The sequence below is a fragment of the Neofelis nebulosa genome, chromosome 14 (assembly GCF_028018385.1).
Source record: "Neofelis nebulosa isolate mNeoNeb1 chromosome 14, mNeoNeb1.pri, whole genome shotgun sequence".
In the NCBI taxonomy this organism is placed as follows: domain Eukaryota; kingdom Metazoa; phylum Chordata; class Mammalia; order Carnivora; family Felidae; genus Neofelis; species Neofelis nebulosa.
In genome coordinates this window covers 15,805,829-15,950,007 of record NC_080795.1, presented here as the reverse complement: position 1 = coordinate 15,950,007, position 144,179 = coordinate 15,805,829, and the positions used below count along the sequence as shown (strand labels likewise).

The window sequence follows — 144,179 nt, the reverse complement described above, 5'->3', positions numbered from 1 at the left end:
TTGGGGGTTCCTCAGACCACCATCAGGTTTGAAAATTCACCGAAAATTCACTCACAGAACTCCCTGAAAACTGTTATGCTCATGGTTATGGCTTATAACAGATGAAAGTCAGCTAAGGGAAGTGATGCATAGGGCAGACTCCAGAGGCGTCCAAACGCTGAGCTTCCAGTCCTCACCCCATGGATACACAGACAGCATTAACTTCTCCCGGCATCCACGTGTGGCAGCGTTGCACGGAGCATTGCCAACAGGGGAAGCTCACCCGAGCCTGGGTGTCCAGAGTTTTTATTGACATTCAGTCACGTATTGGCCACATGGCTGTCCTTTAGTCTCCAGCCATTCTGCATATTAGGTTGACACCCTTAGTCTCCAGTTCCTCCAGGGAGCAGCAGATACCATGTGGCCTAACAGAAATCACATTTTAGACTGCCTGGGGGCTTCCTGTTAGGCAAGGCATTTCAGGACCTGAGAGATCACCTATCAGTAGCTAAGGGCAAAGGCCAGATCTCCCTTTTGGATAAGGCTGATTCTTCACCATACAGTTTGTGATACACCGTTATTTTTTTCCAACCTGTTTTGCTTTTATAACATCACTCGTTACTGCCGTTCGTTAAAAATCCACATGATAGGTGAAGAGGCAGAAGCAGAGCCAGGGAGCCCTTCATCTGTACACATGAGGGAACCACATATTTCACATTTGCAGCTTAAGTTTCTTTACTATTGAATATATAGTAGATGGCTTTAAATAACATTCTTCTCATAGTCTTTTGTCCCTTTTGGGGGCAAGAGGGAAAACATGGATCCATGGACAAAAATATGTATATATTCTGCACAAAATCATTGAAGGTAAGTAAACTAATAGCACATAGATTTAAATGTTTACTGGTTTGTGTCAGTGTCTGGTTATACAATGAATAATTCATATCAAACTAGTAGAATGTAACATTTACATAAAATAATACTTTGCAAATTTATGGTAAGTACTAATTACTTGCCTTATTTGCCATGACTATGATATTAAATATTCATAAAAATGTGATTATTTCTTTGATTTGGCAGGCATTTAGATTTCTCTACAGCTTTTCACACTGCTAATTTTAATCCAGTAAATTATCTGGAAGAAAACAGTATGCAGCCTAAAAACTGTTCAGAATTCACTCCAACATTGAGCACATTATGGACGTAATGATCCATTACAACCAAACTTCGAGAAGGTCTTAGAAGAAAACTGAGAATTAAACAAGGAAATATGGAGGCTATCGTCATGATTTGTCAGATGTGTTTATTAGGAGACTTTGTTACATATGCGATGGACAACCTTTAGAAGTACTATCCTGATACATAATACACACATCTTGAGATGTTTTGCTCCCGCCAGGGGCCAGTTTAAGAGAATTTACCAGGACTCTGCCAGTGTTCATTTCCCAGCTTGATGTTTAGTGAGATTATTTGTGAGGCACATTAATGCAAGAATCTGAACTGTGGGTATGTGTGCTAGAAACGTGATCCTTATGGGATCGGAGGGGGCACCTCCTCCCTTCCTACCTGCTCCTATTTAAGTTGTGGGTTCTCATATTCTTAAAAACAAAATCAGAGTTCCATGCCACAAGACTCATATCAGAGGAGATTGCACTGCACGACCTGATTATTTTATATACTGTTAACTTATAATGATTCTAGTAATCATTTGGCATCTTTTTTTTTTGTTTTTTGTTTTGTTTTTTGTTTTTGGTAGAGTGAGCACAATAATGAAACTATGTTATGGATATCCAGCATTCTCTGGTCCAAAAATTCAGAGAGGAAAAAGAGGGTTTTTCTTGGGATCTAAAGGCTAAAGAACATAAGAGAAAAACGGAGGGGGTAAGAGAACAGGGGGAAAGACTGTCAAGTGTTATCTTGCTCATCAGAAAATAGTTGGAAGGAGCTGTCAGAGAAGGACCAGATACAGTGCTTCTCTTGTTTATATCATGGCTGGTGTCACTGAAACTCTATGAGACAAAGACATTATATAGCCTAGAATTCCTTTGAGAGTTAGTATTCAACAGGGTGAGTTTTATTAATTCAGTATCTGGAGCTAGAGCTAGGAGGTACTCCCAGATTTGTTCATACCTGTTTATGAAAGGTGCTTGAATCAGGCCAGGGCTACGATACTGAATAACAAAAAAAGTTGGTAACTCTGAAAAGTAATGTGCTTAAAATATAAATCGCAAAACTGAAGATTTGTAACTCAAGATTGATAGAGAGGACATATAGACACAAGAAGGCAGAAGGTTAGGGCTCTTCTTCCACAAACATTAAGGAAATGTGAAATGAAAATTAAGACTGAAAATCTAAAAGGGTGGCAACTGAACAAAGCCTGTAAACCTGTAAGTATGACTGTGCTGCTTTGTCCTTAGAGGTGACTATGACCTGGCAGCCAATGCTAACATCTTGGATGCTTAGTAGTATGTTGTGAAGAAAGATAGCTTGGTTCATTCATTGTGCCAGGAGGCAACACAGTTTAGTCGCGAGGTTGGGAGCAGACCCATGTGGACACCACTTCATATGGATGTGACTTCTAATAAATTACTCAACTTCTCTCTGCCTCAGTTTCCTCATCTGAACTGGGGTAGAAAGAGTATTTGCCTCATAGGACTGTTGTGAGGATATACTGAGAATGTTCATATAAGGGCTTAGCATTGTATCTGGCATGTAGTAAGTGCTTAGTAAATCTTAGCTAATATTACGACTATTACATATAGGAAGCTAAAACAGAAAAAAAAATCAATTAGTTCAATGTCTATTCATGTGAAATATCATCAGATATTTGGCTGATGTTTGCCAAAATGTTTGAATTGACTGCACCCGTGATTTTGTGGTGGCAGAAAATTAGTATTGTATAGGTAAGTCAATGGTGGCCTCTTGGCTTCCCAACTCAGTCTTGGGTTTAAGCAGGAATGAGCAAAGCAGACATTTCAGTATGAGATTCAGGATGAACATTAGTTCCAGAGCACTTCTGATTCTGGTTGCTCTGGATCTGGAATCCATGGTTTCCATGGATTCCAAATCCCAGAGTTTAGGGTTATTACTTATAGATCCTTTAAGGAATCTGTGAACACCACCTAGAAATGGGACACAAAATTGTAGGTATATGCCTTTCTCTGGGCAGAAGGTCCATAACTTTGATCAGATTATTAAAGGGTTTATAACTCTTCAAATTTTCAGAATAACCAGTCTGGATCATGTGGGCTGTTAATGAGCACTACCCAGAAGCGAATAAGATTCCAGATTCCCGGTGTGGCTGGACTGTGATTAGGGGAGCAGGAATCTTGTCTGACTTTGTTTTGGCATTAGGAGGCTATCTAGAGTATGTTAGCTTTTTTGGCAAGCCACTTCCCATTGAGTTTGTACTAAACAAAACTGATATGGTCATTCCCCCAAATGTCACTCTTTAACTATAGCCACCTCATCCTTACTTACATAATTGTTATTTTGAGATCAAGTACCAGACTTTCCATTTATAACAAATGTTGCAATTGTGCTATATAATCATGTTAGATCTTCCCATAATTTTACTACATTGAAATAGTTTTGAATCCTGACTCTGTCATTCAATTCATTTTATGACACTCTAAATTCCCTTGCAGTCATAAATTTGATAATCATGCCATCTAAATAAATATGGAAAATCCTGTGTCCATTTAAGAAAATTCTATTTCTTTTTTGGAAAAAAATATATCCAGTCTTGATAAACTTTTTCAACACAAAACACTGTAATCATCTTCCTGGCAAAATAGGAATGATATTTACAGAACAATTTTTGAGTCCCTTGTTATAATGTTGAACTGATAAATTAGGGAAAAGCAGGAATAGATTAAAATATGTTACTCCTTTTTAGCCAAAGCCTTCTTGTGTCATTGTTTTGAAAATTAGCAATGATACATGAATATGATTTGCCTAAATTGAGGCTATAAAAAAAACAACGCAAAGAACGTTGTAGTAGAGTGTGAAACTATTCTGACCCAATTTTTACTTCCCTAACAAACCCACACAAAGTCCTCAGAAAATCTGCTGCAAGATGGCACAGTATAAAATAACTGTGTATAAGTTAACCCCACCCACATCCCTCTCCCCACCTATGTGCTGTCCCTACTTCTTACAACGAAAAAAATGTAAACTATGTGCTTGCTTGCTTTCTCTGAAGTCTATGCAGCACCTACCGAATTGCTTTTCCCAGCTATGCCCGAACCTTCTCGAGAGCCTGCTTACCAGGTTTGAGAAACAAAGCTGCCTTGAAATCAAAGATTCAGTCTCATGGAGCCTCTCCAGTTCCTGGTGCTAATCATAGAACTGGAGGCTGCTCTTTCAGGAAAGCAGAGCGTTCACGTTTTAAAGGGGAGAAAATCCTACCTTCCAAGAAAACTGCAGCGTATACCTCATTTCTGTTAGTCAGCTCTCCTGAAGCTCATTATTATGGTTGTTGTTGTTGTTGTTATTATTATTATTATTATTTTATTATTATCCTGACAAGGATTTGTGGGTTCACCACAAGCATCTCCATGCTGTGGGCGGAGCGGGTAGAGAGTGCGGGAGGAGGGAAGTTTCCGGAAGCCAAAGGAAAACTGTGCACAGGGGGTCAGAGCAGTGCAAGGCTGCTGTTAGCAGCTGTGGGCACCATCTGACTGATCCGAGCACGTCCTCCGAGCTGCCTCAACAATATGTGGAGCTTATGGGGGATCCAGGCCCGGCTGCTGGGTGTCATTTCCTATAAAGAACAGGCTGAATTGGCGCCGTTCTGTCCTCGGCAAATGTGCCTGGCTGAACAAGTGTGGCCTTCATTTACCCAGAGTCTCTGAAAGGAACACAAAGGGCCGAAGGAGATGGTTTTCTTTGTTAACACGGAGATAACATTGTTTGCCTATGTTAATTTAAAAGGAGGACCCAAAACATCAGACATCTGGTTTTTAAAAGTCAAATCTGTGCTCTATACTTGGAGTTTTTCATTTAATTAAGAACATAAACAGGAAAAATGAGAGAAATCAGGTAGACAGTTTCCATTCGTGGGACTTTCACCCCAGCTAAGGTCAAACAGGTCCTTGATTGCGTTTAAAATGCTCAGCTTTTGTTTTGCAGATGGTGCAGTTGACCAATGCTGCCATTCCTTGGCTGGATAAAGAGAGGTCAGCTCTCTGGAGCCTGGGATAGTTTTTCTGACAGCGTAGAGAGTATTAGCCCGAGCTGCTTGAAATATGTGATGTCTAGAAACAGTGAGAATAGTGTTTGTTGTAGCTTATGTGTGCATTGTGTCGGCTTTTAACTGTCGAATCAGAGGTCCTACTCTTTAAATATCATTGCACTGCCCTGTCACTTCTTTGCCACTGGGAAAGAAATTGCAGAGACCTTAAAGAAGAGTCAGTCATTAGTCAACTGGTACCCAAGAGCGTCATTGAGTTTCAGGAAGAAAGAACTGAAGACAATGCAAAATAGTGCAGGGCAGATCAGCACACCTTTTGCCTAGCACCGTCTAGGGGAGCGTTTACATTCTGAGGCTGAAAAATAAGCACAGACTAACAGTGTATTCGTTTCCCAAGGCCACCAGAACAAAGTACTAAAAAAGGGTGGCTTAAAACAACAGAAATTTATTGTCTCACTGTTCTAGAGGCTAGAAGTCTAAAGTCAAGGTGTTACCAGTGTTATGCCCCTTCTGAAGCCTCCCAGGGAGGATCCTTCCTTGCCTCTTCCAGCTTCTTGGAGCCTCACATGTTCCCTGGCTTGTGGCAGCCTATCTCCAGTCTCTGCTTCTGTCTTCACATGGCCTTCTCCTCGTGTCTCTGTGTCTTCACATGGCTGTCTTCCTTTTCTTTGTCTCTTTTTTCTCATAAGGACACAGTCATATTGGATGAACAGTTCACTCTCTTTCAGTGCGACTGCCTCTTAACTAATTGCATCGGGAACCTACACCATTTCCAAGTAAGGTCACATTCTGAGGTGTGAGGTAGGTGTTAGGACTTTAACTTAGCTTTTTGCGGGGGGGGACACAATTCAACCACTAGCACACAGCATAAAATAAAGAAGTGTAGACTGAAGGGGAGTTAAGAAATGAGCCCAGTGGGAATTGAACCCTATAACTCTTCATTTCATGTTAGGTCTAAAGTTGTTAGGAATTGGACTAAGCGATGGGGGTGCTGGTGTGGGATTTGGCAGAAGCGACTGCAGGCAGAAATTTAATACTTAGAGATATCAGGAACTATAGAAAGGCGCAGTATTAGAACGAGCAAGGTTTCTAAATGAAGGCCATGCCGAGGCAAAATTTGTTGGCACCGTAGATGGTCTTTGGGTCTGATGAATCAGAAAAACTCCGTGAGAATGCTCTGTCACACAATGAAAGTGGCTTTGTGTACTGCGTCATGTAGTTTTAGGGGTAACAAAGCCTGTGTTCAGTCAAAAGTAAATACAAAGCACATGTTCAGTGTCAAGTTCTATATTTTGAATATACAAAAGTAATATGAAATACATGCAGTGAAAGAAATCTAACCAGAATGGTTTGGGAATAGGTATAATTGTGGTGAATTAAAATACCTATTTTATCAGGAGTCTCATTATATCACCATTCTTATTTCTTAGTCTGGGACGCTTTGAGGAGATGATACAGTTACTGCTGGATTTTTTCTCAGCTTACTAGCAGCTAGAAGATGAAAGATGACGATTTCCCCTTAGGGTCCAATTATCTGTTGTTTTACCTTAGCAGTTACCTTTCCTGAGTGCCATGTGTAAAAGGAACAACTCAATCACCTTATCACAAATGAAACCAAACTAAAGAAGACATTTATTGATTGTTAATATGGAGGGAACAGTAATAGAAGACACAGTACAGATTGTGTTCCCAAGACTGTACGGGCCGTGTCTTGGACATCCTTCCCTTGTGCTCCCGGGTCCAGTTCTTCAGCAAAGCCAGGAAAGGATCACACAGGAGGAGGACACTGATGCCACCTGCCCAAGGTGATGCAGGAGTTAAGTGGAGTGTGTCAGGATTCAAACCTCCCTTTTCTGAATTCAAGGTCTGTACAACCATTACCTGCTCTTCAGCAACTAATGGCTGATGAGGAGGTAGAGCTTTTCAAGGTTGTACAAATAGTGTGAACAGAAGCAAAAAATAATCTATTCCAAAACACTTTTTATTGGGTGCCAGCTATGTGCCACATGCTTTAAAAGATAGACATTTTTACTCATTATGTAATTAGTTAAGCTAGACACTTTTATATGCTATCTCTTCTCACAAAACCATACAACGTATTATTCCCATTTTCCCAACTGATACGGTTTTCAGAAGGCAATACAGATAGTAGTTGTTGGCGGTGGGCTTTGCACGATTGCAAGTGGTAAGTAGACAATGGCAATCGTTTTGCATTATCTGGAACAGAAGCACCTTGTTAGTGAGCGTGAGAGATAAAATTGGAAGTGTGTGGGCAATTGGTGGAGGGTTCTGCATGTAAGCCTGAAGACTCTATCTACAACAGCGATATTACCAAGCAACTGCAGATTTTGAGCAGCTGGTTAAAGTGATGAAAACAATATTGAAGAAGAGGAATCCAACATTTATGAGAGGAGAAAATAGAGGCAGGGAAACCAGCCAGAAGGTTTTACAGTAATTGAGGCATAAGTTGAATTAAACCTTCTGTGTGTGGGGGCTGTGGAAAAGAAAAGAAAGGGAGTTTGTTTGTTTACACCTTGTCTCATTCCAAAGAAGACTTTAAGATAGTTTGCAAGAATCTATGAAGTACAGCAGAAGAATGCAGAAGAGTGGCATGGGGAAAAACATAAAAACAAACAAAGGTTATGAGATAGAACCAAGGCCAGTGCATTTCTGATGTGGAAAACATTCTTCTCATCTACAAAGTAATTCATTCAGTAAGGGAACAAATCTATGTATTCCAGGAATACAACTCTGTCCCACTGGCTTAATGCAGGGGTGAATTTTAAAGTGTGTAGAGGAATTTTGGGGGCTTCATACTCTTTAGGCAATCCAAAACTTGCACAAATTTTGATAAATATTGCATGGCAGTATGTTCAAGTAACAGGACTGTTCTTCCTGTATGCCATAGATGAAAATCAGAAACATATTCCTTAATTAAAGTTAAGCTGGGTAGGATTGTTTTTGACATCTCCTTTGGAGAAAGGAGATATGCCTGGGTAGACCACAGGGGAGTCAAGAGTATGCTTGGGAAGGATAAAGCTTCTCATTAGAAAAAAAAAATGCATTGGGGTGCCTGGGTGGCTCAGTTGGTTAAGCATCCAACTTTGGCTCAGGTCATGATCTTGCCATCCGTGTGTTTGAGTCCCATGTCGGGCTCTGGGCTGACAGTTCAGAGCCTGGAGCCTGCTTTGGATTCTGTGTCTCCCTCTCTCTCTGACCCTCCTATGCTCATGCTCTCTCTCTCTCTCTCTCTCTCTCTCTCAAAAATAAATAAACATAAAAAAAGAAAAAAAAAGCATTAAATAAGTGGTGATCATGGCCGCCAATTTCAACTTCATGTAACATGTCCATTTGAGAAAATTTTAAGGCAAATGTAACTAATATCGCAAACATGTCTACATAAACCATAGTTTTAGTTATTCTAGTTTTATGCAAAACTTCTTCCTGGATGCCCTTCAAACAGACTGTGACACGTGTGTTAGGAATGAGTTAACTTTCTGTGTGGTATAGGATAAGGATTAAATTAAAGCCACTAGGTGATGAATCAGCAGGTGTCAGAGCACAATGGGGAGAAGTGAATGAGGCTCTATCCTTAGTCTGTTCCTGTTAGACACTACTGGGATTCTTAGTTGCAAACGACAAAATCCTTACTTCTGCTGGTTAAAGCAGAAAAAGAATTAGTCAAAAGAATTTTGACTGGTGCTCTCAATAAGAAGTACACTCTGCCGTGTGGTGTTCACATATCTGTACATGTTTTTATATCTACATAAAACAAAGTTTGAGTGCAGCAATACTTCTTGCTTTATGAGATTTGAACATTCTTCCTGTTCCGTTCTACTTTATCTTAAGAAATTGCTGGAGGTGATTGCCTAAATTGATTTTACATCTTACTAATTGGTTGTGAACAATGGTTTAAAAAACACCCTATTAAGGATTGTCAGGTGGCTCTGGAATTTCTGGGATTGGAGAGTGAGGTTGTATGTGATACAGCCAGTCACAGTGCTAAAGGCTCAGCTTGAGTGAGTCACTGTTGCTTTCTACCACCTGGGCTCATATCCTTGGTATGGAACACCAAATCTAGAAACTCCGCTATTATTTTCTGTAAAAAAATTTTTTTTAACATTTATCTATTTTTTGAGAGACAGAGAGGGATAGATCATGAGTGGGAAAGGGACAGGGAGAGAGGGAGACACAGAATCTGAAGCAGTCTCCAGGCTCTGAGCCGTCAGCTCCACGTGGGGCCTGATGTGGGGCCCGAACCCACGACCCGTGAGATCATGACTTGAGCCGAAGTGGGATGCTCAACCGACGGAGCCACCCAGGCGCCCCTCCACTATTATTTTCCACTAAAGCCAGACACATCCTTTGTCACCCTACTCAGAAAATGGATTCTACCACCGTCTGGCTTCCTCAGGTTGCTTAATTCCAAATTGAAGGCTCCCATGAGTGTATCTATTGGTGGAGCCTGATGTGTTGGTGCCCTAGCTGCAAGAAAAATACATTTTCTGTCTTCTCTCTTGGGAAGGCAAAGCTTATGTGGTGGGGAAACCCCCAAATATACAGAGTTTGTTGTGGAGGTGTTAGGCAGGTAGAAATATGACAAATGCTTGTTATATCCCAGGTAAGTGGTGGTTTACACTAAATTGATTGCAGAAAATGATTCACATTGAGTGTTTCTTATTCTTCATGATTGTTATAAAATTGAGGGTATGGAAGAGAAGATTTGCAGAGCACCAGGGACTGAGTCTTGAGCCACAGCAAAAGGTCACAGTGACTAGTAGATCCTAAGCAATATACAGTAGTTGCTGTTACTGGTTTTGAACAGAGAGAATTTTTTCAGAAACCGTACCACTGTCTCATCGGCCAGGGCTTGACAGAGACTATTTCACATTTCAGACCAAGCCAGTGTATGGTAATCATACCATCTTCTTTTTTCGGGGAGCTTCAGATTATGTTTGTATTTCAAATTGACAAAATTCTTGATTACCGCTAGCACTGTGGTGTGAAGATCTTTATTAGGTCTGGACTCCAGATGATTACAGAAAACTCTCAAATAGATCATGATAGTAGGAAATGGACAAAGAAGGAAAGATTAGACACATTTTCTTTCTCTTAGACATGGCCTGACAGCACGTAGATGGCCCTTAACAGGGGCGCCTGGGTGGCTCGGTTGGTTAAGCGTCTGACTTCAACTCAGGTCACGGTCTTGAGGTCCGTGAGTTCGAGCCCCGCGTTGGGCTCTGGGCTGATGGCTTGGAGCCTGGAGCCTGCTTCTGACTCTGTGTCTCCCTCTCTCTGCCCCTCCCCCGTTCATGCTCTGTCTCTCTCTGTCTCAAAAATGAATAAACGTTAAAAAAAAATTAAAAAAAAAAGATGGCTCTTAACAAATGTGATTCTGGCAAAGGCTGTCAATTATGGTAATAAAATGGGTGAGGAGAAGCTGCTAGAATATAGATATGACCTTTGTTATTATAATTATCATCAGTGCTGTGCATAATACCCAGAAAGCAGAACAAGTGACTTAACTAAGGCATAATTGTTCATGGTAATAATATTGATGATGTATTGTTTGTATTATGCTGATTTGATTTGGTGGTGGTGATGGTGGGGGTTTCCTAGGGAAATAAAGATACTAGATTTCATCCAATCAGAATTTGTTGAGCACCTGTTAATAGTACTTAGGTTCTGTTCCTTATTAAGTCCATTGTTCTGAAAGAGAGAGTGTAGCTTGAATGATTAAACCTAAATGTGGTCGTCATTTATCTAGGGCTAAATGTTAGTTGCTTTAAAGGGTAAAGAAAAAGAAAGATAAATCATGAAATATGTGCCAAAAAATAGGCCAGATATCATTATCCTAAATCTCAGAGCTCACTTCAGGGTTGAGAAGTATTTTAGGATATGTGTTCATAATTGAATGTTGCTGGTTGAGTATGGCTGGAGGAAAACACACAAGTCTGCTGTTTGGTCTCACTTTAAATTTATGACCCCCGAACCAAGTGAGCCCTTAGTGCTACCCTGTGATCTTACTACATTTCCCTAATCAATTCATGTTCTTGATCTCCTACACGATTATTTCACACCTTCTCCTCTCCAACAGATCTCCAACATAACCTCTCCTTGCATTACTGTCTACTGATAATTTCCCATCATTGAGAAACATAGATGCAATCTGAAGAGAGCTTTCATACACTCCCACTCTCAAATCTACCAACCTACTTGCACTTGGACCCACATCCTCTTCCTTTTGGCCTATAATAATAAAAGAACTATCCACACTTAAAAAAAAATACATTGTATCCCATCCCTTCTTGCCAACTCAAGACATGGCACCTCTAGTGTGTCTCCTGTCTCTTAATTTTTTTTTTAAGTTTATTTATTTTGAGAGAGACAGCACATGCATGCATGAGCAGGGGAAGGGCAGAGAGAGAGGGAGAGAGAGAATCCCAAGCAGTCCTCTCTCTTAAATTACTAATCACCCTTGATTTCTGGATAATTCCCATTATCACACAAATATACTATTGTAGTCCTGTGTATTTATCATGTTTCTAGCTTCTGTAAACTTGATCCTTTAATATCTCATTCTGGACGTACCTCATTCTGGACAACTGATAATATGCCTGAGTCATATTGCTTTGGCCTCCTGCCTTCCATGTTTACACCCCACTGCCTTCCAGGAACCAATCAATCAATCAAATACAAACCAGTCAATCTGGAATCCACACCCACAACCACCTCCTATATGAGACTCTCATACTCTGGGCCACTGTATACCTGCCCTCATGACTCCAGGGTCAGGTATCAGACAATAATGGGTAGCCCCTATGCCCTGGAGCCCACTGAAAGTACTTAAACTAACCAATCCTAAGCCTTCTTGCCTTGCCTGACACTTTCTTTCTTGCAGAAATCACAATGAAGGTCTCTCTCTCCTCTGTCTCACAACTGACCACCATGTTTCTCACTGTGGTTCCCTCATGGCATTATGTGTACCCCTCTGGATCTGTGAGTATATAACAAACCATCTTGAGAAAGAATCTCAAACAGGCTTCATGCTTAGTGCTGAGCCTGACACAAGGCTTGATCTCACAATCCTAGGACCATGACCTGAGCCGAAATTAAGAGTCAGATGCTCAACGGATTGAGCCACCTGGGTGCACCTACTTTTTCTCTCCTGTCTTTCTATTATTTCTTAAATTCCCTCTAGTCAGTCTTTTGTCTTTACCACTCTGACAGATTCTCTTATCACAGTGGCTGTTGACTTCTGTCTTGTCAAATCTAAGAATCCTCATTTTATTTAGTATTTCTGTATCATGTGATGCAGGTGATTGCTCCCTTCTTGAAAAGATTTTTCTCATTTGCTCTTTTCACTCTCTCTCCTGGTTTCTCCTTATCCACCTTGCCTTCTTCCTTAGACTTCATTTCTCTTCCCTCTATACTTAGTTCCCAGGTTAGCAATTCTTAACCTCTTTGGTCTTAGACTTCTTTACACTCTTAAGAACTGTTGAGGATCCCAAAGAGTTTTTACCTATGTGGATTATTTCTATTGTTAATTATCGTATTAGAAATTGAAACTTAGAGGGGTGCCTGGGTGGCTCAGTCAGTTAAGCGTCTGACTTCAGCTCAGGTCATGATCTCGCGGTTTGTGAGTCCGAGCCCTGCTTTGGGCTCTGTGCAGACAGCTCAGAGCCTGGAGCCTGCTTCAGATTCTGTGTCTCCCCTCTGTCTGCCCCTCCCATGCTCATGCTCTGTCTCTCTGTCTCTCAATAATAAATAAATGTTAAAAAAAATTAAAAAAAAGAAATTGAAACTTAGAAATTAAAAAAAATTATTAACTTTGTTTAAAAACAACAATAACAAACCCATTACATATTAATATAAATAACATGTTTTTATAAAGAATAACTATTTTTTCCCAAACACAAACATTTTATGAGAAGAGTGGCATAGTTTTACATTTTGCTAATCTCTTTAATGTCTGGGTTAATAGAAGACAGGTGGATTTTCACATCTGCCTCTGCATTTAATCTACTGCCACAACACATCTGATGTAACCCCTAGAAAACTCTACTATATTTTTGTGAGAGAAAAGGAATGAAAAAGGTACATGTTATCTTAGTGTTGTTGTGAAAATAGTGCTGACCATGTGAACCTTGTAAAAGAATCTTGGAGATCTGTAGAAGTCCCCGACCATGTTTTGTGCATAGTTTTCCTAGGTGACCTCACCTGTGTCCTCAAATGCTATCTCTCTGCTGGTGCTTCTGAAAGTTTTGCATCTCATTCCAGATGACTTCTGTGAATGCCAGGCGATATATAATCAAATTTCTATTTAACATCGACTCTTGGTCTAAGAGACAGTTCAAACTTAACATGTCTCAACCTGAACTCAGTTTGCCCCCACAAACTTGATCATCCCACTGTTCCCCATGCCCATAAATGAATTCCAATTGTGGGGGCCAAAAAAAGATCATGTCATTCTTAACTTTTTTCTTTCATATTCCACATCAGATTCATTAGCAAATCCTACTAGCTCTATCTTGGAAATATGTTTCAAATACAACCTCTTCTCATGATCTCTTTCACTGCTCATCCTACTCTAAGCTACCAAATCTCTTGCCAAGGTTATTGTAATCAACCCCTAACCACCCTCCTGCCTTTACATTTCACATAGTTCTTCCTATCTGGCCACTTCTCCGCGGGAGTCAGCTTCTTTTAATGACTTTCCATCTGAATCAAAGTGATGAGGTTTTGGGGTGATGGTGGGGTTCAGAGCTGATGGCCAAGAAAGAATTCTTGACAACGTCTTTGGTGCAAAAAGGTGATTTTATTAAAGCACAGAGATAGGATCTGTGGGCAGAAAGAGTTGCACTGGGGTTGTGAAGAATGACTGGTTATATACTATGGAGTTAGGGAGGTAAAGTGAAAAGGGAGGCCTCTAGAAGGACATTGAGATGCTAAAGAGAACTCCTAGGATGCCTGAGGACTTGCTATTGTCGATCTAAGGTTGTATTTTCTCTAGCAAGACATTAACATTAGGATGGTAGGGGATTCCTGGAGAAATGTTATAATCTCTATTTGCCCCAAGTATTTGTCAATGGGCTGCAGGTTATAAAGAAATTTAATTTTACATGCCATTTCTTTCTTGCCCTTGTTCCCCACATCACTGTGGAGGGGAAGGTGATATTAGGGGCTACAGGAAACTGAGTCTATAAGTTTCTGGAGATTAGGCTATTGATAAGATTGCCTTTTTCTTGTAATTTACTATTTAGCGTCTACTCTTGGTCTAAGAGACAGTTCAAACTCAAGATATTTGTAAACGAATGGAGACTCCTGTCCTGCATGAGTGTAATCTCTATCAGTTAACCTTTTGTTTTCTTTCCTTTCCTTTGTTTTGGGCAGCCAGCAGTACCTGAGGAATATCACACACATCCCACATGGGTGGCGGTTATGCTAGCTTGTACTTTGCCTTCAGCTTGCCTTATTCTCCCTCATCAAAAGTAAAATCTAAAGCCCCTGCCATGGCCTGTAGGACTTCATTTCCTTCCACTCTTGTCTGCATCTCCTGGAACAGGAAGAGACTCTTGCTCTTCCTCAAACACACAAAATTTTCTCCTGCCTCAAGGTCTTTGAACTGAGTTCTCTTTGCACACACATGTGGCTCAATCCTTTGTTTCCTTTTAGGTCACTCCTCAGATGTCACTTTTGCTGACCACCCTGTGTGCTCTCATGATCGTTCCATCTCCTTCTACTACTTTATTATTCCTTATGCCTCATATAACTTGTCATCACTTGGTACACTACCTACTTATTTTTTGTTTGTTGGCTTTCTCTTTTCCCAGGAGAATATAAGTTTGAGGGCAGGAACTTTCTGTTTTGTTTATTGCCTGATTTATTGTTGATACTTGTGTGTCAAGGGCAATGTTGAAGTAGTGTTGATGGGGAAAACTCATGGAGACAGGAGCAATAACAGATCACTTTGTTGCTCATTGCATTATGGGGCATTTCAAAGAGATCTAGCAAGTATAGGTGTTAGACTTGGGGAAAAGGGTTCCTGACACTTAGGCTATGGGCTTTTTAAGCTGCATGATTAGATAAGCATCATCCACTTCCATTTCAAAGTGGTAGAACTATGGCTCCAGTCCTGTCCTGACAACTCTTTTTGTGTTTGGAGTAATAGCTAGCTCTTTCCTAGCTCGGAGAAGGAGGCTGCCAGTCAGGTGCCATAGTTGTAGCTCTATGCTGTGACAAGGCCTAGCACAATTTGCCATGTAAGCCTTCAAGATTGGAAATGCAAGACTCCTTCCTGGGGCGCCAGTGGGGGACGTGGTCCAAGCATTGTGTTTGACTAGACATGATTGTCTTAAGTGCTGAGCCATGGTCAATAGCTGTTAAACTTTGTAGAAGACTAACTTGTTCTGGTCAGCTAGCCTTTAGGACAAGGTCACCTTTACCTGTCAACATGTAATAAATATTTATTGAATCAATTAAAATCCTCATGAGGCTGATTGTGTGTAATATAAACATTCCTCAACTTATGACCATGATTTATGACTGAGTACATAAAACAGGGAGGAACAGTGTTGGGGAAGGGCAGTTCTTTGGGATTCATAACAAGAGTCTTCGGGCCCCAGTTAGTATACTGGGAAAGGACTGGGCTACAGAGTTACCTTCTTAAGCAAATATAGTAAAATATTTTTCTTTAAACCAATGTAGTGGGCTGGTTTCTCTAATGTAAAAGCTATTGATGTCCTGACACTGCCTATACTCAACCTTCAAACTTGATATTGCAGTTATAGGAGGAGCCAAGATGGCGGAACAGCATGGAAGCTTTTTGTGTGTCTCGGGTCCATGGAATACAGCCAGATCAACACTAAACCATCCTACACACTTAGAAAACTCATTGGAAGATTAACACAACAATCTGCACAACCTGAACCACAGAATTCACCAGGTATGCGACACAAAGAGCTGAACTTGGGGAGCAAGAAACCCTGAAAGGTAGGGAACCCCTTTTGTGGGTGGAGAGAAGATGGAGACTGGGGAGGGGGGGAGCATATGGGAAAAGCACCCTTCCCCAAAAGCAGCTGGAGAGAAAGTTATAATTACCACAGAGAAGATAATACAAACTCATTATATCTTTATTTAACAAATAGTGTTGTAGATATATTTGAAATAGACTTCTATTTTTAGTACATTATGGCTTAATAAGTTTGGGGGACTCTTCAGGTCTAGAAAGTTACTCACTTTTTTTTTTCACCTATAAGAAAACATTTTTTTTTTTTTTTAAGAAAACATTTTTCAGTTTATACAAGTTAAACTGGTAATTGGAAGGTAACCTGTTTATAATTTAGGTAATTTGTTCTTTAGGTAGTGTGTTTTCTCCAGTGGATATGGAGAAATGTGATTATGGTTCACATCCAAAAGTTGCTGTGAAGCTGCACTGGAGTAGCTCCCATAAAGAGAAGGAAGATCAAGAATCTATACATTAAAGAGTTAACTTAATATTCCATCATAGCAAGCCATACCATTTTCTTCTCAACTCCTTTGCACCCCTGTAATTTGTCTTATGTCCTGATCACATTACATGAACTGCCCACTCAGAGCCATCAGCTACCTGTTAATTGTCAAGGTCAATGACTTCTTTTCACACGTCTTCTTTCTCAGCTTCTCTGTAGTATTCCATAGGTCTTATCACTTCTTTTCTTCAACCCTTACCTCTTGTCCTAACACAGCACTGTTTTGATTCTCTTCCCAATTCCCTTCCATCGTCTTTATTTGCTTCTCTTCTACTCATTGGCTAAATGGAGGAATTCTCCCCATATTCTGACCTTGGGCGTCTCTCTTGTTTCTTTTTGAGTTTATGTTCATAGGCATACCATTAACATCTAGTTTTTAGCGAATCTCCCTCCTAAGCCTTCTTTTTTATTCTGTGTTGCAGAATCCTGTGCTCCAAAATGTGCAACTATTTACCATCGCTCACTTGCACCTCATTATGTTCAAAAATAATTTATAATCCTTCCAGCCCCAAACCTTGCAAACTGAGTTTTCTTTTTCTATGGAGAATCAAAACTAGGTAATCATTTTTGGCTTATTCACTCCATATATTGATTCCACATAGTTAGTTGGCAAGAAATGTGGGTTTTATATTCCAAATATTTTGTAAACCCAACTCCTAGTGCCACCTCCTTCTATCTCAATTGCACGATTGTAAAATACTTTCAACTAATCTTCCTGCCTCTAATTTCTTTCCACTCTAATTCCTTCTGACTCTGCTTTCTTATTAATCATAGTTAAGTTTAGCTGGTGCCAGCTCCTCATTATATATCAAATTCAGTATGAATTCCTTATTTGAGTTTTCATGGCATGCTGCAACTATAAGCCCTCATCTATCTTCCCAAGCTTATTTCTCTTTGCTTTCCTGTTTATACCCTGTCTGCCACGCCAACTGAACTGCTTGTCAGCTAGCCTCAGTGTTTTCCTCAAGTGGTTTCCCTGGATTCCCATGATTTCCTTACCCATCTCCCACTGCTGGAACCTCAAATGCCCTTCCACCTTAGACGCTGCCCTCTGGATGGTCTTTCTTTTTCTGTTTAATTGGATGTGACTTCTTCTACTTGAAAGCCCCAAAGCACTTTGTTTGTACTCTATTCATGGGACCTTCTATTTTCCATTTTCTCTTAGAGTCATGTGTATATTTACCTGTTTTTATTTCACTATCACATGAATTAATGTAAGAGATATTTGCTGAGTTCCCATTATGTGTCAGGTACTGGATTGGGCCTGGTTACTCCACTCTGAATAAGACAGATAGAATCCCTCTCCTCACAGAATTGAACATTCTAGATGTAAAATTAACCTCTGAAGTTACCCTCTAGAGTGGGTCAACCTTAGCCACTATTAACATTTTGGGCCAGATAATTTCTTGTTATGTGGGGGCCATCCTGTACATTGTAGGATTCCTAGTAGTATCAGTGATCTGTACCCACTAGGTACCAATAGTAACTTCTCCCCAGTTGTGAAAACAAAAAATGTCTCTAGACATTGACAAGTGTTTTCTGGGAGCAAAGTCACTCTGGGTTGAGACCCCCTGCTTTACAATGTCTATCAGAGCTTTTTGTCAATTAATGTTGGTTGAATTAAGTTGAAATAACACCTTTTGTCTTCCCACTAGGCACAGCCCACTATGAGGGATGATAATGGTAGCAGAAAGAACATAAAATAAGGGACAGGTCTGAGGGACATATTGGGATGCCTCTTCTACTTACTAAGGTTTTGAACCACAGCTTATGTGTCACTGTGTGCCTTTTTTATGGATGTGAGGAACAAATGAATTAATACACAAAGCAATAGCATGTTACATGGGACAAAGTGCAAAGTAAATGTTCAATAAATGTTTGTTGTAAGCAACCTGGGGGATGAAGTATCTTCTTTTGTTAGGCTACAGTGAGAACATTTGCAGGCTGAGACACACATACATACTTAACACTAAATTGACATTACATATGGATTTGCTTTGCTTTGCTTTTTTTTTTTTTTTTTTTTTTTTTCTAGTAGGCCACATACCCAATGTGGAGCTTGAACTCACAGCCCTGAAATCAAGCATCACATGCTTTACTGACTGAGCCAGCCAGGTGCCCCAAATTGGCATTATACATGGAGAGAGCACAGATTAAACATACAAAGTTTTGAAAGGGTTTTGGAAAGTAATGAACAAAGACAATTATGGTTATTTAGGGAAGATTTTGTTTTTAAGAAAGTGAATTTTTTGTTAGACTTTGAAAATATTAGGGGACCTGGGTGGCTCAGTTGGTTAAGCATCTGACTTTGGCTCAGGTCATATCTCATGGTTTGTGAGTTCTATTCCTGCACTGGGTGAGCTCATGCCCCACTTTGGGTGAGCACAAGCCCTGCATCAGGTGAGCCCTGCGTCTCTCTTTCTCTCTCCCTCTCTCTCTCTCTCTCTCTCTCTCTTTCTGCCCCTCTCTCACTTGTGCCCCCCACTCAAAAAAAAAATAAAGGATGTGTGTTAATGGGGAGGACAGGATGCAATGCCAAATGCCTGTAGTTTTCAGAATAATAGTGAGAGGATCACCATCTGCCCTAAGTTTTGTGGGCCTCGTTATTAATTATCCTAGTTATCACAGGTCACAAATGTGGACTTATCATTTATAAGTACTTTGTTTAGCATGCCCGTATATCTTTGGATCAGCAGAATGGTACTCATGGTGGGCGCCTGGGTGGCTCAGTCGGTTAAGCGTCCGACTTCAGCTCAGGTCACGATCTCGCGGTCTGTGAGTTCGAGCCCCGCGTCGGGCTCTGGGCTGATGGCTCAGAGCCTGGAGCCTGCTTCCAGTTCTGTGTCTCCCTCTCTCTCTGCCCCTCCCCCATTCATGCTCTGTCTCTCTCTGTCCCAAAAATAAATAAAAACGTTAAAAAAAATTAAAAAAAAAAGAATGGTACTCATGGAAATCTAAGTGTATGTTTATCATTTGGAGACCATCCATCTGGAGCCTTCTTAGCCTTTGGGAACTCAGCCTTGCTTGCATTTGCTATGTCATAGGGGCCTTTGTGGTTGAGCCTTCTATGTCTGTTTTTGTTTTTGTTGTTGTTGTTTTTGAGAGAGAGAGAGAGTAAGCATGTGAGCGAGGGAGAAGGGCAGAGGGAGAGAGAATCCTATGGGCTCTATCCCATGACCCTGTGATCGTGACCTGAGCCAAAATCAAGAGTCAGATGTTCAGCCAACTGAGGCACCCAGGCACCCCAAGCCTTCTATGTTTTAACAGAGAGTTTATTTCCTTCTCTATGGTTTACTGTAGCTTTTGGTTGAGGATATTTTGATGTGAATGGAGCTAAGTGAAAATTTTCAAGAGACCAAGAAAAGAGACTATAAAATTTAGAAAATTTTATATTACTGGAATTTTTGGTAGCGTTTACAACTCAGCATAATGCAAAAGAAAGCAATACACTGGAGACTTCTGTAGTGAGGTTTAACAATTCTGTAATTTGGGGGAAAATAAAAAACTCCTGATCTGGCTGACACCTTTCTGTATTTTTCTCCTCAAAAATAGTGCCTGCCAAGGTAATTGCTTAAATCTAAGTTCTTGTCTCATGGCTTTCAGTCAATACAAATATGCCTCATATACCACTCTTAATCTGTTCTACTTTGCTCCCATTTGGGGAAGAAATAATTAATACTTTTCCTTACCTTTCTCCCACCCTCAACCCCCCACCCCTTCTATAGGTCACCTTGCTTGTAATGAGAGATTCCTTGAGAGTATTGGGAAGGCTTTCAGTGAAAAAGATTGTTTTTACCAGGGCAGGCAGAAATGTAAGCTAAACTAAAGAATAAGCTTCCCCCACTTCCTTTTTCCTTGACTCTTTTCCCAACTACTTCCCCCTTCTTAAGCTGGTGCTTCAAGAATCATTTTTTTCTTTTTTCTTTTTTCTTTTCTTTTCTTTTCTTTTCTTTTCTTTTCTTTTCTTTTCTTTTCTTTTCTTTTCTCTCTTCTCTTCTCTTCTCTTCTCTTCTCTTCTCTTCTCTTCTCTCTCTTCTCCTTCCTTTCCCTTCCCTTCCTTTATTTTTTCTTTCTTTTCAAAATAGAGACATAATTGACATATAACATTATATTAGTTTCAGGTGCACAACATAATTACTTGATATTTGTATATGTTGTGAAATGACACAGTCTAGTTGAGATATGTCATAGTAAATCATTGCAATTTTTTTTAATGATGACAATTTAAAAAATCTACTCTCTTAGTAACTTTCAAATACACAATGCAGTATTATATACTATAATCACCATGCTGTACATTACATCCCAGGACTTATTTTATCTTTGACCTCTTTCATTTTGTCCACTTCCTCTCCCCCAATATTCTGCCTCTGAAAACAACCAATCTATGCTCTGTATCTGTGAGTTAGGCCAAAGCAACTGCGGCTTCTTCTCCTTCTTCCCCCTCCCACCGACCCCCCATTTAAAGATTCCACATATAAATGAGATCATATAGTATTTGTCTTTATCTGACTTCGCTTAGCATAATGGCTTCAGGTTCCATCCACAAGAATCACTACTTCTTAAGAAGACAAAGAACTTTTTGGAACTCCCCTTCCTTCACCTGGTTTCTGCCTTCCACTGCTCACCCACTGTCAGGCACTGTTTGCAAGCAAGGACTTCCCATCCACACAGCTGGCAGGCTTTCTCCATCCTTGGCTGTTTTACTTGCTCGCTTTTGTACCTTGGGCTGATATGATATACTCTGCTTCATTGAGTTATTGTGAGAATCAAATGCATAATGGACACAAAACACTTAGCATACGCTTGGTACAGAATTTAAAAATTCAGTTATTATTATTATTATTATTCATGTTAGCTGCTAACTGTTTAATCTTGTTCTCTGGGATGTTCTTCATAGTGAAGGTGCTTTTCCTATTAGGTAAGACTGGTTTCTTTCTAATCTTTAAATGCAACATTGACCTGAAAGTGAACAGGCTTAGCCTAAGGACTATTTGTTTCATGTCCCATGATGTTTCAAACCCTTACAAATAAGAATCAAATATTAGCAACCCTTATAGAAACATTGTAATACTGAATTATAACATGGAAAGGGGTAAAAGGGTATGTGGGGGCAATGGCAAATAGAACTTTGGAGGATCCAATGGAGGAGGGAAACAAACTTTTAAGAAAAAAAGAAAACAATAAGAAAAAGGAGTTACAGCTCCTTCTTCCCTGGCATTGACAGCACCAGGAGAGTTTCTGGTGTAGGATGGGCTAGACTGACTCTGACATCACCAGTGTGCAGTTTCCCAGGAAGTGGAAAGTTTAGGGATCATAGACCAAGTAACCAGTAGAGCAGAGATGGGGTCTGTGGGCCTAGATGAAGAGGCTTCTCTGCTGTTTTCAAGGCTTAGCAGCTTCACAGGAATCCAAGGAAAGCTGGGTACAAGAGAACAAAAACAAGTTGGGGAGGGGCAGGGAGAATGGGAGACACAGAATCTGAAGCAGGCTCCAGGCTCTGAGCTGTCAGCACAGAGCCTGATGCAGGGCTCGAACCCACAAACTGTGAGATCATGACCTGAGCTGAAGTCAGTCGCTTAACTGAGTGAGCCACCCAGGCACCCCTAAGCTGCAACTTCTAACTCAGGGAATGGACCAAAATGCCAAGGTAGGTGAGTCAAATGGGTTTTATAATTGAGGTATGTAATTGAGAAATTCATGTTTACTTGTGATCTGCTCACTGATTTGTAGCTGTATAATTTCTGTTTTTTAACTTCTTAATATAATGCAACTTTATGGTAAGGTACTTATTCTCATCAATAGTGGGGAAGATGAGATAATGATGGGAGGGGACCACCAGGGAGATGGCACATATCATTGGAAATATTTCACTAAGCTAATACTTGAAGAAGTTTGTGTCAAAATTGAACAAATGCCACATTTCATATAGCACGTAAAGATTTACAAAGTACTTTTACATGTATAATCTTGTTTCTCACAACTCTGTAAGAAACAGATTTTCACTTAGAACAAAATTTAATTTAAATTTTCATGTAGTATGAAAATGTGTATAGGTATTTATATATTTGATGTATATTGGTTTTTATGCACATTGCTACTTTCACAAATGGAATCTTCATTGCAATTATTTACCTAATGGAAGTTATTTTTACTTTAGCACCAAGCACCAAATTTTAGAAAGAGATCGGAACAAAAGAATGAAGATCCAGAGTTTAATTAACTTTAGTACCAGTTGCTTTTTAACTTTTATCAAGTCAGTTCTTTAACTTATGCAGTTATCTCTTCTTTTGAATGATTAGACTAGATCATTAGATGAAGGATTTTGTAAATCGACAAGAACATTTTTCTCTCTGCTTTTACAGAGTTGCAGATCTAATAAAACCTATTTATTAGGAATGGCCTTGATGCCTGTTATGTGGCTCTCAATATTTCAAACACATATTTTAGGAAGAATGGCTTAGGAAAGACTAGCTCTAGAAGAGGTAAATATAAATGTAAAATACTCCTTATATGGATAAATTTCATTATGGGACTAATTTTGAATTTGTCTCTAAGTTTATCATTTTAACTATATCTGAAAGACTTATTTAAAAGACATGAAAGGAATTTCATAGAACTTTATAGAAGTTATTTGTAGAATAGCTTTGTGGAAGGGTGTTTTATTTGGCCACGTTTCCAAGAGAGAACACACTCAGCCTTACGTATTACTCACACACACACACACACATACACCTGCACTTACTGTTTCATGGTATGTTTCAAAAAGAACTGATAGTTTGGGAAAATATTTAAAAATGTTCTAGGATCATTTTTTAGGCTACTCATGTCTCTTATAGTTTTGACTCAATATTTATTTATGATCATAAATTCAGAATGTTTAGGGGAATTTGTGTGAAAATTTTGGGCAAAATAATGCACACAATAGTTTTATTTATGTCTGAAGGAGAAAAGGGGTTGCTGAAAAAGTCAGCATATTTCTACTTGGCTTCTCTGCCCTAAACAGAGCCTTGAAATCCTGGATAATACAAATAATCATACAATTTGCTTTGGGTGTTTGATTACGGGGATATTGTTCCTACACTGAGAGCATGACGCTTTTAATCATGTCTTGGATTTGTAAATATAGAAACAATGTTCTTAACCTGGTGTGCTTTCATTTAGAAGTAGAGCCAATTACATAGGTTTTGTTCTAAGCCTGGAGATGACAGTATGCTAATCAGGGCTAGACAAATCTTGAATCGAAGGAGAAATATCTGGTGAAAACTAAGAAGGCCCTTATGGGCCAGGAACAAGATCTCTTCCAGTGCTCCCATCTGTTGTTACTGGGTGGGTGGCATCCCTGGGAGTTGGAGACAAGACAGAGGAAGGGAGGGTATAAGAATAGGGGAGGAGAAGATGTGAATCTGGATTAAAGCTCTGTCATATATTCACAATTCAATTCCAGGAAAAAGTGGAATTCTCCTAAGAACCATTGTCCCGATATGCTTTGTTCCACTTCAGAATTAAAATGATTTGGTTAAAATACCATAAACCAGTGGTTCTCAAAATTGCCAGTACAATTTTGGCAAAGTATGAAGACACTTTTGGTTGTCTTGAGGTGGGGTGCTATTGGCGTTCAGTAGAGGCCAGGGATACTGCCAAACATCCAGTAATATGCAGGACAGCCTCCCACTATAACGAAATTACCCAGCTCAACATTTCAATAGTGCAGAAGTTAAGAAACACTTCCTTAAAATAGCGATAGGTTGTATTTTTAGTAGGTGCTTATTGGTAAGACTGGCACTCTGTTCAAAGCGTTTTATCGAAGTCTCTTATCAACACATGTTATATAGAAAAATGATGGCAGTACTATCTTTTTTTCTGGTCGTGTATTACTTTCCTTTCCCCTTTCCTGTAATGAGAGGCAACATGGGAGGGGAAAATGTACCCATGGGTTTTTGAGTGACTGGCTCTGTAATGTGATAAAGAATCCTCTCATGAGTGAACGTGAAGATTAAATAAAATTATAGATGTTAGGGGCACATACTGAGCACAAATATCAGCTCTTATTTTGTTAGTAGAGGACCTTCAGAAAGTTAACCTCAGCAAGCCTCCGTTTTCAATTGAATAAATTGGAGATAGTAATAGCTTGTAGAGGTACAGTGAGGATTAATTGTAAGTGCTTAGCCAATTGTCTGACACAAATAGGCACTCAAAGCATAATAGCTACTATTCTTATTATTTATCATGACAGTTCACTTCCAAAAATACATCGAAGAGCACAAAGGTAGGTATCACTGGAGGCAGCATGGAGAATAAGAGAAAATATAAACTGAAGTAAGAGGAACCTATATTTTTGCCCTGGCAAAGCTGTGTAATTTCAAGTAGCTTGGACCCCAGTTTCCAAATTGAGCCAGTTCGTAGTTCTGGTGAGTATCAAGTGCAGTAGCTAATGTGGAGTGCCTGGCACAGAGCCTGGCATATATTGATAGTTCAGGAAGTGTTAGTTTCTTTCTTCCTGGACAAGGGACTTCATCTGTAGTTTTTGAACTACAACATTGTTTTGGCCTGGGATCCATTGGAAGCAGAGCTTGAAGTGAAAGACTATGTGTGGGATATTTTGGAACATGATTTCAGAGAGCAGGAGTGAGGAACTTGGAAAAAGGGAAAACCAATGCAAGGTGGTGCTAGTGAGTAGTCTCTGCTTGGATCATGGTGCTCAATTCTTTGGGACATTCGAACAGCCTTAGGAGATCTTTTCTTTTTTTCTTTTCTTTTCTTTTCTTTTCTTTTCTTTTCTTTTCTTTTCTTTTCTTATATCTTTTGTTGAGCATAAATTTTAATTTTCATCAAGTCCAATTAGTTATTTTTTTTTAAATGGTTAATGTTTTTTGTGTCCTAAGAAATCATTGTTTAATTTCAGATCAAAAAGATATTCTTTTCTGTTTTCTTCTACAAGTATTAGAGTTTTAATTTTTATGTTTAGGTTGATAATTCATTTTGAATTAATTTATGTGTAAATGAGAGATAGGAGTTGAGATGAATTTTTTTCTCACATGAATACGTAGTTGAAAAAGAAAAAACCCTGATAATTTCTGCATTGATATCTGGTGCTTTTATCAAAATCAACTGGCTATATAAGTGTGAGTCTATTGGTGAATTCCCTGTCTTGTTCTGTTATGTCTTGTTCTATGTTTGTACCAATACCCCATTGTCTTGATTACTATAGCTATGTGGTAGGTATTGAAATCAGGTAGTTTAAGTTATTCAACACTGTTCTTATTTTTCAAAATTGTTTTGGCTACTGTTGGTAATTTACATTTCCACCTAAATTTTAAAATTACCTTGCTAATTAAAAAAAAAACCCAACCCACTCAGATTTTATTTGAATTGCATTGTATCTGTAGATCAGGTAGGGGAAGATGATATTTTAATACTTTTAATTCTTCCAAATCATGAACTATTATATCTTTCAATTTAGTTAGCTTTTATTAGATTTTTTCTCAGTGACAGTTGTTCCTAACAAAGTCATTTAAAATGATAAACTTCCCTTTAAACACTGCTTTTGTTGCATCCTACAAAGTTTGATATGTTGTGTTTCATTATTGTTCAATTAGAAGTATTTTCTGGTTTTCCTTGTCATTTTTCTTTGGACCATGCATTGTTTAGAAGTGTATTGTTTGATTTTCAATTTCTTGGGATTTTTTTCCCTGATGTCCTATTGTTATTATTTTTTAATTAATTTTTCTTATTCTGAGAACACTAATATATTAACCTTTTGAAATTTATTGAGACTTATTTTATGGCTTAACATGTAGTCTATTTGGTGAATATTATATGTGCAGTTGAAAAGAATGTGAATTCTGAACTTGTTGGGTATTGCTAGATATTAGGTCAAGTTATCGATAGTATTCAGATCTTCCATATCCTTATTACTTTTTAAAGATCTCTTTGTCCTATCAATTACTGAGAGATAAATGATAAAATATTTAATCATGACTGTGGATTTGTGTCTTTCTCTTTTTAGTTTTGTAAATATTTGCTCTACATATTTGTAGGTGCATATACACAGGATTATAATGTCTTCCTGATGAACTGACTCTTTTTTATTATGAGATACTACTACTTGTCTCTGGAAATACTGTTTTGAAGTCCACTTTGATATTAATATAGCCATTTTAAATTACTGTTTGTATTGTTACTTTCTGTTTTTTTTTTTAAACTCTCAACTGATTCGTATCTTTATCTTTAAAGTGTGTGTTTTGTCTATAGCACATAACTAGGTCTTGATTTTTAGTCATTTTGAGTCTCTTCCTCTTAACTGGAGAGTTTAGTCTGTTTACATTGACTGTACTTATTGGTATGGCTTAGTTTATATCTACCATCTTACTATTTGTTTTCTATTTGTCCTATCTATTTTTGGTTCTTCTTTTCCTCCCTTCTTTTTGTTTAATCAAGTATTTTTATTCAATATTATGTTTTATATTTTCCATTGGTTTTTAAGTTTATTTATTGGTGGATGCTCCAAGAATTACAATATACACCCTTAACTTACTGTAGTCTATTTAGAATGAAGAGTGAATCATTTCACATAAATGTGAGAACCTTCAATATTGTAAAACCACTTACACCTCTTTTTCTTCTTTGCTGTTTTTGCTATATATTTTACTTTACATATGTTATAAGCCCCCACATTATTATGTTATTATTTTGTTTTGAACAGTATGTTGTCCTTTAAGGGAATTAAAAAAAGGAAAAAATGTAGATCTTTATATTTACCCATATATTTACCATATGGGGTACATCTTATGTCTTCATATAGATCCAAGTTTCCATCTGCTATCATTCCCTTGAACCTGGAGATTTATTTATTTATGTATTTCTTTGTTTGTTTGCTTGCTGTTTTAGTGTTTCCAATAGTGCAGGTCTACTTTGAAAAATTTTCTCAGCTTTTATCTGAAAGTGCCTGTATCCTAATTTTGAAGGACTTTACTAGACGTAGAATTATAGCTGACAATTTAAAAGATGTCCTTACAGTGATTGCACCTGGCCTCCACTGATTTTGTTCAGAAGTCAGTCATCACTATTGTTGCTGTCCCATATATGACATGTCAATTTTCTCTTATCTTTGATTTTGATGTGATGATGTGTGGTTTTCTTTGTACCTACCGTACTTAAGGTTCACTGAACTTGTTGGATCTGTAAGTTAATTTTAAAATCAAATTTACCACAACTACCCTAAAACTTAGTGGCTTATAACAATAACATTTATTAACTCACAGTTTCTGGAGGTTGGGAGTCTGGGCTAGAATCTTGATAGTTATCTCAATTATAGTGATAGCAGACATCTTTGTTTCATTTCCAGTTTCAAAGGGGAAAGCTTTCAACATTTCACCATTGACTATGATATTTGTTGTAGGTATGTGATGTTTTTTCAAGGTACCCCATATCATTTTAAGGAAGTTTTAAAGTCATCTTCTATTCCTAGTTTGCTGATAGCTTTTAACATGAATAGAAATTGCATTTTATCAAAGTTCTTTCTGCATCTATTTGGATTATTATATGATTCTTTTACTTTATTTTGTTAACATGTTGAATTATGATTTGTTTTGAAAAAAAAATAAACCAACTTTGTATTCCTAGAATAAATCCAACTTAATCATTATGAATTATCTTGTTTTACATATCTGGATTCAGTTTTCTAGTATTTCATCAGGATTTTTTCTCTGTCATCGTGAGAGATAGTGATCTGTAATTTTTCTTTCTTATAACGTCCTTGTCAAGTTTTGTGTCAAGGTTATTCTATTCCTATAAAACAAGTTGGCAAGGTTTCCCCTTTTTTCTATTTTCTGAAAAAAAAAAAGGCAGATCTTTAATAAGCAGAAAAACTGGTATTCAGATGATGCAGGCTGGCTCCAAAATCTGTGCTTTTGATTATAATTCTATGTTTACTTTCCTCTTAATTTCTCTCTTTCTCTCTCAATATGCATATCCCAAGCCCCAGTACCCTCAGGTGTACATAAAGGGCCAGCTGATACCTGCATAGGCAGTATTTTGCATTAAAGGGGAGAAACCCTGAGATTGGGGCCCCAAACTTTTCTAATGGGCAGTAAACATGACTGGCCTTTGCTCTGGACAGGTCTTCTTTCAGTTTTCAAATGCATTATATACCTGGTAGCTTCAGGAACTGCACACATGTTGTTTTCCCTGCTAAAACTTCCTTCTTCAAACCCAAGTTATTGACAGTTCATCCCAGAACTGTTAGTCTAAGCACCATATCCTCACAGAAGCCTTCTCTGACAACCCTGGTTTGGGGGTCATTTTCTCCATTAAGGCTCTTTTTTTTTTTTTTTTTTTTTTTGCGTACCTTTCTTCTCTGTAATATATAATCATAATTGTGAGGAAATAATCCATTGTGTAAAGTTTGTGTCTCCAGCTTGAATATAAGCTCCCTGAGAGTTGAGACTGTGTCAGTCTTATTCATGGTGAGCATGTAGTAGGCACCTAACACATGTTTATTTAATGACTTAATTCTCTAAGTTTTAAAAAAGCCTTTTGAGGGCATGCATATATTACTATAGTTTTGTGGATGGATAGAAGGTTTGACAACATAATACATATTTTTACTTTTCCAGAAGATTCCACTGAGGTCATCTCTTGATCTACTCTTTTCTTTTATTACTACAACAACCTCACCTGACCTTCATCCATGTGGATCTATTGGCTTGAGTCTCTCACAAAGTGTGTGGGCAAGTAGGGTTCGGGAGGAAATTGGTAATGAAAGGTAGTCTGGATCATTGACAATGGATAACACTGAAAATAATAAAGAGTAGTATATTGTATACGCTATAATAAATAATAACACTGAAAATAATAAAGAGTAGTATATTGTATACGCTATAATAAATAATAACAATAAAGTAAATAGTTAATATTTGCTAAACACTTAATGTATGTCAGGCACTGCAGTAAGCACTCCACACATCTTCACTTAATCTTCATGACATTATTATAATATAGTTCAGTTATTATCACCATTTTATAGATAAGGAACTTAGCTTGGAGAGATTAAGTTACTCTCTCAAGGTCACAGAGCCAGTGGGTGGCAAGGCTAGGACTTGAACCCATGTCATTGTGACTCCAGAATCCATGTTCTTACCTGCTGAACCATAGATTGCCTTATATAATTTCAACTGGTTGTCAAAATATGGTGAGAATACTCAGGAAAGAGATTGCAAAGTGATTTCTTTGATCTAATTTCAGCTCTACCGTGACAAGCAAATCTAGTGATAAAAAAATATTCAAATTTAGAACTGCAAGTATCTTTCTAGCTGGCTCAAAATTATTTGCCTTTGTAATGGGGTTAGTACTGTGAGTCTAATTAAACTTTTTCAGTTTTCTTAACAGTTGGTTGATCTTAAGATTTAAAAATGAAACGATTGTAATTTAGCAGCTCAAAAGATCAGTTTACCACTAAATGCACAAATATAAGCATGTACAACTTTTTCATGAGAAGACTCAGTCAAATTCTTGGGTAAAAGACAGTCCTTCAACATGCTGGTGTGTAATGACTGCTTTCCAGAAATCCCAGTATCACTAAAAATTCCTACTTTGGACAAGATTAAATCCTTTATTACTCCGGCTATTGTAGAAATAGCACCAAGACAATGAAATCTTACGAAAGACATTTATTTTTTGACAGCATATATTAATATTTTTTAAATTAAAGTCATAACCCTTTGTTTAGAATGTATTTATAGAAAAGGGAGAAAAACAGACTCTGCAATTAGTTCTCTTGTATCTAGGACAAGCTTGTTATAACAGTCATGGGACACGTTTTACGGGTGCTATTTCAGCATTGACTATTTTGAAAACTAGGAGAAAAATGCTTTAAAGTCAATACTGTCCAATTTAAAAATACTAAGTTGGACCATATACCGTAACATATATTTAACCATTTCAAATTTCCTATGAATCAGGTATATGCACTGACTTTCCATTTTAGAGATGGCTCAATTATCTTGGTATTCTTATGTTTTTAATAAATAATGTCTGAAAGAATTGCAATACTATTTCCCACCCCCCTTTCTCAAGAGGCCTGCTGGAGACAGTGACATCTTAAGTGTCCCTTGTGCTCCCCATTCTGTTTATAATCATATTGACTACCTAGAAGATACTACTCAGCATTAGTGGTTTGACAGGCTGTCTTTTAGGCCGTCAGGCCTTAGTAACTCTCTTCCCCTTCCAGTTTCTCTCCTCCCTCTCTCTTTCTTAAAAATTGGGATATAAATGAAGATAACATACAGTAGAAAATGGTAGACTATACAAGAGTTACAACTCGGTACTCTGGGAGGTCAGAAGACACACCTGGTTTAGGGGAAATCAAGGGGACCTGCTGAATGAGGTGGCATCAAATTGTATGATTTAGACACACAGAGATCAGAGGAGGGTTTCTAGCATGTGTATGTGGTATGTTGTTTAAGTATTTGATAGGTGAGTAAAAAATACTTTATACTTTTTTTTAGAGAGAGAGGGAGAGAGAGAATGGAAGGGGGCAGAGGGAGAGATTATTTATTTATTTATTTATTTATTTATTTATTTATTTATTTCAGAGAGAGAATCTTAAGCAAGCTTCATGCTCATCATGTAGCCCGACACAGGGCTCAATCTCATGACCCTGGCATGATGACCTGAGCTGAAATCAAGAGTCACACTCTCAACTGACTGAACCACCCAGGGGCCCCAAAAAATATTTTAAGAAATAAAATAAGTATATATTCAATTAAAGTGAGAAAACCACAAGTTTTCTTGAGTGACTTGAGTTCTTGGGTAGGTCTTACATGGGGACCATTTTCCATACATGGAGACTCTGGCAGATGAATTATTTGAAGAAAGACAGTATTTTCCCTTCAGCTCTTGCCCAGAGCCTCATGATCCTGTTAAGAATGCCCTTTGGAAGCAACTGTGACTGACAAGAGATGGGGAGACAGGATGTCAATTGGCTGTCATAAATCAGTTAGATTTGTCATTATCCTCACAACACTTTTGAGAAACTTGAAGCACATACCACAATGGCAATAATGAATTATTCATCTAATTACTGTTTTAATGTCTGTCTTCATTGCAAATCTATTGAGTTTTGTGAAGGAAAAGGACCCATTTGATTGTTTACCATTCTATACTGAGCACGGTTCCTGCCATGTAGCGGGTGCTCAGTAAATAATTGTGGAGTGAATGGTTTGCCATTCATAACAGATTGTTGAGTGAATGAAAGCACAGGAAGTTTTTATTTATTTATTTAATTAAAATGTATATTATATAGGGGGAGTAATGGGTGATTATGTTGGGAAGATAATTTGGCATTAGATCCCTAAGATATTTGCGTATGAAAGGCTTAATACTTATAGTAGTATGGTAGGCAATAGATTATTAATTAAAAGTTCTGAGCAGGCAAGTGATGAGGTCAGCTTTGTTTTATGAAAATAAATCTCTTAAAATTACCTGAAGGATTAGTATACATCTACAGGAATCCTATAGTCACAGTCACAGGCTGATGTGCCTGAGGTCACATCACCATTTCTGTAGCCCTTTGCTTATAAAATGATCTGCAGGTAATTTTCCTTGTACTCTGCCTGACTCCACCCCTTGGATTCCATGTAGTAGGAAGGAGAAAGGGTTGTGGTGGTAACATGGATGTGGAAAGGAGGAGGACAGGAATGGAGTAGGGGCTTGAATGGCAAATTGGGCATAAATATGTGTCCATTCTGACCACAAATTTAAGATTTATTTTATTGTTTTTTCAAAAGTATGCTAGTCGTTTATAAACCAAACTTAAGCTTCTGCATAGCAAGATGGGTTCTAACACTTATGATTGGTTTATTGGTTGAGCTGAACTCAGTGATGTACAATCAGGAAATGGCTTAATTTTTCTCTAATCATTGTCTCTAATATCTCCATTGACTCTTCCTTTTCCTGCCTTTGTCAACATCTCCACACTTCAGGAAGATCTAATAGCTTTCTGGTCAATTTCTGATATTAGACTTAGTCCAGTCCAGTTTAAAACTTCAGTCTTTCGTCTAGTTCAGAGATACTTTCCTGCCTGCAACATGAACTATAACACAGGGAAAGGGGGTATGTGCTGCCTTTTCACACTTTGGGCACTTCTAATCCTCTTTTTCTTCCCTCTTCTGGGATGCAGTTTAGAGAGGAAGGGTACACAGAATAAAAAGGGTCAAAGATATTCTTACTTAGTTTATAATATATTTGTAGTTCAAAATGCTGACTCTTTGGGGTATATTTGTGGTTTCATTAGAGAGGGAACTCTCCTTCATTAGAGGATGCCAAGGGAACTCCCTCATGGCATCGTTCTTTGATGTGAGTAATGCGCTCTGCTGGGGAATTTCTGTAACTCCTGCCCCTAGTGATCTACCCTATAGCCACTTAATAATGTGGCTCACAACACAGTAATACTACAAGATTCTTCCAAAGAACCCAATTTTTTTGCTTATATAGATTAATGGGGTATTGGTCTGTGGACCAATTTTACTGTCTTTTACCAAATCCTGTGTGGATGCTTTTGGCATCTTTTAAAGTGCCTGGCATTGCTTATCTTACATTGTTCTCAGCTTTGGTGCTTTAAGGGAGATTGTGAACCAAATGAAAACTATCCATTTTATTTACTAGAATATACATAGCACCTGTTCTGGAGGAGCATAGAGTTTAGGAACTACCCATCAAAAACGGTGACAACAAGCAATCTCAGTACTTAAGGAAAGAGTGACTTAATTTGTCCATTCATTCATTCATTCATTCATTTCCATAAGTTAGTTATTCTTACAAGAGCTGGGCATGATGTATGAGCAAATCTAAATAGTTACTGTCCTGAGATTACAGTCTAGTGGGAGAGGTAGACATCAAACAAATAAGTACACAAATTACTACAAATTATAGGGGTGCCTGGGTGTCTCATTTGATTGGGAGTTCAACTCTTGATTTTGGCTCAGGTTATGATCCTGGTGTACTGGGATCAAGCCCCTCATCTGGCTCCGTGCTGAACATGGAGCCTGCTTAGGATTCTATCCCCCTCCCCCTGCTGCCTCCCCCATTCTCTCTGTCTCTAAAATAAAATAAAATAAAATAAAATAAAACAGTGAAACAAATTTTAATTCAGGCAAAGAACAGGGTGCTATGAGAAAGAATGACATGGCACATGATGTCCTGACTAGATTTGGCTCATTCCAAGGGGCAAGCACCTAGAGACTTTATCAGAATATTCCCTGCAAGAACTATCAGATAGATGTGAGTTCTTTTTAGGAGTAAGATTGCAAGGCCAGCAATGACAAGTAGAATCACATATCTATGGAGAGTTCATTAATTCATTAAATAATAGTTTTTTTAGTGGCAAACATTTGCTAGGTACCATATAAGTGCTAAAAATATAAAATGTATAAAATTAAATTCCTACTGTGAAGATGCTTACAGTCTAGTGGGAGGTAGAACTAAATGCAAAGTCAATGTGGGGCACTAAGATGAGGATAAGCACAGAAAATCTGTGGGCCTATGACCTTCCTTGCCTTTGGAGAGCAGTGGGGAGACCTTCTAGGAGATGTAACATAAGTGGTTTCTTGAAGGTTGAGGAGGAGCTGACTAGAAAGAGCAGTGAGAAGGAGAGAAGAAGAAGATTATTCAAATAGAAAAGCAGCCTGCTTGAAGACATCGAACTAAGTGCTCCAATCAATGAGTCTCAATACATTGGAGTGCTTTGAATAGGTTATTCCTCTGCAAAGATACTCATGCCTCCCTGTGCTTGCAGCGACTTCCACTGTTTATCACAACACGTCATAATGTTAAAAAGGTGGGAAGCTCTGGTTTGGAAGCTAGAAAGTGTATGGTACACTTAGGGAATTGCACAAATGTTGAACTATATGAGGTATAAGGAAAGAGATGCTGGCCAAGTATTGGTTTTACCCTAACATCACACTTAACTGCATACATAACAACATTGTCATCAATATAATCTTCAAGCTAGCAAGATCAAGAACTACTTAGGGATATGATTGATTATTGATTGGTTGATTGATTTGAGACAGAGAAAGAGAGAGCATGTGCAAGTGGGGGAGAGGGGCAGAGGGAGAGAGAGACAGAATCCCAAGCAGGCTCCATGCTCAGTGGGGAGCCCGACATGGGCTTGGTCCTTCAAATGTCCTTCAAATGTGAAACAGAAGAGAGAACTGGCTGTGGAAGCACCAGGATTTATTTGGGTTGCACTATACATGCATGCTTATACAGAGAAGGAGGTTTAGTGCAACATGGGAAATAATCTCTGGATTTGGAATTAGAATATAGAATTCCTGCTTTGGACATTTAGTTGTGGCATGATTTTGGATAAGCCTCTATTACTTCTTGGAGCCTTTCTACACCTCAATTTTCTTGGTGAATGGGGATATATATATATACATATATATGTATATACTTCATTGTATTGCACTCATATAATATGGTACTTCATTGTGTCAATATGAGTAATAAATAAGACATGAAAGTGCTATGCAAATTATAGTTACCCAGAGTTACATGATAGTAGTAATAATAGTGATGTTCATGTTAACAAGAATACCTTTTAATTTTTAAACAGTATAGAATAATGCTCTTAGTGGCTTTCCAGAAATGATAGTTGATGGTGTTAATAAGGAGGAGACAGTAAAAAGATAACTTCCCTCAAGTCCGGATGGTGATGGCTCCAATTTAGAGAAAACTAACTGCTCATCAGGAGTGACCCTAAACTTGAGAAGAATACAGGTTAAAATCATTGCTGTTTCCTTTTTAATATTCCTCTCATATGTCTGAATTCTTATCGTTCTATCTGGAAATTCTGCAATACAGTCCTTGTGTTCTCTGGTACTGGCATGCTGCAAAATCCTGTGATAAAGGGGTAGCTAATAAATTATTTGACAGGAAATACAGAAAAAAAATCTCTGTAATTCACAGTTCTGACATAATGAAAAGCTTATAATTCAGTAGTGTGACCTCACAGCTGTGAATTACAAGTTTCACTTGACTCGTTCACAATTTGTCTTTGAATTTATACTATGAAAAGTGAGAACCATATTGTCAAACTGTCACTCCATATTGATATATTACTGCTGAAGATTAAGAAACATTTTGTCAAAGAGCAGGAAAATAAAAATACCCTAAAAGAAGATGGAGTTTGATACAAATTTAAGGGGGTGTATGAGGCAAAGAAAAAAATTTCTAGAAAGAAAGTAACATGCAGTGTTTGTATCTGCCCAGGAACTTAATTTTACTCCCTTCATCTAGTAGCAGTAAACTCCTCTATAAAAATCACTATAGTGACATCTGGGTGGCTTAGTCAGTTGAGCATTCAACTCTTGGTTTTGGCTCAGTTTGTGATCCCAGGATTGCAAGATCAAGCCCCGTGTCAGGCTCTGTGCTGAGCATGGAGTCTGCTTAAGAGTCTCTTTCTCTCTCCCCCCTCGGCACCTCCCCTGCTCTTGTGTGTGCACATGCTTTCTCTCTGTCTCTCTGTCTCTCTCTCAAAACAACAACAACAGCAACAGCAAAAACAACAAAAACTCACTATACGCCAGGTACTCTCTTAGCCACTTTAGATGTAAACACTTTTAAAACTCAAGAAACCCCTTAGAAGTAGGTCTTATTTTTATTTCTACTTTCTTTTAGGCAAAAACTGAAGCACAGAGAGGTTAACCAGCTTACCTAAGTTTACACAACGAGTAAGTAGCAAAGCCGGGATTCAAACACAAGTCTCATGGCTCTAGAGGCCAGACCCCCAAGCCTTGTACCGCATAGTCTATTTGATAGTGTTGTTACCAAAGAGAGAGTTGGCTGAGCCTATGCTACTCTTTTATCCTAAACGTCAATTTTAAAATCTCTTTGATCAGATTGTTTTCTTTGTAGTAATATTTCAAAAGAGTGGAGGGCAAGAAAGAGACATCTAGTACTACATTTCACTTGTTTAGATTCAGGACAGATGAAGATTCTCTGCACTGGACACACATCTAATATCATTTTCCAACTTTTCAAGAATCTTTGAATAAAATATGCAAACCAGATTGCAATTCTGGCAGTACTTTTCTTTGTTAACTTTTAATTTTAATATAGTTTCAAACTTAAAAATTTAAAGGATAGTACTAAGAACTGTTGTATACCTTTATCCAGGTTTATGAATTGTTTAAATTTTACCTCATTTTTCTGGAATCATTTGAAACTAAGAGGTAAAGTGTCTCATCATCCCTAAGTCTTTTAGTGTGTATTTTCTGAGAGTAAGAACCTTGTCTTACATAATCACAGTATACTTATCAACATTAGGAGAGTTCACATTGATACCGACATCTAATCCACAGTCCATATTCAAATTTTCCAACTTTCCCAACAACATTCTTTATAATGACTTTTTTCTTCACTGGAGAGTTCTTTCCCCTACCTCCCTTCTATAGATGAATGTTCATAGGAGATTTATTTGTAATAGTCAAAACTGGAGGCAACCAAAACAGTAAAATTGTGGTAAATGGTTAAACTGTGGTACATTTATACCATGAACTACTGCTCAGTTATTATTATGTGAATTATAATGATTTATTATAATGAATTAGTGATACATGTGACAATAAATAAGATAGATCTCAAGGGTATTATGCTGAGTTAAAAAAAAAAAGCCAATCACGTACACTATAATGTGATTTATATAACATTCTTGAAATGATAAAATTAAAAATAAGGATAACAGGGGTTAGGGAGGATTTTTGGGGTGTGGGTGTGTGTGACTATAAAGGGGTAGCCATAGTGAGATCTTTGTGGTGATAGAATTGTCTCATATCTTGACTGTGTTGGTGGTTGCACAAACTTGCATGTGACAAAATGACATAGAATTACACACACATTTTACCAATGTCAATTTTCAGGTTTTGATATTATACTACAGTTATAGAAGATGTGACTAGTGTGGGAAATGGGGTAAAGGTTACATAAGATAATTCTGTATTATTTTTGCAACTTTCTACAAATCTCTATTTCAAAATGGAGAGTTAAAGATAAAAAGTTAGAAAACATTTTGTGATATAGCACGTGAAATATGTAAGAGAGTTTTTTAATATTCAGATGAATTATTCAGAGGACAAAAAGTTATGCATAACAGGCATGGTGATTATGTGTGTTTGTGTCTAGTTAGTTATTTTCTTTTTTTTTTATTAAATTTTTTTTTTAATGTTTGTTTTTGAGACAGAGAGAGACAGAGCATGAACGGGGGAGGGTCAGAGAGAGAGGGAGACACAGAATCTGAAACAGGCTCCAGGCTCTGAGCTGTCAGCACAAAGCCCGACACGGGGCTCAAACTCACAGACTGTGAGATCATGACCTGAGCCGAAGTCGGACGCTTAAACAACTGAGCCACCCAGGCGCCCCTAGTTAGTTATTTTCTACTATGTTGTATCTTAAAGAGTCATTAATAGCAAGTGTTACAAATAGCTGGGTATAAAAGTAATTTTAGAACAAATAAATGGACAGAACTTGTCCATTTATTTTTGTCATGATGACTCCTCTGATGTAGTAAAATCAAGTTCATTTCAGTTCAAAGAATTCCAAGAATGTGTTTCAGGTGCCTTTCTTTTGGCACATGCATTTTGGCTCTATAACAGCTTTGTAGGCAAAATAATTCAGTCCAAAATCATGCATTACATTTGGTTATTTTGTGTCTTGATTCTCTTTCAGTTTGGACTAGTTCCTCAGCCTTTCCTTGACTTACAAATCCATGTGACTTTTGAGAATTACAGTCCAAGTATTTTGTTAAATATTCTTCAACTTAGGATTGTCTATTCCTTAATGATTAGACTCAAACTATACATCTTTGGTGGAAATATCATAGAAGTAATGCTGTGCTCTTCTTACTGCATTTTATCTGGTGGCACATAATTTTGATTTATTTCATCATAGATGTTCATTTTGATCACTTGATTAAGGTGATATCTGTCAGGCATATCTCCCCTACCTGGTTAAACTTCTTACTTATACATTTATTTGTTGTTTATTTATTTATACAGATATGGATTCATGGATTCCTGTTATTATTGAATGACTTAAAAATGACTATCATTGTTTGTTTTGATACTCAAATTGTCTCAGATTTGACCAGCAGGAACCCCAGCTGGCACTGTTTCCCTTTGACATGTCTCTAGCACTTTTTGGGCATGTCCTTTCTGACACACAAACATGTTTCAGCTCATTCTTTAATATCCCTGTCCCAGATATGGAATCAGCCATTTCTTCAAGGAGTTCTGATTTTTTTAAATTAGAACATTGTGTTTACAAATCAAAATCGGGTACTAGGTGTGCTCATTGTTATTGGGGTGTCATTTCTAGGCCTTCTCAGTGGAATCAGCTAGGTAATACATGTAGGTATTTACACACTCACACACACATTTGCATCCATGTGTATTTCTAGATCTATCTAAATATATTTAAAACCATGAATTCATACCAATATTTCAAATTCCAATCTAATGTCACATTTCATTCTTGTTTTCTCCCTTTTCATATTTGAAATTTTCTTCTTGGACAGTGAGAAATATGATTCCCATTGTCCTTAACATATTCACTTACTGATCAATCTGTTTCTGTAGCCAAACTCATATTACTGCTGCCACAACACCTCCTCCCTTCCAATCCCTGCTCCACCTGCCTCCCTATTATGGGCGTCCCCCAACCCCTCCATGAGCATCATACTTATTCAGCTCAGTTTCAAATTCCAGTATGAGGCTACCTTTCTCTAGTACACCCACCTCATCCCACTTGGGCTCCAAAATTCTATGCTTTACCACTGTCACTGTTGCCTCCCCACTCGACAGACTCTCCTCCTCACCCCTTCACCCTGCTCAGGTTCTGACAAACTGCACTAAGACTTTCTTTTGTGGGTCTATCCTCCCCGTTTGGGCTCAGATAATTGGCTCCGGGAAACTCCAGTATTGGACACTCTCTTTACTTGGGCTCTGATATTCCATGATGGTCACCACCACCATTTCCCAGCCCCCTATATCTTATCTATAAATGCCCCCCCCCTCCCTTGAGGGCTCTGATATGCTGTACTAGGCCACCCTTTCTTGTGAACCTTAACTTTTGCTTAGTGCTAACTCTGCTGCTGGGCTGCTTACTTCCCAATTTGGGCACTCTTCTCATCCCACTCAGATATTGACACCCCACTCTGGGACCCTCCTACCTAAACATCCTCCTCACCTAGCTTGGACTCAGTCACCTGGCCTCAGATGCCCTTTCCATGCTAGCTACCCCTTCCCTCTTGGGCTCTGACACCCTATGCCAGGCCACTGCTGCCTTCTCCTCCATGAATGAAGGCTTCATCAGGCCCTTCAGGCTCCACCCTATTATGTGTGCAGCCTTCACTCACAGGCACCCTCCTGCCCTCACTTGTGCCCCACCACCCCTTCGTGAGGACATTCTCTATACCCTTCTGGGACTCAGAACTACACGCTATAGCACTGAACACTTAATGTGGGTGCCCTCCTCACCTTCTGAGGCCTGGACACCATAGCACCTTCACTGTCCCTTCCCTTCAAGGATTCCCTCCCAACCCACTCCAGCTCCCAGACCCACAGGATGCCTGGCACACTCTGTGCCAGCTTGGACAGTCTGTTCTGAATTGTCACACCTCCTTTTACCTGCATGGGGTCTGATGCTCTGCATTAGGCCACTGCTATCTACATGGATACCCTCCTCACCTTGGTCGGACTCCAGCACCCTGTGCTGGGCCACCTTCCTCCTCATGGGTGCCATTCTCACTGGACTTGGCTCTAATACATTACCTAGTGCCACTATGGTCTGTGCCTTGCTTTCCCTCTGCTGATACATGCCTTGCTCAGCTCTAGCTATTAGCTTTTGAACTAAATTGCCTGGAAGAAAAGGAAGGGGGAAGGAGGAGGGAAAGGAGAGAGGAGGGGAAGGAAATAAGGAGAAGGGTAGAGAAAGGAAGAGTGGGGAAAGAAAGCCTGGAAGTGGCTTTTGACAGAGCTTACTCAGACCAAGCCACGAACCCAGGGACATCATTCATATTTTCCTTTTGTTTTCAGAGGTATTCATTCTTCGAACAATTTGAACATTTAGCCAACATTTCAGTATTCTGTGCCTTCCTCAGGGTACTGGAGAGACTTTTTCTCTGCAAACAGCTGTTCAGTATGATACCACCAGGGTCCTCCAGTATATTTATAGCTTTGGAATTCACAACTACCTATAATTTATACATGCATAGTTCTTCAAAAAATGCAAAAATTAAATCCTTCTAACTTATAGGGAGTATGGAATCCAATCAGTTTTAGCAAGCTTTCCTGTATATTAATTACCATTTATTTGAATGCTGTTTTAAAAAACCATAAATCTGTAAAAACCTACATTTTGTAACCTTGATCAAACATTATTTTTAAACTCCTGTTGCAGTTTGGGAATTTTGCAAGTCCTGGAACAAAGAATAAAATGTCATAATGAAACTAGTTTTTATGATGAAATGGTGGTTACAGTATAATTATTATAATTAATGCTAAAACCTAGCTATAATTCAACATGTTTGGCCATAGCACTTCTCCAGTGACTCACATTGTGACAGATTTACTCCCAGGTAATATGATGAGCTGTGGCTGAATGTTCTCATTCGTGTATGTGGTGTAATGGTTTATTATAACAATATCACGGGTCTGGTGGTGAAGCTTTCCTGCCATTGTGTTTCCTCATAGGAAAGAGTCTCAAAAAAAAAATACACTACTTTGTGTATCAACTTTTTAGTGTTTCTCCCAACCAAGGCTCCCTGAAAAGGGAGGAGCAGCTGCAAATAAGACCTATTCTTTTATGTAATAAGCTGCCAAAAGCCAGAAAGTAATGACTGACATTCTGCTTATCGCAATAGGCTGAAGAACAATTTTGCATGTTCACAATGCAAGAAATACAGCTGTGGTTCCTGTTATCGACAAAAGGCAATGCAGGCAGGATTCCATAGCTTCATTGCTTCAGTCTGTGACATTAAGGTTCAACCTCTGCACGAGACGCATAAATATCCTTTGGATTTTCTTCAGTAAGCACACACTAGAGGTTAATAATGTGGGGATGTTTGATTCCCTGCTGTTTTAAATAATTTCATGGAAAATCTAATGCAGTAGGACACTAGTTTAGAAAGGTTATTACCCTCATCAAACGATAGCACTTCTTTCCTATTATTTTCTACCAATTTCTTGCCCTTATAGCTCCTCTCTCTTCATTTACCACAAATGATTCTTCAAAACGACACTCTGTGGTTGGGTGGAGATGGGATTGGAGAAAGCTTAATCCCTAATCAGGGCCCTGTCAGTGCTGGTAGTAGTGTGCATCTTTCTTCCTTCTTCTGCTTGCTGGAGCTTAGATGCAAGACAGAGATGCACAATCATTGGAGGGGAGTCATTGGAAACCAGCTCCTACTGCCTTGCTGGGGCCACTTTACATGAGGCCATGAGATCTAGAGCCCACAGGGAGCCTCCAGGCAGTTACAGTTGGAATGGCCCACCCCAGCTATTCTCAACTAAATTGTGGTCTGATTTACTAAATTCTTGAGTCATCATTGCCTCTGTTATGGCAGGTACTTACAACAGAACTCTAAGAATGCTCTTGGGTTCACAGTTTTAGGATTAAGGAACAATGTGGGGTTCCATGGACTGTGCCATTCCAGGCTAACTAGGTGTGAAAGAGACTGCCTGTTCAATATTCATCTTTTCTTTTCCTACCAGGAAACACTTTAGGTAGGTGGCCATGTGCACTTGTTCTGGCCAATGAGCAGAAGTTGTTTGAGTAGCACTTTTGGGAAAGATCTTTAAAATGGCAGGACAGACCCAGCTGGCAGCTTCTTTTTTAGCTTTTGTTCTCTCTTTGGGGTGACCACCTGTCTTGGTTTGCCTGGGATTGTCAGGGTTCTAGAGGCATGGGCATTTCAGTCTTAAAGCCCAGATAGTTCTAGGCACACTGGGCTAGTTGATCACCCTGCCTCCCTTTCTTCCAGCACAATATATGCATGCTGGTTGAAGTTCTAGCAGCTATGTCGTGACCATGAGGTGACAAACTCATCCTAAGGGTGACTGGCCAAAAGGATAACAGGAGTTTGATTCCATTGCAACTGCCCTAGACTTCTCAGTACATAAAGAAAAAAATCACTCCCAATTTAGTGAAACAATATTTTTTGGAGTGTAGTGGTTCTTTTTCAGCCACCGCACATTCCATTAATGTTAGCTTAGTTTAGGAGCCCTGTTACACCCACATGGAGTGGCAGACTTTCCCTTCTGACTGCAGAACTTCTAATTCCTTGGAGAGAGATGGTTTGAACATTGTGAAAATGGTTCAAATCCAGGTCTGTCAGACTCCAGACTCTCTCTTCCTGTGACTTCACACTGAATTTCATTGTTCTTAGCCCTCACCCCTTTAAAACGTACCCTCAAAAGAACTCTGAGACAGATTTGACTGGAACTCAGACCAGCTCAGTGTCTGGAGAGAAGGGCCCTTGCAGGTGATGTGGCCCCCTGGTGCCCTCATTTACTGTGAGGAGGAAACAGAGGCCCGGTGAAAAGAAGGGATGTGGAAACCTGAGTCCATTTGCTCTCTTTGTTGTAGAGGCTGCCTCTCTGAGCCTGCAGCTGCCAGCGTGTCATTCCCATTGCCAGTCTCAGTGAGCTCATCCTAGCATTCCCCTCCTCATCCTTTGACTGTGAACTTAGCATACAGCCCCTCTTTCCGGATTTCCGTGTTTGTGTTGCAGTGGCATCTTATGACAGGAACTTCACAGCTAAAATAATGCTGCCATTAAGAACTTGAGAGTTTTGTTCCAGTTTGATTTTTCTGTGGATGGGTGTGGGGCACTGACTTTGAATAATTGCAATTTTTCATAAAAGTTATTTACCTTTTACTTAGTTCAGTATCAGAATTATCCTTTCCCATCAAGGAAAGCATAGTACTGGGCTTATGTTAAATATTCAAACATTTTTTTAAAAAATAAATGACAAAAAGAAAGTAATTAAAACATACTTACTGAGCACCTATGGCATGCCAGCAGTCAGGAATCATTCCAATTTGGGGGGGGGGTGGTATCTGTGCAATACCAGGTGTTAACGTTTTGAATACCACCTCTGGGGCAAGGAGCACCTGCATGTGCACATGTACACACACACGTATGTGCACATGCATGCATCTGATTTAATTCTCACACAAACCACTAGGAGGTAGGGAATGAGGCTCAAAACAATCACAAGCTTACTGAAGGTAGCACAGTCACTGAGTGGCCAAACAGAGGTTTGAAGCCATGGCTTCTAACCTCAAGACTACTCATTTCTTTTGAATCAAGTTATTGTTGATGGTCCCCAGGCTTTCTCTTTGTGAGGGCTGTCAAGCAGAACTCTAAAACTGATTCACTTTACAGGCACAGGGAGAAGGGAACTAGCATTAACTGAATGCCTTCTTTGTGGCTTTCTGTATACTCGATTTACATCCTTTTTTAGTCAGTATTTACTCAAACCCTGTAAGATGGATGGTATCGTCCCCATTTTTTTCTATCCATTTTATACATGAGGATACTGAGCCTTGAAGAGATTAAGAACCTTACGTATGGTCGAACTGCTAAAAATGTAGGCTGCAAAGTCCCTCAGTCTAGCTCCAAAGTCTGTGCTCTGAGCCACTGAGCACAGTGGTTTATAAGACAATCTGCACTCATTTTTCTCACTTAACTATGTATTTCATGGATATTTTTCCAGGTTAATGAGCAACATAACTTTTCCATAGTATAGATATACCTCAGTGTATTTGGCTAGCCTCCTACCACCCTGTCACATACAATGCTGCAGTTAAGGTTTTTTAAAAACATGTGTTGTTATGCACTAGTGTATTGATTTCTATATTTGTTAGATCCCCAAAGATGGAGAGGTGGAGATGAGCCAATGGGTTTGGATATATTTAATTATAATAACTACTGCTAAATTATTTTGTTGCTATTATTGTCACATTTAAGAATTGTGATAAAATACACTTAACATAAAATTTTCTAGATCATTTTTATGAAAAGTTTGTAGCAGTTCAAACTCCCATCACCAATGAATGAGAAGGGGTTTTCCGCTTCCGCACTAGCACAGCGTGTTCCTGGTCTGTAAACTTTTATCAAGCTGGTAGTTGAATATGGATACTTCATTGTTGATTTAATTTGTATTTCCCAGACTTCTCGTGAGATTGAGCACCATATCATGTATTTGTTCTTTGCCAAGAAATATGAATTTTCAGTCAAAGGGCTCAGAACTTTGAGATAAAAAAAACAACCAAATTTCCATTTAGGGCTTTCCCCCCAAGGGGATATGGATGTGTGTGTATATGTTTAAAGTGGGAGCTTCCTTGGCCTCTGTTCTATGCCCCTGAAATAATTTATTCTGCTTATAAATTAGCCTCTAACAGTGGGGTGCTTTAATGATGAAATAAATTATCTTCTATGTGGATTTAGAAGCTGTCGAAAAAGTGGGAAATAAAAGCGATTTTGAGATACAAATGAATCACTGTGTGTGCCATTGAGTGTTGTCCTTTTGTCAAGTAAGATTCTGATCAGTGCATTTCCAGAACGCATTTCAGCATACTGTTGTAAAGAGCCTTTCAAAAATCAATTCAATGGTAGATGACTTTACATTTTGTAGATGTGAAAAGAGAAAGGATGATGGTCTCCGGGCCTCCTTGCAGGAGGGAGGTGGCCGCCGTCTGCTGGGATGGTATGGAAGCTATGATCCTTTTCTTATCCTTCATGAGGACGACAAGGAAAGAAGTCCTCTGTAAGTTAAATGAACTGAATTTTATATGAAGTTCTGGTTGACAAGCTAGAAGAGAGCTGGGCCAAACTACCCAGTCGTTCCCATTATTATATTATTACATTTAAAAATTGTGATAAAATACACATAACATAAAATTTGCTAGATTATTTATGACTGGGAAGAGAGGGAGCTTTGCTTCATAGCTACCACCTTCTCTGAGGTGCACCTTCTATGGGTCAGAGGTAAGTGTTTTGAGTAGGTGGATTTTTGCCATTGGGAACTCCTTACACTAAAGTGAAATTCTATCAACTCTCCGGTGAAGAATTTTGTTTGTGTGGAGAGACAGTGCCCTACCTGTGAACCACATTTTAAAATGCATTTTGAGGTTTGAGCTAATAATGTGAATGACATTCAGTGAGATTGCCAAATGCTGGTAATTTACTCTCATTTTCACATTAATGTGGGCACACCTGTGATGAATTGGAAACTAAATAAGCACATCAGTTTTAATTAGATATTTCAGAGGCTGGATCTAGTTAAACAGCAGTATTCATTCTTATCTATTAAATAGTGAAAGAGTTTAGCACATTCTTCAGAAAAAGTTTACACCCCCCACCCCACCATTTGTCCTTCTTTGTTTTGCAAATATTCTTTGCAGATGGAGCCTTTTGAGTTCAAAAGTGCCTAGGGTGGTGCAAAGAGGGAGAGAGATGATTGCATTTAACTCTTAAAAGATAACCAGATTATCTAGTTCATTTGCAGTATGTTTTACACTAAGAAACATGAATTTGGGAATCTTTCAAAAGACAAATGGAAGACTGTGGTTGCCTGGAGGATGCCAACAGGGGACTAAGAGTTCTGTGTTCCTCAAACACCCATCCTGCAAATCGGGATCTAAAAATACCACTAGGGTATGGCTAATAGATGCTGAATGACCTTCTATCAGAGAAAGGAGCCATTTTTCAAAATTCAAGACAAGATATTACAGTCCTAACGAAGGCAAAATGTTCTCTGATGCATAAGGGTCTAAGACCTAATGAAAGAAACTAGTATAGATGTGCAGGTAACTTTGATTAATATTTGTGAAGGATGAGGATTAATAGTAGACAATGAGGCTTAAAAATCAGTAGCCCTGAAAAAATTATTTATAGGTGCAATTTTTGCATTGGGTTTAACATCATTCTCTAGTGTCATTTCCCTAAGTGTTTCTACCTGGTTAGACTGAACTCTGCCAGGGTGAGGTTGTGTCTGTCTTACTATGTCTATATCCCCAGTGCTTAGAACAGAGGCTGTTCTATGTTAGGTGCTTAATAAACATTTGTATCCCTCTCTGTATTGCTAATCCCTTGTTCTAAAATGTTCTCTCCCTGCAGATTTCAGTCATTGCCTGTGTCCTGGCTATCCTTTCACCAAAAAGAATTGTGGCAGTATTTACATGTCATTTTTCCTTTGTTTTTCTTCAGAGGGGAGTATCAAACAGTTGGCTCCAGATATACCTTAATGAGTTTTTTAAAAAATTAAATTCTGGATGCACATGAAAGAAGAAAGAATTCAAAAGGAGTCTATTTGTGTTCAGAAAATCACAGGTGCTTAGAATAGTTTTATTATAGTATTAATTATAGTATCAAAAAAAAAGAAAAGAAGAAAGAAAATTCTAGGAGATAATAAATTGCAGTTAGGTAAATTATGGTGATTTCATACAGAAAACTTCTATTCAGACATTAAAACAATGTTGTAGAGTGAAATATAAGGATAAAATAATTCTAATATGTTAAGAAAAAAAGGAGGTAAAAAAGCATTAGAGCCTAATCACATTTTTAGAAGTATTCCTTCTTATAGAAAAAAGATGAAAGGATTTATATCAAACTTCTTTATAGTTTTCCAAATTTTAGACTATAAAGCATATTACTTTTATATTCAGAAAATATGTTATAGAAGTATAAGATTTCTTTGAATAGAAATACCTTTTGCTGGATTTAAAATGTGATGTCATTTCTCAGGAAATTGAGTAGGTCTATGGGGAAGGGAAGGTAGTGCTTTTTTTTTTATTTTTTATTTTTTAGTGTTTATTTTTGAGAGAGAGACAGAGTGTGAGTGGGGGAAGTGCAGAGAGAGAGGGAAACACAGAATCCAAAGCAGAATCTGAGCTGTCATCACAGAGCCTGATGCGGGGCTTAAAGTCACGAACCACGAGATCATGACCCGAGTCAAAGTTGGACACCTAACCGACTGAGCTACTCAGGTGCCCTGTGGCAGATAGTGCTTTGGAGGTAGCAGAGATGAGCGTGTGGGGAAGGAAATCCTCTGTTTGTGGGTAGTGAAGTAGTTTGAGATCTGCTGTGCCAGTTTCCAGATCTCCCTGGAACATGGCCACAGCAGCTTACCTGAGAAAAAAATGTGCCTTCACAGTGTTCCTGTATGATTACCACAAAGAATTCACAAATGGAGACTGACAGAGGAAGTAGCATTTAACAGCTCTTCATACCTTGCTCCTATGTATGTTCTACATGGCTATATAAATACCTTTCTCCCTGAGCGAACGGGTTGGAAATTATTTTCAAATTTACTATCCCTATCTGCTTCATGAATGATCTTTTAAAAAAGAAAATCTGATTACATGTCTATTTAACTCCTTTAATGGATTCTTATTGCTTCATCTGCCTCATCCAGACTCCTTTCTATGATGCACATACATGATGTTGGAGAACTGTCTCCTGCCTTCCTCCCATGCCCATCGCCCATCACTTCCCCAAATATGTCCCACACTTTATCACACCAGACAGCTCACAGCTTTTATATGTACCACCCCTATTATTCAGGATGAACTTCCTTCTAGAAACCTCCTCTGAATCCCCTTCTCCATGTGGCTTCTTCCTCATCCCTGCCGTCATACATATCTTCACCACACAGCTTAGCACATGGCATTGCAGTTGCTTGACTTTCTTGCCTGTCACCTTGCTGTCAACTCCTGCAGGGCAGGGATTAGTACTTGACCATCTTTTATTTATATTTACCATAGGATTTTTGGCCACAGAGGTTGTTAAATAAATTTTTGTTAAATAACCACGTGAGTGAATGCCTGAGACGTTTTGATAGCATGTACATTCAGTTACTGTTGAATTCACCCCTAATCTTGCCTGAAGTTGTTTCCTAGCTGATGTCTTTGCAGCAGGCAGAGCCAAGTGCCCTCTCAGACGCACATTTGTCTAGTGAAGGAAGGTGTGGTTGGGAGAATTTGCATGCCCCAATTTCTAGAACCTTTGAATACTTGTTGTCTCACATGTCAGAAGGATCTTTGAGATGGAATTAAGGTTATGAACCTTAAAACAAAGAGATAATTCTAGAGTATCTGGATCTGGGTGTATCTAGTATAAGCACAAGTATCCTTTACTGAAGGATGTGGGAGGCAGAAGGGAGACAGATGCAATGGGAAAAACAGGCAGGAGAGATTTAAGTGGGAGATGGGTTGACCCACTCTTGTTGGCTTTGAAGATAGGGGAAGTGAACTATGATCCAAGGAATATAGGCAGCTTCTAGAACCTGGGAACAGACCTCAGCTGACAGCCGGAAAGAAAATGGGGACCTCAGACCTGCAAATGCAAGGAACTGGATTCTGCCAACAACCCAAATGAGTAGGAAATGGATTCTTTCAGGTAGAGCCTCCAGAAAGGGGCATAGTGCTGTTGACACCTTGATTTTATCCAGGTGAGATTGTTGGAATTCTGACTTACAGAACTATAAGATAATAACTTTGTGTTGTTCTAAGCGGTTAGGTTTGTAGTAATTTGATACAGTAGCAATTGAAAACTGGAATAGAGTTTAGAAATATTTTAGAATGTGTGATTACCTCATTATCTTCACTTATTCTTTTTATTTTTTAAAATGTTTATTTTTGAGAGAGAGCGAGAGAGAGAGAGAGAGAGAGAGAGCATGCAAGTGAGGGAAGGGCAGAGACAGGGAGACAGAGGATCTAAGCGGGCTCTGTGCTGGCAGCAGAGCTTGCTGCGGGGTTTGAACTCACAAACTGTGAGATGATGACCTGAGCTGAAGTCGGACACTTAACTGACTGAGCCACCTCAGGTGCCTCTTCACCTATTCTTAAGTAAAAGGAAATAAGAATAGAAGGAAGAGAACCCTTCATAGTTGATGAAAGAAAGGTGGGGGGATAACTTCCCTTTGTTAATATGTGTATATGAAATCAGTTTTGCCATTAATTTAGTTTTAAAATCTTTAGCTATTCATCCAAACTCCTTCCTTCTGTCCCTCTGCCTTTTCTTACCACTTGCATACATTCCCTCCCTCCATCTTTGCTTGTTTCCTCTTCTCCCTCGTCCAGTCTTACTCACATGCTCATTTTTCATTACTATTGGGCCATTTACCCAGATAACCTTTAAGTGTAACCAGTTAACACACTAACAGTCAGAACAGCAGATGAAAGGGGCACCTGGGTGGCTCACTTGGTTAAGCATCTAACTTCAGCTCAGGTCATGATCTCATGGTTCATGAGTTCGAGCCCCACATCAGGCTCTGTGTTGACAGCTCAGAGCCTGGAGCCTGCTTTGGATTCTGTGTCTCCCTTTCTCCCTGCCCCTCCCCTGCTGGCATTCTCTCTCTCTCTCTTTCTCTCAAAAGTAAATAAAAACATTAAGAAAAAAAAAAAAAGAACAGCAGATGAAACTTGTACTTTCCTCACTACCTAGAACTGCCTGTCATCTTTTCACAAAGCCCAATGGACATAAATTGGTATTTCTAAATACAAATTTTCTGGTTTTGTTGTTTTCCTGATCCCGTTTTTGGATTTTCATGACTTAATTTCACCAAGTATGTAAGTGACGCACAATCTCTCAGGAAGCCTCTGATAAATTGGATGAATTTTAAAGTGGCATTGCTTTGTTTCCCTTTTGACCTGTGTCACTTTGGAAGATGGCATTCTCTTTCTCACAGTTGTTTCCCCAAATGTTCCAAGATTGCTATTTGTGCTAAAACAGGCTGTAGTAGAAATAGCATTGGCCTAGATGGGAATTGGAAAAATCTAGGTTCTAGTTCCAGTTCTGACCAAAGCCATGTGACCTTGGAGAAACATCCATTCTTTTTATTTTATTGTATATTCATTGAACTCCAGCTATGTGCCAATATTGTGCTGGTCACAAGGGTTATAAAGATGAATTAGATGTAGTTTCTCTTTCTTCAAGGAGCTAATAGCATAGTGAGGGGGAGAGACAGACAGATAAACCCTTGCGACATTGTGTGATATGTGCCATATGGCAGCAGATACAGGTTACCATGAAGGTGTAGAAGAGGCAGTGATTCATTCACTTTCCTCAGGGGCAGAGAAATAACATGACCAGCATCATGAAAGATGAGTTGAATTTTGCCAGTTGGGGGCAGGAAAGAGAATTCTGGTCAAGGAGAACACATGCAATGTCACAGACACTGGCCCTGAACAGCCAATTACAAGCAAGTCGTTGATCTGTGGCTGTCTGTATGTTGTCCATGTGTCGGTCTAAATGTAAAGGGGCATTTGAAGGAGCAGAGGTGGGGTTGGGGGCATGAGACAAGATGAGATGCCAGGAAGGATGAAATCAAGTAAAATGAATTTTGAAGGCCTGACTTTTCTTATTATTAAATGTTATTAGCATGGGCCCTTCCAGAGGTAACATTATCTAGTTCAAATGTTGCTTATTTCCTATTGCAAATTATACTTTATAATTGCATGGTGCTAAAAAAAAATCCCATGCACAATCTTGTGACATAGGTTGCTATGGAACTGAGATTTGTATATGAGATGTATGGAAACTGGGACACAAAGACATTGTGTGTTTAAGGTCTTATACTCCTTGGATTCAGGCCAAGACAGTCATTTGATTTATTCTTTCAGAATGAGAAAACACTAAAACAAAACAAAACAAGCAACCAAAACTCCAGCCAATTAATATAGCCTCTTTTAAGGAACAAAATCTCCAAAACAGGGCTTATCAACCTCAGTATATATATGAATTATCACAGCGATCATATCAGAATGTACCTTCCAAATTCAGTTGGTGTGGGGTCCAAGCTTCTAACAAGCTCCCAGGTGATAGAAACTGCTGGGCTTTGAGACCGCACCTTGAGTAGCAAGGTGTACTGTCATAGACTATATGCCTAAAGTTCTTTCTTGTCTAGCAAGAAAGCGGGATGCAGGATTCAAATGTGAGAGATGGCTAATGTCCGGGAAAAGACAAGAGCCCCGAATAAGGGTCCTTACCCTGTTTTTATTAGGATCAGAAGGCTTACAAACATACTGGTGGACGTACACAAAGAGACAATAAATCTGTGGACATTAATTTATGGACGTGAGGGAAAGGGGGTCTTGAAGATATTCGGGGTTAGGGGTTTGGGCTAATATAAAACAAAATCTTGGCACAGGGCAGCCAGGTGGAAGTTGTTTACATCAGGCAAGAGGCACCACCTTTGTTTATCTTAGCTAGCCTAGGGGCTGAGACAGATAGAGCAAGTAACCTCAGGGTTAACAAGGCACCTTTTCTTTTGTTAATCAGTTCCACTCTGCGCAGCTTCACCTGCAGCTAGCTCAGTGGTCTGCAGTCCAATTTACCTGTTTACCTAACTTGGTCCTTCCCTCCTGTGAAAGCAGTTTTCTGCTACAGTACTAAATTGGGGGGTGCTTCTGCCCTGAATACCTAATCTTGTTTATTTCATATACCTATGTCCTTTATTGGGGGCTTTGCCCCACCCTCTCTATCCTGGGGCTTCTGCCCCACCTTCTCTATACTTATTTACCTAATCTTGCTTACCCAAACTTGGGTGTGAGCATCCTATAGCTTTGTAATTCTTCATGCCTTGTTAACCCATTGGTGTAAGCTCAGGAAATTTCTAAGCTTATTCCCCACAGTGCGCTGAACAATTTGGTAGCCACTTGTGGCTATTTAAGTTTAAGTGTATTAAAATTAAATAAAATTAAAAACTCAGTGCCTCAACCGCACTAAACACTTCTCAAGTGCTCAGAAGACACATGTGGCTAGTGGATTTCCCTTTGTGGAAAATTCTATTGGACAGTGCTGCTCTAGAGAATATTATGAACAACCATTTAATAATGAAAGTTTGCCCAGAGAACTCCTTATCAACAGTGACTATATTTAGAAATATTTAGAGTGATATTACCAAGATGGTGAAGTAGCTTCCATCCCTACTACAAAGATCAACAATTGGACAGCTATCCACAATCAAAAACAGCTCTGGGTGAGCTCGGGTGTCTACATAAGAAACTTCAGCAGGTGGTACCTGGGTGGCTCAGTCAGTTAAGTGTCCGACTCTTCATTTCAGCTCAGGTCAGATCTCATGGTTCATAGGTTTGAGCCCCACGTCATCTCTGCTCTGACAGCATAGGGCCTGCTTGGGATTCTCTCTTTCTGCCCCTGCCCCGCTTGTGCTCTCTCTCTCAAAATAAATAAATAAAATCATTTAAAAAAGAGAGAAACTTCCATAAGATAATGGAATAAAACACCTGAGAATAACTGCACAAAAAGAGAAGGAAGAACAGGTGTATTTTGCTGGCATCATCCCATTGACCAACTTAACACCAAGAGGGAACTTAACCAGCTAGAAAGCGTTCCCCTTGCCAGAAAAGGGAGAGTATGGTGAGCAACCAGCTTCCCCAGCCTTTTGGGGCATCACATAAAAGACCTGCTTTGGTTTTACCCCACCCAGAAACTGGCAAAGCCAAGACATATAGAGATGGCTAGGAACAAGGAAGATCAGGGGCTACCAGTCCGCCATGCAGTGGGAGTGACCATGGTTCCCCATGACTTGCTCTGAAGAGGATCCCAGCAGTTCCACCACTGAAGAAACCAGTGGCTCATAAGGCGCCACAGACCCCCACCAAATTTCGCAGGTTTTTGCCCCACATGTATTCTTCACCAATACCAGCTGCCTGATTCCTTCACCACTGCCTCATCCCTCTGGCCCCAACTGGAGTCTGAGATGCACACTGGCAGCCACCTCAGGCCTCTGTGGCTATGTGAGTGCAACATGCTGACTTCTGCCATGTGCATGCTTAAGGCTAGACTGTACACTTGCACGTTGCCAGCCTGACTTGCCATGGCCGTTCTTACCACGTACGTGCCTTTGGGGACACGTGCCACAGAAGTTTGTGGCAACAGCCAAGGCCCCCATAGTTGCTTGTAGGCCAAAATTTGGCCCTATCTCCAGTTACTGGCCTGTACTACTGGGCTCACCTTTAGCTAGCCCTCCCAGCTGTGCACCTGTATGCCCCTGGCCCACCCCTGTCACTGGACTTCAGTGCTGTGTACATGCTAGTGGGGAGATCACAGGAGTGCCTGTCAACAGCCAGGGTCCCATAGCAGCTTGTGAGCCCAGATCCAACTCCGTGTCCTGTCACTGGCCTGAATTAATGGGCTCACCTGAGCTAGCCTCTTCAGCTATGCCCCCATACCCTGCTGGTCCAACTCCTGTCACTGGCCTCCAGTGCTGGGCACATGTCCAGGGTGAGACTTTGCAGCCACAGGAGTGCACACTTACCGCCAGGGCCCCTGCAGCTGCCAGGGTGCCTGAAGTTGGCCCTGGCCCTTGCTGCTGACCTTAACTCCCACCACTGTGTGCATGTCTGCATCCAGCTCCTGCCACTACACAGGCACCTGCAGCTGGTCTTTGTAGTTAAGTGTGTGCACATCACTGGCTCTGGCCACCACTGCTGCCTACCCTTGTGCTATCCAGTGGATCTGGAGGTGCCACTGAAAACCCCAAAAGTCCTTAAGCCACTGCCACCTCCCGTAGGGCTTGCCAAAGTCCACATAGTTGTCAATGTTGTGGGCCCCAGTGTCCTGAGCCAATGAAGAATCACATGACTCTGCACCTGGAGATGCCACAAATCCCTGCATTTGGTGCTCTACCACTAGACCCAGGATAACAGCATGCTCCAGCATGCCCCCACCTACAGGTGAACATATTTCCTTACCAAAATTAGTCCATAAAATCTCGAAGAGGTGACTGCTTCCTCAAATGTGTAGACACCTACACAAATCTACAGGAATAATACGGAATCAGGAAAACATGACACTACCAAAGGAACATAGTGAACTTCAAGTAACTAATCCAAAGAAATGGCATGAATGGTCTGACAAAGAATTAAAAATAATTGTTCTAAAGGTGCTCAGAGAGATAGTCTTGTAGCACAGGTAAACAATTTAATGAAATCAGGAAAACAATACAAGAACAAAGTGAGAAGTTTAATCAAGAGAAAGAGAACATAAAAAAAAAGACCTAAAAAAAAAAAGGCCTAAACTGAAATTTTGGAGCTCAAGAATACAATGACTGAATGAAAGATTTCAGTAGAGAGTTTTATTATCAGACTAGACCAAACAGAAGAAGAAGTAGTGAGCTTGAAAACAGATCATTTAAAATTATCCAGTCAGAGGGGTGCCTGGGTGGCTCAGTCGATTGAGTGTCCAACTTTGGCTCAGGTTGTGATCTCACAGTTGGTGAGCTAAAGCCCCGCGTTGGGCTTTGTGCAGACAGTGCAGAGCCTGGAGCTCGCTTTGGGTTCTGTCTTCCTCTCTCTCTGCCCCTTCCCTTCTCATGATCTCTCTCTCTCAAAAACAAATAAACATTAAAAAGATAAAATCCAGTCAGAGGAGCAAAAAGAAAAAGAATAAAAACAAATGAAGAAAGCCTATGGGAGTTGTGAGACACCATTAAAAGAAACAATCTATACATTGTTGGAGTCCCAGAAAGAGGACAGAGGAAGAAAGGGCCAGAGAGCTTGCTTAAAGAAATAATGGTGGAGGGGTCCCTGGGTGGGTGGGCGCTCAGTCAATTGGGCATCCAACTGCCAGAGTGGAGCCTGCTTGGGATTCTCTCCTCTCTTTGTGCCCCTCCCCTGCTCTCTCTCTCAAAATAAATAAAAACTAAAAAAAAAAAAAAAGGCTGAGAACTCCCCAAACCTGGAAAGAACAACCAAGTTCATGAAACTAGTAGGTCATTCTGTAATTTCAATGTTCTTCAAGAGACTTCATAGTGAAACTGTTGAAATTCAAAGAGAATTTTAAAAGCAGCAAGAGAAAAACATTTCTCTTATACAAGGGAACCTCCATAAGGCTATCAACAGATTTCTCAGCACAAATTTTGCAGATTAAGAGAGAGTGGATGATATAGTCAAAGTGCTGAAAGAAAAAAAAAATGCCATCCAGAATATTTTACTCAGTACAGCTGTCCTTCAGAAATAAAGGCAAGATAAAGATTTTCCCAAAAATGAAAGCTGAAGGAAGTCGTGACCACTAAGCCTACCTTAAATGAAATGCTGACAGGAGCTCTTCAGGCCAAAGTGGAAAGACATTAACATAAAAATTATGAAAATGTACAATATACTGGTAAAAGTAAGGACATAGTCAGATTCAGAAAACTGTATCATTCATCTATAAGGTGCTGTTAAGCTCCAAAACACCAGATCTCTGAATATCCAAAAAGCTGTTCTATTTTATTGCGGTGATACTAACCTTCCATAATTCCCTTTCTTCTCTTTGGGACAGAAGTTCTTTTTCCATTATGAAAAGAAAAGGTATTACTCAAAACAGAAAAGCTCCTTCTTAAGCATATGTGTTTGCTATTTAGTTGGGTATACTTTGTTTTCTTTAGGACATATTGAAGAGTATTTATTTTATATTTAGCCCCATCAAGTTTCAGATAATAAGAAAATATTTCTGTTAGCTTAATTACTTGGTGCAGTGGGTCTCAACTTTGACTATACATCACAGGTATCTCAGGAGGCTTTAGAAAATCATGATCTTAGTCCCATACCATTGACAATTAAATCATAATCTCTGGAGTGGGACCTAGGGTTCAGTACTTTTAAAATTTCTTTTTGTTTATTTTATTTTATTTTATTTTATTTTATTTTATTTTATTTTATTATTTTTAGGTGATTACCCTTGACATTTTATCACGTATCAACTAAACTAAATTTACATTTTTAATCCTATCTAAAAACAATTGTAGAACTTTAGACAGTTCTTAAACTTGAGCATGCACGTAATTACCTGGGACTCTTGTTAAAGTGGCCTGAGAGTCTGAATTTCACACTAAGTTATAGGTGATGCTGATGCTGGTGATCAGCAGACCACAGTTTTAAATTTTTTTTTTTCAACGTTTTTTATTTATTTTTGGGACAGAGAGAGACAGAGCATGAACGGGGGAGGGGCAGAGAGAGGGAGACACAGAATTGGAAACAGGCTCCAGGCTCCGAGCCATCAGCCCAGAGCCCGACGCGGGGCTCGAACTCACAGACCGCGAGATCGTGACCTGGCTGAAGTCGGATGCTTAACCAACTGCGCCACCCAGGCGCCCCCAGACCACAGTTTTAACATCAAGCCTTTACAACAATTTAAATTTGATCATCCTCTCCAAATTAAATGTAATTGGTACCTAGAATTTTAGTTTTGCTCTTTTTCAGTCTTCTAACTTAGGAATATTCTTTTACATAAATATTTGTTTAGGTTTTCATATGTTTGTAATTTTATGTGTTATCATTCTTCTTTAATCTTAAAATATTCTTCTGAAATCATTTGCCTCTTTCAAAATACTTAAATTCTTGTGGTATAAATTTCTTGGTGGTAAACTCCCAGTTTTTCTTTGCCTTCTGAGTGTATTTATTTTATCTTAATTAAAGAATTTAACTGGGTAAACAATTCAAGGTTGATATTTGTTGTCAGCCTGGACTGAATGTTTGTGTCTCCCCCCACCCCCAAATTCATGTATTGTAGTCTTAGCCCCCAATATGAGATAGTATTAGGAGGTGGGGACTTTGGGAGATAATTAGGTTTAGCTGAGGCCATAAAGATGGAGCCCACATGATGGTATTAGTGCTCTTATAAGAAGAAGTACCAGAGCTTTCTCTTTGCCACGTGAGGACACAGCAAGAAGGCAGCATCTATAAGCAAGGAAAGGGATTCTCACCAGAACTCAACTATGCTGGCTCAACTATCTAATCTCAGATTTCCCAGCCTTTGTAATTGTAAGAAATAAAATGTCTGTTAATTAGAGCCACTCAATCTATGGTATTTTGTTGTAGCAGCTCAATCAGGCTAAGCTACTTTTTTCAACATCTTTTAAGATATTCTGTTTTTCACTGGCTTCTATTGTTACTGCTGAGAAATCTCTGTCGTTTGAATTTTCCTTTCTTTGTAGACAATATGTATTTTATCTCATGTTCCCTTAAAGATCTTTGGTGCTCTGTAGTTTCACTCTATAGATATGAATTTATTTTTATTTATTTTGCTTGAGATACTCTACACTTCCTGGATCGATGAATCCATATTCGCACTAGTTTTGGAAAACTTTCTAGCCATTATTTTTTCAAATATTGCCTTACCTTCTATTCTCCCATTATTTCCTCTTGTGTCTCTGATCAGTTATATCCTCATTTTACCCTTCATATTTCTTATCCTCCTAATATTTTATATTTTATTATCTCACTGTGCTACTTTATGGATATTTTTATCAGATTGCTCTTATTTTATGTATAGCAGTGCCTGATATATATATATATATATATATATATATATATATATATATATTGCATTATTTTTCAAATCTGCCTGTTCATTTGGATAGTTTCTTGTTATTTGCTCATATTCATTATTGTGCATTTTATTTTTTTTAAATATATTTTTAAACACCTATTTAATTTATTTTGAGAGAGAGAGAGAGAGAGAGAGAGAGAGCAGGAGAGGGCAGAGAGAGAAGGAGAGACAGAATCCCAAGCAGGCTTGGCTTCATGCTGTCAGCACAGAGCCCAACATGGGGTTGATCTCATGAACTGTGAGATCATGACCTGAGCCAAAATCAAGAGTCAGATGCTTAACTGACTAAGCCACCCAGGTGCCCCATGTGCATTTTATTTCTTTAAGCAGTTAAAAAATTATTTTCATATATGCTATCATATTCTATACCCTGTATCTGCAGTTTCTTGGATAGCCAATTCTGTTGTTTACAACTTCTTCTGACTTTTACATACAGTGGTTTGCATTCTTAAATGCTTGGTGATTTTTAAAAATTCATACACTCATTGCTTAATTTTAACCTGTATGAGTCATAGGCATCTAAATTAGAATAGTTCTCCTCCACAGAAGACTTTTTCTTTCAGCCTTTCTCCTTGGTCTTCACTAGCACAGGATCCCAGGCTTAGTTTTTCCATGTTGACATTGAACCACATCTTAGTATCCACAAAACGGTGGTGATATTAATATGTACACACAGGGGAAACCCTAACCCACTAGCTGACAGGTGATTATTTTGGGAGGAAGGAGAGAATAGTGTTCCTTGGAGTCTTCACATACTTCCTGCAAGAAAAGCAATGCAAAAAAATGGTGTCCTATCCAGAATATATTCTTTCTGCCAAAGGAGTATCTCTCAGAGCATCTAATATGCCATGATGCTAGAAGCAAAAATTTTAGGCTTTTTAAAAGAAATGTGTTTTTAAATAAAATATTTTTTTATTAAACAAGAAATTTATTATCTAACTTAAAAAGTCTGTAATAGTCTGCTCCAGAATGGTTCAGTAGTTCAACAATAACTTAAGGACTTCTGTATTTTAGCTTGACCATCTTCTTTATCAGGAATATATCTTTCATGCTGCTGGATGGCTGAACAAGTTCTATACATTCTGTATTCATGCAACAAAATCCTTACTGGTGTATTTCTATCTGGAATTATTTTCTGTTACCTTTTTAGTATATTTTTTGGTAACATGACTGCTGGTTGTTAATTGCATATTTCATTTTTTATGCAAAATATTATTTTACCTTTATTTTTAAAAAGATTTTTTTTAGTTGGTGTAAAATTTTAAGTTGATGGATTTTTCTTTCTGAACTTTAAGGATGTTCCATTATTCTTTGGATTTCATAGTTTCTGAATAAAAGTCAGTTATAAGCCATAGTGCTGCTCTTTTGCAGGTTCCTTGAATAATTTTCTGTTTTTAAGATGTTTCTGTTTATCTTGTTTTCCAGAGTTTGACTAGGATATGACTATCTGTAGTTTCTTTTGTATTAATCCTGCTTGAGGTTCATTGAGACTCTTGATGTCCTTGGAATATTCTCAGCAATTATTTCTGGCAATATTTCTTCTCCTTTTTCTCTCTTCTATTGTTTTAGGACTCTAACTGCATACATGTTAGAATTTTTGAGCATGCTTCTTGTATATTTACTATAATTTTCCCCTTTACTCTTTTTTTAACCTGAACTTCAATTGGAATATTTTATATTTTTCTGTCTTTGAGTGTACTAACCCTGCCTTCTGACATGTCCAGTCTGATGATGAACTTACCTACTGAGCTTTTAGTTACAGATATTGTATTTTCATCTCTTAGTTTTAAATAATTCTAACCTCTTTCAGTGTCAGATTGCATTTCTAAATCATGGCTATCTATTGAGAAAATGCATTTCCTCAATCTCTGTAAGGTCTGATTTAATGTTTATCATTATGATAATTCTAAAAAAATTAAATGTACAACTTTAACCTTTATATAGGACTTTAAGTTTTACACACTGCTCATATAATCCTGTATGTTTGAAATTCACTGTGTGAGGTATGTGGTAAAGTATCATTATCATTTTCATTATAATTATAAAGAAACTGAATTTCTAAATGGGAGAGCAAAGGCTCTGTATTTTCTAACTACAGATTCATTGCCTTAGTCTATTACATCATGCTGCTTCAAAGCACATGTCTTGTCAATCCAAGAAGGGGGAAATAATAATGTCAAATTGAAAAGATAATACATTTCTTCTAATGATTATTATCCAAATATATAGTCAAGAGCTGGAAGGAACCTCCTCAGATTACCGAATGCACATCCTCTATCCTCATAATGTTATATTGTTCTAGTCAAATATTACCTTTTAAGCTGGTGACCCTGTATCTGGGGCTTGCAAGACAGGGAAGCTACTTTGTCATCTTTCATTTATCTGTTTATCTAAAACCATGGGATAATGTACCAAATAGATTTTAAATTAGTGTTTACTCTTGATTAGGAATGGTAAGTTACTATCTGACAGTGACATGGTATTTTAATTTGGAGGCACTCTTTGCACTGAGTTCTTAAAAAACCTAAGCTATTTATTTGAAACCTGGAGTTCGAAAGAGACGTTGATATAGCTGCATAGTTAATTGTTTTTCAAAATGAATGCTGAGTAGTTCACTCTAACTTTATTTTATTTAGTTTTTGTGACTTAATTAAATATCACTTTGTACCTATGCTTTGTTTTCTAGGTTTCATACAAGTTTTTTAGTCTAAAGCAATAAAATTAAGACTCATATCATAAACCTCTTGAGAAAGAGTGCATTGGTTCTCTTTATAAACTCAATTTAATCATCATTCACATATAAAGAATTCTTCCTTACAATCATTCTTCTTTTAATAATAATTTATTCACTGAAACCAATACTTTACCTTAACCAATTTAATGTACATGTGATATAATGTATACGATGTGCTTTACTTGCTTTATAGAGTAGGATATATTTGTTAGTACTGATATGAGAACATTAACTGAAAGTATTGTCATCAGAAAAACCTTACTCTATAGGCTATGCAAATTTTGTTGGTAGTAAAAAAATTAACATTGATAGTAACAATAATCTACAAGCTTTAAACTGTTTTGCTCTGATGGCCCCAATTCTGGCCAACCATCTAACAAATGGGGATTTGGGTCATCAGCAACAAGGAAAGAAAGCATGTCAGTAGCTGTGTGTGAACTCATTACCACTGCTGGAGAGACGATCCAAAGAGAAAACCCTATCACAGAATATAACAATAACATCATTTTTGGATATAAGATACACATTTGCTGCATCATAATAGCTTCCACTGGGCATATTTATAATTGGTAAATGGATTATCTTTATAATTCATTTGGGGCTGAGAAAATTAAGGCTTTTATTTCAGCAGATTATTTACTGTGAGATGCTTAACTCATTGTGGTTTAGTGGGTATGGCTAGCTATATACATACATAAGAGAATATTACTGTTTGCTCTGTCTGGAGACATCCAGCCTACATCATGATCCTGAAGACCTTGCCATGAGAACTTTTAAAAACTCAACGATTAGGATCTCAGATTCAGATCTCTTCTGAAGGCACATCATTAGGAAAGTGCAAAAGTTGGTGATGGGGAAGAAAAGGGAGATGTCAGGCTCTTACTTTTACCATATGGATGGAGCACCCAGTGCTCATTTTTCTACTTTACTAAGCCATATCAATTTTGATCCAGCACATGAACGAAACTATCTGTGGAGTATTTCAGCTCAGAATATTCAATGCCAGGTTCTAGTTTTGGCAAATCTTGAGCAAAAGAGGAAATATTATTCATTCATTTCTCCCTCCCTTTCCTTCACCTTGCTTGGGGCCCTGCCAGAATCAGGGTTAGATTGCCAGCCCAGGAGGTACACTTCACACTCTGAGAGGTGCTATTCGTAAGCATATTATCCTCTTCTATGACTCCAGACTAAATCCACAGCTGAACAGTAGGATGCTGCTTGCTAATGTTGATCATTCTGGCAAAACAGACTGTCAGTTCTGCAAACCAGTGTAAGTAGTGAGTTTTGTTTGCAGCTGAAATACCTAAATTATATGATAGTCTAATGATACACAGTGCTCTCTATTGCTGTCCTTTTCTACTTTTTCCTTCAATCTCTGTGCTCCTTCCTTTTTCCTACCCAAATACTCATTTCTTAGTACTGAAATGAGAACATAATTGAAAGTATTATCATCAGAAAAACAAGCTGCAGTGGATAACTTACACAGTTTAGATGTGTCTAGATGATGAGTCTGTTATTTGTTTTTGAATTTCCAGGAAAAGAAAATTAACTGACTGTCCATTGTTTAGCATTGGTTAAATCTAAATGAAATCATGATCATTTCTACAGCAGATTTACCTTCCTAATTATGCTTGGCTAATGTTTACACTGACTGATGGAAAAGGATGGTGCCTGGGAGAATGCCAAATGGCAGAAGGAAGTCTGACCTGAGACTAAAAATGTCCAAGGGTAAATTACTGAGTGGACGATCTATAGCAAGGTAAAAAAAAAAAAAAAAAAAAGCTGATGATCTATCATTATTCCTTCAACTCTGCATCCACTTCCTGTTTGATTCTGAAAAAAAAAAAATTATTGGCTGAAATATAAACAGTGCACTTTAACCTTGATAACACCTGAGAGGACTAAAGATATTTCCTATGCCCCCAGAGTTTAGTACAAGATTATGAAAAGGATAAATGTTTGCAAATGCTACTATCAAAACATGTTGGGGAATTGCTTGGCTTTCACATTCCGCAGCTCTCATCTCTTCACATTTAAGTCACTTGACGCCTAGCTGCAGACTCCATGATCACAGAGGGCCTGAGTCCATCCTGACTATGGATCAAACAATAACAACAGGGACTTTGAGTCTAGTCCTCTGGGCCTCAATGTTCTGGTATTTATCATAACTGAACCACTGAAGTGTAGAGAAAATGGGGAGGAGTCTATAATCTGGAATCAGACCCTTATAAGAATGGGCTGGCTAATGGGAGAGAGATTCAATTGTAGGTAATTAGGTGTTGAAATTTACTAGGAGAAAAGAAGGGAGATGAGACACTCTTTCTGAACACATTCTGCAAAAGTGACTCAGAGCCAATGCTTTTAAAGACTGTGATTAAAATAATGCCAGAGGAGGCAGTGCAAATTAAGTGATTGAAAAGTCAGTGATTACACTATGAGATGTGGAAAAAAAATAGTCCAATGTTGACAATGTTTTGTGCATTTGCTCCCATGCCAATCAATGGCATTGGCCCTGGTCTCAGACTTGCTTCCTTTGGCTGCAGAACCTGGCTCTGGCTTTGAGTAAAGTCCAGTCTGAAAAGTAGATACATGATCTGGAGACCATGGCTGTGGACAATAGGTTGTTGAGGTGCAGTTGTTGAATGGGATAGATAGGTGCAAAGAAGTGGTTAAACATGCAGTAACCAGAGTGTCCTCAGCACCTTGATTTTAACATGTCCCAAATGGAGCTCAATTTTTCCCTCAAACTTGAACCTCCTCCATAGTCATCATATATTTAATTATTATTTAAATAGTTACGTACAGTTAACTGTTAACCAAATCCAAGCAGTCTTATTCTAGGAATGCCCCTTATCATTGCCTTAGTCCAAGGTTTCATTGTCTGCCATCTGGACTATAGGGACAGCCTCCTTTTTAATTTCTGTCCTCATTCCCATCAGTCTTCCGATAGGTGCTTCAGTATGGCCTTCCTTAAAATACATTTGATTATGTCATCCTCTCCCTGGTGATCTCCAGCCTTTCCTCCTTGCCCACAGGACTCTTCAATGTGACAAACAAGAGACTTTGCAAGTTGGCTTCCACCTACCCCTCCAGTCTTGTTTCTTTCCACTTTCTGTATTCACACCCTGTACCACAGCTACACTGACCTTCTGCCCTTTTCCAAACCTACCATGCCTTATTATCGCTCTACTATTCCTCCTTTCTCTCTTCCCACCTCTCCTTATCTAACAACTAGAAGTGGAGTAACATGGTTTTTCTCTTATGGTAAAGGATTAGATGAAAATAGCCACCTTACCATAGTAAGGTAACACATAGAATTACTTCAAGATAGATCCCAGGTCATGTGGAGATAGTGACTTGCCAAATTATACAGAACCATTAGAACAATAGATGAAAGAGTCAAAAGAAGCTTATCTCATTGTTTTTGGCTGTTCTCTATGTGATATTTTTAGTTTGTCAGATTTTAAAAAGATTAACAATCCAGTGTCCAAAGTACTACATATAAATTATATAGCAAACTAATTCTGCCAGTTTGCTTATTAAAATAAAAAAAAGTTTCATGTTGTCTGAGTAGACTAATTGAGTAGCTTCTTATATCCAAAGTATTTATCTAAAGAAAGACAACTTAGGCTCAAAAGTTAATAAGAATAAAATTTAGATGAATAATATGATATTAAAAGCTATAGCCACAATACCATAATACATTTCTTCAATTTTCCATTTCTGATAAAGGATCCTAAACATGGAATTAAAATCCGTGTTCCAGCAGTTTATTTTAAGAAACATATGAAGTAAAAAGGACTGGAATGCTCCAGGAAGTAGTTTTCAAGGCAAAAGTTATGCCCCTGATCTCAGTAGGCTTGTAATATGGTCTCTGCAGAACCTCTTGCTCCTGGTTTTTCAATTACAACTTCAAATCATATTCCTGATTAGTAACAAGCAATCAATCATAATTAATTAGTTAAAATGTTCAACCGTTAAAATCATTACCATTAATTAAAATAATTATCTCTATTTTGGCTGCACTTCATTACCATTTCTGGAAACGCATTGCTTGACTGTACTGCCACTCTTAGTACAGATTCTCCGTGAATGCAATGCATACAATAGATAATCTATGAACTATAGGTTTTAGATTTTTTACTGTTGTTGCATCTGGGGAAATCATTTCACTACAGTGTTATGGCCTTATGAACAAAGCTCTTTGAAATGAATGCTAGCTATCACTGAATGTTGGCAAGTGAGGATTTTTGAAAGAACTTGTGCCTTTGAAGGAAATGTTTGTTTTATAGGCTAAACAATAATCTAGATACAGGGATAGACAGAACTAGTGAAGTAGATTAGATAACAGAATTGGGCTAATCACCTGGAACTCACTACTGAGTTGGGGACTTAGAGAAAATGAAGATAAGTTAAGAGACATGGAAGATATTGAAGGTACAATGAACAGCTATAACTTTTTCTGTTAGAGACTTAGAAGGATAAAATGAAAAGAATAGAAGAGAGAGTATTTGAAGTGGTAATGACTGAGAGTTTTCTAGAATGGAAAAAAGATATTTGTCTCAAGCAGGGTAAATAGAATCAAATTCACATCTAGACACATCGTAATAAAACTGTAGAACTTTAAGGAAAAAGAGAGAAAAGACTTAAAGATATCAGAGAGAAAAACCAGGTTACTTTCAAACTTGGAAACATATGACAATTAGAATCATAGGAGTTAATTACCAGGGACAATAGATGTTAGAAAATAATGGAATCTTATCTTAAAGCACTGAGGGAAAATAACTTGAACCTAGAATTATATCAAGTAAGAGTGATGAAGACATTTCCAGATATACACAGATATAGCACATTCCTACCTTCAGACCCTCACTGAGAGAAATGCTCACGCAAGTGCTTTAGCAACAAGGAAAATGAACCCAAACGCAGGAAGAAATCCTGACCAAGGAAATCAATTAAACCTGCTGTTAAGCCTAAATACATGTTGGCACTAGTAACTAATTTGTAGGGGAAGGTGGTTAAAATGATGGTTAGGATACTAGACACCAGTAACATGAAAGGTGTGAGCATGTGATGCTGTTTAGAGAGAAGTTAAAACACATTTAAGATTCTTGTCTTGTTTGGGAGAAGGGTGGCATTTTTAAATTAGTACTTGTTAGAAACACATAATATTAAGGATGCATGTTAGGTAGGTTAACTTATAAAAGTAGCATAAACTTTGTGAGAATGTTGCTTCTGTGAAAATGGATGGGATGGGGAGACTGGGTTTGAGAAAGTGTGCGATGAGGACTTCACTGTTATCAGAAGCAGCTTTACTGTAGACAGCAAGGACATGGCTTTGGGTCGTAGCTTCCTGGGAATGCATACCAGCTCTGCCTCTGGTATAGCCTGAATTGTGTCCCCCTGAAATTGATATGTTGAAGTCCTAACCTTCAGTACTAAGAATGTGACTGTATTTGGAGACAGGGCCTTTAAAAAGGTAATTAAGTTAAAATAAGGTTAGTAGGTTAAGTCTTAATCCAATATGACAGGTGTTCCTATAAGAAGAGAAAATTAGGATGCAGATATGCACAGAGGGAAGACCATGTGAAGACACAGGGAGAAGGCAGGTGTCTACAGGCCAAGGAGAAAAGCCTGAGAAGAAATGCTGTAGACACCTTGATCTCAGATTCCTAGCCTCCAGAACTATGAGAAAATAAATTTCTGTGGTTTAAGGCATACCACCTTTGGTACTTTGTTATGGCAGCCCTAGCAAACTAATACAGCCTCTTACATCTGCATGACTTGGCACAATCTTAAAATTCATACCTTAGTTTCTTCTCTGTAAGATTGAGATAGAGCACCTGGGTGGCTCAGTTGGTGAAGCATCTGACTTTGCCTCAGGTCATGATCTCCCGGTTCGTGGGTTTGAGCCCCGCGTTGAGCTCTGTGCTGACAGCACGGAGCCTGGAGCCTGCTTCAGATTCTGTCTCCCTCTCTTTCTGCCCCTGTCCTGCTCATGCTCTGTCTCTGTCTCTCTCTCTCTCTCTCTCTCTCCCTCTCTCAAAAATAAATAAACATTAAATAAAGTTTTTTTAAATTGAGATATTAACTAACATATCTCCTAGTTTTTTTTTAAGATTTAATCAAATTGATGTATGTAAAGCACTTGGAATACATGGTTAAATACCAATAAATGTTAGTTGTTATTTCTTTTATTAAAAGTCTTAAATGTGACACACTATTAACATCGATTAATATGAGTGGTGGGCATATGGATATTTGTTATACTTTGCATTTTTTGGCAAATTTAAAAATTATTCTGAATAAAATTAAATCTATTCTCTATAATCTATATCAGATGGGAACTTGAAAGCAAGTTGAAGAATACTACAGCTGATGTTATGGTGGAGGGCCTATTAACAGCATTATGTATTTGAGAAATATTTTAAGAGCATCTATTATCTGCCAGCTGCCAAGCTGACCCTTTGAGTATTATGTATTGACCAACTGTCTTTCTTTTCTGAGCGTGAGTTTACTACCAATAAAATACTTTTTAGAATTTGTAATCCATTCTACAGTTCCATGTCTGCCTATGGCTTGGCACATGGGCATTTGCCTTGTGGAGCTTATCACAGGCGGACAAACCCAAATGCTTTATAGCCCTGCTTAGAGGATCTGGTGCATCTGCAGTAATTAAAAGAAGAGCTACTTGAAAAGAATTAAAGATTTTGTTAATCATCCTATTCATTGGAGTTATCAGGTCTCCAGAACACAAAGGGAAATAGAGTAGGCAACAGTGAGACCAGATATGTCTCTGGAAGTTAGAATTCATGATATAGAAACCTGGGCCCCTTTGTGGTTGAGTCTCATCCAGATGCACCCAGCTGTAAAAGAATAATACGAGAACTCATTAATTGGTAATTCTGTACAACTTCAAAAACAGATCTCCACCACAAGTGTGAGTTTTCTGACAACCTCCTAATGCCTCAAAGTTGTGGAGGAAAGCTTTGTCAAACCTGTGACTCACCATGATAGCTCAGAGGAACGCCCAGTAGGGCCTGGGAAAAGCTCATCTCATTGAAAAATGTATCCATCATTAAAACAGTTCACTTGGTTTTGTTGAAGTCACCCTCCAGTTCTTATTCTGTGCAGCTGTGGCCTCACAGTTGATTCTAACAACATTCATTGTTTGATCCTAGTCTCATGGAGACCCAACAACTATTGTAAGATATCGGCTGCCTGTGACAAGGTGGGGGATATTGGCACCATGCCTTCCAGTCTCCTCCTCACCCTATCGGCTACCCACCAGGACAGAAAATTTAAGCGACTAATGTGAATTGATGCTGTTAAATTATAATCATACGAAGAGATATCAAAGTTTCCGTGTGAGCCATAGTTCATATGTGTTATTTTTTAGTGTTATGTGGACGTTTCTACTCTACTAGAGTGCAGTGTGGAAAGCTATTTAGAAACTTTGACATTGTGAAGTCTTCCTGTTGGAGATGGAAGACATGGAGTTTAACCCTGACCCTTTACTTCCTAGTTATGTATTCTTGGGGGAGTCCCTTCATCCTTCCAGAGCCTCAGAGTGCTCATTCATACAAGGACAATGATAACACTTATTCTGCAGGTTGGAGAGTGGGTCAAATGAAATTGTCTATATAAAAGTGCATGTTACAGAGCCTGGCATAAAGTAGGTCTTAACAAAAACACCTTTTTTTTTTTTTTCCTGACAGAAAGGTTCTGTTATGTCCATTTCTATAAATTCACTTGGCAAACAAAACTTTGAGGACCTACTCTTAGCCAGGTGCTCTCATTACAGCTGGGGATGCAGAGATGAAGAAGGTATAGTTTACAGGCTTGTGGGGAAGGTAAAGTCAAATATGCATGCCTGATGAGTCCTACCACAGAGTAGACAAGATGCAGTGGAGACAAGATAGTGAGTGATAGTCTTGGCCTGAGGGACTGGTGTGTCTTTTCAGAGGCTAGGGTTAGGTCTTATAGAATAAATTTATCATGTGAACAAGATGAACGTGTGTGTGTGCCTGCATGTATGTGCCTTTGTGTAGGCCTCTGGGGAAAGGGAACCCTCTGGCACTAGCTGCTGAACTTGAGGTCTGTTCCTTGTTGGTCAGGCTTGGGGCTTCTCCCTGCTGACTCAGGCCTACCACCCCTCTTTCTCTGCTCCTGAGGTTTGCCTGAGACTTGGCTTTGGTCCCTGGCCTGGTCACCTTTCTCCAGTCCTAGAAAGCTCATCAGGCAGTGACTTCTGCTAACAATGCTGCCTCCAAATGGCACACAAGAGTGGAGGGCAGCTATGGGTGCCAAACCGGGTCCTTCCTGATTTTGTGCTTACCCTGTGGGGCAATCTCTTCTCAGAGTCTTAGATGGAAAACAGGGAAATACTGGCTGTGTTTGGTTTTCTCCTTTTATAATAGAGGTGGCATAGGGAGTGAATCTGGGTACCCTGGAATCCCCCGGCCCTTCTCCAGGCTCCTCTCCCCATCTCCCTCTTTCTACTACCCACCTTGGCCAGAAGGGGTGGGATCCCCTTTCACTAATTCTCTTGGGAGGTGACTCCTGAGTCACAGCCTCTTCTTCACCCAACCTCTTGGGGAATGGGCTCTTGGGGAGAAAATGCCTCACTAGTCAAGTCACATCAATGGGGAAGTGTTTTTTAAAAAATATAATAGCCATTATGATTATGTGAGAGAATCCACAAATTCCTGAGTGAATGAAGAACACCTGTGGGCTCAGCTCTATCACTTAGCACAGCTGACAAAGAGTGTTAGAGCTAATGTGGCTTTAGGAGTCCCACTCAAATGTCCCCTCCCCTAGGAAGACTTCTTACCTTCCATCACAAGAGCTATTTGGCTGACTTACCCCGAGGAGGCTCTGTGGTTTCAGGCACTCCAGCATAACTATTCTATCAGTGTGTGGAGGAAAGAGATAAATTTGCACAGGGGTCCTAAAAAGGAGGAAATCACTAGCACGTTTTACAGTTTGGAAAAGGCAAGAGTTGTGAGGTGTGTTAGGGAGGGATTCTGAAATATTTGTAGGGGTAGTCAATAATTTAAGCTTAGAGGACCCAGGTAAATGTGGGTTTACATAGGCAGACAGTGCCATTAAAAAAATGAGCATACAGAGCCTTTATTATATGTTGTTTTTGCTATTAAAAGTATTGTGTGTATGTACATGAGAGATGTCACTAAAGTAATTTCTGTCAACCAAGAACATGGAACTTAATTGACATAGGCTCTCTTTGAATCTCTTTCTATTTTTCTCTCTCTCTCTCTTTTTTAATGTTTATTTATTTTTGAGACAGAGAGAGACAGAGCATGAATGGGGGAGGGTCAGAGAGAGAGGGAGACACAGAATCTGAAGCAGGCTCCAGCCTCTGAGCTGTCAGCACAGAGCCCGACACGGGGCTCCGACTCACGGACCGTGAGATCATGACCTGAGCCGAAGTCGGATGCTTAACCGACTGAACCACCCAGGCGCCCCTATTTTTCTCTTTTTAAGAAATTACTTGGGGCACCTGAGTGGCTCAGTTGGTTAAGTGTCCAACTCTTGATTTCAGCTCAGGTCATGATCTCGTGGTTCTTGAGTTCGAGCCCCGCACTGGGGTCTGTGTTTACAGTGTAGAGCCTGCTTGGAGCCTTTCTCTCCCTCTCTTTCTGCCTCTCCTGTGCACGCTCTCTCTCTCAAAATAAATAAATAACTTAAAAAAAAAGAAATTGCTTATCATGTAAGCATAATGATAGGATTACTTTCCCATTATTATGTTTTGTGTCTAAAGGGGAAAAAGGTTTCAGAGAACTTTGTATTGCCTCTTTTATTTTTTAGTTAAAAATTTTTGGAGAGAAAGCATTTAGCTGGCATTAAATAAAGTGAAAATCAGGCTAGAACAGTTCCAAAACTTTCTTCATAACACAATCTTCTGTTGAAATTTTCTCCCTTTGTCTCTTTTTCTCTTCTCTTCTCTTTTCTTCCTTTCCTGAAACTTTAAAAAAGTACTTAATCTGTTTCTGGCCTGACGCAGTCAAAGGGCCCTAAACCTAAGGATGCCTTCCAGTCTTTTGTGAACAGGTAGGCTCTTTGGATTTAGGTTTACATTGTGACAAATTTGAATAGTGATGGTTCATATTTATTTTATTTATTTATTTTTTAACGTTTATTTATTTTTGAGACAGAGAGAGACAGAACATGAACGGGAGAGGGTCAGAGAGAGGGAGACACAGAATCTGAAACAGGCTTCAGGCTCTGAGCTGTCAGCACAGAGCCCGACGCGGGGCTCGAACTCATGGACCGCGAGATCATGACCTGAGCCGAAGTCGGACGCTCAACCGACTGAGCCACCCAGGCGCCCCTGATGGTTCATATTTAAATCAACTTGAAGGCCATACTACTTTCTCAAGATCTATTTGTGTATTTCCAATGAAAATAATGTCATATAAACTTCTGTGACAATCACTAGGTATTTAGCCTAATACTTTTCTACCCACCTGAGTGGCCCTGTCCCTTTCCTACAAGTCTTAGTAACTCATGCTTTGCTGAATAATTGTGACTCCTTAATATTGTTTTTATTTTCTACTCCCAAACATTTGCTGGTAGCTTTGTTCTGTTTTTCCTCAAATTGGAGGAATTTTCTTCCTAAGTGATATGAGTCTTCAAAGGAGAGTTACATAGCCAGATTTCTTTTGGGTTCCTAAAGAATTGTCATACTTTCTTGGTCCTCTCTGTTGAGGATTTTAGAGTATTTCTCACTGAATGGCTTACAGGATGTTTTTAATGAAGCTTCCATTATATTTTCTAGGTGACCTTGAACCTGTATGCTGGGATACAGGATGAACATGGGTCCTTTGATGCTCTCCTAACTGTTGGTAAGTTAGTTTTTGGCCTTTCAGAGATACTTCCTTTGAAAACCTTCATCCATTGTTTTTGATTTAAGAATCTCGATCATGTGACATGAGTCTCAAAAGTCCTGTTACCGGGGCACCTGGGTGGCTTGGTTGGTTAAGCGCCCGACTTCGGCTCAGGTCATGATCTCACGGTCCGTGGGTTCGAGCCCCGCATCGGGCTCTGTGCTGACAGCTCAGAGCCTGGAGCCTGTTTCAGATTCTGTGTCTCCCTCTCTCTCTGCCCCTCCCCTGTTCATGCTCTGTCTCTCTCTGTCTCAAAAATAAATAAATGTTAAAAAAAAAAAATTAAAAAAAAAAAAAAAGTCCTGTTACCATTTCTGTGGGGCACGGTACCTCACACAGCTAGGGTTCCTGTCTGCTGACTTCATTTTTCTGGAGTTCCTAACTTGGATTCAGCTGGCCCTGACCAACTAGGGTTTCAGTTATCTGAATTAGGCTTGAAAATATTTCTTGGTTTTAAAAAAGTAGGACCTCCTTTTTAGCTGGAATACACAAGAATTTGGAATGTGTTCTTATGGGTGAACATTTAGCCTTTAGGGAGATTCAAGGATAGGCAAGTAAGTTCCATGAGAATAGGAACAGTGTCTGTGTTGTTGAGATATGATATCCTAAACACATAGGAGGCATTAATTAAATATTAGTATGGATGGTATTAAACAGTCTATAGTTCATTCAAAGAAAATATATTGCAATTCTCAATAAGATATGTGTTCCTACTGGTTTCTCTGTCAGTGTCAGAGAAACGGGAGTTGCCAATTGATGTACCTTCTTAATTTTCTGGTCTTTGTTAAGCCAAATGCAATGTTTATAATGAAGGAATGAATATTAAAATAGTCTTCCTCAGGCACTCATTTGAAGGGAGGAAAGAAAAGTTCCTAAGAGATTGTCATCATTTACAAAACCACGGTGCTAAATGGCATGAGGTCCAGAGACAGCGTTTTCATGGGCTGGTAGAAAAGTGCACTGCATGCTGTTGCTAGGCAACAGCCCATGCCAGCTTCTCTTGAATGAAGGCCAAGAGAATCAACAGAAACCAATGGGCTTATAAGAAAGGTTTTCACCTAGAATACTAACTTCTGTGTTCTTTTTTCATTATAGATGGTGTATAAGTCTTAACCAGTATTTGGTGGGGAGGGGCTCTGTATGTGGCCGCTATTTCACAAATTGTTCTCAAAGCCATTTCATGAAGTTTTGCTTATGGCCAAGTATTAATTATACAATTTGTGTATAAAATGTAAATTCAGAAAGAAAGAACACATTTCCCTACATGATGTTCCATTTACACCAATATGTAGCCACCCACCTATTTTTTCCTATTTGAATATTCCATTCCATTCCTTTCTCACTTTGGCTACATGTTTCGTGCAGAGTAGATCTGCTGTAGACAGCATGTTCAAACTACATTTGTAGCTAGGAAACTCTTTCTTTCAGCAGGTGTTCGGGGTGCTGTGGTTTGCTGTGGGTAACTTAACAAATCCATTACTTTTGTTGCCTGGAAGCATTCCAGTGGAAGAAGTTGTGGCTAGTACTATGTTGTAAATTATATCCAAAAGTCAGAATCACAGAATAACAAGTCTCTGACTTTCACTCCTATTTCATCCAAAGTTCAGGAATGAATCAAGGTATTGATCCATTTAAACTGTACACATACCTACTATGTGCCAGACATTGTGCCTTCACATATGCAGATTGTGTGAATTGTGTGTGTGTAATCAAACCAAACGAGCATACACATTTTATAAATTCTAGTTAAAATATTCCCAAGGTTTGTTTTTCACCTTGCCTTTGTCTCACGGCCAAACTTGCATAATTCCTTCTTTTTATTTTGAAACATATTGAATGGAATTGATATTGGGGGTTTCTTTGCCATTGGTCATGAAATTGTGGACTTCTAGAGCTGCCTTCAAGGCTGCAGTTGTAGTGGGAGAAAGGAATGCCCAATGAACAAGACTTGGGGCCTCCTCCCTAACTCTAACCAGAACCCCTCTGTTTTGATCCTTTTTACAAACTGGGTTTTTGGTTTTTGTTTTTTGTTTTGGGGTTTTTGTTTTTGGTTTTTTTTTTGCTTGTTTGTTTGTGTTTGTTCTTTTCAAATAAGATTTCACTTAAAAAAGAAAGTCTGTAAACTTTGGTATAAAACTTGATAACTTAGGAGGTCCCTGGGTGGCTCAGTTGGTTAAGTGTCTGACTTCGGCTCAGGTCATGATCTCGCAGTTCGTGAGTTCGAGCCCCGTGTCGGTCTCTGTGCTGATAGTTAGGAGACTGGAGCCTGCTTTGGATTCTGTGTCTGCCTCTCTCTCTGCCCCTCCCCTGGTCATGCTCTGTCTCTGTTTCTCAGAAATAAATAAACATTAAAAAAAAAACTTAATAATTTAGGGGGCACCTGGGTGATTTAGTCAGCTAAGCATCCAACTCTAGATTTCGGCTCAGGTCATGATCTCATAGTTTGTGAGATTAAGCCCTGCATCATGCTCTGCACTGATGGAGCCTGCTTGGGATTCTCTCTCTGACTCTTTTTCTGCCTCTCCCTGCTCACGCATACTCTCCCTCTCTCAAAATAAATAAGCTTAAAAAAAAAAAAACTTGGTAACTCTGGAAAACTAATCTAGTATTTTTCACGGGGTGGTACATACACCTCATGGACCACTTCCAGTTGTACCTTGGATGTTTATTTTAAAAAGCTGAACCTGAGGTATCCCCTTGCTCCCTAAACATACTGAAACAGATTCCCTGAGTGTTGGGTCTGTGAAAATATGTTTTAAACATGAATTCTTATGTACACTAAATTTAATAATTTTTATATGAAATTATTTTGTATACAAAGGAGTATGTGTAACATATGTGCTTCAAGGACTAATAACCCGTTTACCCACTACCCAACTTAATAGAAAATTACTAGCTTCTTTGAAGCCTATCATTTGCCCCTCCCAAATCACATCCTTCTCTTTCCTCATTCCCAAAGTAGCCATTATACTGAATCCTGTGTGCATCATTCTCTTTAGAGTTTTATTCTGACGATTGTATATAAACTTAGTGCATTGTTTGATTTTGCCAAGGTTAGGCAAAATGGAACTATGCTCTATGTATTGCTTTGTAACCTGCCCCTTTTTGGGTAAGTTTATAAGATTCATCCATGTTGCTATGTATACCTGTGGCTTATTCATTTATGTATATTGTAATCCAGGTATGAATATTCCAAAATTATCCCGTTTCCTGTTTGTGGACTTCAGTAGTTTCAGGTTTTCCTCTCACAAACAATACTTCCACGAACATTTCTGTAACATAGCTCATAGTTGTGAAAAAGTTATGTGTATGTATTTAGGCTATACACTATGTGTAGAATTACTGGGTTGTATATGCAAGTTCAGATTTACTAGGTGATACCAATTTTTCCCCAATATGGTTGTATCAGGTATCAAAATATAAGAAATTCTGATTTCATTGATTTTAACTAGATTATTACACACATTACCAAGGAAACATGGGAGGTTGGGAGTGGTACAATTCTGTTTGCATTAATCTGGTTCAAGCCTTCTCAGAGAATCCTGTTCTTGCTTTGCCTGTACATGGTTAAAATGAAGGGCTTGAACTTGGTTTTAAAGATCTGTATGTGAAAGCCTCAACTTGAGAACTATAACATCTCACCTTCCACTTAATAGTATTGCCTTCAGCTTCTCTGATCATTGGTGAAGATTAATTTCTCCTGAAAAGTAAGAAGCAGTAAACATTGCTCATGGTTTTGTGTCAGGAGCTGAGTTTGTCAGGTGCTTGTGGTGCCCGTCTGCATGCTCTAAACTAAATAATATATGCTTTGATAATTGAGAATTATTAGTGCTTTTAGTAAGGACAGTGTGGTGGACGTGCCATAAGGGTCTTTCTTTTCTCCTTTCTTTCGCCCAATTTCAGACTAAGATGCTCAGAAGTATTACTGCTCTCTATCCTTTACAATATCTCCTATGTTATATGGGAAGGACAGTGGACAAATCCTGCCTTTCTTCTTCACAGGGTGCCTAGATCTGCGACTAGGACAAGGGTTCTCTCTTAAGCTCCTTGGGAAGTCTGAACCAGGACTGCTCACTCGAGGGGTCCAGTGAAATGTTTACAGTGCTGGAGAACAAGGCCAGAGGTGTTCTGAATTGTCATCAGGACAAGGGGGTTAGGCGCACAAAAGGAGAAGGATGCAATTTCAGGGGAATACACACAAGTTTTAAATTGTTTTAGTGGCACTTTATTTTTTAAGAATCACTTAGGATTCTTCTGTAATGCATAATATATACATATTTTAAAAGTGTGCTATGCTGGAATTGAGTTTATGAGGAAATAAATAGGAGGAAGTAGATTACCATTAATCTGTGTGCATTTTTTTCAGCTTATTTGAGTGAATTTGCCTAGTTGAGGTGCATGGTACTTGGATGGACAGGGAGTTTCCAGGTGTAGGAGACACAATGGACGGATAGGATCTTATGTTGTTATGCATATCAAGTCTAGCAATATATACCAAACAACATACTAAATGGAAAAACCCTATTTATACCAAGCAGGGAAAAGATACAATTTATGAAGCTCTGAATGAGTCATCAAGGTTTCTCTTTATGGAGGAAGATAATATTAACAGCTGTTCTATTGGATTCCATTTGCTTAGTTCAATAGGATTATTCTAATGGTTTATTTATTTAATGTTTTACATCATGTAAATATTTTGGTCTGATTGTAATATACATTTGTTTTTCACATTTCAGGTTTATACTTTTGCAGTGAGGTATTTTTGCATGTGCTTTTTCGATCCAAGGAAATTATTGAAGCAGAGTAAAGCTGTATTAAAGAACAAAGGGTTGATAGAATGATTATCAATGAGGATAAACTCATTTTATGAGGATTTTACTGAATTTTTGTTGTTTTATTAGTGACAAATTCCCCATTGCTTCTTTCATTTTCATGATCACATGATTTTCTCTTCCTTGCTGTCTTCTCATTTTGCTCACTGCTCCTTCTCGGTTTCTTTAACTGGGTCCTCTCATTAGGACACTAGACGGACTAGATTTTGCTCTAACAAATTTTACTGTAACAAAAATTACAATGGCTTAGCAAGACAAACATTTATTTCTGGTTCACGCTACACGTCCTATATGGGTTGTCAGGAGTCTCTGCATAGTCACTTGGGGCTCCAGGCGTAGAGACACTCCCCCCATCTTGTAGATGCACCATTGGACAACATGGTTACCTTAGTTGCCACAGCAGGAAAAGGAATCTGGAATATCATTTGTGTGTTTTTCTTCTTGAAGTGACACATGCTGTTTATATTCTCCATTGGCCAGAATGAGTCACCTGCACCTACCTAACTGCAAGGTCCCTGAGAAGTGCCTGGAGTGGGGGAAGCACCAGACACCATTGGACACTTGAAATGTCTACTTCTCTTTTTCCACCTGCCCTCTGAATGAATTGAATACACTAGAATGGGCCATTTTTCTTCATCTCTCTATTCTCTTAATAGTTTCTACTTATCCTAGTATTTCCTGCAACATTTAGTACAGTGCTTTCTGTGTCTTAGGTGCTGAATATTCATTGAATTCACCCCAACAGTAGTCAGTGGGTCATATTGGTGCCTCTGATATGCAAAGTAAGACTGACATCATAGACCTCACACACACAGTGAATTCCACTGTTGAATGTTAAATGGAGAAGGGTGTGTGGCAAGAGGGGTGGATAGAAGGAGAGGCATTTATTGGTGAGGGTATCTGTTCTGCTTTTTTGTTCAGTAAAAATAAAACATAAATGAAAAAAGACGAACAAAGAGAAGACAATCAGAGGTGTAGAAAGCCATAATCTAGATATAAAAAGATCAGGATTCAAGTTCTAAGTGTATCACTAGTAACTGGATACCCTTGAGAGAATAGCTTCAAGTCTTAGAGCTTCATGTAGCCTGTGGGCCAACATAAGATATTGATCTAGATGACCACTGAGTTTCCCTGCATCTGTACTTCCCTTGTGATTGTTTATTGATCTTTGTGAGCCTTGGTCAGGACTGTAGACTCTAGGTCTTTTTCTTCTTTTTGCTAGGTTTTCTTATTTATGTAGGGGGATGTATGTGAAATACTAACTTGTATGGAAGTAGAGGAATGGATGAGTGAGCAGAGTTGACCTGCTTAATGATAGCTTGTAGGTGGTCTGCCTCACTGTCCTTAGAGCTGGCAAGTCACTGGGTACATGGCTTCATGTATGTGGACACATTTGTTATTTTTACATTTAACTGTGGAAGCTTTCAGTGTTCCAGTTGAAGTTTTAAAAATACTAGAACATAGTTCAAGATGCACAGGTGTTTGATTCCCCTGTTTTCCTATATCCTGACTGAAAAGACATTGAAAAATAATGAATAAAAATAAAGCCATGGGGCAACTGGGTGGCTCAATCAGTTCAGCCTCTGGCTCTTGATTTTGGCTCAGGTCATGATGTCCCATGAGCCCTGTGTCCGGCTCTGCACTGACCATGCAGAGCCTGCTAGGGATTTTCTCCCTCCCTCTCTCTCTGCCCCTGCCTCACTCATGCTCTCTCTCTCTCTCTTTCTCTCGCTTTCTTAAAATAAATAAATAAACCAACCAACAAACAAAACCATGACAGTATTGAAAACCAAGGAAAGGGAACTGATAGCAGACCAGAACATTTGAGGAAATACTATAAGATGAAAAATGGATGGGGTCAGATTGAGAGACAATATCAAGAAAAATCTGTTTATTGGAGGTAAGAGCTATAGTCAACAAGAACATCCCAGGGAAGAGTGAAACTCAGAAGTAAGACCAGGAATGGAGTGTGAAGCATGGGGACGTCATCAGGGTACTTCCTGAAAGAACTCATTTCTCAAATGGCTGAGCCTATGGGATTACCCTAAGTTTGTGACATTTACTGAGTATATGGTTAGTACAAGACTAACGTACCATAAATACACTATGTAATCTATGTGAGAATAATCTAGAAGTGAAGAAGGGGGCTTGAGATGGAATTAGAGCAGATTTGAGGCAAATTCAGGACAGCTACACCAGACGCTAGGAAAAAAAAAAAAAAGGCAGCTCTGCCTAAAAGTGAAATACTCTAAGGTTCTCTTAAAGTCCTCATTTGGGTGCCTGTGCAGACATCTCAGGGAAGCTGTTCTGGGCCATAGTCACCCACTTATGCTTCTGCAACTTGCCTTTCCATTCAGGGAAGGGGTCTGCTGGGAAAACCAACCTACACAGTTGTTGTGGTCTTTCTGAATAGTCTACCTAGATCTTGACACTGTAAATATGAATAGACAACAGAGGATCACTGTACTTTTAATTAAAATTACTGTTGTCAAATAAGTTCATGATGAATAATTACAAAAGTCATGACTGAGGTATAAGAGAAAACACTCCTGTGTTTCTCCTCTTTTTTATTTTATTTTATTTTATTTTATTTTATTTTATTTTATTTTATTTTAATTTTATTTAATCAATTAATTTTATTAATTTAACTTAATTTTAATTTAATTTTATTTATTTAATTTTATTTTATTAATTTTATTTTATTTTGTTTTGTTTTGTTTTGTTTGTAGTCTCTATGCCAAATGTAGGGCTTAACCTCATGACCCAGAAATCAAGAGTACACACTCTACTAACTGAGCTACCAGACAGCCATTTTCTATTCTCAACTATTACACTCACCCTCAGAACTCTCACAACATCTGTGACACCAGATATGTGGGTTTTTCACACAGCAAGCAATTCTGTGACACTAAATGAGTGTCTTACAATTTATTTTGACACTGTCTACCTGGAGATGGCATTAGATCCCACAGGATAAAGGGTCACTCCCATAAGACTGCCACCCTCCTTCTGAGCCCCTCCTTGGGTTTGATCAATTTGCACAGAACTTCAGAAAAACAATTTACTTACTAGATTACAGTCTTATTACAAAAGATGTTCAAGGACACTAACAACCAGATGTTGAGATACATAGAGCAAGGTCTCTCAGGTTCTGATGACAGAAGCTTTTGTCCCTGTGGAGTTTAGTCATCCTTCTAGAATGTGCATTTATTCTTGTTCACTATTACCTCTTTGAGTTCTGTCCTTTTGGGTTTTTATGGAGGCTTCATTACATAGGCATGATTGATGAACTCATTGGCCATTGGTGATTGATTCAACCTCTATCTCTTCTTCCCTCCCCAGAGGTGTTGTAAGGGGATTTGAGGGGATGTGGGGTTGCAAGTTCCAACCATCTAATCTTGTTGTTCTTCTGGCAACCAGACCCATCCAGAGGGGTTTTCCAAAAGTCATCTCATTAACATAATCTTAGGTGTGGTTGAAAGCAGCTTGTTATGAATGATAAATGACACTTTTATCACTCTTAATCACTTAGGAAATTCCAATGATTTTAGGAGCTTTGTGCTGGGAACGGGGCTGGAGACTAAATATATTTTATATTACTGTTTAAAAAAAGAGAGAATAAACCCAAAATGGAGTCACTTGTGCTAAGCCCATGTCACCAAATTGAGACTTAATACCTAAGATAATTGCAGACCATTTCAACTGAACTCAAGAAAAACATAAGTTTGCTGATTAAAAGTGACATTGAATTCTGAGCAGGATAAATGAAAATACATTCATACATACATACATATTCTACCATTGTCTCTAAGCTGTAAAATTTGAGAACACAGAAGGTACAGAAAACATTCTGAATGCTTCCAGAGAGGAAGGGAAAAAAAGAAAACCGACCAACCAAAAATCAGAACAACTCCAGTTTCCCTGAAAATGTGTGAGAATCAACGAAACACTGAGGATGTACATTCATTACAGAAATAAATGTTAAAAACCTTGACAATGTGGGGCACCTGGGTGGCTCAGTCGGTTCAGCGTCGGACTCTAGATATCAGCTCTGGTTGTGATCCCAGGGTAGTAAGGGGGAGCCCTGTGTTGGGCCCCAAGCAGAGCGTGGAGACTGCTTGGGATTCTCTCTCTTTCTCTCTCTCTGTCCGTCTTTCTCCCTGCCCCTCCCCCGTTCATGTGCATGCTCTCTCACCCTCTCTAAAATAAAATTAAAAAAAAAAAGAAAAGAGAAAATCACTAAAAAAATGTGTTGAAAATGCAAAACTAAGTCTATAAAGGGAGCATACATGGAATGTATTATCAGTATGAAATTCCTTATCTTTCGATCTAATATTGATCAGTTTAGAAATAGAATTCTGCATCTGTTCAGTGAAGAGGAAAGTGATTATCTCTGAGATGTGGAACCTGTGGGGTGGGAGGAAGGGGCACTTTTACTTACTTTTAGAGTTCTGTAAGATTTGATTTTTCTTAAAACCGTCTGCAGATATTAGTGATTAAGAGTCACAGGCACACAGTCTCATTACACAGGGTCTCAGCCATTCTGCTCACAGAGTCCTGTTTTGTGACATTCCCCCACCCACCATTAGACTCTCTCCCAGACCTGCATGGTGAGTTTGGCTGCCACATCCTCCAGGACAAGGAGCTCTGAGTGCCATGAAGGCAGCCGGAAGAGCAGTGAGGAGGGGAAGGAGGGGATCTAACTTGGTTTTGCTACAGCTTATTAGTGTAATTTGACTAGTGTCTTGGCCCTGCCCGCTTCAGTTTTTTTTTTTTTTTTTTTTCATTTGTAAAATGGGGAAGTTGCATTAAATTAGTGAATTTCAGACTGTGTTTGCAGAGCTCTGGAATTGATGATGAAGTACTTGGCGGGGGCAGCTCCTGAGAATGAAGGGGTTTGGGGAAGGTTCAGATTCCTCACTCCCAATTTCACCAAAGCAGTTGTGCTTTGAGCTGCTTTAAGCCATGATTTCCATATATAAGATGCCATTTAAGTGAAGGACATCTGTTAAAATGATATGAACTCCACAGGACTAGATATTCCCCAGGGCTTTTTTGAGCACTAAGATCCTATGATTCTGGAAAAGATAGTCATGCACAAAAAGAGATATTGAATATTAATGAACAATATTTTTTTTCATTTTCTTTGCGAACAAATTCTACCAGCAAAGAATAAATTGGCATTAATATACAATTTTAGACTTAGGAAGAGAACGTAGGGTTAAATACAATGTCAGATTTTGAGCCCAAGTCATTTTGTAAGAACCACTTTTCCTATCTGCAAAGTTTTTGTTTATCAGGCTTCCTGATATGCATACTACTGTACTCACTGGCAAATTTATGTTTTTTCCCCCACATTCGAGGAAAAGATATGTAATAGTTTAATTAAATCTCCCCCTACTTACTCTATCACAGCGCTTCTTAACCATACATTTTCCCTTTTCCTACTGTCTGTAAGATGATAGAAATGACAGAAAGGAGAGATACTGCTTGGGCTGTGCAAATGTGTGGCTATAAATTAATCTTAAATTAATCTGGAAAACATTAAATTAAACTAATATTTAATGAAGTTTAACTTTTGGGAAGTAAATTGTGATTTGTGCTAGTATTTCAATGCAGGTGGCTGTCGTGGCGTAGGGCCTGAGCAATTAGATGCCACACTTGCAGCTCAGTGTAGCAGAATGCTGTAGGTTAGGATTTCTGCTGGATAGTTCTCATTTTTGAAGCCATAGAAGAAGCCTTTTTATTTTTTCCCCTGTGACACTTACTAATGTTTTCCCTGCTTTCTTGCAAATTGCTTCTCTACCTAAACTTCATTCTTTCAGTCATTGATTGATCAAGTATTTGCTCAGTGCCTACCCTGTGCTACCTGCGGGGAATACTGTGATGAACACCATGGGCAAAGACCTGCCCTGCAGAGTCTCCAGCCCAATGGAGAGTCAGGCTGGTAAATACTCCCTTGTATTGGGTTCCAGGAAGGCACAAAGATGGGGCTCCTACCTGGGTCTCGGAGGTCAAGTCCAAACCATGAGATGCCCATCTGCCTGCCTTGGAGGGGTCCACGGATGTGCAGCACACTAGTCTGCCATAATTACTTGTTATTTATATTGGTCAAGATCAAAAGGGAGATGTATATTATCTAGTTCTCACTTCAGAAAGAGGGTAGTTGTTATGGTCATGCTGCCAAAGCAGGAGGGACCCTCCCCCCCCCCCACCAGAAATCTGTTTGGGATGTTGAGACTGATGACACCACATACAATCCATGAGAGTCTGAAATGATTTGTTACTTACATCACTGAGGTGTAGTGGAGAGCAGGGGCCTCCTCTCAAGCAGACTGAAATGGCTGGTGAGTGAGGACAGGGGCCTGGCTTGAGTTTTTATTGTTAGGGTTGAGCCTGGGTGAAGGTTCCTGAGTGCTTGTGGTGGTCTGCATCTCCCACAGGCACCAAGGAAGGGGCTTTGTTATCAGCTTGTTCAAATATGGGCACAAGGGACAGAGGGAGATGGGAGAGGCTTAAAAGCTGTCTGCCAACAAAGATCAACACTGGAGTTCGACTTCTCAGTACAGTGGCCAGTCCACTTCCTCACCTGAAACAAAGCTTTTCTTTCCCTTGAATTCTGAAGCAAATCGCTAATGGGAGAATACTGTGGCCCCCACTTAGGAGCCTCAGGGGATACGGTCCAAGACCCTCCCAGTGGATGCCTGAAACTGTAGAAAGTACATATTGTTCTATGTTTTTTTTTCCTATGCATTCATACTTATAGTAATGTTTAATTTTTAAGTTAGGCAGAGTAAGAGATCAAAAGCAATAACTAATAATAAAACAGAACAATTATAACAATATGATATAATAAAAGTTATTTGAATGTGGTCTCTCTCTTAAAATATTATATGGTGCTGTACTCAACCTTCTTCCTGTGACGATGTGAGATGATAAAATGCCTGCATGATGAGATGAAGTGAGGTAAATGATCTAGGTAGGCACTGTGACATCATGTGAGGCTGTTGTGACTTTCTGTTATGTCAGGAAGACCATCTGCTTCCAGACTGCGGTTAACCGCAAGAGACTAAAACCTCAGAAAGCAAAACCATGGATAAGGAGGGACTACTGTATAGGCAGAGAAGCGACACATGACAACAGACAATGTCCTTCACCTCAGCATGATTTTCATAACAGATGCACGGATGGATTTCCCTTCTTGTAAAACTGCAGCTCAGGGAAAGCAAGTCTATAAGCGACTTAAATATAATTCACAGAGGTTGAAGGATAAAGTAAGAGGAGGTAAGCTGCTGTGTAACCTTGAGATGATTTTTTGTTTGCCTGTTTATGTAACTTTTAACAGCAGGATTTTTAATAGGAGCTGGGTAGCAGATAACTTAAAAGTGACTCACTGACAATGCCTGGAGTATTTTGTGTTGTTGACTGAGGGTAAATTCTTACATTATTAATCACAAAGCATTAGTGATGTTTATAATAACATGCTGTGAAGATTGACTAGAACTACTCAGTCTTATTTAAAACAGATTATTGCAAATTAACTTTCTTTTCTTTCTTTCTTTCTTTCTTTCTTTCTTTCTTTCTTTCTTTCTTTCTTTCTTTCTTTCTTTCTCTCTTGTAATTGTAGTAGGTAAAGATGTGAGGTATAGAAATTCTAGGTGGCAACAAATTTGTAGATATGGGATAGTTGCAGTTGGCCCTTAAAACAATTTTTCCACCGGGGCGCCTGGGTGGCGCAGTCGGTTAAGCGTCCGACTTCAGCCAGGTCACGATCTCGCGGTCCGTGAGTTCGAGCCCCGCGTCAGGCTCTGGGCTGATGGCTCGGAGCCTGGAGCCTGTTTCCGATTCTGTGTCTCCCTCTCTCTCTGCCCCTCCCCCGTTTATGCTCTGTCTCTCTCTGTCCCAAAAATAAATAAAAAACGTTGAAAAAAAAAATTAAAAAAAAAAAAAAAAAAACAACAATTTTTCCACCTCCCAGTATATAATGATGAAAATCCAGATTTGGACTGTTTTACTCCAAATATTCCTTAAAAACCTAATTCTGGTCAAGTTTCTTTGGTCTTTTATCAATGCTCTGGACATGAACCTTCTTTGGAAACAAACCTACTGCAGTCCAGGTCCAGCTGGCACACAGCATGCTCTCTGTTCAGGAGAAAATGATGTGTAAATCAGGGAAGAATAAAGAATGGAAATATTTGGGGGAAAACATTGGACGTCTTTGAAAAGGTGGGCATATTCTCTTCCAAATTGTTCAATTAACCCTGAAAAATCAGAGAGATATTTGCATTTTGGAAAATGGAAACAAAACCACAAATTTGCAAGCAACTGATCCCATTGCCAAGGATTCCATTACTCCTAACTTTTGATTAGTGACATGGCATTTAAAGGGGCTTGTTTGGAAGCCTTATTGCTCTCCTTGTATCTTAGTCCATTTGGCTCTAACAAATTACCACAGGTTAGCTTTCTACTGTTTCAGTAGAAATTTAATGCTTACAGTTCTGGAGGCTGGAGAGTCCAAGATCAAGATTCTGGTCAATTTAGGTTCATAGACAGCATCTTCTGGCAGTGTTCTCAAACTCATGAACCAAACCATGAGATCATGACCAGAGCCAAAATCAAGGGTCGGATGCTTAACCGATTGAGCCACCCACGCACCCCCATACTTTCTTCTTTTGAGATGAATAGGATGCTATACTTATGCATCTAAATAAGCCAGACATAAAATGTATGTCTTTTTTGTGAACTTCACTGCCTTTAGAATGTTGAGATTCAGGAGAGCACAGGCCTAAAAAGATGGAAAATAATCCTCCCAATTTCAGTTTAATGATACGCAGACTTTTTGAGCAGTTACCACATGTTAGACACTGTGCTAAATGTTATAAAATATGCAGAGAAGAACAAGGGCCCTCAAGAGGTTGACAAGCCAGTTAATGTGAGTGTGTGATTAGGTTAATGGCACAGGCTGAAACACCAAATTACAGGAGTCCAAAGGAATGCCAAATAAGGGCATCTAGGCTGGTTTAAATAGAAGTGGACAAGAGTGGTGGATATGTAAAGAGTATTAGTAATAGTGGTGGAAGGCAATGTGGGAAAATAGACAAGCCATCTAAGACCATTTAAATTCATCAGACTCTCCCAAGGCCAGAAGAGGGACATTGGAAGAATTTTAAGGTCAAGGAGAAAGGCATATGACGTAAAGCCACCAGACAATATATTAAATTTGGAGTTTATGAAAGGCTTTGATTAGGATCTGTAATAATTACAGCTGATAAATAAAACTATGATCAACTTTGCCATCCATTCATAATTGTATAATAATGAGGTGGATGATTTTATAGCATTAATACTAATGTACCAACTATACTTGGGATGAGCCGACCTCAACCACGTGGGTATGGGAGAAAGAAAGGCAAGAAGTGAAACGGAGCGGAAAAGCCTTCCTGTATGCTATGTGCCCAGAGAGATATCTGGAAAGTTCTAAGGCAAGACCAAGCACTATTTGCCTATTCATTATGTGCCCACATACAGATGAATCTTCCTTGAAAACTATCACCTGAAATTAATGCTTCTCTAAATACTGTCAGAATAGGTAAATTGTAAGGATCCATCAAATCTGTCCTTCAGCTCTCCACAGATCCACTGTTCTGGGCCAGCAAAGAGAAGCCAAAGGCTCAGTTAATGAGCCAATTATACAGCTATTTTGAGCTTCTCGTAGTAAAGCACATACAAAGTATTCAGGGATATATCTGGGTCTATTGTGGGTTGACTGTGTCCTTCAAAACAATACTTTGAAATTATAACCGTGGTACCTGGAAATGTGATCTTATTTGGAAATAGGGTCTTTCAGCTGAAATGCTGCAGTTAAGATGCAGTTAAGATGAGGTCATACTGGATTAGAATGGGCCCTAAATTCAATGACTGGTGTTCTTATAAGGGCAAAGAGAGTTGGAGACCTCTAGAGACACACAGGAAAGCAGGCCATGTGATTTCAGAGGCAGGGATTAGAATCAGGCATTTATAAGCCAAGGAAAGCCAAGAATTAATTGTCATTACCAGAAGCAGGAAGAGGCAAGAAAGATTCTTCTTACCAGAAGCAGCATGGCCCTGCTAGTACCTTGATTTTGTACATCTAGCTCCCAAAACTGTGAAAGAATAAATTTCTGTTGGTTTTAGCTACTCAGTTTGTGGTAATTTGTTATGGCAGCCCTAGATGGTGAATACGGACGACTCACAGAGTGTAGCATAGAAGCCAATTGACTCCCACATCCTTGGTGCTACATCTTTTTCTACCCATGACCCCTTGGGCAGAACTCTATCACCTGCCAGTTTCTATAAGAAATCCCATCACACTTAGCACTTCATAATTTTTTGGTATGCTTTGATGAGCTTTTGAGAGGTCATTAGAAAGGGGTCGGTCACATTATGTCCCATAACCACATTCTATCGTGTTGACCTTCTCCCTCTTTTTTCTTCTTCTCACTTTCCTACCCTTTTCATTTCAGGAAAAAAAAATACAGAGGTGCCTGGGTGGCACAATCAGTTAAGCATCCAACTTCGGCTCAGTTCATGATCTCACAGTTCGTGGGTTTGAACCTGCAACAGGCTCTGTGCTGACAGCTCAGAGCCTGGAGCCTGCTTCAGATTCTGTGTCTCCCTGCCTCTCTGCCCCTCCCCTGTTCCTTCTCTTTCTCTGTCTCTGTCTCTCTCCCTCTCTCTCAAGAAAAATGAAAAATACATAAATTCTTTTTATTTTACACATAGCAGTTAATGGAATGTCTTTGGTATGTGAGTCTGTTCTTGCTTATCAAAGGATTTCTTTCTAATAAATACAGGCTCATCTCATGAGGAATTCTGGTGAATAACACTTTTCCATACCATTATAACTGCACCCCTTCCTCATTTAAGGTGGAATAAAATGGGCTCAAAGGGGTGAGGTGACTTGCTTGCTGGCCATGGTTCACTCATATGCTGGAGTTCCTCTGTCTTTGCTGACAGCCCATTGGAGCAACCCATTCTTCTTCCATGTTCTTGGAACATGTTCAACTTGAAGAGCTTCTAAGGCCAACTCAAGCCTCATCTTCTTTACTGGCCCTTTCTTGAGATATCTCCAGGCAGGTTTTACCTCCTTAGATTTCCAGGGATCTCACTGTAGCCTTTGACCACACACTGTTACGTGTCTGAATAGCTTCATGTATTGCAATGGTATTTCCCACTCTGGATTGTAGGTAATGTGTGTAGGGAACATGGCTTTTAAGTTGAAAAGGATCTAGCAGGGGATGAGGAAACTGAGTCTACAACTGATTGCTGTGTGACTATAGGGGAATCTTTTATCCTGTCTGTTTCTTGGATTCCTCATGTATTCACAGGTACTTTAATCATTAGAAAGTATTATTTTGCTATGCCTCACCTAGTCTATTACTTGATGGACATGGTTGAGTTGACCTGATTAAATCTAATTAATTTTTAAACATGAGCAGTGCTCTGGAACATTGAAGCGTAGTTTCTACACATGTGTGCATGCATGGGATTTTTTAAAAGTCATGGTTTATATGCTGAAGTATTTTTTTTTCTACATTTATTTATTTTTGAGAAACAGAGAGAGACAGAGCACAAGTGGGGGAGGGGTAGAGAGAGAGGGAGGCACAGAATCTGAAGCAGGCTCCAGGCTCTGAGCTGTCAACGCAGAGCCCAGTGCGGGACTCGAACCCACGAACTGCAAGACGATGACCTGAGCCGAAGTCAAACGCTTAGCGGACTGAGCCACCCAGAAGCCCTGAATGCTGAAGTCTTAAGTCCTGGTTGTCTTCTTTATCTTTGTCTTTACATTGTGAACATGCTGAAGGATCAAAACCCTTTATGGAAGAAATTTTTTGATAGAAAAAGTGGCTAAAATGAAAGCTCAGAAATGGATGACAGGGAAATAAAGCTCTATCATGATCTCAGAACATAGGTACAAAGAAGAGAGACTGCAGGAGAGGAAAAAGGGGCTGTCCTGACAACAGACTCCTGGCGCGTACTCGACTGGATCCTGTGCTCTTAAACCAGAGCCAAACTGTCATCATTCTCGTCAAGAACATTGCGCAAACACTGCGCTTACAATACAGAGTGGTCATTCAGTGCACACAGTAAGGGGTGACTCATCTGTACAGATTCAAGAACAATTATGAAACTGACCAAAAGCTGGTATTTTTATTGTCACCATTTGCCAGCAATTCTAAATGTCAGTGACAAAATACTCTCTGAAAAAAACTTATGATCTGAGTTCTAACAATTGTTGAGATTACTGTTGAATTTAAGTAATAATTAAATTAATATATTGCTATTACTTATCCTTTAATAAGCAGTATTCTACACGAAACTTAATTTAAAGAATTCTGGGGCACCTGGGTGGCTCAGTCCATTAAGCATCTGACTTCGGCTCAGGCAGGTCATGATCTCGGGGTTTATGAGTTCGAGCCCCGTGTCGGGCTCTGTGCTGACAGCTTGGAGCCTGAAGCCTGCTTCAGATTCTGTGTCTCCTCCTCTCTCTGCTCCTCCCATGCTCATGCTCTGTCTCTGTCTTTCAATAATAAAGAAACATTAAAAAAATTTTTTTAAAGAATTTTTGGTTATGTAGTTTACTGCAAAACATGTGGAGTCATCTATATACGTGTTCATCTCAGGCAAATGTTCCTTTGGTTCAGAGTTGTCCCAGCTTGCTGTGGGTATAGAAGGTATGTGGGTCCCCAGGGTTTGACATATTCCTGAGTTTAAACAGTAGATTAGAAATAAATAATAGTGAAGTGATTGTCAAGATATAGAAAAAAACTTGCGCTTCTTCAATTCTATCATCTAAAAACAATTTGGTGTTTTTATTGGTATTTACAATTTAAAAGAGTAAAACTGAGTGCAAATGGCAGGCATAGGTTTTTGTTGATAAAGACAAATTTAGCTTGCATGAAATATTTAACTGAATCCGAATATGCATTTTAAATTAAAATATTTTAAAATTAATTACTTTAAAGTTATTTTAAAAATCAAGAAAATAAAAAGTTATATAAGTGGCACTGTTTAATAATTCTTAAATTGTACCTTTTACAGACATTGTATTATTTATTTATTTTTTTAGTTTATTATTATTTTTTCTTGTAATCTCTACACCCAACGTGGAACTCAAACTCACAACCCTATGGTCAAGAGTCACATGCTCTTATGCCTGAGCCAGCCAGGCATCCCAGATATTTTAATTTCATTAAAATTTATAAATTACCTACTGAACAGTGATTTTCATAAAATATTATTATATGAAACTGTAGCCAATGGATCAAAGTTAAAACTGTTAGGAATATTTAAAAACCATTGAGGGGCACCTGGGTGGCTCAGTCGGTTAAACATCTGACTTCTGCTCAGGTCATGATCTCATGGTTCATGAGTTCAAGCCCCGTGTCGGGCTCTGTGCTGACAGCTCGGAGCCTGGAGCCTGCTTCAGATTCTGTGTCTCCCTCTCTCTCTGCCCCTCTGCCACTCACGCTCTGTCTCTCAAAAATAAATAAACATTAAAAATTTTTTTAAAACCATTGAATAAATAGTTGTGCTTTTTTCCTTTTTTTGTACTATATTTATTTTAATTAAAATTAAAATTTTTTTTTCCTGGCAAAATTACGTTTATGTAGTACATTAAAATTTGTTTCATTGTCTTCAGTTCTTTTCTGGCTGTTATCTTTATTTGTTTCATGTTACAGTTACTATGAAAATATTTTGGGGGTAGGGTTTACAAAATGGCCCACTCTAGATGTCCAGTCACTCTTGGTGTGCCACGAGATGGTGAAACTGATCTCAAGGGCCAAGTTCACAGGCAAGTGGAGCAAGGTCTAAGTTCAGGAATCTACTCTGCCACCACCTAGCAGTGTATTTGCTGCTGAAGTTGCTTGATTTTCTTTCTTGTAATAAAAGAAGGTTTGAGGACATGATTTCCAAGTTGCTTTCTGTCTCTGAAATTTTGTGATTCAGATTGATTATTGTACCCATTACATGTACATGAACACCTACAGTGTGGGGTGCTTTCCAACTCAATATTCATTTTACAAAATTTCTGCCATTGCTTTTTGGATTCACCTACTGTTTAGACAGCTGTAAAAGTGAGCCATATCAGTTGTTTCTTGGTCTTGGTATTCCATTCTAAATCTAATGTCATTTTCAGCATCAAAGTTATCTGCAAATGTCATCGTTTACTCAGACTTTTTTGGTCGATCTTTGAGTCTGGTGCCTTAGACCACTCAGCCATCCGGACACTGCTTGTAAATCTTTGCATGTATCAATTTGTGTACATTTTACCTGCCATGAGCTGCGTCTGAGCTACATTTCTGTTTCTGATAATTTTTATCAATACGGTTTCTTCAAAGTCTCATTGGCCCACCTCTTAAGCTGATAGGCCAGTTTTAGGCAGACTTTTGCAAGGCTTGTGGAGCTGCAGCCGGATGGTGCTTTGGTTGGCTGTACTGGACGTTGCTGATGCTTCGTGGGGGACAGCCAAGGAAAGCGCTCATAGCTCACACGTGTGTAACCTGGGAATGCAAGGAGTTAATTTCTGTGGGGTCATCTTTGCAACAGGGAGCAGGAGCAAGTGAGTAAGTGCTTCCTCCTTTCCTCCCCTTGAAGGCAGTTCTGAAGTGCCTTTCACAGACCTCTCAGAAGGCTCCAGAGGATCAAGCAGAGTTGCTCGAAGCAAAGGCTGATGCATCCTGTGTTGGCTTTCTCTCCTCTGTCTCACCCCTCTGGATTTTCACAAGCCTTTGTCCCAGTCTCTGCCTGTGGTGGGAATTGAGGCCAATGCACCCTCAGGTGCAGTCTTGAGAGGAGGACCTAAGAAGGAGTCTAGTTGTGAGGGGGCAAGTTAGAGAGATACAGCTTGAGTGCTGTGAAGACCCAAGATTTGTTCCACATTTCAGTGGACTGGTCCCTGCATTTGAGCTCTCTTAGATGCCTCACCACCTTTGACAAATAGAGTGAAAAGAGGGACTCGCCCCTTTCCTTCCTTTTGCAAAAACTAAATTAAAGATGACAGGAATGTCCTCTCTACATGAAGACTCCCATTAGGGCTGTCTGTAGGTCAAGTGTTATAGTATTTATCATTACTCCATTTAGAGTCCACTTTCCCAAGTGACCATAAACTGGTGCTTACAAAAGAAAGCTGCTCTTGCCTTTTACCTGCAGGTATGGATGCTGGAGAGGCTTCAGGGCGTCCAGCCTGGCTGAACTTGCTTAGGTGCACCTAGCTTGCTCCTGTAGCTAACTCACGCCCTGTCTTTCTTTGAAATGCTCTATGTGGCATGTTGGAGCAAATGACTTTCTGAAGCCTAGCCTAAAAGTTTTCCAAGCTGCTTTGTTGTTTTCCTGACAGACGAAAGAACTTACTGGGGCTATAATGAAAGGCAGACTGCGATCGCTGTCATGTCAAGAACGCTGCAGTCGGGAAAGTCGACATGATTTCATGGCTAATGATTCACTCGCTAATATCAGTGTGGGCTGCAGTGAGGATAACCAAGTTGAGCTGTCTTAGATCAAATGATTCAATTAGGCCAGCTGTCCCTATTTGTCATGGCTCAACTCGCTTTCAAATTACCTTTCCAAAGTGCATACGTGCCTTAGCATAGAAGTTAACAGCTCAACTGTTTTACAAAAAAGGGATACTTAGGCATGATTAGAAAAAGTCACCTTTTTTTTTTTTTTTAAATCCACACAGACTTCTTCCCCTTCCCTTTCCCATTTCCCATAGGAGATACAGTATGTATTTGCTTAGCTAACCCTGCAGCTATTGTCAGTGTGGTTTTGCTACTGAAACCTTCTGGGCATCTCATAGCAAGAAATTGTTAATTTTAAAAAGGAATGTCTAAGTTGCTGGAGGAAATAGTGCCAAGGTTAAGATGCCTTTTCCGACCAGCTTCCAATCCTTCCATTGGCAATCAAGCAAATTTAGGGTCAGAGAAGAGTTTATGTTACATATCTGGATTTTTTCCAGAGCTGATGGAGAAACACAGGGATGAGAAGTAAATTGGCTTCAGGTCAGCAGGGGAATATTACAAAAATATGATGTAACTAACCGTTATTTAGAAGGTAAGAGAGGTCCCGAATTTTAGTCTTTGCTTGTGAGATATGTGAACACTCCCACTGTCCTGGGGGAGAAACAGCCCGAATGAAAGAATGAGTCAGGGAACATTTGTCTTCTGCCTCCTGTGTGAGGGGGGCTGCACAGACACAGTGGGAAAATAGAACAAAAATCAGGAGCTTAATTTCTACCCCACGGGGGCTTGCAACTAATGACTCTGAAATCTTGTAGTGTTTTGGGGATCGTGGCTATTGGAAAGATAAAGACAAATTGAAGTAAGTTTAGAGTGGAATAACAGATATAGCCAAAGAAACAGGGAGCTTAATCTAAAAGGGAAAAATATATTGGGCCATCTGGGTGGCTCAGTCAGTTAAGCATCCAACTCTTGATTTCAGCTCAGGTTATGATCTCAGGGTCATGAGACTGAGCCCCACATCAGACTGAGCATGGAGCCTGCTTAAGATTCTTTCTCCCTGTCTCTCTCTGGCTCTCCCCTGCTCTCTTTCTCAAAAATAAATAAACAAATAAACAAACAAATAAATAAACAAAAGGGAAAAATATTAAAAAGTTAAAAAAAAATCCTTCCTTCCAATGTAATAGCAAAGGGTGGAATCTTAAGTGCTTAAAAAACCTATCATGAAAAGGGTCAAACTGCTGTGTAAAGGGGTGACCTAGAAAAAATGAGATAAATGCCATAAGACTCTTGAAATTTCTCTGTCTTGAAATGTTCTCAAAAGGGCAGTGAGGAATATAACTGTGAGGACATTCCTGGTAGGTTTGTTTTAATGGATTCACCATTCCTTCTTCTTTCCATTACATTTGAAATCAGATTTATCTTATACACAACTCAGGACACCAATAGAAAGAATGTAGTCCCCTACTGTGAGGCCATTGTAAACTGTTGCCCCAGGCTCTTGTTTTCCATTTATTCTTGTTTTAAGGACCATTTCAGCTATGCTTCAACCCTTGATGATTTCCACAATCTCTGAGAAAAAAGAAAACATATGTTCAAGGTTTTGTTTTTGCTTTCTTTCTTTCTTTCTTTCTTTCTTTCTCTCTTCCTTTCTCATCTGTAGGTAACATGCATTCCTAGGCAAAGAAGAAAAAAAAGGGTAGGATTCTTTTGGTTTACCATGGTGTTTCAGGTATTGGTTATGTTGACTTGTTGATTGCTTTTAATGTCGTTACCCCTCGAAATAAGGAATATCATGTGCCGGCAGCTTCAAAACTCAAGCACAGCTTGGAGACCTTACCAATTTATTGGAAGTTCATCTAGAGTCCAGCCTGGTTCTGGTGTCCAGAGTTGTTGTTGTTGTTGTTGTTGTTGTTTTCTCTTTATCAGCGGCAGGAGATGTGGTTCTCCCCTAGAGCTCACCATTTTGTAGGCTTACTTCTCTGTGCCTGCTCCTTTTGCTTTTGCCTCACTAGGATCTTGCTCTGTTTCTCCCCATGTCTTGAGCTCACACTGCCCCAAAGAGCCTGAATTAGTCCAGCCCATTGTCTCCACTGGCAGAGCTGTCACAATAAACACATTTAGGAGATGGAGCCAGGAGCTCAGTGGCCCTGGTCCTGTCAGCTTTTGTCAGGGGCAGGGTCATGTGGCACCAGCAGGGCTAGTTATGGAGCAGGAACTCCTGGGAGAAAGGCTATGGCGGAGTGTTACAAGTTGAATTGTGTCCATCTCCAAGTTCATATGTTGAGACCCTAACTCCCAGTATCTCAGAACATGACTGTTTTCAGAGATAGGACCTTGAAAAGGTAATTAAATTAAAATTTAGTCATTGTGGAGCACCTGGATGGCTGACTTTGGCTCAGTCTTGAGCCAAATTAAGTGTCTAAATTAAGTGTCTGACTTTGGCTCAGTCATGATCCTGTGGTTTGTGGGTTTGAGCCCCGCCTCGGGCTCTGTGCTGATAGTTTAGAGCCTGGAGCCTGCTTCGGATTCTGTGTCTCCTTCTCTCTGCCCCTCCCCACGGCTCACTCAAAATAGTCTCTCACTCAAAAATAAATAAACATTAATTTTTTTAAAAACTTTAATAATAAAAATGTGAGGTCATTGCATTGGGCCCTAACCCAGTATGATAGGTGTCTTTATAAGAAGAGGAAATTTGGTCATAGGCAGGCACAGAGGAAAGACCATGTGAAGACCTAGGGAGAAGAGGCTGTCTACAAGCCTTGGAGGGTGGGCCCAGAAGGGACCAACTCCACTGACACCTTAATTTCAGACATTTGGTGTCCAGAATTTTGAGAAAATAAAGTTCTGGGCATTTAAGCTACCTGGTCTGTGGTGCTTTTTATGGTAGCCATAGTGAACTAATACAGGCTGGCCAGCAGTTTGAGGTGGAATGATGATGTGAAAAGAGCTTGAAATGGAAAGTTTGGTGATAGGCCTTATTGTTATTCTCCTACCGGGGGATTGCAGGCAAGTCTCTGTGTGTTGAGTCCTCAGTTTCCCCATCTGTTAAATAAGGAGGTTGGGATTAGGTGAGCCAATGCTGTAACATGCAAGCCTCCTAAGTGACCCCATCTGAGGTCTCCTCTGTCCTGCTTCTACAGCTCATTCAGAGGTGGGCATGCAGGGGCTCTGTGGAGCACAGGCCTTTGGGGTAGTCATTCATTGCTAACCTGCCATCCTGTCATGGCCCACAGTTTCCTTTCCACAGCAACTTTCGTACTTATGCCTATGTTTCCCTAAAACTAGGGGAATACCTGCCTGGAGACATAATTAGCCTAATTCCCCCACTGGTAGGAGGGTGGCTGCAGGCAGGCGATGCTGTGCCGCTGTGACTCACCAAATTCTAAAATAACATTCGGCCGTGGGCTCCAGCATCGCAAACAGGACACAACCGGGTGACCTCCGCTCTTCTTCCTTCTCCTTTGTCCTCCTTTCCCATCCTCACATACCCTGGAGGTTCTGCTTCCAGGGGCCAGCCTTGTGCCTCCTGACCCGACAACAGCTAAGAGCCTGCTTTGCATGGTGAAGGAGGGCTACCTGACCTCATTGCTGGGTACAGGATACATTGAGAAGCTACTCACTTCCAAGGGGCCTCATGATGTTTTTTTGTGATCTCATGACTAGGGCAGGTAAAATGCCAAGGAGGAAAAAATGTTTACTTAGGGGCTTGAAGCTGAAAGACAGAGATTTTTATCCTTATCCTGGCCTTTTCCCTATAGTTCCCTGAAACTCTGAGGTCCCAGCTTTGAGGTCTGGACCCCATCCCTTACACTTGTAGGCACTGGATTGTCACTGTTGCTGCTACTTTGTGGAGAGAGGCAGAAAGGAAGTTTCTTTACTCTCCTAAATGAGGGTGTTAGGAGTCAAATTGTACCCTGCCCCCCATTCATATATGGGTGTTCTCACCTCCAGTACCTCAGATTGTGACCTTATTTGGAAATAGGGGCATTGCATATGTGATTACTTAAAATGAAGTCATAGTGGAGTAGGGTGGGCCCCTGATCCACTATGACTGATGTCTTTATAAAAAGAATGTCAAGCCAAGAGAAAGAGACAGAGAGAAAGTCATGTGGAGACAAAGGAGAACATCTATAAGGAATGCCAAGGATTGTTGGCAAACACCAGAAGTGAGTGCAGAGGCATGGAACAGATTCTCCCTCACAGCCCTCAGAAGGGACCATGCCTGCCACGATCTCAATTTTGGGTTTCTAGCCTTCAGAACTGTGAGATAAGACATTTCTATTGTTTAAGCCACCAAATGTGTGATACTTTACCATGGACACCCTAGCAAACTAATGTGGGAGGGGGGAGGTCTTTGGAACATATACTCTCCCCAGAACTTGTGATAGTGTAGTTTAACATCTCTGTGCTACAGTCTTTATGTCCCAGCCCTAAGAATAGCTTTCTCGAGGAGAGAACACAGTGTGCCATTAAGTTAATTGGCAGTAAAATCGACTGGGCCATTAAGACATGGCCCAGTCCCTGCTCCATAGCTGTCCTACCCTGAGTCGTGTCATGTGTGTCATGCTCCTCTTGTGGTTCCTGCTGCTCTCCAGAGACCTGGAGTGTCCTATGTGTTTCGCACCGAGAACACGTGGTACTGGTACAAGTCAAGTCCTGTTGTTCCATTTCTTGACTTTCAGAGTTCAGCAGAGATCTCCATTCCTCCAGAAAGCCTTTCCTGACTCCCTGTCCCCATGGGCCTGGGCTAAGGGCTCCTCCCTCCTATGTGTTCTTACAGAAACTTAAGCTTTTCCCCTCACAACTCGTAGCCTGCCCCTTAATGGCTTGCTTATCTACCTCTCCTCCTAGATTTTGAGTCCGGGGCTGTGTTCTGATTGTTTTTGTGTCTCCAGAAGCTGAATAGAGTATCTGACAGCTAGCCCATTCTTAATTAGTATTTGGTAAATGAATGAAGAAATGAATAGATAGGTTATGTTCAGTTCTGAACCCAAAACTGCACCAGTGCTGGGTGAGGATGCAGCTCATTAAGTAAGGCTGCTTTCTGGTGCCTGAAGAACTCAAAACAGCTTTGATTCAAAATGTTGGCAAAATAGACTGCCTCCACTATTTTGACTTTTTCAGAAATGAATTGATGAGGTAATACATTTTGAAGCAATGCCACAGAAATATACCATGTTGTGCTTTTGAAACTGAAGTATGACAGTGAGGTTGTGTTTCTGGCTTATGTGTTTGTCCTAGTGAAAGGGGATTTATTTACTGGCCTCCACCTATAACTGCACACTCTAGAAGTGGCCTTCCTCTTTGGAGTTGGTTTCCCTTCCTCCATAGGTGGAGGAAGAGAGTTGGCACATGGAAATGTGTAATCTGCTATAAGGAAACAGCCAGCCAGGCCATCCTTGGCTATCGTAACACTCCTCCAGTATTTATGAATATTTGCTAAAATGATCTAAACACTTGATTGTAAAGCTCAAATGTAGAGTCTCTGGGGTTCTAGAGTACCTAAGCTACAACCCACACTTGTGGAGATGCCCCACTGAAAAAAATGACCTGAATTTTCTGGGTGCAAGCATCTAATTTATGCAGCTCTGCAAAGCTAATTTCAGTCACGCAGTGAACATGTGGCACGATGTATTCCAGGCTAGGGCTGGCTTTGCTTATGTAGTCTTGCATTGTTAAATGTATTTGTTTCTTACCCCTGCGTATTTGATTGCATATATAAATATAACTACGCTTTAAAAATCTCGCCTAAGGCAGGGAGGGCAATTTGTGGAATTAATGCCCCCATTTCGGCCTCCTACATCTATGGAGGCTTCACTAATTGGTAATAACATCCTGTCTGCCACCATGTTGGAGGGCTACTTCAGAGTCCTCTCCAGAGCCCCTCATGCGGCCACTGTCAAAAGCAAGAGATCAAAGCTCAGCTATGTAGTATTATTATACCTCATTAAACCAAATAAGTAAAATAAAACAAATCAAATCCAGTAAAAACTAAATAAAAGAAGGTAAATAAATGAAATAATTTTTTTAATCTTTATTTATTTATTTTTGAGAGAGAGAGAGACAGAGCGTGAGCAGGGGAGGGGCAGAGAGAGAAGGAGACACAGAATCCGAAGCAGGCTTCAGGCTCTGAGTCATCAGCCCAGAGCCCGACGTGGGGCTCGAACCCACGAACTGCGAGATCATGACCTGAGCCGAAGTCAGATGCTTAACTGACTGAGCCACCCAGGCAGGCGCCCCTATAAATGAAATAGTTTTATTTGCAACTTACCATTTAAAACAGGTTACCAGACTTTTTTTCTGTAAAGGACTGGATAGTAAATATTTTTGGCTTTACAGGCCAGATATGGTCTTTCTGTTGTATGGTTTTATTTGATTATGTTTACTTTTTTGTTTTGTTCTTCTGGATTTTTAAAAACAATTATTTAAAACTATAAAAACCATTCTTAGCTCCTGAGCCACACGAAAATGAACTGCAGGCTGTCTTTGGTTCATTGGCCATAGTTTGCTGACCTCTGATGTAAAACACTGTGTGTTACAGTATGTAAAGATGATCGTAGTGTTTACCATTGAAATCTTTTGTAGATGTAACTCCAAGAAGGACCTAGGGCACCTATTTCATGTGCAGGATTATATAAAGTTATGAAATCCCAACATGCATAATTCATGTTACGTTGGATACTGAAAATACAATGCTTGTGTAAATAGGGCATGAATCATATGTTCTTATTGAGTTATATAGTTGCGCAGCATAGGAAGGGCATAATAATCCCCAAATCTGTCTGCTTAGATGTAACTTACAATCTTGCTTCCCACCCCCCACCCCCCACCCCCCTGGCCGAATCTGTTGAATAGGTAGAATTTGGAAGTCCAGGCAGGGGTTTGAGTGTAGACATCTGTGAATATCTGATTGGCATCAAAACTTATCTCACAGTGGGTGGAAGTGTAACTTGTGGAGACTAACGACCTAGAAAAACCCGTCTGCCCTGAATATGAGATCTGAGTGTGATATGAGGCTTCAGGAAGTTGCATTTGCCTAGGACCCATGTAAATGGCTGCATCCTTCACGCATTCACCTGTTTGTATCTCCTATTCAAAAGGAAACTCCAGAGACTCACTGCACATGGCTGTGGTGTCTGTCTCTCATGTGATATCACTTCCCTTTATTTTCTAAAGGGACGTTTGGTCCTCCTCTTTTCAACCTGTAGAAACTGGTGATTCCAAATTCAGTGCTGCATTGCTGTGCATTTCGTTTTTTATTTTTCACCCCTAAAATCAAGCAACTCTCATGGATACATATGGCCAAGATGAGGACCAAGAGGTGAATAGAAATATATTGGTGAAAAAAAGTGCAAACAGAATTGTGTTGATCTGGGTGATTCTAGAAACAAGAATAAACCCAGAACTCTCTTTCTGGAGCATAATACCGTCAAAGTAGGGCCATTACTTAGAATAATCTTCAGGAATGCAAAATTGGCAACTTGCCCCACGTTGTCAACTTGCGAATTGTACAAACATGTTGGATTATTATTGTCTGTCTTCACTGAACATATGCCTTGCTAGGTGTGGATAGTCTAAGAAGGTATGGGAAACCTGTCTGGGCTTGTGTTTGCTGTATTAGGGCCTCACGGAACAAATCCACTGAATTTCAAATAGATCCAAGTTATCCTTCCATTTCTGTTGCATTCCTTTTTTGTTTCCTGCCACTTTGTAGGAATATAAAGTATATATACACACATGTATATTATAGATGGATATAGATTGATATGGATATCAATATGTATGTAGACAGATATCCAGATATATAAAATCCAGGTTTATAATGCAACATGAAACATTTATGCCTGCCTTCCCTGTCTGACAGCATAGCTAGGTAGAAGGTATTAATTATGGTACAAGTGTATGATTTCACTGTTGTCATAATCTCTTGGCATGTAGTAAGTCCTCAATCATTATTATAGACTCCATGGGTAGGGTTCGAGTCATGGCTCCACTCTTTAGCAACTGTGTGTTCTAAATTTTTTTGAGGCTTAAATTTTTTTTATCTGTAAAATACAGCAAATAGTAATAGCTAATTTATAAGGTGGTTGTTCTGATTGAATGAGACACTATATTTGATAAAAGTTCCTTATACAATGTAGAGAGTTATATAAATGTTAATTAATTTAATTTAAACATATATTGGCAATATTTCTCCCCTCTGGCTTCTTGCCCAGCAACTGTTCCAGGCCCCGGAGATCTGTGCTGGCTGTTTCCATAAGACATCGGTGCAGATGAAGCATGTGGTGGCGGCTGAGTTCTCCACTTCCATCTGGATGTTTTTGGCATTGCACAGACATTGTTTCAGAATGCTGAAGTCACAATACAGCCTAGTATTAAAAAAAAATCCCCACACGCTATCAATTGTGTGTAGTCGAGTGCTCAGTGTGTAGGTTCTTGGCCTCTGGGAACTTACCTTCCCAGGCCTCCTGACCCACAGGTAATTACCATGACAGGTGATGCTGTTGGGAGGCTTTGGTTTGATCTTCAGGAACACACATCTTTTTCCTTCCACGAGATGAGTATCCTTAAACATCCTGACAGGGAGTCATTTTGGAAAAATCTATATATCAAATAACTATGCCTCAGAAGTTAAAAGAAAACCAGAGAATGTTTTATAATCAAGAAATTACTATTTAGATGTGATAAGTACTTAACGATGATGGGGCAAGTGATAATGTTGGAGGAAGAGGTTTGGGTCCTTAAAACTAGGCCACTTATGACTGCCAACATTATATGATCAGAAGAGGGTGGTGAGAAGAGCTCAGGGTCAGGTGTCTGACTCAATACAGCTCTTGTTCTGCAGAGAAATAAACCCATCGGCCAAGAAACAGTCAAATGCAGGGATTCAGCACTAGTTCAGGGTCTTGCCATGGCCAGGAGTATTTCTTGTCTTGCTTTCAAATAGGAGGTGAGAGCTTGACTGCCAGGAACATAAGCCCCAAGTCAGGAACATAAGAACTTAGAGTCAAATGGTCCTGGCTCTCCATCCAACTTTCCCACCTTCCAATGCTCAGTTTGTCTGTTTCCTTTCATTGCACCAAAAGAATCCATTCTATTCCTGTGACCATAGCTAGCAAGCCTTGTGCAGACCTTTTTTTTTGGGAGCTGGGAGACCTGGGTTTTTGCTCTGCATTAGTACCAGCTAGTCAGTGGTGTGGTCCTGGGCACCTGGGCGTTGGTTTCCTCTTCTGAGTTAAGAAAGGATTGAGCCAGATGCCTCTTGGTGTTTCTTCTCGATTATATTTCTCTATCACGAGTATGTTGGAGAAGGTAGGATGGCTGTGCCTAATTTGTATTCTCAATTTTACTCCTCAAAAAAGTATATAATGCAGGCAAACAAGTTTTTTATTTGCTGTTAATTAGCATCCCTCCCCTTTGCTCCCACATGTACAAGTAAAGCTGGTACTTTTTGTACCAGCTTTTTGTTTTGGTTTTGTTTTCCTTTACCTGCAAGTGTCACTGAGAATGGAATCTCATGATCACTACAGATACAGGGGGCAAGGCTATTAAACATAGTCAGTTCTTGTTTTTCATGGTAGTTAGGTTCTAAGCAGCCATGAATGCGGAGTTACTGAATAGTGAACCATTACTCTTAGGGGAAATAGAGGGTTAGGTTCCCTCAAGCCTCTGGTTACAACTTTTCATCAGTCAGTCATTTGCAACTTTGTTTATGTGTGTTTCTGTTCAAAGACATACATATTTAATACATGTTGTTGATTCATTGACAATGAACTCAGGACCCATGTCTACTGGAAGCTGATCCAACAGAAGCATTGTCTCTGTGAGGTACATCCAACCTTTCTGTTCTTAGAAGCACTAGACACATGCTGCAACACTACATTTGTAGGCAATGGAATTTTAATTTCAATTTTAAACAGTGGAATTCCCACTAAAAAGCACAAAATGTGAAAAAAGTGGCACTCCATACACCATGAAAGGGACACTTGTTTGTAGCTGAGAGCTGAAATAAGAAGGCAGAGCATCACCTTGTTCAACCTCAGTGGGAAGTGTGCAAGTTGGGCAACTCAGATTCTGCTCTATGCCGCTTATGTCTTTGAATGGTTGTCCGAGAGCCACGGTATTGATTTTGTGGTTACACACAAATTTCAGTGAACAGGTAAATTTTTGAATACAGAACCTGCAAAAAAAATGAGGATCAACCCTATGCTATATGAGATCACAGTGGGTTTCAGTTTGAGGGAACACGATTCTCTGCTTTGTTTGAAGCCCATGTAGATTACTGTTTGTTACGGTGATGCCTAGTCTCTAAACAAATCTCTAAACAAAGAAGATAGAAATTAAAGTGGCTGAAAGAAACTAGAGGCTTATTTTTCTCTCTTATGGGACCATATAAATGCTCCAAAGTGGGCTCTCCTGGGTGGAGTAAATGGCTTGCCCTCATCAGGTTGCAGGTGGCACATCTGTGTTTCAGCTCGGGGAAGATAAAGAAAATAAATGCAGGGCAAAGATCCCTTCTTAAGAAAGTGATACAGGTGTTGCACACATCACTTCTGCTCAGATTCTAATTTACCAATGCAGGCTGGAAAATGCACTTCTCATGGGGAAATCACAGGTCCAGGCAGAAGTGTCAAATAGATTTTAGTGGTCCTACTCTATAGGAATAACACTGTATTGCATTAACTGCACTCAATGATATCATTCATTTTATTTTATTTTTTTATTTTTTTAATGTTTGTTTATTTTTGAGAGAGAGCAAGAGAGTGCAAGCAGGGGAGGGGCAGAGAGTGAGAGAGGGAGACACAGAATTAGAAGCAAGCTCCAGGCTCCAAGCTGTCAGCACAAAGCCTGACATGGGGCTCAAACCCATGAACTGTGAGATCATGACCTGAGCTGAAGTCGGACGCTTAACCAACTGAGCCACCCAGGTGCCCCGATATCCTTCATTTTAAAGCCACGAGGCATCAATTGCAGTACAAGAGTGAAGCTGATATGAAACAAAAACAGACACTCAGATCAATGCAACAGAATAGAGAACCCAGAAATGGACCCACAAACATATGGCCAACTAATCTTTGACAAAGCAGGAAAGAATATCCAAAGGAATAAAGACAGTCTCTTCAGCAAGTGGTGCTGGGAAAACTGGACAGAGACATGCAGAAGAATGAACCTGGACCACTTTCTTACACCATACACAAAAATAAACTCAAAATGGATGAAAGACCTCAATGTAGGACAGGAAGCCATCAAGATCCTCAAGGAGAAAGCAGGCAAAAACCTCTCTGATCTTGGCCGCAGCAACTTCTTACTCAACACGTCTCTGGAGGCAAGGCAAACAAAAGCAAAAGTGAACTATTGAGACCTCATCAAAATAAAAGCTTCTGCACAGCGAAGGAAACCATCAGCAAAACTAAAAGGCAACCAACAGAATGGGAGAAGGTATTTGCAAATGACATATCAGATAAAGGGTTAGCATCCAAAATCTATAAAGAACATATCAAGTTCAACACCCCAAAAACAAATAATCCAGTGAAGAAATGGGCAAAAGACATGAATAGACACTTCTCCAAAGAAGACATCCAGATGGCCAACCGACACATGAAAAAAATGCTCAATATCACTCATCATCAGGGAAATACAAATCAAAACCACAATGAGATACCGCCTGACACCTGCCAGAATGGCTAGCATTAACAACTCAGGCAACAGCAGATGTTGGGGAGGATGCGGAGAAAGAGGATCTCTTTTGCATTGTTGGTGGGACTGCAAGCTGGTGCAGCCAATCTGGAAAACAGTATGGAGGTTCGTCAAAAAATTAAAACTAGAACTACCCAGGACCCAGCAATTGCACTATTAGGTGTTCATCCAAGGGATACAGGTGTGCCGTTTCGAAGGGACACATGCACCCCCATGTTTATAACAGCACTATCAACAATAGCCAAAGTATGGAAAGAGCCCAAATGTCCATCGATGGATGAATGGATAAAGAAGAAGTGGTATATCTACACAATGGAGTCTTACTCGGCAATCAAAAAGAATGAAATCTTGCCATTTGCAGCTACGTGGATGGAACTTGAGGCTATTACGCTAAGCGAAATTAGTCAGTCAGAGAAAGACAAATGTCATATGACTTCACTCATATGAGGACTTTAAGACACAGAACAGATGAACACAAGGGAAGGGAAACAAAAATAATATAAAGACAGGGAGGGGGACAAAACATAAGAGACTCTTAAATATGGAGAACAAACAGAGGGTTACTGGAGGGTTTGTGAGGGTGGGGTGGGTTAAATGGGTAAGGGGCATTAAGGAATCTACTCCTGAAATCATTGTTGCACTATATGCTAACTAACTTGGATGTAAATTTAAAAAATTAAATTAAAAAAAGTGAAGCTGATAGATAGACTTAATGTATTATTGATCTATTCTTAAAACTTGCTTTGGATTTTTAGATCTAAGGAGGCTACAGCCAAGCATCTGACATGATAACTATGTTGAAAGGAAGTCCTTGGTCAAATATCAAAACAGCAAATTGACCTGACAATATTTAGCTCAGATATGCAGTCTGTTAAATAGTTAATAATAAACTGCTATTCCATTCATTTGGCATAAAAAATTCATGTGTCAGGCACAGGTGAGGTTATCTGAAGAAAGTGTTATTGGGTGCTGGGACAACGGACATAGAGGGAGAAGAGGCCTGGGTGTAGAGGAGATGGGTGCTTTGGAGATACAAAGCCGGCTGAAAAGTCTCAAAAGCTGCTTAGTGATAGTTAGGTAAGAGTGGCAGGTGGCCGAGTATTGAGCGTTGCGGCTTGAGGGCCTCTCATCACTCCCTTTGGGCAAAATACCTTGGCAAATAAACTGACTAATTAATTTTTTTCATATTCAAGGTAGAATATAAGTTCTACACGGCCCTTCAGGGAAGATGGGAATTTCTCTGACTAGGAGCTATGGACCTAGATTTGAGTAGTAGTCTTACCACTTGTCATCAGACTTTGCAGCAAGGATACAACCTCTCTAATCCTCAAGCTCCTCACTTATAGGCTGGGGCTAACAATAGCCCTTATCACGTGGGATTAACTCAGTTTATGGGATGTGAAGAGCTAGTACGCTGTCTGGCACATGGTAAGTGCTTTTAAAATGTTCACCTTGCTGGTGAAGAATGGGAAGAGGAAGAAAAAGACAAGGAGGAGGATTTGAAAGGATAATTTGAGGTTTGAGGGACATGTAAAAAGAAGATACGGGATTTGTGGAAATCTTAAACCAAGAAGGAAAGAATGATAGGAAGAAAGGCATGGAAGCAGGGAAACTTAGGGTATGTTCCAAGAGTAGCATCTAGTCTCTTTACTTTCTTCTGTAGGACATGTGGAAGGATGGTGAACGCTAGGGTAAGAAAGAGAAGTGTGACATGATTATGAGGGGCCAGGAAAAACAGGCTGAGATCTCTCTTTCAAATTAGGTAAACAATGGAAACTACCATAGTTTTTTAATCCATATGACTGAGGTGTTTTGTAAAAGCAATCCCTATGATTTCTAGAATCTCAGGATTATGCTACTGAAGGGAAATGGAGTGAACGTTTATTTCCATTTCCTTGCCACTCATTCTCCCACCTATTTACAAGTCAGGATTTGGTTTGCAGATGTACCAACGTTCTACTCTCAGCTCATCTGAACAGAGGTATCAGAAATTGGAAACCAGTCTAGGCACTTCAAGCAGGAAGGACTTAATACAGGAATTAGAGGTTTATGAAACCAGTGAAAGAAGGGGGGAGTGAGTGTCAGGGAAAACTGTCACTAGTGGGCAGGAAATTAAAAAATGCCACAATCACACAAGTTCTGGCAATGATCTCAGCTAGTTGCCATGTCAAAGTTTAATGATTTGCAGGAAGCTGCCTGGAAGCAGCCATCAGAATCTCACAACCACCCACTGCCAAAGCCCACACACCCACCTGTTGCTGCCTGGGAGAAATGATGACTTTTGTATTTCCTTTGGCTTTTAATCTCAGGCTAGTTCTCTCTCACTGTCAGGACCTAACTTGGAGCCTTGCAGGCAATGTAGCTCCGAAGCTTCCAAATCTGTGGTGGGGGAAACCATAAAAGAGGGAAAATGGTGCCATATTGCTGACGCATAATCTGACACCTCTGTGTAGAGTGTTGTCCTGGCTCCAGGTAGTGGACGTACTCATCTCTGGCTATTTGGAAGAATTCAGGGGTGAACATTTGTCCTAAACTTATCCAATTAGAATAAGTCTCAAGGCTTTTCATGGGACACTAAAAAACAGGCTTCCTCTATTTTGCTGTAATTCAATTTGAGAAGGCAGGAATCTAAAGACTCAGGAGCCATCTTGCATTCAAAAGGTTAGAATTTGCCAGACAATAACGCCCAAAACACAAAGGTAAAGAGAACTAAACTAAGAAATCAAGTTCTGATGACTCATTCGAGCTCCTGAATTCAGCCATGCTTGAAGCTAATCCTATTACCAGACTTATCAATTTTATGAACCAATAAATTGCCTCTTTGCATAAACCATTCGGGTTAGGTTTTCTGTCACTTGTAACTGAAGACTAGTTAGAAGATCATGGTGAAAATGGTCCAGTTTGAGTTCCACAGATGTTTATTTTGAGATGTAATAATTAATAAAACATAGATTTTGATCCTAAAGATCTCATTAACTAGACACATTCACAACTAACTATAATCCCAGCAAAATAAAATCATCCTTGATGCCAGATTTTAGCCCAAAAGCATAAAGCCTGACCAGTCTTGAATGTGTCAGAAGTCAGAAGGCAGAATACCCTTGGACACATATTGCAAATAGCAAATACAGTTGTCTCTGTTGTCCCAGAAATTCCATGGTTCCTCAGGCAAGTGGCTCACCAGGAACAACAATGGAAATGACGTGCAATAGAGGTATAGAAAAAATATCTGGGCATTAATGTTATTTTTCAAAAGCAACCAATTCCGGATAAAGGAAATCATTTTGACCCAAAGCTTTGTTACTGTTTCTTTTCTTCCTTTACTCTGTTACCCACCCTCATAAAAATGTTTTAGTGGAAGCAAGGCCATATCGATCATCATGGTTTTAGAAGATGTCATGGAAAATGTCAGTCTTATCTTGAAGGTACAATAAGGACTTATTTTTTGTCATCCTATTGTAGCTCTCTAAGGGGAGGGATGGTTTTTGTTGCTTCATATGCATGTATACATGCCAATATGTGCATGTATGCATATTCTCACTGTTAAAGTGTATGGCAATGGTGTTGGATACCTAGTCTTGCTTGGTGGCATTTTGCAAAATTTTACACTCAGAATACCCTGTGTTAGGCAGTAGTCCCAGGATATCTGGGACTCCAGAGCTCCAGAATAAAGAGAAGATTTGCTAAAGCTCCATTTATAGATGACTTAACTTGGGAAGGTTGTTTCTCTATGGGCAATGCTTATCTTAATCAAAGATGAAGACATTTGGGGAAACTCATTCATAACCATAGCTCAGTATTATTAAATGTCATTCCATGGAATAGATTGAATCTAAAGGGAGATTTTAATTAAGGAGCCAGTGTTACACTTACTAATTAGCCCTTGCTTGCTTATTTTCTTTCACAAGCAGATTTCTTGTCAAGAGTTGAAAATGTCTCTATAAATGCCTATCTCTGTCCATATGGCTGCCTCTAAGTCACATTGTTCATGGACTTTGATAGGGAGAGCTAGGCGTTAAAGACGCTGGTTAGAGCAGTGTCCCTTCTGCTCCAGGTACCATGGATGAGAGGCTTCCTCCATTCCTCAGAATGAACTGATTATTCTTTAAACATTAGAAAATGCTCTGACTGTGTCATATATGAACTATGTTGGTTTGGAGTGATATCTTTTTTTCTTGGCAAGAGTACTGTCATATCCCTTTTATTTTCCCAATTAATTATTAAATCCCTTTCATCTGTTTATACTAGCAGGACGTCCATTTTCTGCCTCTTGTGCTTTTCTGTGACTCTAAATTACCCAAGGCCTCTAGGCATTTACTTAGTCTTAAGATGTGACTTGCACTTCAAATACTGGGCAAGGAGAGAATTAAGAATTCATATCAGTCCTTCCGTGTGTTCCAGTTCTAAATGGCTTTCGATTTCAGGCTGCTGAAAGCCAAAAGCTGATGCAGCTTAGTCCATCCTTATCCACTTCCCTTTTACGCTTTTGAGGTTAAAGGTCTGAATTTACATATTACATGATTTGTCATCATACCCAAAATACAAATATCACGCTGCTGTATGGCATCTACCTTTCCACTTATAGTATAGGACTTGGCTTGGATTCTAGGTCCCCAATTTAGACTACTTGCCCCTGTATGGAGTGTCCCTCTTTGGGGCCCTTGGTTTCCTTTCCAATACAAATATCACGCTGCTGTATGGCATCTACCTTTCCACTTATAGTATAGGACTTGGCTTGGATTCTAGGTCCCCAATTTAGACTACTTGCCCCTGTATGGAGTGTCCCTCTTTGGGGCCCTTGGTTTCCTTTCTTGCCAGGCAAAGCCAGCTAGAAACATTCTAACCCATCAGACAAATACAATGTGATTGAGTCTAAAAAAGGAAAAGGTCAGAATTTTAATCTCTTTCCCCTTGAAATACCCCTTGATCTTTATATGAACTTACCTGCTGTCTTGGTATCCAGCCCTCTCTACAAAGGGGTAGCCTGAGGGACAGTCTTTGACAAGCTACAAAGAGTCCCATTTTGCTTTTCCTCCAAGGTTTTGGGTGACTTCATATTCAATATGTGTTCAAAGAAGAGAGGCCATTCATCTGTGCAGATAAGTTAAAGAGGATCAGCTCCCAGGTGACTTTCTGCTTTTGTGAAGGACTAGCACTGATTGGTAGCTTTCTTACCAGAAAACTTTTAAGTTTTCCTCACCAGGCACTGTGTTAGAACATAGTTTCTAAGATGGGATGTGTGGGTTTCTACACAAACTACTGTCCAAATTGGGATAATTTTGAGTGTGAAAGGGGACACTAATAATTATACTGGGACAACAGGTCTAAACCAAGACTGTTGGAGGCAAAAGGCAGAGATGTTTTGTGATCCTGTGTGTGGATCTACACACTCCCTGAGTGGTGAGAGGTATGTGTTGAGGGTGATGCAGGACTGGCTCCTTCATAGACTTCTCTGTGTGCAACAGGCCCCAATTACCACAGAATTCAAACACTTGCAAAATGTTTAATGGGTAAAAAGTACCAGAAAAAGTGATTTTGTTACTCAAGAGTCTTGATAAGTATACTGATGGGAAGTACCGATTCAGCAGTCAAGGTACTTGAACAGATTTGTGATTGTTATAATTGTTGTTTTTTTTTTTTAAATACTTTAAGTTTATTTATTTTTTGGGAGAGACAGAGACAGCGTGAATTGGGGAGGGGCAGAGAGAGAGGGGGAGAGAGAAAGAACCCCAAGCAGTCTCCACACTGCCATTGCAGAGCCCAATGCAGGGCTCAAACCCATGAAAGCACGAGATCATAACCTGAGTCAAAATCAAGAGTTGGGTGCTTAACTGACTGAGACACCCAGGTGCCCCTATAATCATTGGTTTTGAACTAAATTTTCCTTTTCCTTTTTTTCTCTCATATAAGAAATTAATAAACAGTAGAGATCAAATATGTTCAAATAAATAAACTGCCCAGTTTGCTGAAATTGGATCTAGTTTTTAACTAAATTTGTATTGTTAGTTATGAAAAATATGGAATATGGCTGGCCTTGAACAAGGCATGACATATCTTCTTGTTTTACCATTCTAGCTTTTTTTTTTAATCAAAGGCTTTTTTTTTAAAAACCAAAGGCTTTGCTTCACACAATGTCAAAATTTTATGAGCCTTTTCATCAAATATCTTGTAACTTCTTCAGCTATTTCAACAGCTGAGACATCTATAAAATGAATAATATCAAGACCTTAGAAAATATATGCAAGTTATAAATAAATGGGAGGTTTAGCCAAGAAATGTTTAGAATGTTAGAAATGTTTCTTTCACAAGTTTGTTTCGTTGCTGTACCTCATGTCTAGGCACAAGCTAATATAGCACACTGATGAACTTCAGTAGAAACAGTAAGTGCCCACAAAGATGACAATCAGAAGAATGTGTCATGTGCTTTCAACTTCTCAAAGTCATAAAGCACACATTTTTCCAGCTTAACCAATTTTTCCAGTAGGGAGCATTACCTTATGGAAGAGTTTTATGCTTGCAATCAGAAAACCAAAAAGAACCAGTTTTCAGTCTAGAAATAGTAATAGTAATAGTAATAATAATAAATTGATAAGAACCTAAAACCCCAAAACTGAACTTCATGAGGAGTTGGAGTTTATAGTTATACTATTGGCATTATTTAGGAAGCCAAAAAATCAACATGAAATTTGGTACCAGGATGAAGCAAGCATTAAACTCTTGAGGAACAATTCCTCAACCCATATCACACAGAATTTCCATAGATAACATTTCGAAGTGGATGAGCTCATAATTCAAAATTGAAAGACATATAAAAAAAATAAGCCAGGGGTGCCTGGGTGGCTCAGTCGGTTAAGCATCTGATTTCAGCTCAGGTTGTTATCTCATGGTTTGCGAGTTCTTAGCCCCGCATCAGGCTCTGTGCTGACAGCTCAGAGCCTAGAGCCTGCTTCAGATTCTGTGTCTTCCTCTCTCACTGTGCCCCTCCCCTGCTCACACTCTGTCTCTCTCTCTCTTTCAAAAATAAACATTAAAAAAAAAAGAAAAAAAAAGAAGCCATCTTGAACAAAAGTCGGCCAACAAACATGCACACACACACACACACAAACAGGAAGATTGGAACCTTCATAGAATAATCTAATGGTGACTGCATATTTATTAAAGATATAAGAGAAGAATCAAGAACATAAGAAAAGAATAAAATACTATGATAAATAAACAGAAAATCAAATAGCATTTCTGTAAATGAAAATGAGTTTGTTTAAGATTCAGTTGCTGGTTTGTTAGTTTGTATCTGCAAATGGGTAGCTCTGTGCTACATAATGGAGATATAATTGTGAGACTTTCACTTTCTTGGAGCCTGTAGTGTGGTGGAGCATGATTGGCATGATTCAAATTACCAGAAAAACAAAATTAATCAGTTAATTAATTGATAAGTTATTAGAATAACTAAGGAAAATTGAAGAAAAAATTAGTGAACTAAAAGACATATCTAAAATAGAAATCAAATAATTAATTTAGTTATCCAGAATATGGTTTGGAAAGATAAACAGATACAAATGTAAAAGAAAGTTTCAAAAATATGGAGAATAGAATTAGAAAGATCAGCATATAGTTAGTAATAGTTCCAAAAGTGAGACTAAAACAGAAGAGGCAATTATCAAAAAGACAATGGCTGAGAATTTTTGAGAACTGATTATAGACTTGAAATAGCAGTTCAAGAAACACAACATATTCCAAGCAAGATAAATAAAAATACCACCACATAAATATATCATAGTGAATCTGCAGAACCCCAAAGACAATGAGAAGATTATAAAAGTAGCCAGAGAGAAAAGATAGATTTTTCTAAAAGCAAAAAAAAAAAAAAAAAAGTTAAACTGAGAGTAGATTTCTAATTAGAAACAGTATAATGCAGAAAACAATGGAATATCACCTTCAAAATACTGTAAAAATTCCTGTCAACTTAGAATTTAACACATATCTCAAATATAGATCAAAGACCTAAAAAAGAAAAAAAACTCTTCCCAAATATCTGGTTGACTGTTAAATTATGGATGTAAATGAGAAACTTCCCAAGAGCCCAGAGAAGAAGCACACAAAGATAGAGGTCTATCTTCGAAAAACAAAATGCTCTTGGTGAGGGTGTAAGTTTAGACTTCTACAAATTGAGTTCCCTACCAGCACAAAGCTGAGGCTGAGTATATCTCTTCCCAAATCCTTGGATGATCACTAAACTACTCAAGAAGGGAGGCTGGGGGCAAGGCTAAAAATTAGAAACTGGGGGGAAAACCTAAGCAAAATCATCAATGACTATATACAACAGAGGGACAAATTCTTCAGTTAGAATCCAGGAATTTAATTTCCAGTTGTTAGAAAAACAAAACAGAATCCATAGTCCTTCCAGTATATTATGTACACTTTCAAGTTTGACCAACTTACTAGACACCCAAAGAAATAGGAAATTATGAGCCTTATTCAAGGGAAAAAATTATAGTTAATAGAAACTTGCTTTGAGTGGGCCCAGATATTGGATTTAGCAGATGAAACCTTCAAAGCAAATCTTACATTTAAAGATGTAGATTGAAATACATTCAAGTAATTAAAACAAAACATGATAAAATAAGAGAATAGATAGGGAATTACGACAAGCAAAATAGAAACTGAAAAGAACCAGTTGGAAATTTTAGAGCTGAAGACTATAATAACTGAAATAAAAACACACCAAATGGACTAAAAACATATTTGAAATATCACAGAAAAGAATCAGTGAAACTGAAGGTAGTTTATTAGAAATTATCCAATGCAAAAAACAGGAAAAAATGTATTCGCTGAAAGGGGTGCCTGGGTGGCTCAGTTGGTTGGGCATCTGACTTCAGCTCAGGTCATGATCTCGCAGTTGGTAGGTTCTAGCCCCACGCTGGGCTCTGTGCTGACAGCTCAGAACTTGGAGCCTGCTTCAGATTCTGTCTCCTCCTCTCTCTGCCCCTCCCATGCTCATGCTCAGTCTCACTCTGTCTCTCAGTTATAAATAAACGTTAAAAACTTTAAATATATATATAAAGAAAAACGAGCATATTCAAGAACTGTGAAGCAATATTAATAATTCCAACACATGTTATTAGAGATTCAGAAGGAGAAGAGAGAATTGTGTAGAAAAATCATATGATGAAATAAAGGCTGAAAATGTCCCAAGTTTTGTCAAGAACATTAACTTATAGTTCCAAGAAGTTCAATGAACTTCATGTAGGATAAAATTTAAAAAAAATCAGAGATAGACACCTTGTAGCAACATTGTAGAAGATAAAAATTGGGGATTTGGAATGTTTTGATTAAATTGGTGGTCACATGGCTTATATACATATCTCCAAACTCCTCAACCTGTACAATTAAAATGAGTGAATTTTATTTTTGTTAAACTATATTGAAATAAAGCTATGGAAAAAATACATGTGTAATACACATACTCAAACATATATGTATATATATATCACAAATATCTATCTCATAGTTAATATTTTATCAAAATAAAATGGATAGTTTAACATTAAATCCATTATTTTAAGTCACTATATTAAGAAGTTACAGGAGAAAACCATATGATCATCTCAATAGATACAGAAAGAGTATCTGATAAAATTCAACAATGGTTCATGATAATCTTGCTTAGTAAACCATGCATAAAAGAGGGTTTCATTATCCTGAGAAAACATATCCTCAAAACCTACAGGAAATATTTTAAATCATGAAGCTTGAGAAACATTCAAATTCACTGTTATTATTAATCTTAGTCTCAATTCAAAATTTTACTGGAGGTCCTAGCTAGTGAAATGAGACAAGAAAAGTAAAAGAAACATGTAATAATTAAAATGGAAGTTATGTGGTTTTCCTTATGGGAAAAAATGGATCTCAATAGTACAGTACAATTTTCATAAAAGGAAATTCCAGATGGACTGAAGACTTTAATGTGCAAGACTACAGATCTCATAAATCAGTTCTGTTATACCACAACATATGTGTTCCTAAAAACCACCCCACCATGCAAAATCTCACAATTAAAAAGTATAGGACTTAGGGAGAAATGGGATGGAAAGGCAATACTCAAAAACTGACAAAAAAAAAAAAGGAAAAAACTGGAAGCATAGTTTTTCCTGCATCAAATAGTTACAAAATACATAAATACTACAATAAATGTGGAACTTTACCTTGAAATAAATGGATAGGTTGTTTGTGAAATGGACATCAGAAGAGTTCCACTGACGAGTTATTGTGAAGTAGGTTATCTGAAATTTCATGGAAAGTTGTAACACCAAACATGGATAGGTGTGGCATGTAGCATACCTGTGAACTGAGGTAGCTGGTAGATGTTTGAGGTACGCGTGTGTGTATATTATGTGTATTCCAACACAGCTTGATTTAACTGCATGTCTTTCTCTGCATTCACCTAGTGTTTTTGCTGACAAAATGCCATAAGCAAATTGGAGTTTTGTGTTATGCTCATATTTTTTCTAATTATACCAATTGTCTTGGAACAAATTTGCATATTCAAAACAAATACTATAGCCAAGCTGACTGTATAAGAAATAGGATAGTATATTTTTTTAGCATTGTGGTAGGGAAAAAATTTCCTAAATAAGGCAAAAGAAGTTTGAAGTATAAGGCATGGGTGAATTTGACTATTATTATTCAATAATAATAATAATAATAATAATAAACTTTACATATAGCAGAAATGATACAAAAATGAAGTAAAAAGATAAGCTATTGACTGGCTTGGAGAAAATGATGATAATGATTTTATTTATAAACAACTTCTACAAATCCTTAAGAAAAAGGCAAACAGTCTGAAAGAAAAATAAACAAAGACAATTTACAAAGAAGATAAAACAAATGTCCAATAAGTATAAGAAGAGCTGCTTTGCCCCACTAAAAAGAAGGGAGCTAAAGGCTAATTCAACAGCAGGCTACTATCTACATACCAGTTTGGCAAGAACGAAGAAGTTGATAGCACCAAACTTTGGCAAGAATGTGGAGAAACAGGAACTTTATAGTTTATGATGAAAACAAGAACTGATATAACTGCTTTGGAAAATAATTTGTCAATCTAGTAAAACTGAAGAAGCTGAGTTTACGACTCAGTAGTTCTATCTCCTGGTGTCTACCCTAGAGAATATATGGCATCCGTCTGTAAGAGATGTGATTGAGGATGGCCAAAGCAGGATTGTGGGTAATAACAAACACATGGAATAATCTGTCTCTTATTAGGGGAATGTATAAAGTATTGTTTATTGAAATTATGGGAAAATATAGAGCAATTAAAATTGTGACCTAGATTTGCAGGTATTAGCATGAATAAATTGCACAAAGAAACATGTTAAGTGCAAAATATATGTAAATATTATATATGGCATGATACTACTCATGGCAAATACTGGAGAAACAAACTACTCATATGCATGTATTATTGATACATGCATCTGTATTAGCACATTTGCAACGGGATGATACATACCAGTTTCAGAGTAGTTGTTAACCTTGTCAAGGAGGGAAGTGGAGTGGGGTCAGATGTTCCTGAAACATTTTATCTTAGTTTTTAAAAAGGAGAGAGTCATTTGATGCAAATATAATGGATTCATTGGTGAATCCATGGATATAGGTCATGTATTACTTTCTGCATTTTTGTATATTTCAAACTTTTTAACAAATAGATAAGTGCCTTATTTTATGCTAGGCAATTTTACTAAGTGAAAAACAAAATATATGACACAAAAATAGACACTCAGATCAATGGAACAGAACAGAGAACCCAGAAATGGACCCACAAATGTATGGCCAACTAATCTTTGACAAAGCAAGAAAGAGTATCCAATGGAATAAAGACAGTCTCTTCAGCAAGTGGTGCTGGGAAAACTGGACAGAGACATGCAGAAGAATTAACCTGGACCACTTTCTTACACCATACACAAAAATAAACTCAAAATGGATGAAAGACCTCAATGTAGGACAGGAAGCCATCAAGATCCTCAAGGAGAAAGCAGGCAAAAACCTCTCTGATCTTGGCCGCAGCAACTTCTTACTCAACACGTCTCTGGAGGCAAGGCAAACAAAAGCAAAAGTGAACTATTGAGACCTCATCAAAATAAAAGCTTCTGCACAGCGAAGGAAACCATCAGCAAAACTAAAAGGCAACCAACAGAATGGGAGAAGGTATTTGCAAATGACATATCAGATAAAGGGTTAGTATCCAAAATCTATAAAGAACATATCAAGTTCAACACCCCAAAAACAAATAATCCAGTGAAGAAATGGGCAAAAGACATGAATAGACACTTCTCCAAAGAAGACATCCAGATGGCCAACCGACACATGAAAAAAATGCTCAATATCACTCATCATCAGGGAAATACAAATCAAAACCACAATGAGATACCACCTGACACCTGCCAGAATGGCTAGCATTAACAACTCAGGCAACAGCAGATGTTGGGGAGGATGCGGAGAAAGAGGATCTCTTTTGCATTGTTGGTGGGACTGCAAGCTGGTGCAGCCAATCTGGAAAACAGTATGGAGGTTCGTCAAAAAATTAAAACTAGAACTACCCAGGACCCAGCAATTGCACTATTAGGTGTTCATCCAAGGGATACAGGTGTGCCGTTTCGAAGGGACACATGCACCCCCATGTTTATAACAGCACTATCAACAATAGCCAAAGTATGGAAAGAGCCCAAATGTCCATCGATGGATGAATGGATAAAGAAGAAGTGGTATATCTACACAATGGAGTCTTACTCGGCAATCAAAAAGAATGAAATCTTGCCATTTGCAGCTACGTGGATGGAACTTGAGGCTATTACGCTAAGCGAAATTAGTCAGTCAGAGAAAGACAAATGTCATATGACTTCACTCATATGAGGACTTTAAGACACAGAACAGACGAACACAAGGGAAGGGAAGCAAAAATAATATAAAGACAGGGAGGGGGACAAAACATAAGAGACTCTTAAATATGGAGAACAAACAGAGGGTTACTGGAGGGATTGTGGGAGGAGGAATGGGCTAAGTGAGTAAATCATTGTTGTACTATATGCTAACTAATTTGGATGTAAATTTAAAAAATAATGAAATAAAATAATAAAAAGAAGGAAAACAAAATATAAAGATGTGAGTGGAAAGAGAAATCATACATTGACACATACGTAGAAACATTTTGTTGGAAGTGTGTTTGCTGCCTGGGGAGTTCTGCAGTGTAATGAGTGAGTGTGAACAGCCCTCTTACCCTGCCTCTGTCAACAAAGATATCTAAACCTGAACCCAGTGCTTGTATCTGGGGAGGCAGTGAAGTGAACAAAGTCACTTTTTCTATTTAAATCCCATGTGCAGGCTTTCTTCCTTTAGGACCTCGGCCAGCAGTGTGCTCACGGAATGGACAGTGGGCCTGCCTGGGGCCCCCCATGGACAGCAAGATGCAAGCACAGCTGTGTCTGAAAATACCTTGGTTTGGGAAATGGAAATCTGGGATGCAGGGCAATGAGGCAGTTTATATTGAAGCCAGGAAGCTCTAAATTTCCTAACATAAAGACAACCCCGCCTGCAAATGCTGAGAGCCATCCCTTCCTGTTGTAAGCAGGGAAGTCAGAAGGCCTCTGACCACACGTTCTCTTTCTATTGGCCTTAACCCTCTTACAGCTGGATGGGAGGATTCTGGGAAATAGCACATCCCAGACGAGGGATGCTGTGGTGCCAAGGGGTTAACAGGCACTTTGTGTGAAGTTTTAATATTCCACAAATGAAATGTGCATGTGGAATGGGAAAAAAAGAGGAAAAGATTATATTTGTCAGCTGGGCTGCCATATGTTGTTCTGGCCGGAGCACAGCAAAAATGGTGACAATTCTTTCCTGAATGAGAATCTCTGTCAACTCCTGATTTCATGCCTTTCTTTGGACAAGCAGGAGCTTTCTTCATGACTGGGCAGAGTCTGAGATTTTTCATATGTGTGGGGGCAATCTATGTCTACCCCTAAAAGGTAGAGCCTTGGCATTGCATGACTTGATTTTCAGGAGGTAGAAAAAAGCAGGAAAATCATAAAATTCATCTGCATATTTTCTTCTCCTTCTTTTTTTAAATGGAATTGGCCCTCAGGGTAAAAACAGTCCTCTGAAAGCACAAATAGCTAGCTGCATGACAAATGGAGAGGAGGTTATATTGGCAGAGATCTGTTAGTTCTTACTAAAAGTCATCATCGGTTTCACAGAGTTGAAACTTTTGTCATACAAAGGGCTTTTCTTATTCATATTCGGTGGGTTATGATGCCTAGGTTAGTAACAAGTAAATGTTTAAGTGTATGTGTTGTAAGAAAAATAAATGAGATTCAGGCTTGGTGTGAGAGGGTGCTTCTTTTCTAGTTATATATTTCTGTCTTAATTTGTGTTTGAAAATGCCACACTGGACAAAATTACTTTTTTTCTTTAAATAATGTTTTATGGATCCTTCTTACTGATTTTCTAAGTAATATGATCTAGGAATTTTAAAAATTATATAAAACATGGAAGAGACAAAAATGTCCCATCATCCCACAATCTAAATATTTTAATATATTTTCCACACTGTCAATAAATAAGTAAATGTATAAATAAATTTTACAAAATTGACATCACATTGTTAAAGGTTTTGTTGTCAATATAATTCTTAATAGTTCCTTATATTCTATTGAGAGGATGTTCCTTTCATTGTTAACTATTCCCTATTATTGGGCATCTGGTTTCTAAGTTTGTTTTTCTGTCACTGACAAGTAAGACAAATAATCCTTTTTCTTTCATGAATGTTCTTTGCAGAAGATGGCACTGTTTGTTAGAAAAGCAAACAAGGGTACCCTTGATCAGTTAAGGCATAATTTAGAATTTTACAGCGATAGTGCTAACTGAGCTGACATTCTCTGGGGAGGAAGAAGCATTAAGAGAAATGGCTGTGGGTAAAGCCTGGAAAAATGAGGGATGAAAAATGGGGCCAGAATCAGATGGTGGTGAAAACCCCCAGACTCCATACTGAATGGGGAGATAATCTGAAGTAAGAGAGCATCCCTGCAGGAATGAGATTCTTCCTTCTCTCCAGTCCGTATAGGTAGAGTGAGCCCAAGTACAGCAGATCATTTCCTGAAATCTAAGAAGGAAAAGCAGAGAGCAAGTGCCCCAGCCAGGTCTGCACAGAGCCTCTGTTCCTCCCTCCTCTTCCCTCCATACCCTGCTTGGGCTCTGAAAGGATGCACAGAACACTGAACACTCAGCATTCCAATCCTAGTGTGAGGATGAAGAACAGAACACGGATGATACAGAAGACACATCAAAGGGAAATCATTCATGCCATAGCAGAGAAAATAGAAAACAGAAATGAGGACCTAAGCATGGGCCACATGAAAAGGGATAGCAAGGCAGCTAGGGCAAGAGTGCTCCGAAGAGGAGGAGGGAGAGGAGGGAAGAAATGATCACTGAATGTGATCTGGCAAGGAACTAAAAATAATTCTTCATGAGCATTTCCTACTTTAAAACAACCTAATTAGAAAATAAATAGCTCAAAGATGATGATGAAATACAGAATGAGAAGGAAAGGGAAATAGCAGACTCAATAGTTTTAGGATCAACCCAGTATCATTAACAAGCTAACGAAGCAGATAATAAAAGCAGCTACCATTTATTGAGCATTTAGTAAATTCGACACTGTCCTAAGTGTTATGTATTGATTGCTTTCTTTAATACCCATAAAAATACTATGAGTAAATAGTTTCTTCATTATCAATTGAGGAAACTGAGACTCAGTGTGGTTAAGTCACATAAACTCACTAGAAAGTGGCAGAGGCAAGATTTTAACCCCAGACATATCTATATCACTATATATGTGTAGTTGGATCAGTTATTAAAATCCAGTATTTCCTTCCATCCATCCATCCATCCATCCATCCATCCATCCAAGCATCTATCTATCCATCCATCCTTCTATATAAACAGAGATGAAATTCGTAGAATACTAACGATACCTATTTCTGGATGATTTTTTTTTTCTTGATACTTTTCTGTACTGATTGAACTTAAGCAATATTTTTATCAACTTTAGAAAATGATTGAATGATGTATTGTAATACAACAACGATAGTAATATCATGATTGTAGTCTTTCTACTCTTATTCCTAAATCATTTATTTAATAATTCACTTCCTTATTTATCTTCCAGCGCTCTAAACATTTTATGTCACTTCCTAAAGAATATCGGAGATTGTGATACAATATTATTTTAATGTCTTAACATTTAAAAATGTGTCAAAACACCAGCCAGATCATATTTTAGTTTTAGACACTTGAACAGAAACTTCTGAACCTGAATCCCACCTACAGTCCAGTGAAAACTATATTCCTTCCCTATATATGTGGTATAATTTGCTTTTTAAGCTTAATTATTGTTTCTCTTCCCCACTAGAATGTAAGTTTTATGAAGGCAGGGAATTTTGTGTGCTTTGTTGTATGCATAACACCTCGAATAGAGCCAAGTATCTAGGATGTATGTGCCATAAATGTTTGTTGAATGAATGAATGAATGAATGAATGAACGAACGAATAGAAATGGACTTTGTTAACAGAAAGTAAAGTGGACTAAGATTCATAGAACTGTTGACTCCTTGAAGGGAACTTCACATTTAAGTACTATTCAACTTGATTTTAATTGTCCATATGACAGTTTTTCACATTTAAATGATAGAATACATTTAAAAAAATACATAGTGAACATGCATTTCAAATACTTACAATATTCCAAAGCCTGTATATCACATCCCCACAAACATTCTTCTTAAAAGATTTCCTTTGTGAAAGGACAAAAGCAAATGTGCCTGTATATGGGAGGGAAAGTCCTGTTTTTCTGCAGCCATGTGCCAGTAAAAGATGTTCTTGCAGAAGTCCCAGAGTGGCAGGCTTGAGGACCAGGTGTGCTTCACAGAGCTTCCATTTGATTTCATTGCCACGTTAAATAAAAAGTTTTTTTTTTTTAATTTTGGTTTTCTAGTTTTTCTTGAAAGTTGGCAGAATTGGCTACACTGGATCCACAGTTTCACATAATAATTGGCTGTTGCTGAGTAGCTATTGCCACTGTTAGACCATAACTCCACAATTTGCCACAGTCCATACCATTCCATAATGTGTTCCTGACCATCTTGTGCCTGGATCACTTGCCCATTTCTGTAGGCACTTGAGTTTGCCATCCATGTTCCATATATGCTCCCAACTTCCCCCATGACTTGTTGCCTCCCTAGAGCTCTGCCCTTCTGCTTTTTCTGTTTTTGACAGAATAGTTCCTTCTCATTATAGGTACAGTTTAAAAGCTCTCCTTAAGTGTTTCCTAAGGAACTGATCTTGTGTCTTTTTTCAGTTTGACTTACCTTGTTGCGTATATTTTTGCCATTTAAACCTGGATTTCAGATTGGACACAAAAACACTGGACTGCTCCCTCTGCCACACACCATTTTTCTTTCTTTCTTCCCCCACCCCCGCTTTTTTTTAGTAGGCTTCATGCCCAGTGAAGGCCCAATGCGGGCCTTGAACTCAAGAACCTGAGGTCAAGACCTGAGCCAAGATTAAGAGTTGGATGCTTAACTGAGCCACCCAGGCACCTCTCTGCCACAAACCTTTGCCATGCCCTTGTAATCTTGCATGCATGGCTTATGTCTTATCTCAACCAATCATCTTTTATGTTAGAATTGGAGGAAAAAACTAAAAGGAGAAGTGGGAATGAGAAAAGGAGAAGTAGGAAGGGACATTCTGGATGAATTTATCATAACTCCTAACTGGGGGAAATTGAATTAAAGGCATTTACAAAAGAATTATTTCACTACTACTTTTCTCCTTATCTTACCATATATACTTCAATGTTTTAAAAACATTTATTTGTAGAAATATAACAATTTTTAAATACTTCAAAATAATATAAAATGTTTAAAAATTATTTTTAAATATTTAAAAATTTTATGATATATATGATTTTCCAATATTGTAATTTACTCCTGGCTAAACTTTTATGGAATACTAAAGGCAGGTAGCAGGAAGAAGCAGAAAAAGTAGAACAGTATAGTCTTGGTCACACTAAAATTAGGTAATCAATAGGGTGATCCGTCTCTATTTGCCTGGGATAATCTTAGTTTATTCCTACTGACTTGGCATAATTATTAATAGCATCACTTTTCACTCTCAAAGTGTCCTTGTTTGGATGATAAATTATATAGGCACTCTATTAATCAGGCCCTAAGTAATCACAAGCTATTTGTAATTTAATTGCAGGGACTTAGGGTATTTGTATTGTTTTGGTGGAAAATGGGGATATAGCTACCTAAATTGGAACTTATAAAATATACTAACACTTTTTTAAAGATTTTATACACACACACACACACACACACACACACACACACACACAAAGCACTTCTATAGTACTGCCTTGTATTCTAATTATTTATTTGAATAATTTGAGTAACAATTTAAATAATTTATTCAAGTATTTCCATTAGCCTCCTTAGGAATACTCTTCCACACATGAGAATATACTAATCTTTAATTTCTTTTAATGCCTTGCAAACAGTTTTGCACTTAGTAGACACTCAATAAATATTGGTTCAATGGAATTGAATAAAACGCAATCAAATTAAGTTGTCCCATCAGGGATAATCTGTGTTGGTTTATCTTCTGATCCACAAACTGGGAGGTGCCAGTATGCCACTACAAATTTTACATATTTCACACTAAATAATTTTTTATGCCTCCTCATCCTTGCTACTACTATTGCTTGTAAAGCTCTAGTTGTGTATGGTTACAAAACATTTCTTTTCTGAAATGGTTAAAAAAAATATGTTCATTAAGGCAAAATGTCCACTGGTGGCCTTGATTTCTTCAGATATATTGGACAGAAATGTTAGCATTTTTTTTTCTGGCCAAGGTTTTGATCAGAAGGACAACAGGGGACCACCAATAGGATGTTGGCCATAACTTGCAACTTTCATTAGTCAAAAATTCAATGAATAATTTTTTGGCCCTATACGGATTTCAAGAGACTCAAATAAGAACCACATAGAGGACCAACCTTTGAGAATCTGTGTATTTTGTATTTGAGTACTGAAACTCCTGGCCAACTGGCAAGGCACTGAGCTCTTCTAACAAGTTATAGGGTGGAAATTATTTCTCTTCTCACCCATCTGCTCTAGGAGCCATAGCTCATATTTAGAAGTAGCACTACTTACAGTGAAGAAAAAAAAGACCATCAATGGAAGTTAAAAAAGAAGAATAAAAGGCCATCATTGAAATAACAAAACAAATCCAATGATAAAAAAGAAGACAAATCACTTTGTAATATTCATGCAAAAGTCCTAATTTTTGTATTATTGCCACCTGGCATAATCAGTCTACAGAGATTCCTGTGCCATCTTTTGAAAAAACGACCAGGCACTTACTTTTAATGGTATGTGAGAGTATTTCTCTGTGATAAGAAAGCAATAGCCCTTCACTAAGTACGTTAGCAGAGGCAAAGGAGTGAGTTGCTCTATAGGGTGGGGGTGGGGGGATTCACCATAAATAGAGGGAAATATTCGAAGAAAAAAAGAGAGCAGAGAGGGTTAGGAAAAAGGAAAACAACGAAAACATTTCTCCATTTTCTTTCATCAGCTTTGAGCAGCTAAAGGAATCAATCAGGTTTTCTTAGCTGGTTACATTCCTTAATAAGGTAATAAGCCCTTTGCTACTGGCAGGGGGAAATGCCATTTTTAACTCCTGCTACTGTGTTTACAGATGATAAAACTTTTTAATGGTGCAGCCTAGTTCACTTGGGCAGGTAAAGCTAAGCCAGGAAACTTACAATATAACAACTGTGAAGAGCCTGTTATTCAAAAGGAATGCCACATCCCACAGTAAGGCAGCTTCCCTCCCCCCCCCTTTTTTTCTTTTTTTAATATAAGCAAGACTAATGTAAAGTACTTTTCAGGAATGGTTTCATGTTAAGAACCATATGGAAATACCCTTTACTTATTACTTTGCAATCTAATGCTTTGGGAAACCAATTGTATTCAGTGGTCTAATTAGTGATATGACTTTTTTTCTTACATTTTTATTTTTTAAGTGATATGACTCTTCAAGTACATGTGTTTTCACTTAAGATTGGCCAATTGTTGAATCCTTCATCCTTTCATGGACAGGATATATTGATTTTATCCATGAGAGAAAAGGATACCTAATAAACCTCTGGCCTAGAAGAGAGAAAAATAGATCCAGGTAAAATATCTTGTTTTAAAGAGATTCATCACGGTGCATATACTTTTTATTTCTTGGAATTTTCTCATGAATTTGTCTTCTACCCTCATGGCAATTGATCTTCAAAAAGTGTTGGTTTGTTTTTTTTTTACTAGTTAAGGACACCTCTCTCTTTGTGTGTGTGTGTGTGTGTGTGTGTGTGTGTGTGTGTGTGTGTGTGTGTATCTCTTAATAGGGATGTTCTAAAATGTTTATTTTGCACATGTGAGTCATTCTGCAAGACCCAGACAAATGTCACCTAATCTGAGGTGTCCCCTGACTCTCTCACAGGATGAATTGCTTTCTCTCATGGGCTCCAGTTTTACCTTATGTGTAAAACTATAGTAGAGTTACCAGAAATGTGTGGAGAAGATCCACATGTGACCCCTTTAGCCTGGGGGAGTCAGAGAAAGCTTCAGAGAGGTGATATGGAAGCCTGATCTACAAGGAAGTATGGTATCCCAGGTGGAAAAAGCATACTTTTAGAGTTCAGTGTGGATTAGCCTTTGCCCTCATGCATAGAGAAGAGTCCCCTAAGAGTATCTCCAGCAATTATCTGGCATCTGTAAGTACTTGATTTTTGTTGATGGATATATGATTGGATGAGTGCTGAGCTGAGATGCGCATGTTCCTTTATCATCCAGTCCCTCAAATGGGCTCAATTCATTTTGTTTAGATCCTTCATGTATATCAGAAAGCTTCCATGAATCTGGAAGTGCCAAGTGGCTTTAAAGGTATTCAATATCTCTATTTATCTTTCTGCTCTATCCAGAGGCTTTCAATGAGAGATTTTATTTCCATGGGGAGACAAAATTCCATACTTTCTGAAAGGTGTTGCTAATGATCTTGGTGTTCAATATATACTGACTATTCAGATAAGTTGGCATTAGATGTTTTAGAATATCATGTTAAAAAGTAGGATGTGTGGCCCTGTACTTACATGATTTTTATATTTGGTTTCGTCTTGATGAGTTTCAGGGAAAAAAAAGCAGGAACAATTTCTCTGAATTTCACCACTGTATAAATGACAGAGGGATGATTTTAGTACTTCTCATTGTGACTAGATATCATGAAAGAGCCACATGGTTGTGTTCAAATACCACCGAATATTCTATAGAGGACTTTTAAATATGTCATCTTGTGGACCTTGACCCTGATAATTCGTGCTCCCTTTAATTGGAGACATAACTAGAACTGATAAGATACACTTTTGTTGTCTTTTGCAATGTACCATTCACAGATTTTTTTGAGTGCTTCATATAATCATTATATGTTTTTTCATATTCTCTTGATTTCTGTCTATTGCTGAGAAAACACTTTGATTTTCTGAAACATAAAAACAAACGGGGAAAGTAAGAACTCTTCCTTAGGTAACCTCTGAACAGAGGAACTTTGTGCATTATGCAGCCGAGGCCATGCCAAAATGCAATTTGGAGGGTGTCCAGCCCTTCATTGGAAAGTAATGGTTTTCACTGAACTGAGTTATGACCAGCTGTTTACAGACAGTCTGTGACATACTGATAGAGCAGAACACCGTATGTTGCTTTCCAAATCAAATGATACAAGAAGTGTGACAGAGTGGAGAAACATCTGTCATTAGCAATTTTCAGCACGCTTCACTAATTCTGGACAAAATACGAGTAATGAACTTACCGCAGGAAACTTCAAATACTACCACTGCCGAAACAAGGATATAAACAGCAAGTCCTCCTAATGGCTTCTAATTTAATTCATTTGCAGTAAGAAACAAACAAAGTGGGTTATTTGTTTTTGATCATAGGGTAGTAAACACTAATGCTGATCACAAATGCTTATTTTAATCAAAGAATAGGGCTTGTGAAATGCAACTTCCTTCAAGTTCAGATAGAAAGCTTTATGCCTTCTTTAATTGTTGAAACAGGGTGTGTTTCTGTTTTTGCAAGTAGTAGGGTTGGAGAATGCACCCTGACAGGGATGAAATCTTCCCCATGTGGTGTCTGAGTGGCACACTCTGAGCTTGGGGTTGCTAGGGCTCTGACAGATTTGTTGGACCTACAGTGATATTTACATAACATTAAATGTTCTTAGTCTTTCTACTAAGGAGCTTGTATAGAAGAATGTGTTAGGTCTTTCTCAAGCTGCTTTCCCCCACCACTTCTCATCTTGCTGTTTTTTTTTTCCTGGCTGATAATTTTCATTTTGCGGTCCCACAAATTTTCACAGTTCTGTAACGAGCGCATGGTCCTCATACAGCATCCACATGGTTCTCTACTGGTCGACGTCACACTGTTGATGAGATCTCGCAGCCAAACCATGTGAAGGCTGCAATCTGTGAGCATTTTTCTTTTGTATCTTTGCAATCAATTGAGCTATTAAGCCGTTAGCATTCAAGGCCTACTCAGCTCAGCTTACGTGCGTTTATCGCCAATACGGCAAAATTCCTAAATGGACAGAATTGAGTTTGACTTAAAAAGAAAAAAATGGAGAAAGGTTGTTATTCTTTATCTGAAGTTTCGACTAATGTTCAGAAAAATGGCAGTGTAAAATGCAGACATGAGATTTTGCCCAATCCGTTGGTGTTCTGCCGATGGGACCTACTTTGGATTGTGTCCCAGAACAAAAAGACTGAACGCCATTCGGAACTGATGACTGTAAAATGAGTGTAGGAGGTCTTTGAGGAGCTTCTTAATTACAAAATTATTCATGATAAAATGGCACTGATCTCAAATTCCCAGTTTCTTGTAAATTTTAGTGTGGAACCACATAAAAATGGTTTATAGCTTTTTAACACCTTAGGTAAACCAGATCCAGCCTCAGAATGTTGTCGGGAAAATCATCTCCAAATACCTTTGAATATTTCACTCTTCTTCTTCTTCTTCTTTTTCCTTTTTTTTTTTTTTTAAAGGAATGACATACTGACTTATTTATCTTTTTTTAAGTGATCCCTAAATTATCTTATGGTTGAGAAGAAATATTCTAAGATATGTAAATGCTAAATTGTTCTGGTTTTTATAGACATCTGCATTGAAAAACAAAACAAAGCGAAAATATAGATGCCATTGAAACCCATCATTACGTTTGTGATCTAGATAATAAAGTAAGCAGACCCGAGCAATTCGCTAACACTAACGCTATTCTTTACATAAACAGTAAATGTTTAGATTTTCCTGTTCACTGACTAACAGCACACATATCATAAACACTAAGCTGTTATAGTACGTTTCGTGTGTTGATTCACTTTAACAGTTGTTAGTGTGAAGACAGGAAAAGAAAAGTGGGTGTAATGAGACCATGTGCAGTATGCTGTGAAAACAGAGGCCCTTATTTGGCATAATGGGTTGCACCATAAGGGCCATAAAATTGTGCATGTGTTAGTATCATTTTAATTATTACGGGTGCCACATGTTAAGCAGAATAGCGGAACTACTAAAACAGCTTCAAAATCCTTACTGCTGATCGCTGCATTTAATTACAAATAGGAACATTTGGAGATAGGTCACCATAAAACCCTTCTGTTGTCAAATGAGCTCAAATCTGATTTTTGTAATTATGTTTTTATACCACAGATCCTGTTGAATAACTATAGGGAATAAAATTTTAATAAGTGCTGATTAAATGTAGGTACATCTTGCTTCCTAAGAATATTTATGAATGCTTATCACACTTAAATCAAGGTACCATCACTATTTTCCTGTGGACAGTGCTTTGATCATTCAACCTTAATGCAAATAAGCTGAATAAATTTATGTGCCATGAAATATTGTTTTTTTTTCATTGAAGCATAAAAGCTCTGGATTTCAATTATTCATTCTGTTTGTGAACACTGTGTACTGTACTGTTATTCTCCAGAACCAAAGTGTTTTCATTATCCCACTACATGTCAGACTCAGTGGGATCTTGTAATTAACTTTCCTAAGGCAGGGTTTTATGGAGGAAGATGACAACTTATGTCGAGCTTTGGTTCCCTACTAGAATAAATATGGTGAGGGATGGTAAGTTTACTTTTTTAATCTGTCTTTTCTTTGGAATTATTTTTTTGTTTTCTGGTTGCTGGGGCTTTAAAAATCTTGAACACATTGTGTTCACCAAGAGAAACTGTTCTTTGGGGTGCCTCATACGTGTCATATCCCTGTTTTTTGAAAAATGGTTTTGAAACCTTGCATGATGGTTAGGCCTCCTACCTCTTTTGAACATGAAATTATCACTGTGTTTCCAATATAGATGAGATATGTAGGATGAACTGAAGAAGGAATTGCTAATGGGTAATGGCACATGAAAGTCATGAGTTATTACAAGGAACGAGACCAGACACAGAGCTGGCATATTCTTATATTGCTATCCTTTAATGTTGGTGTGTGATCTCACAGATATTAAAACAGGTACACTTATAAACTATCCATGTGGACACATAAATTTGTGGTCTTTATAAGCTCAGAAGGCATAAAATACTTCTTACTCTATAAAACAGAGAAGTTTTATCCTTTTGATCAATAACATTTCTTTAGAACATTCAAATCCCCTTGTATTTTCCAGAAGATCATTGTTGGAAAAGTTACTCATTGAATTTGTAGAAAAGAATCTTGCTTTACAGCAAAGATATTTTTGAGGATCACTAGAGAGTTCCATTTGCAAAACTTCCCAGATTATTGGTTGTCATTAAGCACTTGATCCATACTTTAGATAGCTGTTTTAATCTCCAAGTGGCTCTGCAGTCTAATCATTCAAAGAATAGTACATGTTTTCTAATCCATATCTCCATATCTGCTGTTTCAGATAAATGATATGGCCTGGAAGAGACATACACTACTATGAGACAGATGCCACCCCCATTGGCGGTTGTGTATCACTTCCTGAATACATCATTCTGATGCAGTACTTGGAAACAGGCTTCAAGGCTGCAAATCATAGACTGAGGGACAAATAGTGCTTCTCTTTGAGGTAAAAAATACAATATATGTATATATGGTCCTAAGGTTTCTGGGTTGGTCCCTACTTGAGATTTGCTACTTCCCCAGTGCTGGGTGTTTATCATTTGGATCTATAGTCTGTTAGTAATTGTCATTTTCAAGTGACGGAGGAGGGGACTCAACCAATACCAAAGGAAAAAGTTGCAAAGTTATGCCTCTATCATTTGAAAGCATCATTTGGCAGGGTCAGCTTATTTCTTCAGCTCAGTTCTGATAAACTAGACATCTCTAAAACTCAGGTGGCCATCTAGCACTGTGTTGAACTCTAGTAGTGATATACTTTAGGAGGTGCTAAGTGTTAGCTGGAATTATGTCCCTTTATGAGCAAATTAATTGTGGAAAAATCTGAGAATCATTGAAATAACTCATAGGAATAGATAGGGAGAAAAACCCTGCAGATGCAAGAATCATTTACTGGGAGTAATCCTTAGCACAGTAATTCCATTAATTTATGTCCCTATAACCAAAGTGCAGGTTTTATAATCAATCAGAATAAAAGAAGGGGTAAGCAGAGATGAATGACAGATTGGAAAGAGAGAGGGAATTTCTCATTTTCCAAATTATGGAATAGAACAGATACTTTCTTGGATTGATACATATTTTCTGGTCTTCCTGGTTCTTCAACTCCCTGAAGGCAAGCTAATCATTTGATGAGCTAATCATCTATATCTCCAGCACTGTGCACATTCCTAGTGTCAAAGGAATAAAAGGAACTTAGAGCTGGAAAGAGGTGACAGGTAAGTCAAACCCTTCGTTTACAAGCAAGGATATTTTTTCTAAATACTAATACAGTAAAGATCTAGTGGTGGCCATGAGTGCCTAGCAGTCCCATCGGATGCTTGCTGAGAGCAGAGTGCCAATCAACCCACTCACTGCTGTATATCCCACCACCCCACACAGTGCTGAGCAAGAGAAGTTTCTTAGTGAGTGTATATTAGCTAAAAATTTCTGGATTATTTTACAAAATTGTCTAAAGAAAAATTTGTGATCAATCTTTGTTAAAAGCTAAATATTAGAAAAGAGGATCATGTTGACATCCTGCTCTAATGGACGGGTTTTATCACAACCATCAATTGTAGATAAGTAACTCAGAAACTGAAACCAGCCAATACTGCCCTTTACTTCTACCTGACCCACTCTGAGTTCTCAAAAATTTTTTACTGGAAATTTTTCTATGTCTCCTTTGAGAACAATTGATAATTCACTCCTACCACAGAAGCATAAGGAGCATTGAGAATTTTAAGAGAATTATTGTCTCATAATTATTTCCTTCATGCCTTTGGGGGTCAACAGATCTAAGTACAAGAGGAGAATCTGTTTAGTAGAATCACTTGTTTCATGAAGTACCTGGTATCTCTATATTTGTAATGGGAAAGTTTGTATTTTCATTTTGTTGTTTTATTTTTATTTTATTTTTTAAGTTTACTTATTTATTTTTGAGAAAGAGAAAGAGAGAGAGAGAGAGCAAGTGTGTGCTCATGAGCGGGGGAGGGGCAGAGAGACAGGGAGAGAGAGAATCCCAAGCAGGCTCCACACCATCAGCACAGAGCCCGATGTGGGGTTCGATACTATGAACCATGAGATCATGACCTGAGCTGAAATCAAGAGTCGGACACTTAACTGACTGAGCCACCCAGGAGCCCCACATTTTGTTGCTTTTTTTAGGGGACATAACTATTGGTGAACTTAGTCAAAGAGTTTAGTAGTCAGTTAGTAGGGATGTCTTAGACACCTACCACTTCTTGTTTCTCTGGCTGTGCTGAGGCTGGCAATACTAGTGGAGAGGCAACAGGCAAATGGCATCATGGTTCCTGGCTCACTTTCCATCCTGGTGTGCAGAGTTCGTTTGGAAATCTTTCACAGGTAAAACAGCTCACATGCTGAGTTTCGTAAGACTTGTAGACTACATTATGACCACTTCATACAATGTCTCAGTTTTTACTATTATGAAATTTCACTGATTTAATTTTTAATTGGGAAATTTGGTTCTCTTTACCTTACATGGCTTTCTTAAACTCATAAATGATGATAACTAGTTTCATTTTCCTGAGATACGTGTCTACTCATGTATCATAAAGTACGTTAAAACATTTTCCCAAGCTAAGCTGGGGAAGAAGATGTCACTCCTGTTGAGAAATTTAAAAGAAACATTATCTAGAAGCAAGTCTTATAGTGATTGTGCCATGAGGCTTATTCCATCCCTTTGTTGACCACATATGTCCCAAGGCTATATGTTTCCATATGCCATTTCTTAAACTTTATGTACAAATTCTAAATTAGAGGTGAAACTATTCTTATTAATATTTGGCATCGATAATTATTTAAATGTTTAACAGCAAATATAAGCAAATATCTAGTCAAGGATGTTTCTATCTAGTCAAGGATGTGTATTTTATGTATACACATACACACGCAATTCTTTTAGTTTCCCATCCAAACTATAATTTACATCAAAAACATCTTGTAAATACAGAGATTAAAGATGTCTAATTATGACAACTTTTACTAAAGAGAATAAAGCTACTCAGAAGATTTGGCTTATTATATTTTCCTTTTACTGACCTTTTAGGATAGGGGCAAATGAAAAGGAAACAAACTGACACTGGGAATTTTAAGAACAACTTCTAGAAGATGTCTTGGGTTAGTACCCATTCAGACCTTCTTCTTTTTTTAATTAAAAAAAGTTTTATTTATTTATTTTTGAGAGAGAGAGACAAAGAGAGTGAGCAGCAGAGGGGCAAAGAGAGAGAGAGAGGGAGAGAGAGAATCTCAAGCAGGCTCCACACTGACAGCACAGATCCTGATGTGGGGCTCAAACTCACAAACCGTGAGATCATGATCTGAGCCGAAACCAAGAGTCAAAAGCTTAACCAACTCAGTCTCACAGTGGCCCAGCCCATTCAGACCTTCTAAGTTTGCATCCCCATATGGAAGAAGCCTCCCCAATGCACTCCCCTGTGCCCTGTCACTTTCTGTCACCCCCACGATCAGCTCCCATATCTCATATATTCTTCTATTGTTCCTCTTACACTTCTTAGCTCACTTTTCCATCCCAGGATTGGGGGTGGACTATCATTAACTCATTCTTCTTCCTCCCAGCCTCTTTCTTCCCATCTTGCATCCCCAGGGCCTGGCCTGTGCAGAGTCTAGATATTCACTCAATACATCTGTCGGATTGAACTGAGTTCCAGATGTTGAGCAAGTTGGGCATTCCTGAAAGAATTAAGCACTAAGAGTGAGCTGGTTTTCACTAGGCTGAACTTTCTGGTTAACTAAAAATTAATGAGAGGTTTGATGTGTATATTTTAGCCCTTCTTAAAAAATGTTCCTGCTGAATTAGGGAAAGTATAATCAACCTGTCAGCTCTTCTACTGAGCATGAGTGGATTTCTTTTAGGTCCAGATTCACATTAGATTCACTTTTGAATATGCAACACAACACAGTCTGGTACATCTCAGGGGCTCAGTGATTATTTGTGGAATGAAAGAGTTGCTTATTTATATTTTCCTATAACATATTTATTGAATGCCTACATTTTGCTGGGTTTTTATTTTTTTTTTTTTATTTTTATTTTTTTTTTTTTTCAACGTTTTTTATTTATTTTTGGGACAGAGAGAGACAGAGCATGAACGGGGGAGGGGCAGAGAGAGAGAGGGAGACACAGAATCGGAAACAGGCTCCAGGCTCCGAGCCATCAGCCCAGAGCCTGACGCGGGGCTCGAACTCACGGACCGCGAGATCGTGACCTGGCTGAAGTCGGACGCTCAACCGACTGCGCCACCCAGGCGCCCCTTTTCTTTTTTTTTTTTTTTTTTTTTTTTTTTGCTGGGTTTTTAACAAACAGGATTGGTAAAATTATTTCTGGATGGTTCTCAAAGAGAAAATTCAGTTCGTTGGAACCATACACACACTGGCTTTCAGTTTCCTTGGTATCATAGTAATTGTGGCTTAAAGTAAAGATTGAGATTTTTGACCAGGAATACTTACTTCAAGGAAGGTGTAGGTAGAAAGCATCTTGAGGACAGGGACTTCAGATGCTGAGTTCATACACCAATTTTCAACAAACAGAATATAGATGAGGATCAGAAATGTAAACACGCTTCGAAGACAGAGTGGAAATTTTAAGTTGACCCTGGGTTCGAATATAGTTGCATATGTAGTGGACTTCTTTTAATTATGAAAATCACACTGAACTAAAAAGATGTTGAGGCTCCGATTTAATTTTGCACTCCTTCACGTTTCCTCAAACCTTCATATTGTTTGACAGTATGTTGCATGACTGTTGCCTGTAAGTGTGAAAAGTCAAGATGAGAGTTCACAGCAGGTTGATGGCCTGGAGATGAGAAGTCTGTCTGAGGACATTTCAAAGTTGTAAAGGTATTATTCTCACATGGAGTTATTTCTCAGTGGGTGTGAACAACAGCTACTCATCAAGCTGGTGTAGTGTGAAATAGAGTTTCCTGAAAAATGATGTGCAGACATATGCAGAAAGCCACATGCTTAGTACATGCACAGACTGCACGCCTAAATTCCAAGTGTTCGAATATTCGCCATGAGATGAGCTAGAAATGCAAAAGTCCCCATCATAAGTAGCTGGGGAGAAACACAGCTTGCAGTCACCACCGATTCATTGGGTTCCAGGCACGCACATGTTGAAGGACAGAAAGTGAACAGTGCAGCTGCAGTGGAGAAGGAATGTGTGAGGAAACAGGAGGGATCTGGTGTTATGCAAGACATCAGGAGTCTTCCTATATAGTGCTTGAAGACCTACCACTGCCACGAAAGCAATTTTGTTCATCTGGTTGTGCGTTGTGTCACAGTTTGGGGGGAATGATCACGTTTTGTTAATCTCCACTGCTGAATGAAGAGATTCGCATGCAGAGGTACACCCATGCTTATTGTGCTGAGTGTCTGCTGAAGAAGTATCTGTCCACGTTCATACATGGCTCCTCAGGGCCAGTGCGTTATTTGTGTGTTAGATGTGCCTGTACCTTTTCTCCAAATGGCTTAGCGCTGTATACAGATCTTTACATGAGTATTTTTCTTAACTGCATGGGTCTGCTCATGACTTCTGACAACCATGCAGTAAGGAGGGAGGCAGTTAGGGGAATGGAGAGCATGATTTTGAATAAGACAGAAATCATGCACATATACCTGGAACGGGGGGGGGTGTGTACAGAAAAAAACATCCAAGTGTTTATGTATGTATTTATTTTTACCCCACATGTTTAAAAAGTATTCAAAGTGGTTTACCAAAAAAAAAAAGTATGTATGTCATAAGGCCTATGAAAATATAAACAAAATAAAAATTTTGAAAGAGAGGTAGGCTCAAATATGCTAACTCTGAGGGTTAATGAGAATAAGAATGAGTCATTTCACTACACAGATGGAGGTTTACTTATGTGGTTTGGTTGGCAGGTGTGCTGACTCCGTGGTGTTAATCTTCAGGTTCATTGTGTGGGAGGCCCTAGTGAATTCTCTCCTTCAGTTAGAAAAGACACAGATAAAGAGATGCAACTTGCTATGAATCCTAAAACTGGGCAGGTTGGGGGTCAGATATTGTTTCATATTCCAGAATTGTTGCTTGCTACTCTGTGGGGTTTGGTTGTCATGCATCAAGGGGTGGCTGACCAAAGAAATACATACCAGGGCAAATTTTTTCTCATTCTTTTTGGCATTAGTTTATTTTTTTTAAAATAGCTTTTAAATTATTGAAGTAACACATGTTCCTTGCATAATCCCAAACAAAAGTATAAAGATGAAAATAAAGATCTTCTCTAAACCAATTACTCAGCAACAACCCTGTTATTTTGAGGGTGCGTTTTCCTGTGCTTTGGTTTACTCGTGCATAAACACATCTCTTTAATCAGAGCCTGAGGGTCCTCCTTGACTCTAATTTTTCACACACCCAATGTCCAATGTATTAGAGAATCCAGTTTTCCTGACCTTCACTGTTTGTAGACTTTAGGTTCTTTTCTCCACTTTCCCTGCTGGTAGTACCTGCTCTAAGTCATGATAACCCTCCCCTGGCACATCCTCGTCTCTTCCTCCCACAGTCCTGCTGGTCTCTTTCCAACCCTGAGTCAGAGCGATCTTTTGAAGATATAAGTCAAATCCTGTCCCTCCTATGTTCAAAAATCTCCAGTGGCTTTCTAATTTACATTGAGAAAAAGTCCAAATTCTGCATTATCATAGCCTACAAGGTCCTACATTCTCTGGTCTACTCTATCCATCCCCAGATGGCATTCTATTGTATTTTCATTATTGGTTACATAGTACTCCAGTTAACTATTGTCAACTCACTGCCTATTGATTAATATCATCATTTCTATTTTTTCCTGCTATAAACAAGGTTGAAACAAACATAATGGTACGCACGTGATTACACAATTGTGCCATTTTGCATTCATCATAACCATGTTGCCAGACTTCCTCTGCAGAGATATTATACCAATTACTCTGCCATCGACCTCCTTCTTTCAGAAGCGGACTCTGGTTATGGTTCAGCCTCCGTGGCGGCCAGAGCCTAGTAAGCAAGCCCTGGAATTTTGCATCCGAATTCCTATTTTGATGGTGGTGAGATTTTGAACTACTGTTGGCATCGAATTCAGTGCCAGTCTTCTTGCTTTGCCTTGTCAAATTGGACAGGGAGACGGCTGTCTTGCAAAAGTGGAATTGTCACTAATTGGCCACAGAGGAAAGATTCAAAATCTTGCCAAAAGTCTCCTGTATTCTAAGGGAATAAAATCCTCCACATAACTTTCCGTCTCATTAAAAGAAACAAACCCAATATGAAAAGCACTTTGTAAACTAGAAAGCATTGTATAAATGCAAGGCATTGCTGCTATTCTTGTTGAGATGCTGCTGCTGTTGGCCCTGTGTGAGGAATACTGCTGGAGCTCACTGAATGCACGCATAGGGAGGCCTGTCTGTCCAGACTTCCCTTTTTACCAGCTTGTTACGTCCTGTTAGAAATGTCAAGGAAGAAGCAACAGTAAATGACTTTTGACTCCACTTTGGCTTTTTCATTTAGATTAAAGCAGAGTACTTCAGGTGCAGTCTACATACAAAATGAACACTCCTTAAAATGTTTTGTCACTTGTAATGTTTGGGATTCAAGTTGGTTTTCTTTATTATGACAAAATGGATCTAGCGAGAGTTAAACACTGCTTCATACTGAAACTGACAGCTACTTATTTTTGTCCACTGCGTGGACACTTTGAAAAAATTAATGGTCTGTGAGAAAAGAGTTCAATCATTAATTCTTGTTCCAAAGTAGCATGCATTCCATAGTATTTTATTAAAAACATTACATGTAATTTATAAAAATCAAGCCAGATGATATTCTCCTGAACATTTCAGAGAACCGGATTTTAACAAATCTATTTCTATTTAAATTTAAAAGAATGCAAATATGTTTACAAGTCTAGAAATATGTATGTTGGAGTTTAAAATGTGAGTGAATAAATTTTCAGGAGTTAAACCACTTATTTTTAGAATTTAAAGTAGGTTTTAATTTTAGATTTTCCTAAAATGAAACAAAAAAAAAGACAAATGCTGCCTTCTATAAGATGTCAGAGTTTAGGGGAATAGCTAATCTTTGAATTATTCACTGGGATAAATAATTTCTATTAATATATAAATTCCTTGCATTTGTCTTATTTTAAAAGAATTTTTATGGCAACTCTGTGACATCGGATATTTCTTGGCCACACTTGGCAGGGCATCAAGTCCTGTCCATTCTTTTTATTTTTTTTTCCTGTTATCTATTCTTTTTTAAAAATTTTATTTATTCAAGTTAATTAACATACCGTGTAGTATTAGTTTCAGGAGTAGAACCCAGTAGTCCATCACTTACATGTAACAACCAGCACTTATCCCAATAAGTGCCCTCCTTAATGTCCATCACCTGTTTAGCCCATCCTGTCACCTACCTCCCCCAGAATCCATTCTGTTAAATTTCCCAAGGATTGAAACTGGAAAAGGAAGGGAAGCCAAATATAAGTGAAAAATATCGAAAGAATAACCATGCTGTTTGTTTTGGATTAATAATCCATATTCTTAGTCCAATATTTGTAATTTTAGTAACATGCAAGATAGCTAAAAATCCCTCTTCTCATTGCTTCCTTGTCAAATTTTTGTATGCAGTCATAAATTACCTGAATTTGGATAATTTTATGAAAGGTTAGTTTAAAAAGTTCATTTGATATTTTAGATTCAAATAAAATAAAACTTCAGTATTTTGTGAATCTTTAGATATCAGCAGAAACTTTAACCTATTCTGACTTTCTGCCAAGCAAGCCTATATCCTGATTAAACTCAACAGTTCATCCTGCCTTACCTTAACCAGGGTAGCTGAACATTGATGGAGAAAATGACACCATCAGGATAGTTGAAACTCATTTTATGACCACGAATATCAACTAGGCTCTCAGAACTGTCAGACATTATAGTTCCTAAGAAGACTAATAAAACAATGACCTACCTCTTGTCAAAGCCAATGTTCAGTAGTCTGTCATTAATTCAACAGCAAATGTTTGCCTCTCTTCTTGGACCACATTCTTAACCCAGAGCTAGGACACCACATATGCCTCTTCCTTTTTTCCTACCTCACTTCCTCTCCACTTACTCTGCATCTTTTACTGGTGCTTTCTTCTCAGTCAACATATTGGCAGGCCCTAGCATTTTCTCTTCAGCTCTTACATTTTCTCTACATTCACTCTTTTCTAGGCAAATTCATTTAATTCCATGGCTTTTTCTGTCAACATTCTGATGTTTCTCAAGAGGAGACTACGGATTCAAGAGCCAACTCCCAGTTCCTCTCCTGTGAGCTCTAAACTCATCTAGTCCACAGCCCATTTTGCATCCTCATTCAGATGTCCAGTGATTCCTCAGTCTTAACAAGGCTGAAACCCCTACAGTCAAATATACTCTTTTGCCCAGGCCTTCCCCACCTCCATGTTCATCCAGCTGCTCAGGCTCGACTCTTAGCAATCGTTCTTGATTAATTTATTTTTTTCACCCTTTACTCTAGTAGCTTGGTGATTCATTTTAACTCTTCTATAATTTCACTGCTGCAACACTGTCCAAGCTGCTGCATCACTCACCTATATTATCAAAATATCTTCCTAAATTGCTTTTCATCTTCTACCTGTTCCCACAAAATCCTTCCACCTTATAATAGCCAGATTGATCATTCTAAAGTATAAAGTAAATTATGTCAACTGCTTAAAATTGTCTGATGTTTTACTGTTGTAGCAGAATCAGTCTCAAACTCCTTCAAGGTCCCATGTGATCTGCCACTTGCTCATGTGTCTGACCTCACCTTTCCCCACCCCCATGTTTAACTGACCACAGTCACTGCTGTCGGCCTCATCTTCTTTGCACACATGCAGATCATGCCTGCTATAGGGTCTTTCTTTGATGTGTCTCCTACTTGGAATGTGGGTACAAAGGCTCCATCTATTCCCAGTTCCATTCTCAACTCAAGTTTCCCTTCCTCTGAGAGGCCTTCCCCTTCCACCTTGGCAAGAGAAGCTCCCTCCCTGTCACCATCTATAGCATCACCTTCTTTTATTTTCATCGTGGCACTTCCCAATGGTATTTGAAGTTTCATGTTTGTTATGTGTTTAGTCATCTTCTCCATTTTAGTAGGATATAAGATGAGGAGGGAAAAACTCTAGTCTTGTTCACCACTTTATTCTAAAAGTCTAACACAGGACCAAGAACAATGCATCAAAATATAACTGTGACTAACTATTCCACCTCCTAATTTTACAATCAGAAAACTGAGACCAAGAGAGGTAAAATAACTTGCTCAAGGTCATATCAAGTTAGTAAATAGAGCTATTATTTTAATTTTTTTAATGTTTGTTTATTTTTGAGAGAGAGAGTCAGAGCATGCGCGGCAGAGGGGCAGAGAGAGAGAGAGGGAGACACAGAATCCGAAGCAGGCTCCAGGCTCTGAGCCATCAGCACAGAGCCAGATGTGGGGCTCGGACTCACGAACCGTGAGATCATGACCTGAGCCGAAGTCGGATGCTCAACCGACTGAGCCACCCAAGCGCCCCAATAGAGCTATTATTTAAACACATAAATAAATTTTTGAATTCAGATAGAATTCAGATAGGATAGGGATAGATGCAAAGTGCTATATGTACACTCAGGATGAGGCTTTGCTGAACCTGGGCAGGGGAGGAAATGTGTGTTGATGAAGATCTCAGGAAGAGAGGCCATTTGGGCTGCTTTGAGGTTGAGAAAGGTGTCTCAGTCAGGAGATACATCCTGTGCAAAAGCCTGCATGTATGAAGGCATATGGTTCCTCAACGAGTGGCAAGTATTCTTGTGGTTTTTACATAAGAGGGTGACATGATCATAGCTATGTTTAGAGAGTAAGTTTTGTGCCTGAGTAAGAGCTTTTTGAGATGCTAGAAAAGACAGATGCTTGTGAACTTTATTCTTATGTGTGATGACGAAGTTTTAGAGCCTTCATAGAAAGCACTGGTCACCTTATAGGCATAGAGGAGAAACATGCAAGTGGCATCTTGTTAGTTGGGTTTGATGAGGAGGGACTTTGTTCTCAAGGCGGTGTTCTTCTAGCTGCTCTGAATATATATCTCCACCATTTTGGAATCTCTCTTCATAGGAATAAAGAGTCACCTTATCTTTGACTGGATATTGCATTTCAAGGCAGGGCTGCCAAAGAGTAGAGGCCAGGCAAATCCTGTTGGATTTACAGTCTGGGCAATTTTGGTCTGGGCCAGCCCCCACCATGCCCAGGTGGGGCACTCTTTTCATATTCCTGACCTGCCTTCTGTAAGCACTCATGTGGCGACTGTCTTCCAGGCCAACATACTGAATGTATTTCTCCCTTTCTCCATAATTTAATGTTCATCTGCCTGTCCAGAGAAATTGGAAAGGAACCCACAAAGAGAGGTCCTCAGAAGTGCTGAGAGATTTCTCTAAGTGCTGATTGGATTCAAGAGACTTACTTTTCCTCTTTGATTCAGGGGGCACCTCATTGTCTTTTATAATCTGGAAGGGGGCTGGGCTGAGAACCTTTGCCAGTTCTTTCTTTCCAAGAACCTGTCATCACTTAACCTCCCTTAATGAGAGTCTGTGTATAAATTTTCCAAATTTTCACTTTTATAAATTCCAACCACAGTGAAAATTATATATTATATATATCATATGCATTCATGTCTTCTTATAGTATTAGCATATTTATTTTTACTTAAGATAATTTGTCATATGTTTTTTGTTATCTTAATTGTTAAATGTTTTTAAAAATCCTCTGTGAAAATCCTACACAAAATATTCTTCTGTCCTACAACATAGTTAATTTACTCAAGAACTTTGAATCTGTGTAGTCAGGAAAGACTTAAGTATCCCATAAATTTATACTTTGATTTTGAATATATTTTGGCACAAAAGGAGAATAAGAAATTAGAAGTAATTTTGGCTTCCACACTTGATTTATATTTACTTGTGAACTATGGTTCCATTGGTTAAAATGCTTTCAAAACTGATGCTAATGAGATTTAAGTGTCTGTGAAATCTGAGTGTGATTTTCTCTCAATTTTTAAATTTTTATTTCTAAAATCATTATTATGTTAATTTATTTCCAGAAATCCAAAATATGCTACTAGCTTTAATTCCATAAGCCTCTATGAGACAGTCTAGAAGAAAGTATAATTAACCCTCAATTACTATCTCAGAGAAATGGAGCAAAGATCAATAAAGGACTTTTCCAAGTAAAGTGCAATACATACATACTTAGTAAGCAGACATTAGTAGGTAGTTGTTTCAATAGATAATGTTTCCTCTCACCTTTAATATAGAAAATGACTAGGTAGCTATACTATATTTGTGTGTCCATGCTTGTGGGATGTTCAATGAATGAACACTTAAGAGAGTTGTCAATTTTATAGTTTTTGAGGCTGTATTAAAAATAATAACTTAGATGAACATCTTGTCTACTAATCAACAAGACAAAACTTGATATGCTGTTTTTATTTAGGAAATATTTACCAAACATTTATTACAAGCTTGCCCTGTTCTAGCCAATGGGAGTAGAGTAGCAAACTAAACAAATTTTTTTTTAAGTTTATTTACATTCCAGTTAGTTAACATACAGTATAATATTAGTTTCAGGTGTGCAATATAATGATTCAGTACTTCCCTACAACACCTGGTGCTCATCACAGCAAGTGCACTCCTTAATCCCTGTCACCTATTTAACTCATCCCTCCCACCCACCTCCCTTCTGGTAACCATCAAGTAAACTAAACAAATTTTTTGACCACATAGAGCTTATGTGTATATAGATATAATTTCCTTTTCCCCTTGCTCCCCTTTCCCTCCACAATTATTTGTTTGTTTCAGCTGTTTCTTGCTGAACATGTAAAGTCAAATAAATATGAGTATATCTGCAAAAATAGTCTTCTTTTGTGAATTTTCGCTTTTATTCCCCATTTCCATTTCCCAGGTTACAACTTCCAAAGCTATTTGTGAATTGAAATAAACTTTTAAAATGTTATTTTCTGAGGCTAATTTAAGCGTAAAATGTTCTTTGCTCTTTCTTATTTATTTTTTTTTAAGATGGCATCTTTGGAACAGGTATAAAGCAATCCTTAATCTAAAACTTCTGTGACAGTATCCAATTTTTGTTTATTAGCTTACTTACAATGCACTGTTCTCACATTCGAGTCGTTAATCCATTTTGAGTTTATTTTTGTTTATGGGTAGGAAAGTGGTCCAATTTCACTCTTTGGCATGTAGCTGTCCAGTTTTCCCAACACCATTTGTTGAAGAGACTATCTTTTTCCCATTGTATGTTCTTGCTTCCTTAGTTGTTAATTGACCATAAAAACATAGGTTTATTTTGGAACTCTCAATTCTATTCTATTGATCTGTGTCTCTTTTTATGTCAGTATCATACTGTTTTGACGACTATAGCTTTGTAGTATATATTGAAATCTGGGATTGCGTTACCTCCAGCTTTATTCTTTTTCAGGGTTGCTTTGGCAATTAGGGATCTTTTGTGGTTCCATACCAATGTTAGGATAATTTGTTCTAGTTCTGTGAAAAATGTTGCTGGTATTTTTATAGGGATGGCATTAAATCTGTAAATTGCTTTGGGTCATATGAATATTTTAACAATATTTGTTCTCCTAATCCATGTGCATGGAATATTTTTCCAATTTGTCATCTTCAATGTCTTTCATCAGTTTTTTTTTTTAAATAGTTTTCAGAACAGAACATTCACTTTATTGGTTAAGTTTATTCCTAGGTATTTTTTTTAATTTTTTAAATGTTTATTTACTTTTGAAGGAGAGAACGACAGAGTGTGAGTGGGGGAAGGGCAAGGAAATTCAGAATCTGAAGCAGGATCCAGGCTCTGAGCTGTCAGCACAGAGCCTGACACAGGGCTCAAACCCACAAGCTGTGAGATCATGACTTGAGTTGAAGTCAGACGCTTAACTGACTGGGCTACCCTGGCACCCCTCTTAGGTATTTTTTTTTAATGTTTATTTATTTATTTAGAGAAAGAGAGAACAAGCATGAATGGGGATGGGCAGAGAGAGAGGGAGAGAGAGAATCCCAACAGGCTCTGGCTGTCAGCACAGAGCCCTACACAGGGCTCCATCTCAAAAGTGTGAGATCATGACCTGAGCCAAAATCAAGAGTCAGACGCTCAACCAACTGAGCCACCCAGGTGCCCCAGATACTATTTTTGGTGCAATTATAAATGGCATTGTTTTCTTATTTCATTTCCTGCTACTTCATCATTAGTGTATAGAAATGCAACAGACTCATATATAGAGAGATCAAACTGGTGGTTGCCAGAGGGAAGGTGGGTGGGTGGGGGGAATAGATGAAGGGGATTAAGAGTATATTTATCTCAATGAGCACTGAGAAATGTATAGAATTGTTGAATCATTCTCTTGTACACTTGAAATCAATATAAAACACTGTATGTTAATGATACTTGAATTGAAAAACAGGGAAGAAAATAAAATGCACAATTCTGAGCCATGTTTGAGGCTACCCTGATTCCACATACCCCTAAATTCAGATTCAGATGTTGGGGCTTTCATTTTGCTGCCCATTTGTAGCCCTGTTTGTCTTGAAATGGTTTGGGCAATAGGGTATTTGACCACTAGGGACTCAGAATTGACTTCTATCCTCATGGTCATTTATAAGAAAGCCAGAATTTGCATCTAGAACCATAGAAATAAAAGACAAATGCATAAACCCAAGGAAACAATTAGCTTCCCATTACAACGTTTTATCATCTAGTCCTGTGTAGGTCTGTGTCAACACAGATTGACAAAGTCATAGAATTTTATTAGACAATGTGAAAACTCATTTGCAAATTTTATTGCCGTCCATCATTGCTCACATTCACAGTCCAGAGGCTCTCCATTGTTGTGAATAACAATTGGGAGCAATGGCTGGCTATGGCCAATGTAGAGGTTGCAATTTCTCACCGACAGGTGTTCTTTCCTAATTACCTCCATTAGTTCCTCTTTATTGCAAGACTCCATGTCCTGATTCGTATTCTCTTTACCAAATACCAAACCAGAACTAACAGCTCCAGTGTGCAGTGAGACAGTCACCATACACTCACCAGGTACTATTTCAGTTCAGGGGCTGTTGTCAACGGGACTGTACTTACGGTACAGTCTGATGGCTAGTGTTCTGACCCATGCAGGACTTCAAGATACAGGAAGTCTGAAGAGTCAAACTTAGAAGTCTGTAATCTGTGAAAGATGCTGATGAAAAAAGACATTCTTTAGAGGGGGTGGGTTTGAGCTGAGTGCCCCAGAAAGCCAGACCTACACTGCCACCAACAAATCCAAACTGCAGTTGTGCTAGGATGGAGATCCTGCTGTTATCTGAAGGTGATGATTTAACTAATTATTCTAGGAAGCATCACTTATTTCTTGGATTTTTTTCAATATGCAGAAGACTTTAACAATATCTAAAGTATAATTTTTACCAATAATGCTGTGTTTATTACCATTTTACATTGTATATACTGCTTTCAATGAGTTGTGAGTTGTAACCCTATAGGTTATATGAGTATATATTATTAGTTCTCATTATTTTTATTCTTTTCCTTCCTTGTCTTGTTCTTTTCTTCTCCTTCTTCCTTTTCTACCTTCTCTTT

The 144,179-nt window shown here is 38.8% G+C and overlaps 2 long non-coding RNA genes across 2 annotated transcripts; one reads left to right on the top strand and one right to left on the bottom strand.

The window, feature by feature from the left end:
- Nucleotides 1-44,737: 44,737 nt before the first annotated feature.
- On the bottom strand, nucleotides 44,738-82,755 carry LOC131494966 (uncharacterized). Its single transcript, XR_009253687.1, has 3 exons — nucleotides 82,555-82,755; nucleotides 67,641-67,681; nucleotides 44,738-45,480 (listed from the first exon to the last, which is right to left on the bottom strand). It is a non-coding gene; the product is annotated as an uncharacterized LOC131494966 (long non-coding RNA).
- Nucleotides 82,756-83,588: 833 nt separating this feature from the next.
- LOC131494964 (uncharacterized) lies at nucleotides 83,589-134,091 on the top strand. Its single transcript, XR_009253685.1, has 3 exons — nucleotides 83,589-83,838; nucleotides 128,811-128,975; nucleotides 133,646-134,091. It is a non-coding gene; the product is annotated as an uncharacterized LOC131494964 (long non-coding RNA).
- Nucleotides 134,092-144,179: the final 10,088 nt, after the last annotated feature.